This window comes from Phascolarctos cinereus, unplaced genomic scaffold (assembly GCF_003287225.1).
Source record: "Phascolarctos cinereus isolate Bilbo 61053 unplaced genomic scaffold, phaCin_HiC Scaffold_726;HRSCAF=1367, whole genome shotgun sequence".
In the NCBI taxonomy this organism is placed as follows: domain Eukaryota; kingdom Metazoa; phylum Chordata; class Mammalia; order Diprotodontia; family Phascolarctidae; genus Phascolarctos; species Phascolarctos cinereus.
In genome coordinates this window covers 374661736-374804724 of record NW_027556098.1, presented here as the reverse complement: position 1 = coordinate 374804724, position 142989 = coordinate 374661736, and the positions used below count along the sequence as shown (strand labels likewise).

The following is a 142989-nucleotide window of genomic DNA, read 5'->3' as shown; positions in this document are numbered from 1 at the left end:
GACCAGGGTCTCTGGATTGTGATAGAAGAAGACCGGAAAGGCAAGAAGGGGCCAGATTATGAAAAGCTTTAAAAGCCAAACAGAGGATTTTATTTTTGATCCTGGAGGTAATAGGGAGCCACTGGAGTTTATTGAGGAGGGGGAGGGAGGGTGATATAATTGATCTGCTCTTTAGAAAGTTTACTTTGGTAGTTGAGTGGAGAACAAACTGGAGTAGGAAGAGATTTGAGGCAGGAAAGCCAACCAGAAAACTACCACAATAGTCCAGGCATGAGGTGATGAGGATCTGCGTGATGAGGATGATATCAGCGTCAGAGGAGAGAAGGGAGTGTATATGAGAGCTGATGTGAATGTAGAATTAACAGAACTAGGCAACAGATTGAATATGAGAGGTGAGAGAGAGAGAGAGGAGTTGAGGAAGACTGCTAGGTTGCAACCTTGGGTGACTGGGAGGATAGTGGCACTCTCAACAGGGGAAGTGAGGAAGAGGGGAAGGTTTGGGGAAGAGAGATAATGAGTTCTGTTTTGGATATGTTGTGTTTAAGATGTCTACGTGACATTCAGTTCAAGATATCCAATAGGCTGTTGAAGATGTAAGACGAGGTCAAGAGAGTGGTTAGGGCTAGATAAGTAGATCTAAGAATCATTTACATAGAGATGCTAATTGAATCCATGGGAACTGATGAGATCAAAGGAAATAATATAGAGGGAGAAGAGAAGAGGATCCAGGAGAGACCTTTGGGGGACAACCTATGGTTGCCTGGTTGAAGATTGAGCAAAGGAGACTGAGAAGGAGTAGTGAAAAAGGTAGAAGAACCACAAGAGAGCCGTGTCGATAATACATAGGGAGAAGAGAGTACCAAGGAGAACAGGGTGATTGACAATATCAAAGGATGCCAGAGATCAAGAAGAATGAAGACTAAGAAGGGCCATTAGATTTGGCACATTGTTGGTGGACCTGTGAAATGGTTTCAATGGAAAGCAATTTAGAATTATTCAAATAAAATAACTGAACTGTTTTTGAACCTTTTGAACCAGAGACTCCATTAGCTGAGCTTATATTGCAAGGAAACCACCAATAAGAAGAAAATTCTCATATATTCCAAAGTATTTACAGTAGCACTTTTTATGATAACTAAGACTTAGAAACAAAGTAGATGCCCATCCACTGGGGAATGGCTAAACAAATGCAGGAATGGAATGGAATGTTACTGTGCTGCAAGAAATGATGTGTGTGATGACTACCGAGAACCCTGGGAAGAACTATATGAACTGATATAGAAAAGAAACAGCAGACACAGTAACTGCAACAATGTAAATGAAAAGAATGATACACCAAAAATCTAAAGTAAACATAATGAAATTATGAAGATTAAGTAGGACTTGAAGAGATATGAGAAAACACCCCCAACCTACCTCTTCGTGGAGGTGGGAGATTCCCAGGTGACAAGCACTGTGCATGTTTTCAGACTTTTTCAATGTATGGATCACTTGATTGATTTTTTTTCTCCTCATGTGGGATGGCTCTCTGGGAGAGGGAGGGATATTTGGGATAATTATGATGAAGTTAAAAAACACAAAATAGCAATATAAACTTATTTAATGTTTTAAAAAGATGCAATTGGTAACTTTGTAGAGAACAGTTTTCATTGAATGATAAGATCAGAAGCCAGATTACAGAGAGTTAAGAAAAGAATTAGATCTACCTAGATGGTCTTCTCAAGGAGTTTATCCTCTCAAGACAGGGGCTATCTCTAGTCCTCCTGATCGATATCTGGCCACTGGACCCAGATGGCTCCAGAGAAGAAAGTGAGGCTGGTGACTTTGCACAGCCCTGCCTCACTTAAATCTGATTCACTTACAAGTCATGGCATCACCCATCTGATGTCATGGTCTTCTTCGAGAACAGAGGGCAAACAACAACAACTTCAAAAGAGAATGGGGCTCTAGGACAATAGCAGGGACAAGTGAGGGGTTGTGAGGATGGGGAAGACATAGGTAAGTTTGTAGGCAGCATGGAAGTAGCTAGGACAGAGAGAGAGGTTGAAGATTAATGAGAAGGAGAATGACAGAGGAAACAGTCTGCTGGAGAAGATAGCCTGTAGAAAGGTTTGCCTTTGCAAGGAGAAGGGCCATGTGAAATGGGGCAAAAGAGAAGATAGTTGCCGAACGTATCTGAGTGATGTGGGGTAAGGAACAGGGGAGGAGAGGGAGATCTTGGTGAATGGCCTCAACTTTTTCAATGAAATATCAGATAAGGTTCTCAGAAAAGAGGGTTGGGAAAGGAGAAGCTATAAGAGGTTTCAGGAGATACTTTGGAAAAGTCACTGTGGTGAGTGAGATAGTGAAGCGATTAGGAATGTGTAAAAGGATTGCTTTGCACAAGTAGGGCTCAGTTGAGATTATGTATCATTAATTTGTAGTGGACACAGTCAACACAGTTTTGTGATCTCATCCAGCTCCATTCAGTAGCAAATGGATGAGAGTGAAGGCAGTTGGTGGCAGGAATAATCCAAGGCTAGGGCATGGCAAGGCAAGGTCAATGATAGTATAAGGGGAAAAGAGACTCAAGAGAAGAGGAGAGTGTAGGGTTGAAGTGGTTCGTCAATGTGTCAAGATGGGAAAGGGAGGAGTAGATAGTGGAGTGGTAGCCTGAGAAAAAACTAAGGGGTGGGAGGGATTGGAGGTCATGGTGAGTTTCAAGAACAGAGTTTGGGCTTGTAAAGTAGAGTGAGAGATGGAATTACAAAAGATTACAATCAGATGAGGAATTTCCAAGTTTATGGACATAGAAGTGGTGCCTTTATGGGTATTGGCAAGATCAAGGGTATGAGCATCTCTATAGGTAGCTGAAGCAGGATGGAGGAGTAGATCATGGGAAATGATTTAGCTGAGGCACTGAGAAGTTAGGGTATCAGAGGAAGTATCAGCATGTATGTTGACGTCTCCTAGTATGAAAGCAGGACTTGTGGAAGAAAGACTGTGAACTAGGCACTGAACTCATTGAGGAATGAAGGGGAGTGTCCTCAGGGTTTGTAGATAACAGCCACAAGAATCTTGATTGGGTGACAAATATGGATTGCATGGACCTCAAAGGAGAAGAGCATACTAAGTAATGGTGGTAGAAGGAGAGTTGGAAACAGCAATAGGGAGCAAGGAGTATTCCAACTCCTGTATCATGAGCAGCGAATTGGGGGTGGGAGCTATGAATGAAGCTAGAACCATGCTGGAAAGGGTGGGCAGGGAGGTTGTGTCATCAGGAAGGAGCCAGCCTTCAATAAGCAAGAAGAGGAAAGACTAAGAAAGGAAAAGGTTTAAGATGACAGTTTGTTGCCTATGGAGCAGGCATCCCAGAGAGCACAGTGGAAGGGGTTGATGCCAAGCATTGAGGCTACTATCTGCAACCTTATTACTATAGCAGAGAGTTGAGAGATACATTACAATAGCATGTCTATTCTGAGAAGCTGAATGCCTTTCTTTACAACTAGAGCCTAATTTTCCCCCTCAGGCTCTCTCTGAGGTGGAGGTGGCCAAATATTATTATCTTCATTTTATAATAAAAACAGATGCAGAGAAGTTATGCTGTTTAACAAATATCATACAGCAAATTACTGAAAAAACAAAAACTAGAACCCCTGCCCCTGGCCCCTCATCCTCAAGGTAACTACTCTTTCCACTAGACTCCTTGCCTGCTAGGGAAGGAAAGGAAGAAAGAAAGAAAAGAAGAGAGAAAGAAAGAAAGAGAGAGAGAGAGAGAGAGAGAGAGAGAGAGAGAGAAGAGAGGAGAGGAAGGAAGGAAGGAAGGAAGGAAGGAAGAAGGAAGGAAGGAAGGAAGGAAGGAAGGAAGGAAGGAAGGAAGGAAGGAAAGGAAGGAAGGGAAGGAAGGAGGAAGGAGGAAGGAGGAAGGGAGGAAGGAAGGAAGGAAGGAAGGAAGGGAGGAAGGAAGGAAGGGAGGAAGGAAGGGAGGGAGGAAGGAAGGAAGGGAGGGAGGAAGGAAGGAAGGAAGGAAGGAAGGAAGGAAGGAAGGAAGGAAGGAAGGGAGGGAGGAAGGAAGGAAGGGAGGAAGGAAGCGAGGGAGGGAGGGAAGGAGGGAAGGAGAAAGAAGAAGAAGGAAAGAAAGAGAAAGAAAGAAGAAAAACAGAAGACAGTAAGATTGGGAAAGGAAGGAAGGAGATAAGAAAGGAAAGAAGGAAGAGAGAGAGAAAGAAAAAAGGAAGGAAAGAGAAAGAAGGAAGGAAGGAAGGAAGGAAGGAAGGAAGGAAGGAAGGAAGGAAGGAAGGAAGGAAGGAAGAAAGGAAGAAAGGAAGTCCCTACATGTTTTTATAGGGCATAAAGTTATCAAAAGATCAGTGGCCAGTAATGGCTGGGAAGGAAAGAGGAAGTAACCACCAGAATCCACAAGGTGACCAAGATCCTAGAGGTCAGAGGACAGATTCTCAGAAGCAACTCAATGGTATAGATAGAGAGTGGTAGCCCTGCAGTCAGGGAAGACCTGAGTTTGCATTGTTCCTCAGATACTTCCTAGCTGTATGGCCCTGGGCAGTCACTTGACTGCTCTCAGCCTCAGTTTCCCCATCTGTAAAATGGAGATAATAATAGCACCTGCCTCCTCGGGTATAGCCAGGATCCAGTGAGATAAAATGTAAAGTGCTTTGCACAAAAGCGCTACATAAATGTTGGCTATTATTATCTTAGAGCCAGAAGAGGCCTTATTTTAGAGATAAGAAAGTGAGCCCCAGGGATGAAGTCCTTTGTCCTTCCGTCATTGTTAGAGACAGAACAATTATGGAAGCCAAGTCTTCACCTCAGATGCTTGTGCAGGAATCAGTCTTTTCACAAGTATTTATCCTGTGCCTCAACGTGCCTAGGACTGTGCTCAAGTGGTGCCATAGCTTGGCAGAGCCACATGACACCCCCAAGTCCTTCTCATTCTCCCCAGATTGATCCAGTTTACCACTCGGGCCTTTCTCTGCCGTTCAAAGTGGAGGAGAGTTGGTGAAACACTTGCAGTGGAGGACTGTTTGATATTTTTAATCACTCAGCCAGCCTGCGTCAGAATCTGGCAGGCCAACAAAGGCAAGCCGAAAGGGAACAGAGATAGAGCGTGCCTGCCAGGGCCCGCTGCCATCTCTGCATTTCCACAAATGCTCAGTAGTTGCACTGCATTTCCCCCTTCCCTGGCAATTCATTATCAGAAACGGAGGGAGGGATGACAGGGTCAATAACCAAGCACACAAGGTTACCGGCTTCTTCTCACACCTGCGTCAAGTGGGAGAAGAAGCAAGGACTCCGTGTCTTTAGGCAGGGATGATCAGCAGCAAGAATAGACGGGACTGCCTGTGCAGCGTGTCTTCAGCTAACTGATTAGTTAGAAGCTAGGACAAGGAATGATGGAACAGCCACCATGAATAGGGAAACTGAGTCAGGGAATCACCGAACGTCCTGGGAGCAGAAAGGAGTGTTAGAATGCAGAATATCAGAGCTGGGAAGACCTTAGAACAGATAATGTCAGAGATAAAAGAAGTTTTAGTCCAAAGGCTGTCAAATCCAGAAGGGACATCAAAGCCCTCATTTTATCGATGAGGAGACTGAGGCCCACCTAAAGGAAGTGACCCATCCAAGTCACATAGGGAGTCAGCAGCACAGGGGACTAGAAAGCAGGTCTCCTGCTTCCTCATCCCACACTCTTTCTGTCTCCCCATTTTGAGTAGTGAAGGCCCCAAAACAGACTTTCCATTTCTGGCCCACATCTCACTGGCAGAACCCACCCTGGTAGGCTACGGCCCAGCACCTGCCTGGGCAACCAGTGACACTTCCCACTTCTCCTCTGCTACTCTGCCCTCCCCTCCAGTCCAACAGACTCTGCAAACACTCGCCCCAGGGCAGTGATCCATAGCTTTCACAGTATCGTCTAATTGGCACATCCACCAGCTATTCAGGGCTTGGGCAGAAGCATTGTGTGAATGGTATGATTTTTATCTTGACAAGAGGCCCTGACACAATTGGTGTTTCTCCCCTCAAAGCACACAAAACGGAAATGAGATGGGGAGGAGAGAGGGGGCCTGATCTATGGGCCCAGTTGGATTACAGTTTTGAAATAACACTCTATTATTCTTTGTTTATTCTAACACTCTGTGCAATAGGTAGGCAGGGAGGGCCACTTCTGGACGTAGAGAGGTAAAAAACCCCCAAATTTATATATATGTGTGTGTGTGTGTGTGTGTGGTGTATAAACATATATATTTGTATATACATATGTTATATATATACATATATATTATGTATATATATGGATATATGTGCGCATATTTGTGTATTGTGCATGTGTATGTATAAGTGAGTGGAGAGAGACAAACAGAAAGACAGACAGAAGACCCAGCATCTAGAGATGAGATTGTGAAATGGCATTGGTGACAAAAATCAGAGCCTTGGGTTATCAGTAAGGGAAGGTCTCACAGGCAAGATTGGCAAAGTAACTCTAATGGGTGAAGGACCACTACATGTCAGTCCAATCCAACCCTGTCTCTGTCCCCCTCCCAAGTATCACGGGACCAAAGGCCTGAAAGTTGTCAGAGACATTAGAGCAAAGCCTGTTGGAATTAGAATGGGCCGTAAGAGAATACAGAATGTCAGAGCTGGAAGGGTACTTAGAACACAAAATGTTAGAACTGGGAGGGGCCTTAGAACACAGAATGTCAGGGCTAGAAGGGGCCTTAGAACACAGAATACCAAAACTGAGAAACCTCTTAGAACCCAGAATGTCCCAGCCAGAAGGAGCCCTAGAATATGGACTATTGGAGCTGGGAGGAACCTTAGAACACAGAATGTCAGGGCTGGAAGGGACTTTAGAACACAGAACATCAGAACTGTAAAAGCCTTAGAACCCAGAATGTCCCAGCCAGAACATAGACTATTGGAGCTGGGAGGGACCATAGAACACAGAATGGGAGGGCTGAAAGGGACCTTAGAACACAGACCACCAGAACTGTAAAAGCTCTTAGAACCTAGAATGACCCAGCCAGAAGGAGCCCTAGAACATAGACTATCGAAGCTGGGAGGGACCTTAGGATAGTGAAGCACAAAGCTGGAAGCTGGATTAACCACCACCACCCCTCACTTTATTGATGAGGCATCTGAGGCCCAGAAAAGTAAAATTACTTCCCCAAGATCATACTGTAACAGTCAAAATTCAGACCTAAGTTTTTAGATCTCAAACCAGTGCTCTCTCAATACCATGCCATCATGCCTTTTCATCCCCAAAGTTATCTATGCCATCAGGAAGATCTTTAGGGGAAGAAATATCCTAACTCATTTCTAAACCAGAGGTGGGCTGATCATGGTACAGAATCTACCGTACAACCAACGGACTGTCTGAATGATTGAAAGGTATCTGTGGGATTTTTTTTAAAGGCCTAGAGGAAGGCTTCTAGTATATCAAGTAGAGCCTCTACTCAGTCAATATACATTTATTATGTGCCAGGCCCTAGGGATACAAAAAGAGATAAAAGACAGTCCCTACCCCTCAAGGAGCTCACAGTCTAATGGAGGAGACAGCAAATGAGTAACTATACAAATGAGCTACCTGCTAGATAATTACATAAATACAGAGATAATTAAGAGATAGAAGGTACTGGATTTAAAAGGGGCTGGGAAATGTTCCCAATAGAAAATGGAATTTTAGCTGGGACACAAAGGAAGCCAGGAGACAGAGATGAGGAGGGAAAGTTTTCCAGGTGTGGGAGACAGATGGAGAAAATGCCCAGAGCAAAGATATGGAGTGTCTTGTTCATGGAATAGCTGGGGGAGGGGGTGGGGGTGTCACTGGATTGAAGAGTCTGTGGGAGGGGAACACAAGGCATAAGATGACTGGAGAAGGGTGGGGAAGAGAGAATATGCCCCTGTGGACATAGATGAGAACCACACCCGGCTGCCTACTGCTAAGGTAGAAGGGGGTGAGCTCACAGATCTTTGGAACACAGAACCTATTTCAAGGTCAAAACTCCCTTAAAAAGTTCTATGAGACCCATCATAAAACTGCACTATCTATAAGGCATTGATATCGTAATGAAAATGATTGCTTCAATGCCAGCATCCTTTTTCTCCCACTTCCACTAATCCAGTCTCTAGAGAAAAATAATTGCCACCTTCTGTACTGGCAAAAGCCAGCCAAAATTTTTTTCTAGGAAAAGACCATTGGTCTTGGGCTAAAAACTATATTTAAGACCAGTTGCTCACTGCCATAGTGTCTAGTTTGTCCCCCTCTGTCACACGGGCCCTCAGAAAAACTAATCCAAGATGGAGACACTGAGGTCTCCACATGTGCTCAAAACCGTAGTTCACAGGCCCCAATCAATGGGTTTATGGCTCTTAGATGGCCAGGTGATACAATTAATTCAAAGCAAAGGTATTTAATGAAATAGTATTATAAATAGCTATCGAGTATTCCTTCTTGTCTCCCCAAAATACATGGGTTGCACCCTCCCACCAAATGCACACTATTAGTGCAAAGAGTGAACACAAATAGCTATCACACATGTTGAAAGGTAACACTGACTTTGTGAAAACATGTAGCTATAAGACACATTGACTTCTCCTGGCCCAAATTCCTGTGTTTGCTAAGTTTCTATTGCTTACAAGCAGCCTCCCAGACTTTGAGGTGCTGTCCATCATAAGGGGCAAATCATAAGAAATCAGGATGGCATAGTGATAGGGATTTGGAGTCCAGAAAGTTGACTTTAAATTCTGGCACCACAGTTCGCTACATATATGGCCTTGGTCAAGTGACTTAGAAATGTTGCTGTGGACTAAATTTGAAGTCAAAGGACATATCATGACTGCCACTAACTGACTATATGGCCTTGTGCCACCTTCCTGGGCCAGAATTTCTTAAATTATAAAAAGAGACGATTGGATTAGATAACCTCAAAGATCTTTTCTAGCTCAAAATCTATGAATCTCCCTGGTCCTCCGTTTCCCATCTATTCATAAGATCATAGTTTTAGAGCTGAAAGCAATCCTACTGGTCATTGAGCCCACCCCTTTCAGTTTACAGATGGAGGCTCAGAAAGGTTACGTAACTTGGCCATAGTCACACAGCTAGCAAGTATCTGAACCGGAATTGGAACCCAAGGCATTCTGAATCTAAGACAAACACTGTAATCCACTATACCATGAGTCCTCTTTAAGAGGGGTGGGTGGGGAGGTTTGAACTAAGTGATCTCAAGGACTCTTTCTACTTCTAAAATCCTGTGATCCTGTAAACTTACCTTATCTGTGAAATGGAGCTATTGTGAAGAAAGCCCTTTGAATACCTAAACATCTTATAAGAAATATGTGACTAAATATTTTAACACAGCAGGAACTAATGGCATTGCAGGGCAGATAAAGGACTAGATATAGAGTCTTAAAACCCGTTATGTGACATTCAATGGCTAGCATATCATTACTGTATTCAAAATAATAATATTCATTATTTTTTAGTAACCAGCTTAGGCTTTTTCATCCATTTACTAATTTGTCTATTTACTGACTTATTCATTCATTTGTTTGTTTATTTAATTATTTGCAATATGTCCCAGTGTTTTGAAAATTCCCCTAAGCCTAAATGAGCAAATGAGCATCCCTGCAAGTGACCCCCAGCTAGTGACTTTTCCCAATCACTCTGTCCATAAATCCTCATCCCATCCCTCAGAAAAAGGTCATCAAACAAGCAAGCAGGGAAATCCTACAGGATTTACGAGCCTGAGAGTGAGTCCTTTTCCCTTTGCTTAGGGGAAGACAAGGATCAGGTTGCCCAATGGGGACCAAGTGCTTAGGATCTATAAACCATGCTCACTCCCACCCTGGGACATGTCTCAGGCCCACAGCGGGTCATTTACTCTGCGTTAATGGCAGCAGTGATGAAGCAGTCAGTGTTTGAGAGGCCCTTACGGAGCCCTGATAGCCCAGTAATGAGGCTTTAAATCTGTCACTGGAGATTAAATGAGGAAGGTGCATCTTTTCATATGTGTTTTGGAGGCTTACCCCACCCCCACCCCCTTGTTGCGATGTCCTTTTCTTCTTCATTTATTTTTTACCTTGGCAAAAAGGATCGAACCAGTCAGGCTCCAACCACACACAGCGAATGCTAACTTGGGGGTGCAGGGAGTGACAGCCAGGACATTTCTCAATTTTTTTTATTGTCTATAGAACAATAGTCCGTTGTGTTCCAAAGCACATCGGCTCGTCTTGGATGGGGACAAACAGGAAAGAATGGGGAAGTTTAGTAGTGGTGGTGGCAGCAGCAGAAAGCAATCTGTCTCAAGAGACTGAAGAGGAGCAGAACGGGATTTGTAGGGAGTGGGGAGAGAGGAGGGAGCACAAAGCCCTGATGGAATTATGGACTCGTAGAATCTCAGAGTTGAAAGGGACCTTAGAACACAGAATATTAGAAAACAGGATGTCTGGTCAAGATGAAATCAACTCTAGAACTTAGAAGTGTCAGAGCTAGAGGGGACCAAAAACCATAGAACATAGAATGTGAGGGTTGGAAGAGACCTTATTTAACTGAATGTCAGAGCTGGGAGAGGCTTTAGAACAGGGAATGGAACCTTAGAACATAAAACATAATGGGTAGAAGGAACTTTGGAATATAGAATGTCGGAGCTGGGGCACCAGCAAGGGCAGAGAGCCAAAGAAGAGAGTTAGAGCAGAGAATGTCTGGGGGAAATAGAACACTGAAACACAGAATTCTCAGAACTGACAGCAATCCTAGAATATCTAATGTTAGGGCTGGAAGGGGCCTTAAAGGCTCTCTAGTCCAACTCACTCATTTGACACATGTGGAAACTGAGGCAGCAAAAGAAATGGCAATGACAGGATCTGAAGCCAGTTCTTAGGATTTCAAGACCTGTGCTCTTATCAGTTGCCTCTCAATTGCGTATCCCAATCGTTCATAACTTAATAGACAATTTGCTAAAGTCAGCTAAGTGGCACAGTGGACAGAACACTGGCCCTGGAGTCAGCAAGACCTGAGTTCAAATCCAGCTTCAGACGCTCATTGTATAACTCTGAGGGGGTTATTTCACCTCTGTCTGCCTTAGTTTCCTCAACTGTAACTGGAAATAATAAAAGCACTGACCTCACAGGTGTTACAAAGATCAAATGAGATAATACTTACGAAGCACTTAATAATAAATGCTTATTCCTTTATAAGATGCTACCTCTTCTCATCCCTATCCCATCCCTTGAGAGAAAGTGCTCTGGCCTCAATATCAGGCTGTCTGGGTTTCAGTCCTGACCGTGGCTGTGAGACCATGGGAAAATCACTTACCTTCTTGATCTGTTTCCCTGCTCTGCAAACTGAGAATGATACTATTTATCCAACCCATCCCACAGAGCTGTGGTGAGAGAAATGCTCTGCAGTCCTTAAAGGGCAGAGTTTAGAGTTCAAGGACCTGGGTTCAAATTCTGCCTCTGTCACTACCCATGCGAATTTAGGCAAGTCTCTTCTCTGGGGCTCAGTTTCCCCTACTATAAAATCAAGAGGCTGGTTTAGATAGTCTCATGGTACCTTCCACATCTACGACTTCTAAAGTCCCTCTAAGCTTTAAATCTATGATTCTCTCCCACTCCTGCCCAAAGGAGTTGGACTAACTTGGTTCCCTCTCCCCCATCACTCTTAGTCACAGCGGGAGCAAGGGACTTGACCCTGGCTTAAATTGGGAGGAAATCTCAAACATTTTCAGCTCAGTCTATAAAGACTTTATAGAGTCTTTATCCTTGTCTTTTGTTGGGGGAAACAGGCGAATAGGGGAGTTGAGACCAAGAGGGTAGCCTATGAACACTCCATTGGCACAGGAGAAGGAAAGATTTGGTACCTCTTGGCAGACTGTGAATGCCCTTTAATTAAGTCACACATCTGGAGCTCTGGTGAGACACAGAGCAAAGGAAACAACCAGGACAGTTACCCACCCACCCATTCTCCTCTGCCGATTGGACCCAGCCAGGCCAACCACTGTAGCTCCACTTTCCAGACCCAGTGGCACCATCCACAGGACAAATGCTGTTGGAGTACAGAGTCCAGTTTCCTTTCAGATCTCCCCCGGTCTGGATAGATGGAGATGGAGGGAGAGAGAGAGAGAGAGAGAGAGGGAGAGAGGAGAGAGAGAGAGAGAGAGAGAGAGAGAGAGAGAGAGAGAGAGAGAGAGGAGATGTGAGAGAGAGAGAGACGAGGGTGAGAGAGAGAGAGAGAGAGAGAGAGAGAGAGAGAGAGAGAGAGAGAGAGAGAGAGGAGGGTGTGAGAGAGAGAGAGAGAGGGAGAGAGGAGGTTGAGAGAGAGAGAGAGAGAGAGAGAGAGAGAGAGAAGAGAGGAGTGGTGTGTGTGTGTGTGTGAGAGAGAGAGAGAGAGAGAGAGAGAGAAGAGAGAGAGAGAGAGAGGAGAGTGTGAGAGAGAGAGAGAGAGAGAGAGAGAGAGAGAGAAGAGAGAGAGAGAAGAGGGTGAGAGAGAGAGAGACGAGGGTGAGAGAGAGAGAGAGGAGAGAGAGAGAGAGAGAGAGAGAGAGAGAGAGGCAGCCACAGAGTAGCAAGCTATAATTCCGTCAAAGTGCCCTGGTGACACTTCAAACCCCGAGAACATGGCCAAAGTGGTTTGTCACCAGGGCCCCGGTGGAATTGACTCAGAGCACACTGCTGCCGATTTCTAGAGCACGAGGCAGCAAGGGGCCGGACTGGGAGTGTTTAACATTCCTTCCTTTGTCTGTGCTCTGTAGCCTCAAGCATTCCAGACTGTTACACAGAGAACTTGCCTGAGCAGAGGGGTCATCGCCCTCTCCCTCCAGTGGCTTGGAGGGGTCCTTGGGACAGGAAAGGGCGATGACCCGTCATCTGCCAGCAGCAAATTCCATCAAATTCCTACAAGCCCTTTCAAGACCAACTCGAATTCCACCCTAACAATAATGATAATAATAATAATAGCTAACATTTGTATAGCACCTACTATGTGCCAGGCACTGTGCAATTATTATCTCATTTGATCCTTGCAAGTATCCTGGGAGGAGGATGCTATCATTATCCCCATTTTACAGATGAGGAAACTGAGGCAGACGGTGGTTATGGTACTTGCCCAGGGTCACACAGCCAGTATTAGAATTTATGCACAGATCTTCCAGGTTCCAAGCCCAGTCCTCTATCCACTATGACAGGTTGCTTTTGTCCTCCCACACAAACACCCAAAGAAAGAACACATTTTTCAAAGGTGAGGCTCCAGATCCCAGGGTTTCTTGGCTTTGTTCTTCATGTGTTGTAGAGTGGAAAGACCACTGGATTTGGTGTCAAGGACTTTGGTTCCTGTCTTGGTTCTGGTACTCTGAGCCTCAGTTTCCCCATCTGTCCAATGGAGGGGGAGAAGTCAAACCAGATAATTTTGTACAGGGAATAATATGATCATAGGTACAGAGATAGAAAACTGGAAAGGATGCAAGATGCTGTAGAGGCCAAGCCTAACATTTTACAGGTGGAGTAATGGAAGTCTAAATAGGCTAATTAACTTGTCCATGATGACAGTCATGTATAGCAGGCACCAGAGGTGAGATCTGAACCCAAGTCCTTTCTGAGGTCCCTTTCCATTCAAGATCCTATGATTTAGATCAATGTCCTTAAGGAAACCAAGGCCGTTGACTGTTCCAGGTTCCCAGGGGTGTGAACAAAGGACATCATAAATTGGTCCGTGTGGCTGGCAGCAAGTACCACTCATCCGTCACTTTATGATGGAAGTCACTGGGACAGGGTCTCAGGTCCCAGTGTCCTACAGGTCCTCAGTAATTCGTTTTCTCCAGGGACTTCATCATCCATGTGAGGAGGTGTGTGTGTGTCTGTATGTGTGCATTTATGGGGACAAGCCAAATTGTTCTTGCCCTGGCCCCCACATACCTAAGATCTGGTCTTATAAACAGCTCTCCCCAGACATCCCTGTGATGTGTCGAGAGTAAAGGAATCAGAAACAGGCAGGCAAGGCTGCCCTCGAAATACACTTGACTTTAAAAATTATGGGAAAGCGAGCCTTTGGCAAAAGGCATCTCAGGTTTGGCCAAACCCAAGGCTTTTGAAAAATCACTTGAGACATTGCACCAAACCCTGAGCGCTGCCAGCCAGGCCCAGCCCCGATCATTATGGATTATTTGCAGCTTGTATCTTTCAGATGCAATTTTCTGACAGCCACTCACTAAACACTTCTGATCCAACCTGACGCTGTCCAGGTTTCTGCAGCTGTTTCCCCCACACACACCCAGCCCTCTGAGCTTGACAACCTGACAAGCCCCTTTGGAGGAAGTCATTCTGCACGATAGTACAGGCCAGGGCATTCCAACCAGTTCATGGGCCCCTGGCCCCTGACCTGCCATCTGCCGGCCTTCTGAAATAGCAGAAACCAACACCTCAAGTCAAGCCAGCCTCCTCCAGGTCTGTTTCAACTATGGTGACAAGCAGGAAAGGCCTTAACAATATGGTGAGTACCTACAGATCCAGGAATTACGAGGGGGAGGCCATAGGCAGCAGAAGTCCTGCTCAAAAAGGAAATCAAATGAGAAAAAGTTTGTTAAGTACTTAGCACAGTGCCTGACACATAGTAGGCATTTAGTAAATGTTTATTCCCTCCCCCCTCCCAACCCTTATCGGCATAAAGTGTTAAACTCTGGGGCTATGCCATATGTTCATGTAGCTCACTTGCCCCGCCCCCATTTTATGGATGGAGAAACTGAAGTAGGGATGTTTAGTGACTTACTCAAAATCCCTCAAGTGGTAAGCATCCCGGGCAGGATTTGAACCCAGGTCATCTGGCTCCAGAGTCAAGGTGTTCTTTCCACTGTATTAAATGGTCTTGTGTGGCATGGATTAAATAAAGTAGAATGAATTTGATAAAGAAGGGGGTTTTTTGATATCTTTTTTTCTTTAAATAAAAGTTTATTGGAAAACCAGTATATTGCAATAACCCACCACTAGGGTCTTCAGAAGAAAATGTAAATGGTTAGAAATAAAAAGTAGCTATGAATAAGAATTCTCTTTTAGGTTGCAATTATGTTATAATGATTAAAAAAAATTAAATGCAGAAAGTCTACATATTAAGTAATTGCTTTACCAAAAAAAACCCCACTAATGGTTCAATATAGACATGAGTTTTTAGAAATTTTCACAAATTTTTTTAAACATTTTTACTGGTCAAAATACAGCCAAAAAACTTTTTACATGACCCAGATGACTATGTCACACCACCTAAATCACACTGAATTGTTCAATCCAGGGAGGTCTGGCTCTGCAGAAATACATCCAGGTACAGGAATTCCTTCCACCAGCAGAGATTTCCACCTGTCTCTTACTTAGTAGATAAATCCTGGAGACATGGACAGACTGTAACTCTTGGTCATGCAAAGAGTAAGTGTATGAGACAGGACTTAGACCCAGGTCTTCCCAATTCCAATCTCAACATTCAATCAAATTGAGTCAACCAGCTTTTATTAAGTGTCTACAATGTGTCAGGTACTGTGTTAACTACAAGGGATACAAAAGAAGTCAAAAAATGGTCCCAGCTCTCAAAGAATTTACTGTGATGCCTCTTGGCCACTGAATTTTTTTTTTCTTTGGGTAGGGAGTGGGTGATGGTCCAGTAGGTCTTAGCAAGTTGCCTAGGGCTCTGAAGGATCAATGACTTTCTAATAGTCATACATCTAACATATATAGCAAAGACAGAAGTTGAACTCAGGTATTCCTGAAACCCTGCCAAGACCAGCCCTCTTTCTACCACGATATGCCTCCTCTCTCTATAAGGCAGCTAGGTGGTGCATTGGATAGAGCACTGGGCCTGGAGTCAAGAAGACTTGAGTTCAAATCTGCCCTTAGACGCCTATTAGCTGTGTGACCCTGGGCAAGTCGCTCCGTCTCTGTCTGCCTCAGTTTCCTCAACTGTGAGATGGGAATAATAATAGTACCTACCTATCACACTGTGAGGATAAAAATGAGATAGCTGATAATAGTGAACATTTATATTTGTAAAGTGATTAGCACAGTGACCACTTAATAGATGCTCATTCCCTTCCTCCCTCCCTTCCTTCTTCCTTCCATAGAGCCCGAAAAAATTGAGCTGGAGGTGGGCATGGTGACAAACACCTATAATCCCTGCTACAAGGGAGGCTGAGGTCAGGAGTTAGAAACCTCAATATAAGGCTAAAACTGATCAGATATGGCCACAAAATCTGGTACCAGTATGGTGATCCTCTGGAGGGGGATCTCCAGGCTCCTTAAAAAGGGACAAACTGGGGGGCAGCGAGGTGGTGCAGTGGATAGAGCACCGGCCCTGGATTCAGGAGGACCTGAGTTCAAATCTGGCCTCAGACACATAACACTTACTAGCTATGTGACCCTGGGCAAGTCACTTAACCCCATTGCCTAGCCAAAAAAAAAAAAAAGGGACAAACTGACCCAGGTCAGAAATGGAGCAGGTCAAAGTTCCCATGCCAGACAGCAGTGGAATTGGGTCCATGAGTGACTTCCAGCCTCAGGGAGATTAGGGAAACCTAGTCTCAGAAACAAAGTTGGGCCAGCCCCCAGCAGGGTTGCCCTGGAATCTTAAGATTTAGAACTGAAGTGGAACAGGATTCAGAGATGCTCTAAGCTAACACCCTCATTTTACAGGGGCCCAGAGATGGTGACTGGGGGGCTAGGATCTGGAGACATGTACTTGGGTCTCTTCCCAGGTCTCTCCCACCTCCCCAAGCTGTCAGGTAGGCCACAGCCTGTATGGGATGTCTCCACTTCTGTCCTGAGCCCAGGAGGGCTGTGCCAGGGGCCAGTGTGCCATTGGAGCCGAGAGGCCAAATGTTCCCAGCTCCAGAGCTGGTTAAATGGCAGCGGAACTTCCCAATCCCGGCCAATTCAATGAAACAAAGGTTTGTGAAATGCCTACTATGTGGAGAGCCCTCCCACCTCCTCTTGATGGTCCCTTAAGACGTCTTGAGGCTGTCTCACACCAGTCAGATAACATTACAAACCCTGGTCACTTCAGGGTGCTCACTTTTACAGCAGCCCTCCTCTCTCTCCATACTCCCAGGCCTGCTGAGCATCTTCTAGTGTATGCCAGGTCCAGGCTTCCTAAGGCTTCCAAGGAGACAATGAACTCATGCAATAAACAAAATTCTGTGTTTTATGGGAAAAGGCCAGAGCAGATCCCTGCTCCAGTCACTTCTATCCCAGGTAACATTCATTTTTGAATTGTAAAGGGTAAAAACCATGCTACCAGCTTTGTTGTATAACCCACAATACAGGGGATTTCAGACCACGTATAAAGAGGTAACTTAGTGGCAGGCCCAATGTAGACTTGTATAACCCACAATACAGGCAATTTCAGACCATGTATGAAGATACCCCAAGAAATCTTCAGGACAGCAAGGGTTGTTGTCTGCCCTTCGGACTGTATCTAAAAGATTCATTCCTATTCTATTGAGTGTCCCAAAAGTTGAGAGGTATCATGGTATATTGGAATAAGCCCCAGATTTGGAGTTAAAAGACCTGGATCTGCATCCCAGCTCTGCCATTTGTCAGAAGGGTTACTTACGGAAAATCATTTAAACTCTCTGGCCTCACCTTCTTCATCTGTAAATTGGGGATATTACTTCTACCTGCCCCTAGCATTGTTGGGAGGACAGATGGAGAGGCATGGAAGCAGTTGGTACAATGGAGAGAACATTGTAATCAAAGGACCTGGCCCAAATCCTGCCTCTAACATTTACTATGTGTGTGGCCTTGGGCAAGGCATTTCACCTCTGAGCCTCAGTTTCCTCATCTGTAAAAGGAAGGGGTTAGACTAGATGCCCTCTGAGTTCCCTTCCAGCTCTAGACCTCTGGTCCTAGGTCCTAGACCCATTAGATTGTAAGCTCCTTGAGGGCAGCGTCTGTCTTTTGCCTCTTTTTGTATCCCCAGTGCTTATCAAGGCACCAGCACGTAGCAGGCACTTAATAAATGTTTGTTGATTGACAGGATCCTACAAATGGTTTGTAACTGTCAAGAGTTATAAAAATGTGAGTTATTATGGTCCCCCTCCCTCCCCTCTGGTAGACTATTAGCTCCCAGTGGGCAGAGACCGTTTAATTTTTGTCTTTCTACTCCCATCTCCTAGCCCAACAAACAGCAAGCACTTAATAAATGTTTGTTGCATTGGGGAAGGAAAGGGATGGCCTCTCTTTGGAAATAAGGAGGTGCTCCCCGGATTCCTGTTTCCCTCCTCCCTCCACTCATTCCATGGCAAAGAACATAGACCATAAGGAGTGAAGAAGCAAGCAGAAAACCCAACCCCTTGCCAAGGAATCCCCAGACAATCCCTTGCCCACTGAAGAGACATTTTCCTTGGCTGCCCTCAATCCCTTCTGTGGCAATGGATTCCACTCTTTGGCCTACGCAGTGGTTTTTCTCCCCCTCACTTCCCTGAGACAAACGCAAAGTTCCCATGTTCCCTCGTCAACACCCTGTGGTGAGTGGGTCATCTAAATGCCATGATCTCCATTCAGAGGCTCAGAGAAGGGAAACAATAGAGCTGAGATACCAGCCCAGGATCCCAAACCCCAACCTGAGGCTATCGCCACAACCCCCGTCATCTCTTGGCCAGAGTGTGGTACTGTACCCTGGAAAAGGCTTTCGGGCCAGGTCTGGCAGGTTTCTTCCTTCCCAATCCAAAGAAAAGGATTTTAGCCTAGGTTCCAGGCAAAGCTGTAACTAGGGTGGGGCATTTGGGGCTTTGTCCCAGAGTGGGAGATTTAGAGAGTACTGATAGCCTCTTCCTAAAAGTTTTTTCTCCTCAGCCCAGTTCTATTCCCTGTAGCCACAGCATGCCGCCTCCAGCAGGCATAACGTATAGGCCCAGGGTGGCCGGGTATGCCAACATGACTTGGGGCAAGCATTACCTTTGGTCCTGTCCCTGCATAGCAGGCCCATGCCCCCATACCCACGCCTCCTTCCCCCAGCTGCTAGCCTTTCAGAGGCATAGAAACCTCAGAGGGGCAAAGGTTCATGGCAGTGCCCCCTGGCAGCAGCACCCGGCCCAGCCTCCCTCCCTCTCCAGCATAGGGCAGCCCTTCATCCCTGCAGAAGCCCCCAGCGGGCCGGGAGCTTCCTGCCTGCCGGGCACCTTTGGGAAGTCTCCTCATCTACCTGCACTCTCCCTGGATGAAGATCCTGCTAGTTGCAGCCCTGTCTCCCGGGGTTCTCTTTGTATCTCGTTTCATTTGGTTGATATCAGGTAGCAGGTACATCTGTTCTGAATCTCCGCCTCTCTGCTTTGATCCTCCTAACCCTGACGTCTCTCATACGGCTGAGATTCAATTGCCTGGAACGCCGGCGATTTAGTCAGTGCAGCGTTGAGCGGCCTGGCCACAGCCTTGAATGTAGGTGACTAGAGAGAGAAGCTACTGTAGCTAAGAACTCGTGCACGAATTATGCTGCTATAGTAAAGGGGCTTCTGGGGGACAGACGGTGTGGTACTGTGGAATGGGGGCTGGGCTGCAGGATCAGGCAGACCTGGGTTCAGATTCTGCTTCTGATATTTACTTGCTACGTGACTATAAGTAAGTCACTTAACTTTCTGAGCCTCAGTTTCCTTTTCTGTAAAATGGGGGTGGTAGTAGTAACTATAGGGCCTACGTCTCAGAGAACAAATATCCCTTTGAGGTAAGCCTCAAATGAGGGATGTTTTAATAGCCTTAGTTATTTAGTTGTTTTCAGCCATGTCCAACTCTTCATGACCCCATTCGGGGTTTTCTTGGCAGAGATACCGGAGCGGTTTTTGCCATTTCCTTCTCCAGTTCATTTTAGAGATGAGGAAACTGAGGCAAACAGGGTTAAGTGACTTGCCCAGGCTCACACAGCTGGTAAGAATCTGAGGTCTTCCTGACTCTAAGTCCTGCGCTCTAACTGCTGTGCCACGGCGTGATATAAATCAGAGAGCTAGAAGAGAACCTCGAGCCTGGGGAATGCAACGTCTAGTTCCCCAGCTGAGGAAGGGAGCCACAGCTCCCTGATACCATTGCCTTACCACCATCTCTAGCCTTCAGTTAGAGCCCTTCCTCCCTCCCTCCCTTCCTTCCTTCCTCCCTCCCTCCCTTCCTTCCTCCCTCCCTCCCTCCCTCCTTCCCTCCTTCTCTTCATCCTCCCTCTCCCTCCCTCCCTTCCTCCCTCCCTCCCTCCCTCCCTTCCTTCCTCCCTCCCTCCCTCCCCTCCTTCCTTCCCTCCTTCCTTCCCTCCTTCCTTCCCTCCTTCCTTCCTTCCTTCCTTCCTTCCTTCCTTCCTTCCTTCCTTCCTTCCTTCCTTCCTTCCTTCCTTCCTTCCTTCCTTCCTTCCTTCCTTCCTTCCTCCCCTAGAGGCCCAGTTCCCCTTTGCTGACCAAGTCCTTGCCACCATTCACAATGTTTCCTTTTCTGGCCCCTCCTGCCCACCAAAATCTCCCCGTCTGATCTGCCTTCTTTCCCTGCTTCAATAGTTACATGGTTCAGCAGATTTAGGCTAAGAAGTTAATTAGTGATAAACTTAATATCATTTCTATTGAAGCAGAAGTGATGTAATGTTGTAATGGGAAGAGCCCTTGAACTCAGGAGACTTCAAACTTCAAATGGCTACATGACCTTGAGCAAGTCATTGGGCCATAGATTTATGGGGACCTTAAAGGTCACTAAGTTCAGGCTTGTCATTTTATAGATCAGGAAACTGAGGCCCAATGACTTACCCAAGATCCAGTTAACAAGTATTTGAGGCAGGATTCAAACCTAGATAGATCTTCCTGATTTCAAGTCCATCATTCTACCCACTACACCATCCTGCGTCCTCATCTCTTAAAGCCTTGGTTTCCCCATCTGTAAAGTGGGAATGATAATAGTTACTAATATCTTCACAAAGTTGTTCGGGGGGGGGGAACATGTTTATCAATCCTAAGGAACTATAGAAATGGGAACTATCATTATCCCAGGAAGTAACATGCATACATTATTATCCCATGAGCTGGTCAATGCCTTAACCCAAAGAGGTGACTAAAATAAAAAATTAATGTACTAGGAGAGAGAAGTTAGAACAGCTCAAAGGAAGCAAAAAGGGGCTAGAAGGGGGCCAAAAGATTGGCAAATGTTGGTAGATGAGCAAAAAGCCCAGAAGGAGACAGAATGACCAGTGCCAAGGGGCAAAAGCCTTACGGTGGGAATTCCAGATCCTAGGGGGAAGGGGGAGAGGAGATGAGTGCAAGGGAGGTCACGTGGGCCAACCTTGCCTTCTTACGGAGATAAACGAAGAAGAGACTTGCTCAGGTCTCACCCAGATAGTAAGTGACTGAGCCTGGGTTTGAATCCAGGTCTTTGGACTCTCAAGTCCATGCAGGAAGGATTGTTGGGGCTTCTCATATCAAGCCCCTATAAGTGACCACCTACCCTGCCGATGCCTAGGACCCACACCCAGGATTGGTGCAGCAAAAAGAGAACCTGGGGTCATTACCCAAGTGATCTCAAGGATGTCACTCTACCTGCCTGTGCCTCAGTTTCCCCATCTGTAACAGGTGGAGGTTGGACTAGATACCCTCTGAGGTCCCTTTCGACTTCTAGATCTAGGATTCTGTGACTCTGTGATTGCTGCCCCTTTCAGCCCCTAGAACACCCCAGGCACGCAGTTTAGCAGCAAAGGAAATCTTGAAGCCATGCTGCCATCTTGTGGACGTTTGAGAGCAGAGCGCATCCAAGGACAGCCTGGGTAACTGAGGAGTCCGCCATGTTTTTAAGTCTTGGAGAAACTACGGGTCACGTTTCCGGTAATGACCAGACTATAGCGATTTTTAGCCTCCTTCGACCAAAACCGGACTTTCCATTGGGGAAAAATGTTTAAATATTTAAATCTAATAAAATGACTGCTGGCTAGGTGCCTGGGCCTCTGTTCCGCAGCACTGCCAGGCAGGCCCAACTCTGAAAAGCTGAGACCTCTAGCCTATCCCCAGCAAGCAGCTGGCTAAAGGTTGAAGCAGATGTTTGATGGAGGCTAGCCCCAGACTGTGCTTTGGGAATGAGTGGGCGGAGGTCCGGGAGGTCAGCGAGTGATGCTCTGGGACGGAGGACTCTGTGAAGAGGTGGAAAACCTATCCATTTCAGAGTTAGGAGGAAAGTCCTAGAACTGGGGCCCTGGCTGTGGTCACAAGTTCTCACGCCGTGTTAACCCTCAGTCTTAACTTATCATCAGCTTCCACCACTTCATCAGTCGATCAACAAACATGGATTGAGCATGTACAATGTGCCAAGCACTGTGCTAAGCTCAAGGGATGATAATAATAATAATAATAACAACAAATTTATAGCACTTACTATGTGCCAGGCACTGTGCTAAGATCGAAGAACACAAAGAAAGGTCAAAAACAGCTCCTGCCCTCAAGGAGCTTACTAAGGGCTGTGGGGGAGGGAGGCCTGCAATTTATTTTCTTGGAGTCAGAAATTCAATTCACTACCTATTTAATTCAATACACATATGTTAAGTGCCTTACTACAGATACAGAGCCAAAAAAGAAATAGGCCATGACTTCAGGGAGCTTACATTCTACTGCACAAAATGCAAATAATTTCATCTATCAGGAGAAGTGCTAACAAGGCAGGGGATGGGTCAGGAAGGGCCTTTCGATCTTGGATCCAGAGTCGGCAGGGGCCTCAGAAGGGCCTCTAGTCTGAGCCCTCCTTTTACAGATATGAGGACCAAGAAGCACATGAATGAAGCCAGGGATCCAAGACATGGAGGCCAGGAGGGGCAGCATCTTTGGCATGAGGTACAGCCTGGGCAAAGGCTCGAAGGAAGGAAGCAGAAAACTGTGCAAAGCTGGAAGGGGAGGGGGAGGAAGTAGGAAAGGCAGGTTCAGGGCTTTTAACAACAAGGGAGTATGTACTTTATCTTAGAAGCAAGACAGAGGCACAGAGTTTCTTGAGCAGGGGAGTGACGTGGTTACACTTATGTTTGGTGCTAACATGGTAGCCTCAGGTCCATATGTGCAGGTTCTATGATTTCATGGCAGCCCCAAGCAGATAGCACCCCCTCCATAAGTTAGAAGATAAGTCTTAGGGGTAGCTAGGTGGCGAAGTGGATAGAGCACCAGCCCTGGAGTCAGGAGGAGCTGAGTTCAAATCTAGCCTCAGACACAATACTTACTAGCTGTGTGACCCTGGGCAAGTCACTAAATCCCAAATGCCTCATTGGGGGGGGAAAAAAAAAAAAGATAAATCTTGGAGAATTGCCATAGGCTCACTAGCCCATGACTGCACACTGCTAAGTACCATAGTCACGATTTTAACCCAGGTCTTCCCAGCTACTCCTGGAAGATCAGCCCTCTTTCCCCTTTGCCAGACTGCCTCTCAAGGATCTTATTAAAGGGGAGAAGAGGTCCTTGTTATGCAAAACCTTTATAGTGACTTTATTTGTAGTAGTGAAAAATTAGAGACCATCCCTATGTCCAATTATTAAAGAAAGGCTGAATTCACTGTGGTTTAGAAACCTAATGGAAAATTATTGTTCCCTAAGGAATGTCAAAGCCCTCAGAACTCTGGAAGGGACTCCCACTGAGGACTCAGGGAAGGCCAGAGACAGGAGGTGCACAGGATGAGAATTCACGCCTTGGTTATTCTGTCCCGTCGGAGAAAGAAACCCGTTGGTAATGTTCTAGGTCTGAGGAAGCAAGACAAATATTTCTCTAGGCCTTAAAGTTTGCAAAGCACTTCTTTCACAGCAATTTTACAAGGCAGGTGCTGCAAATATTATTTCTCCCCTTTTACAGATGAGGACACTATTTCGGAGAGACGATTTGCCCATGAACAATCACACGGCTGCTAAGTGTCAGAGATAAGATTGGAACCCTGCTTTCCTGACTCGGAGTCCACAGCTCTATCCCCTATGCTAGGCCATCTCCAGGAGACCTGATGCAGCACCCCTTCCCAGGGAAAGAGACTGGCCTCGAACTCTAGGCCAGGAGGGCAGCAGCACCACTCCTGCCCCCACCCGCACCATTGCTGACAATTCAGGAGTTCTGTTTCACAGGCCCTCGTGGGAATGGATGCAGCATATGACTTAGTGACATTAGAAGGCAAATATGACAGCCAGGGTCATTAAGAGACCAGAACGGTTTTTGGAGGCCAGTGGTTTATATTTGATCTCCAGATGTGAAGCAGCTGAAAGCCAATTAGCCTGACTTAGATCCTTGAAGGTCCCTTCTTTTCCCCAGATGCTTCAGGCTTGGCGAGTGTGAAAATGTGTTGGCCTGCTCAAGAGTGTGCTTTGATTGTGAACCCCTCCGGAATGAGGCCACACTCCAGAGGAGGAGAGAACACCAGCACATGGCGCATCTGGAAAAAGACTGCTCCAGCACTTGACCCCCCAGCAGGAAATTAAGTGGTATCCTTTAATGAGAGGGTCGTTTCCACCCTCCCATGGAAGAAGGGAACATTGTGCAGTCCTTGTGTGTCTGAGGACCGTGATTAACTTCAAACCTCAGTGGTCAGGAGCTACTGAATGTGGATTCTGTGGCTACTAATGAAAAAGCAATTACGATGCATTATGTTGCTGAACTGTTTATGAAAGCACAGCAAGAAGAGGGCTGAACGATCAGCCCGTAGTGTGGAGAGGGCCAGTCCTTGGGTCAGGAAAGCTGGGTTCAAATCCTGATGTCTGAGCCTCAGTTTCCTCATCTGGAAAATGGAAATAATAATACTGTAACCTTGATCTCACAGAGCCATGGGGATCACAGATTTATAGCTAGAAGATTTAGTCCAACTCTTGTATTTGATAGAAGAATAAATGAAAGTCCAGAGAAGATACGGTCACTGACATGGGATAGGGGAGAAAGTCCTGGATTTGGAGTCAGAGAGCTGGGGTCAATTCCAAGCACTGCTACTGATGACCTATGTGCCCCCTGCAGGTCTCAGTTTCCTTCGTGATAAAATGAGGAGTCTAGCAAAGCTTTATAAAGTGATGCAGAGCAAAGAAAGCAGACCCAAGGGAACAGTACACACAGTGATGGTGGTGATGTACATGATAACAATAAGAAACAGTCTGTTAAACTCTGATGAATTGGAGTGAACAATATCGGTCCTGAGAGCTGAAAATGAAACTAAGACAAAGTTTTCTTAATAGAGAGGTGGGGGACTATGGATGCAGAATGTGATATACGCTGTCAGGCATGGGTGCTGTTAGTTGGCTGTATTTGAGGGTCTTCTTTGTTATAAGAAAGGGTTCAGTATGGGTAGTGTTAAGGAGAAAGTATTGTGATGAAAAAACAAAAAGTAACAAGAAATGTTTTCAATCAAATAAAAACAAGACTGCTGGGCTAGGTGATTCTAACATTCCTTGTAGCTCTAAATCTGTGATCCTGTGTCATTGTTGAATCCTTCTGGGGCCACTCCCCCAACGTTGTCCAGAGGGTGCCTGACTACCTTTATCTTCTGGGTTCTTTGGATAACTCTGACTGGTTGTAGGATTTCTAGTGCTTTTGCTCATGAGCCCCCACTAGTGTACTTCCCATTTCAATCAGCCAGCAGATATCAATTATAAAAGAATATTTACTAAGGTAGCGGTAGCTATTTGGTGCAGTGGATAGAGTGCTAGGCTTACAGTCAGAAAGACTCTTCTTCCTGAGTTCAAATCTAGCCTCAGACACTTGCTGGATGGGTGACCCTATTTGCCTCAGTTTCCTCATCTGTAAAATAAGCTGGAGAAGGAAATGGCAAGCTATTCCAAGTATCTTTGCCAACAAAACCCCAAACGGGGTCACGAAGAGTCAGATATGACTGAAAACAGCTAAACAACATTTACTAATGTGATTTAGTAAAAAACATTTTGTACAAAGCATTCCTCCCCAAAGTCTGGAACACCTTCTCCTAAAAATACACACAGTTCCCCTGGAGAATGGGTTCTCACTATAGAGAACACATTGTAACCAAAATTCAGAACTCTTGTTTACTCAAAGTCCTTTCTTGAGTCCAGAGCTGGCATTCCACTTTTGCGCAAGGGATCACACACATTGAATGTGCTTCCTCCCATAGGTGGCTATGTTTCTGTACCCATCTGTATCTGTGTTTGTCCTCAGCATATCTTCCTTTGCTGACATGTGGTCTCCTACCCCCCTAGTTTTTCTGATAACATAGTAGGGAGAAAAGGGGGCAGGAAAGAAGAGAGAAAGTCTTCTCTCTACCCATGAGCATTTCCCTCTGAGACTAGAGTCCTTCACCACTAGACTCTTCATTGCTGGACTGGGTCAACTGCTGAAATTCTTTCTCTATTTAAAGGCCCCCAAAGATGTAGTTACCTTATTTGGTTATACAATGAACTATTCCTTTCTTGACCTAATTAAGGGGATTCACACTGCATAAGAAAACACAAGACGCAAAATATTTTGTTCATACATTTAAAATTTCATTTTGTTCAAATACTCTTATACTTAACATCTTAAAATTACATTAGTTGTGGGATAGAACCCCATATATACTATCACTGAGCCATCTCCTTTTCTTGAAAATTCAAATGTTTTTCTTCTATAGGTACTCAAAATTCTCCAATGGATCTGTGATCGCATTGATATGTATGTTGCTTATAACTCATCCATGCATCATAAGGATAGAGTGGAGCACTCCAGCCATCATCTGCCCCCACCACCTCCAACGCCTGCCAAATTACCAGCTCATCTTCTTTTCCTATCATACATCTTCCTGATGATATCTGCCTCCTGCTCCCTTCCTGGTTACGTGCTATAGTCTGCTCATCTCCACCACTTGACTCTCCATTGCCCTCTGTGTGATATTCATTTTCAATTCTTCAGAGACTATTGTGTTCTGTGTCTCATAGCCATACAACAACACTGGTAGGATATTGATCTCCCCTATAATAGGTATTAAATGAACTTAAGACCCTAAGTCGGCTATATTATGAAACACAAATAGGTTCATTTTTTTTCGTTAAGTAATGTCTATAGTACATTAAAACTTCAATATTAATTCAGTCTCCACTAACAGTGTATAATGATGTCTCAACAGAAGTATTGCATTGCGAATTAGGGAGGGTGATAATCCCACCATCCTCCTCAGGCTATGCTTAGAGCATTGCTTCCAGGTCTGGGAACCACATTTCTGAAAGGGACATTGACAAACTGGGGCACATCTGGAATAGAATCATGGAATTCAGAACTGGCAAGGACCTCAGAGATTAGCTAGAATAACCCCTTGGATTTTACAGATGAAGAAACTGAATCCCAGAAGGGGTGGGGGGAGGGGGCAGGGAACTCAAGACTATGTCATATAGAGCAAACAGCTGAAAGAACCAACATGTTGGGCCCAAAGAGAAGATTTAGAGGGGAACACAATCACTGTCACGTGGAAGAGGGATGAGATGTGTTCTTCCTGGCCCCAGATGACATAATTGGGTGAAAGGTGGAGTTTAGCTCAGTAGTGCAAAGAACATCCAGACAATTAGAGCTATGGAAGAAGAAGAAGAAGAAGAAGAAGAAGAAGAAGAAGAAGAAGAAGAAGAAGAAGAAGAAGAAGAAGAAGAAGAAGAAGAAGAAGAAGAAGAAGAAGAGGCTATCTGGTATGTAAGTGGGCTCCCCAGTGTTGTAGATGTTACAGCAGGAGATGGGAAGACCATCTGTTGTAGAGAGAATTCCTCTTTCAGGTAGGAATATGACTACATGGCCTCTAAGGTCCCTGAAACTCAATTCAATTTAATAGGCATTTATTAAGCACTTAGTGTGTATGAGGTTCTGAGCTAGACATTGGGGATACAAAGTCAAAATCGAAACAATCCCTGCCTTCAAAGAGCTTACATTCTACTGGGGGGAAAGGGGCAGGATATGACATGTATCCAAGCAAGTATAAAGTACTATGTATGCAAAGTAGTTCATGATTCCTGAGGGGCAGCATGGGATAGTAGACAGAGGGTGAGATAGCCTTTAAATCAGGAAGACCTGGGTTCAGCTCCCAGCTCAGACACATACCATGTCCCCTAGACAAATCATTCAAACTCTGAGAGTTATCCTCTAAGTGTAAATTGCTGCCAAATGCATTAGTAGAGGGAATTTCCTCACCAAGAATTCCTCACATTAATGAAACACTAAGTAGGGGCAGGGGAGGGGGGAGTCATTTCATGACAAAGAATGGTAATGAATCAGGAAAGGCTTCCTGGAGGAGGAGGCACTTGAGGGATGCTTTGAAAGACACTAGAGATTCAACAAAGTAGAAGTGAGAAGGGAGTATATTCTAGATATGGCAGGCTCACTTGGGCAAAGGCAGGGAGGAAGGAGAAGGCAATGCCAGATACTTTGAAATGGGAAATCTGCGAAGGGAAGTCATATTAAATGAGACTAGAAAAGCAGGTGGAGATCAGATTGTGGGGGGCTTTCAGTGCCAGAAGGAGGACTTTGTCTTTCACCCTAAAGGCAATGAGTAGAGAGATGACATAGCCAGATGCATGATTTTGGAATGCCATATGGAGGAAGGATGGGATGGGGGAGGGCAGCTAGCACCAGACAAGAGGTGATGAAGGCCCAGACTAATGTACGGTTTGTATGACTGGATCGATGAGAATTTCTTCAGGGGAATGTTGCGGAAGAAGAATTGGCAAGACTTGAAAACTGCTTGGATATGGGTGTTGAGGAAGGAAAAGGGTCAAGGATAACTCCAAAGTTGCAAAATTGGGTGACTGCAAAATATGGCAGTGTTGTCAACAGAAATGGGGAAGCTTGAAGGAGGGATGAGTTTTAGGGGAAATATAACAAGTTACACTCTGAACACACTGAGTTTGAAATATCTTTACAGCATCAAAGTAGACCTACCCAGCAGGCACAGGACCCATCATACAGGACTGGACTTTAAAAGAGATTTGAGCTAAATGGATAGGTGGAAAAGACAATGATGCCTCACTCGTTATGAACACATACAATGTACTCTGCCTGATTCGAATTCTCCCAAGGATTTTGGAGATTTGCAGGTATACGTCTGATGACCACACAGTAAAGAAAAGGCCTTTTAGATGGTTATTGAGCCAGGAATGAGTGAGCATTCATAAAAAATGCTAACCAGTCAAAGGGACCCCTTTTTTTCCCCTTTCCAGCTGTGTTCAAGTATGGATGACGAATAAATGGGTCTCCAGGTGGTAGAGGGGACTCAGACCCTTTTGACATTGTTCTCTCTTGCTCTTAAGGAAATGAGTATTGGCCATGGAACAGATAAGTATGCAACTTTAGAACATCAAAGGTTCAGAAATTGGAATCCATAGCAGAATTTGTTGGCCACTGAACCGGGCAAGGCACTAGCACAGTTACTCACCCAAGCTGTGGATTGACTCTTGGACACCATATTCTGCTGTAGCCAGGAAAGATGTATAGCATTAGTTCATATAAGTCTTCCCAGGTTTTTTCTAAATACATCCCCTTCATCATTTCTTATAGGACAATAGTATTCCATCACAATCATATATTCTCTATATTCAGCAGGGCTTATTCTCAGTAAGCAGATGTAGTATGTGGCCATGGTCCTCAAACCTGCTAGTGCTTACCCTTCTGTGGCGTAACTTTCAAGAACCCAGTGTCACCAGAACCCAGAAGTATCTAAGTGGGACTTTCCAGAGGGTCCATATATAATACAAGAAGAAAAAAAATGACTTTCAGGGGTTTTTTAATGATACTGATGCCCCACCACAGTTTTTTTTATAATGGATTAATTAGAATGAAGGTCAATCTAAATTAATGAAAAACCACAGTAACAGAATTTTTTAAACTCACCATCCCAGATGGATCTAACAGTACCCCTTTTCATACCTTCTAGGTTCTACTACAATGTTATAGCAAGCTCTATCTTCTCCATGCTGTCCCATGCCTGTGTCTTGCACATGCTGTTCTGAAGGCTTTCTTCTTTGGTGAACAGCAGTTCTTTCAGGAACAGGAGGGCTGTGAGCTTCAAAGGAATTCCACTGGAAGGTTCAATCCCAGCATTGGTGTGTGTGCTGTAAGCGGTTATGGGAAGAGGACGGAGAGTGAGGGCAGGGCCAAAGAAGAGAATTAAGCCCTATCATACCACGAAACAACTGCTGTGTTGGTGTCTGGTAGCCAAGTCCTCGGAGGGGAGGGGGCTAAGAAGATGGAAGAAGAACCTGGTTCAGGTTTGAGCAAAAGATGGCGGGCAATGGCGATGCCAGTGGGGGGAGGGTGGAGTGCCTCTCTTGGGCAGGGGAAAGAGGAGGTGAGAAGGGCTGAGAGTAGCTCTGTTCGGCTTCACTGTTGATTCCCTATCCATAACAGCAGCATGCTTCCTTGCAAACTGGGGGCAACTCCATTTTTTTAAGAACATGCTATGGAGTCTTCTGAAAGGTTTTTCAAAACTCTTAATAAATTATGACTCCTGATTTCCTTTTTTCACCCTCTGGTAGAAAAATAAACAAGTAAAAAAAAAGATGTATCAACATGACTAGAAATCCCACCAGCTTCTGGAAAGTTTATTTTGAAGTAACCATGAGCCAGATCACCAGCATAGTAACTGCAGGGTACCCTGGAATTCACTTAGTCTAAGAAGCCTGCAGCCATCTGCTGGGAGCCCTTTCACCTCTCCTTCTCCACGCCTGAAAGCCTTACTATATATAGCTTCACTCATCCCCTTCTCCTGGATCTGGGTCTTTAAAGGGTGAGAGGGTGGCCCTCACATCTTTGACAAAGTCAGCCCTTCAAGTATAGCCTTGTGGGTCTAGGGATGGAAGGAAGTTCAGAGGTCATTCAGGTCCAACCCCCTATTTTTCCAGCTGAGAAAACTGAGGCACAGAAAAGTTAAGTGACTTGCCCAGGGTCTGTCAGCTACAAATTGTCAGAGGCAGGATTTAAACTCAGAGCTTTGTCTCCAAATCTAACAGTTGCTCCACTAAGCTCTGGACATGGAGTCAGAAATACCTGGTTTCAAATCTTACTTCAATTACTAGCCGTGGGTCTGTGAGCAAGTCTCATCCCCTCTGAACCTCATTTCTTTATGTATAAAAGTACAAAATAATAGAATCCATCTCATTGGGTTGTTGAGAGATGAATCAAATGAGGTCATGTACAGGAAGCTCTTTCTTGTAATCCCTGAGGCTACTAATGAGCTATTATTTCCTGGAGACCTAGCTCTGTCAGTCATTCCTTCTTTCTCTCTTATCTTCAACTTTCCCTCTCTGCTATCTAGGCTTTTCTACTCTGAATGTAGCCCCTGTCCCAAAGCAATGGTTGTGAGACTCTTTCCTAATTGGTGGAGATGCATGCCCTGGCCTGTGTGAGAAGTGGGACTAAATTATTGGGATGCTAGAGTTCCAGTTCTCAGCCAGGCTCACTTTGGGACTCTCCAAATAAGCACAGGCAGCAAGGTGGCACAGTGGATAGAGTGTCAGACCTGGAGTCAGAAGGACCTGAGTTCAAATCTGGGCTCAGGCACTTACTAGCTGTGTGATCCTGGGCAAGTCACTTAACCCTGTTTGCTTCAGTTTCCTCATCTGTAAAATGAGTTGGAGAAGGAAAAGGGAAACTACTCTGGTGTCTTTGCCAAGAAAACCCCAAGGCTTCCAGTTTTGAGGGAGAAGATGCCAACCTCACTTAAGGTGACCGAAGAAAAAGACTACGGGAAGACATGAGAGGAGCCCAAAGTCTACAACATGTCTCTGTTCTCAAGCTTGCACTTGGGGAGATCCAGGACCCTCTCTCTTAGTTGATCTGAGTGATCTTGCTCCCAAGGGGAGAGTCCCTTCACTCTGTATTGTCTAGTATGTATTCCCCTATGTAAACCTTCTCTGATTTCTATTTTGCTATGGACAGTGGATAGTTTTCTTTGCTATTTTCTATGTGCGTTCATTGTGGAATTGATATGTGGATATAGAGCTTGGGGTCTCCCCTTCCATCTAAAACGGCAAAGTGATCACAAGTTAGCCTGAATCCCATCATAGCCCCTACTAGACTAACAATATTGATGAGAACAGTTAGATTCAAGCTCGGCACTCCTTTCTGAGAAGAGCAGAGTAGTGGCCTCCAGCACCAACCTCCTGCTTCTCTTCCTGGTAGGAATGAAAGTCTCCCTTGGAGAAGGGTGGAGAGAGAAGATACTAGAGACATTATTCTGCCTCCCTTCAAGCCACATAAAAGGACAACACCTCGAAACACGTAGAGCCTCGCTATATACATGGGGCCCCACTCTTCTTCCTTACGTGAAAACAAAAATCCTTGACTCTACCCTAGGGCTAGCTCAACTCCCTGGAACTACTACTGACCTTCCTAGTAAAGACGTCTACTTCCTCACCACCCATTCATTCCTAAACTCCCTTTGATCTGGCTTCTGCCGACCCCCCCACATACCCCCGCCACTTTACTGAAATGCTCTCTTCAAGATCACCCATTCCCTTCCAATTGCCAAATCACAAAATCATACAAATTCAAAGTTACATGGGAGTTCAGCCACTTAGTCCAACCTCATGAAAAATCAATCAATAAACAAATATTCATTAAAGCCTACAATGGGCCAGGCACTGTTTTCCCAGGCACGCTGAGAAAACAAAGGTAAAAGTGAGAACGGCACCTGCCCTGAAAGGGTAGAAGATGCAAAGGAGCCAATTTAGATTTGACTTCAGGAAAAGCTTCCTAAATGGGAGAGCTGTCCAGAAGGGGGATGGGCATCCTTAAGAAGGGATGAGTTCCCTTCCTTCCCACACACACACCTTGGAGGTCTTCAAGTGGAGGACGGATAGCCGCTTACTGAGATAACATAGGGAGGCTTCCTTGTGCACACGGGTTGGGCTAGGTAACCACTTTCTATGACCCTATAGTTCTATTGGAAGAAACAATCTGCACACATTCAACAGTCCTCCCTCCACCCACCTCCCTCCTCCCCACGCCTGCCCCAGAGCTGGAGCCAGATGTGCCCCCACACCTCTGGATGGCAGAAGAGGCAAGCCCATGCCCTGGATTCCATTTTATTTCTCCTCCAGTATCTTTGAAAAGCCTGACCCCTTGGGGTTGCTGTTTGAATCATAAAGGTGCTAATTAGTAATTGGGTGACTTTGTGAAAAATCACTTAACCTTTTTGAGCCCGTATTCCTCACTTATAAAGGAGTTGTACTAGATCAGGGGTTCTTAATTATTTTGGGACCTTAGACCCCTTTGGCAGTTTGGTGAAGTGTATGGATTCATCAGAATAATCGGGTGTGTGTGTGTGTGTGTGTGTGTGTGTGTGTGTGTGTGTGTGATCAAATGAATAAAGAACCTATTAAGTGCTTACTATGTGCAAAGCCCTAGGGATACAAATAAAAAATATACAGTCCCTTTTCTCAAAGAAGCTCACAGTCTAATGGGGGAGAAAGCATATATGTAAAATTTCAGCTGAAAGTTAAAAGGAAAATTCCCAAGATGCAAAGCATATGGGAATGTCTTTTCTTTAATGTCATCACTGACAAAACCCTATCTGTTTCTGATGTTGGGCCATTTGTCAGGGCTTCCCTTCTGGGTCTTCTCTAGCTGTGGTTGTATTTGAATTATAATTGTAGGAAATATTCAATTTTAATTAAAGGTTAGCAAAAACAAAGATGTGATTTTTTCCCGCCCAACCTCACGGACCTCCCGAAATCTATCCAGAGGTCTGTGGACCTCAGATTAAGAACCCCTGGACTAGATAGAGAACCTCAAAAATCCCTCCCAGGTCTTCATCAGACACCTGCATCTAACTTGGACTTGATTGACGCCCCCTGCTGTTGGCTGTTGGTTATTGTCATTTTTTCCCAGTCAAAGGCGAATGGAGCCAGAGCTGAAAGGGAGATCAGAGGTCAGCTGGTCCAAGCCCTTCATTTTATGGTTGAGGAAATTGAGGCCCAGGGAGTTGAAGAGTGACTTGCCCAAGGTCACATAGGTCGTGTCAGAGGTAGGATTTGAACCCAGGTCTTCCATCACGTTCTTTTAGTAACATCTTTTAGTTGCCACTCCTTTTGGTTCCTGAACTTCTTGGGAACCTCCCTTAATTTGGGGCAATTAGATTTTCCCTCATTATCCCAACCACTGCAGCACCCCTCCTTTAAAAAATTCTCCCTACCACCCTTAGCTGTCTCATAGAATCAGACTGTCAGAATTATAAGGAACTTTTTCTTTTTGGTTGAGATCTGTGATTTTCATCAGTTTGGGGAATTCATGGTATGGAAGCTCTCTCCATTGGTATAGATCAACAATTCAGCTGTAACCTACAGGGTTAGAAGGGTGTCTGGAGAGCTGAGAAACTCAAATAACCTGCACATTGTCACACAGTTATTGTCCAAGGTAGCTGTTGTCTTGGCTCTGAAGCCAGTCCACTCTACAATACTCCATAAACGATGTCACATCTGGAAGGTCCCTTCCCACATAGAAGAATGGTGCTGGAAGGACCTTTCCCATGTAGCACGTCAGTGCTGGAAGGACCTTTCCCATGTAGCATGTCAGTGCTGGAAGGGCCCTTCCCACATAGAAGAGTGGTGCTGGAAGGACCTTTCCCATGCAGCACATCAGTGCTGGAAGGGCCCTTCCCAGGTAGAACGTCAGTGCTGGAAGGCCCTTCCCATGCAGCACGTCAGTGCTGGAAGGACCTTTCCCATGTAGCACGTCATTGCTGGAAGGACCTTTCCCATGTAGCACGTCAGCGCTGGAAGGGCCCTTCCCATGTAGCACATCAGTGCTGGAAGGACCTTTCCCATGTAGAACGTCAGTGCTGGAAGGGCCCTTCCCATGTAGCACGTCAGTGCTGGAAGGACCTTTCCCATGTAGAACGTCAGTGCTGGAAGGGCCCTTCCCATGCAGAATATCAGTGCTTCAAATGTCGGAGCTAGGAAGCATCTTAGAACACAGAATGTCGAAGTGAGATGAGACCTTAAAACATAGAATGTCAGAACACAGAATGTCAGAGTTGGAAAGGATCTTGGAACAAAGAATGTTACAGATGAAAAGGGCCTTAGAACATGAAATGTTAGACCATAAAATGTCAGAGCTGCAGAGAACCTTAGACAGAGAATGTTAAGAGCCTAGAATTTTAGAATTGGATGGAAATTCAGAGAGCTGGTCCAACTCATTCACTTTACAGACGAGGAAGCTGCTGCTTACTGTCTATTTTTCAAATAAGTTTCAAACTCATGATGATATGTATATCTACACACTTTAAAAAAAAAATTGGACCTAGGATATCATTAACACAGGGAAATCCCAGTGAGGGAAATGCATATATCAGCATAGATGGGTGCCTGCCAAGCAATTGAGCTGCCTGGGGCACTGAGAGCACAAATGATCTGTACAGGATCAAACAACCAGCGTGTGTACAAGGAGGCCTTGAATTCCCAAGCTCGAGCCAGCTTACAACACTATGTGCTGCATGCCAGTAAAGTAAGGATGACTCATTATATATTGTCTCCTCCGTTCGACTGTAAGCTCCTTGAGGGCAGGTACTGTCTTTTGCCTCTTTTTGTGTCCCCAGTGTTTAGCAGAATGCCTGGCACATAGTGGGCACTCAATAAATGTTTATTGATTAATTGATTGATTTAGCTGTCACCCTGAAACCATCACCTGTGAAACTGCCAGGGAATCGTCTCCTTATCTTCTCTGTCTTCTCCACTCTAGCCCTTTCCCATTGAGGGATGGGGGAGTCTCAAGTAATAGATGTCTGAAGGAGCCCCAGGATGCTTTTTAAAAAAACACCCTTAAGAAGGTCCCTGTCTCAAAGAGCTGTTTTCTTGGACACTTGAGTTACAAGCGTCTTCATTGTAGGAGCTTTTTTGGCTGAACTCAGTTTGAAGCCAGATGACACGTAGTAATAATAATAATAATAATAAATATGGATATAACTCTGTAAGCTTTTCTTTTTTTAAATTTTCTTCTTCTTTTTTTTCTTTTTTGGTGAGGCAATTGAGGTTAAGTGACTTGCCCAGAGTCACACAGCTAGTGAGTGTTATGTGTCTGAGGCAGGATTTGAACTCAAGTCCTCCTGACTTCAGGGCCAGTGCTCTATCCACTGTGCCACCTAGCTGGCCCTCTTTAACCTTTTCAAAGAGCTTTTACATGTATTGTTTGATTTGATCTTCACAGAAATCTTATGAGGAAGGTGCTGCTATTGTGTTATCATTTTACAGATGAAGAACTGAAACCCAGAGACATTAGGAGACTGGCCTGGGGCCACACAGCTAGTAAATGTTGATGGAGGATTCTTCCTGACTCCAGCTCAGAGTCCCATCCACTACACCATCCAGCTGCTGAAATAAGAAATGTTTGTGAATCTGGGACCTAGAGTAAAATTCTGATGCTCTACCAGCAGCGTACCACAAGGGGGCGTCCAAACAGCTGCAATCCTACCACCTACCATTCTTCCACCGAGTCATTTGCAGGTTATTTGGTTCTATCTCCCTTCACTATTTTCTCCCTAAATACCTGGTTCTCTGACACTCTCCCTTCATGCACACTCTGTCACAGAAGCCCTCGTTCCCTAATCCTCTATGGGCTTTTTTTCATACAGTTACCTGACCCAGGTACACACAGAGTTAATTCTTCTCTCAGGTGCAGGGATTGTGTTTCAGCCTGGACAGTTACTCACCAGTGACGATCATCAGATCTTGGTCCCATTTTTCTTCTTAATCATCCATCAAAATGCAATACTGGTAATATTCTAGCCTAAAAATGGAGCCATCTTATTCTTTCACCTTTGAGAGTTGACTCTGTGGGAAGATGTCCTTTACAAAGTATGTTATTGGGGGTAGGGGTTGAGGGGAAGTGGCTTAGAGCCTGGAGTGGTGGCCCATGCATGTAATCCCTGCAACTGAAGGGGGCTGAGATTGGCAGATCTCTTGAGCTGGGGAGTTCTGAGCAGTAGTGGGGCTAAAGCAAATTGGGTGTCCACACTCAGTCTGTCACCAGTATGGTGAACTTCCAGGAGCAGAGGCCACCGGGCTGCCTATGGAGAGGACCAATCGTTGATCTGCCTGGTTGTTGCAACCTGGCCTGGTTTGCTACTCTTTAGACGATCTGGTGGACCTCTGGACCAGGCCACATTGGGGAAACCGAGAAGATCAAAGCTTCCAAAATAATAAATATTGGCCTGTGAATGGCCACTCCACTTCCAGCCTGGAGATAGGAAGAACCAGTCTCAACCAATAAGAAAATGGATGAATGGGGGGCAGCTGGGTGGCGCAGTGGATAAAGCACCGACCCTGAAGTCAGGAGGACCTGAGTTCAAATCCAGCCTCAGACCAAATACTTGACACTTACCAGCTGTGTGACCCTGGGCAAGTCACTTAACCCCAAATGCCTAAAACAAAAAAACAAAAATGAAGATGGATGAATGAAAAGAAGGAAGGAAGGAAGGAAGGAAGGAAGGAAGGAAGGAAGGAGGAAGGAGGAAGGAAGGAAGGAAGGATGGAAGGAAGGATGGAAGGACGGAAGGAAAGAAGGAAGGAAGGAATAGAGAGAGAGACAGGGACAGAGGGAAGGAGAAAGGGAAGGAGGGAGGGAGGAAGGAAAGGAGAAAGAGAGAGAAGGGAAAGAGACATACTCTTCTGGAAGAATTTTTCTTTTTCCTAGGTCACTGGCTGCCGCTAGGATATTAGCTTTTATGTGGTCTTTTAAGGCAGAGGTGTCAAATAGGTAGAGAGCACAGGCCATACTCCTAAGTGTGGCCCAAACCAGATTTAAATATAGTTGGGAAAGATTTATCAAAATAAGTAAAATACAACAGAATTTAATGGTGTTAATATGTGGTTTTCTAAGTCAACATGTAGCCTGCAGGGATCCTTATGTATAGTTAGTGCTGGCGGCCTCCATTTCTTCCTGAGTTTGACACTACTGTTTTAAAGCAATCAATTGTCTTAATGAACAGTGAAGTTCTGGGTACCACATTTTAGAAAGGACATTGACATCTCATTAGACTGGGAGCTCTTTGGGGTCAGGGATTGTCTTTCTGTGTCCCCAGCCTCTTCACACAGTGCCTGGCACATAGTAGGTGCTTAATAAATGCTTATTGACTGACTGACATAGCACAGTTTAAAAAAATTTTTTTTAAGAGACTGGGTTTGATTTTGAGTTTGAATTCTGGCTCTGCCATTTACTATGTGTTTGACCTTATCACTTCATCCCAATTTCTTCAACTGTAAAATGACAGAATTGGAGTTTTGTTCAATCCTTTTTCAGCTGTGTTTGACTCTCCATGACCCCAATTTGGGGTTTTCTTAGCAAAGATGCTGGAGTGGTTTGCTATTTTCATTTTACAGATGAGGAAACTGAGACAAAGTTAAGTGACTTGCCCAGGGTCACACAGCTAATAAGTATCTGAACCCAGATTTGAATTCGGGTCATCCTCACTCCAGGCCTGGCACTCTATCCACTGCCCCACCTAGATGCCTAGTTAGACTAGATGATTTTTAAGGTCCTTTTCAGCTCTCACTCTACGATGCAGTGTCATGAAAGCTAATGAATATAGAACACAGTTGCTCTGAAAAAGATCTGGAAGTCTTAGTGGACCAGAAACTCAATATGAATCAGCAGTGTGATGTGGCATCCAAAAAATGTTAATGGGCTACATTAAGAGAGGCAGAACCTCCAGGAATGAGGAGACAACGGTCCCACCACATTCTGCCCTCACCAGACCTCATCTGGAATACAATGTTTAGTTGTCAGTGCTTTGGTTTAACAAGGACCTTAACAAGCTAAGTGAGGGTCCAGAGGAGAGCAACCAGGATGGTGAAAGGCCTTGAGTGTGTCACATGAGGACTGGTTGAAGGAACTGGGCATGTTTAGCCTAGAGAGAAGAACACTAGGGGTGGGGATGGGGGTGGAGGGAGGCTTGTAGATGCAAGCTGGCTTCAAGTACTTGAGGGAAGCTTTTTGCTTGGCCGAGGAGGCAGAACCAGAAGTAAGTTGTGAAGAAGCCACTTGAGACTTAGGTTCTACATCAGGAAGAACTTCCTCCCAATGAGAGTGGTCCACAAGGTGGATGGAGTGCCTTGGAAGGGCGCGGGCCCCCATCTGGGAGGTCTTCAAGCATAGGTGGATCACCCTTGCCCAGTATATGACAGCGCAGATTCTTTTCATGTCTGGACTAGAATCAGTGGCTGTTGAGGTCCCCTCCAACACAGGAAGGGATACCTATGAGCCTGTGATTCTGTACACATTTGTTCTATTGATCCCCAGAGGTCATGATCCCCAGGAGAAATGGGTTGGAAGCCTCAGAGAGACAAATTGAGCCTTAAAGTCTCCTAACCCAAAGTAAAATGGGCTTTCTTGGAAGGGACTGAGCTCTCCCTCATTAGAGGCCTTCAAACAAAGACCTAGATGACCATTAAAAGGAAAATTCTTTGTTCAGGCTTTTGCCTTGATTAACGAGGCAAAATTCAGGGGGGAAAATAACTCAAAGAAATCTATTAAAAAACACCAAGACAGAAACAAAGCATCGACGGGCTGATCGCTGAGGACCAGCCCCGGGAATTCAAACAGCCAGTTTCTAAAGTCAATTTTTCCTAATTAAAGACAATTCCTATAAGTATATGTCATAAAGGGGATGGGCCAGTGAGTCTGTGCTCCATCTGATTGCCCCACCTTAAGGCTATGGGCTGGCTAGTAGGCAATACCAAAGGCAAATGGATGGGTTAGTGTGATATCAGAGACAGATTACTGTCCCGGTACATACAGATTTCCAAGCCGATTTCTAAAAGCGGATCAAGGGCACATGAGCTGCTCTTTCCTACCTGAGGCTTGACCCATACTGCAACCCCACCTTCACTGTCACTACATCTGTAAAGGGGGATGGGAAATCGTGGGTTCATTTGAATTCACTTGGCTAAATTCTACACAATAAATTGATATGACCATGTGATCATATATTTCAAGTCAACTACCATTTATTAAGTGCCTACTATGTGCCAGGAACTGTGCTTAGCACTGGGGATACAGAGGAAGGCAAAAAACAACACCAATAACATTCCCTGCCCTCCTGGAGTTTACAGTCTGAGAGACCACATGCGAACAACTGTGTGTGACCAAGTTCTGAATTTAAGGAGGCAACCACAGGGACCAGGAGAGCTAGAGACTCAGCACCACCCACCAGGGGTTAGAGATCAGCAAATTTTAGAATACTAAGAGAAGAAGGATGAGCCGATGTTTGCCCAGGGCTTTAAAGTCTGCAGACTGTGTTCCACTCATGATGACGTCATTTGATCCTCACCCTGACAGAGGCAAGCGCCCTAATCCCCATTTTACAGATGAGGAACCTGAGTCTCAGAGAGGTTATCAGACCTGCCCAAGGTCATAGAGCTAAATAAATGTCAAAGGCAAGACTTGAACCCAGGTCTCCCCTGACTGGATCCAAGTCTAGTACTTGGCCCACCAGGCCACCCCTGACTCCCAGACTAAAGGCTGGCCTCCTCTCCCTTCCCCCACCTCTCATCAGCTCTCGAAAGGAGCTGAGTTCTCAATAAGCTGTTGGGGTCAGAAAGTGGGGTTCCAGGTGGAGGGTGCAGGAGATACCTGTCTTAGTTGGGGGCTAGAATCTTCATATAGATTGAGGTAAAAAAAACAAAACATTGGGCTCTTTCATAAGGAATCGCCAACTAAGTAGAAGGCCAAGGTCTATTTTTATTTTTCTTATCCATATTCCTCTACTGACACCTCTGCTGTCTGCTTGTGCCATTTCTCAGAATCCAGATTTTGAATCTGATTCTTTCTGAATGGAGAAGAACTCCAGGGAGGGTCTTGAATGAATTCTGCCCTTCACCGATAAGAGCCATCTATTCCCACTGAGACAAGCCCAGCAGACTGTCATGCATCGTGCAGCTGCTGACGCTTGATCGACTGTTATCCAGGGGCAGCTTAGGTCTCAAATTCTCTACTAGGTTTAAAAGCCATAGGACTTAGCTCTCTCCAGAGGATCAGATTGACGGGTATAAAGACAGATGTTGTACTAAGACTACTTACCAAAAGAAAGCGGGCAAAGACTTCTGACAGCACATACTGCATTGAACTCAGTGGCAAGTTTAAAACCTGGGGCCCAAGGGGAAAGGGAACCCTTGTCTTCTGGGGTGGAGTTGAGGCAGGGACACTCCTGAATGCAAGGGAGGACCAGAGAGGAAACAATACAGCACAAACAAAATCAATGCAATTAAAACTAGAAGAGAAACAGTTAACTGGGAAAAAAATCTCTGAGGCAAATTTCTCTGATAAAGCTCTGATATCCAAAATACGTTGGAAATGAATACAAATACATAAGAATATCCCCAGTGAGCAAAACATAGAAAGGCTATGAATAGGCAATTTTCAAAAGAAGAAAGCAAACTATTGATGACCATTTTAAAAATGGATCATGCCTAAATTAATCATTGAAATGAAAATGAAAGCAATTCTGAGGTTCTATTCATACCTATCAGGTTGACAAAGATGACAAAAAGAGAAAATGGAGATTGTTGGGGGGGGGTAGGGGTTGGGAGGATAGACCCTGTTGGTGAAGCACTTGGTCCAACCACTATGGAAAGTAATTTGGAACAATTCTCCAGAGTTATTAAACTGTATATGTTCTTTGACCCATGATACCACCATTAAACATATACCCCCAAAGAGGTCAAAGACAGGGAAATGACCCATGTATTAAAAATATATATATAGCAGAACTTTCCGTTATAGCAAGAATGGGAAACAAAATAGGTGTTCACTAATTGGGGAATAAATTATAGAAGATCTCCCACCATAAATCTGATTTCCAATAAAAATTAGGTAATAATAATAGCTGGCTGCCAGGTGGTGCAGCGAATAGACCACTGGTTAGAGAGTCAGGAAGACCTGAGTTTGAATCTGGCCTCAGCTTACTAGCTGTGTGACCCTGGGCAAGTCACTTAACCCTATTTGCCTCCGTTTCCTCATCTGTAAAATGAATTGGAGGAGGAAATGGCAAACCACTCCAGTATCTTTGCCAGAAAACCCTAAATGAGGTCATGCAGAGTCAGACATGACTGAAATGACCGAATAACACTAAAAAAATCTTAACTAATATTTAAGTAGCACTTTAAAATTTACCAGAAAATTTACATATGTAATCTTATTTGATCCTCCCAACAACCTTGTGAGATAGATGCTATTATTATCTCCATTTTTTGCAGTAGAGGAAACTGAGGCTGAGAGAGGTTAAAAGACTTGCCCAGGGACACACAACTAATAAATGTCTGAGGCAAGATTTGAACTCAGGTCTTGCTTCCAGGCAACTAGAAAATCCATCCAACAAAGACAACCTGGGAGTATTCACTGGAAAGTTTCAAGCTGACCGGGGAATTGACCAAATATACCCATTCCCAAAGAAAAGCAGAGGCAAGGGCCAATTGAGTTCACCATACAGTTTTCTTTAAAATCAGATAGAAAATGTAGGAACATGAAAGGGCATCTCTTCCTTTCCAGCTAGTTCTCTTGGACAAGAAGAAGTTACAAGTCCGGAGGAGGAGGAGAAGGAGAAGGAGGAGGAAGAGGAGAAGGAGGAGGAGGAGGAGAAGAAGAAGAAGAAGAAGAAGAAGAAGAAGAAGAAGAAGAAGAAGAAGAAGAAGAAGAAGATCCAATCTGTCTACTCCAACAAGTATTTATTATTGGTGCAAGGAAGCAATCCAGTGAAGAGGGAGAAGTGGTGGATTTAGAGCCAGAAAATGTAAATCAAACCCCAGCTCTGCCCCCTACCACCTGTGCAACCATGATCACTTGACCTCTTGGGCCTCAGTTTCCTCATCTGTAAAATGAGGAGGTAGAGCTAGATGATCTCTTCCAGCTACAAATTTATGATGCTATGAGAAGCTTTCTATTTTGAGAGCTATCCCAAGGGGGAGTGGGCTGTCTTGGGGAATAGCAGGGTCCCCTTGTCCAAGATAGTGTAGACTCTGACTTCCAAGGTTCCTTCCACCTCGGAGATTCTGCGATTCTACAAGAGTTTCTTTGAATTGTTTGCCCCCTAGAAAACCATCTCTCACAAGGTATTTGGCCAAGGCCTTGGTAGATTGGGCAGGAAAGCACAAGGTCTTCACCAGGGCTTTTTGCTGGTACTGGTACAAGTTCTTCAAATGCTAGCATGAAGACGGCTTTCCAGGATGTGAAATCCCTATTGTACATGGTGCTTCCAACATTAAAAGGCAAAAAGGAGACCAAGCAGGCCAAAGTATAATACATGGTTTAAAAGCTCAACATGGTGGAGCAAAAAGAGAAGGATCTGTAGTTAGGGGAGAGCTGAGATCCCATTCCTGACACTTAGTGGTTGTGTGCTCATGGATGGGCAAGGCACATAATCCCTCTGAGCTTCAGCTTGGAGTCAGGCAGACCTGAGTTCCAATTCACCTCCAGACACTTACTAGCTGTGTGACGCTGGGCAAGTCACTTAACCTCTGTTTGCTTTAGTTTCCTCATCTGTAAAATGTGGATAATAACAGCACCTCCCTCCCAGGGGTTGTGGGGATCAAAGGAGACAACAATTATCAAAGGGCTTAGCACAGTGCCTGGCACATAGCAAGCACTCCGTAAATGTTAGCCATTATTATTACTATGATCATTATTATTACTGAAACAAATACCAAAGGAAAGACCTAGGTCTTCCCACATATTCCACTTCTGTAACTTTCCCAAACTTGCTTATCCCAAGAAGGTAAGATTTAGATCATAAGAGCATATATTTAGAGGCAGAAGGGACCTTGGAGGTCAATGAGTCCAACTGCCTCATTTCACAGATGGGGACACTGAGGCAGAGAGAGGTAAGTGACTTGCCCAGGATCACAGAGACAGTGAGTATCTGAGACAGAATCTGAAACCAGGTTTTTCTGACTTCAAGTTCAGCCAGCTACTCTACCCATTAGGCCAAAGAAGGGTTGTGAGCAAAAGCTCAAATCATCCATAAAATAGATAATAATGGCTAGCATTTAGATAGTGATGTAAAATTTGAAAAGCACTGTACATTTTGGTTATCTTATTTATCACAATAACCCTTTGAAGTGGGTGGCATTATTATACCCATTTTATGGAGGAGAAAATTGAGGCTGAAAGAGGTTTAGAGACTCAGGGTCATACAGCTAGAAAGTGACTGAGGCAGGAATTGAACTCAGGTCTTCCTAACTCCAAGTTGAGGATTCTTACCCATTTGCCACCTAGATGATTGATGATGATGATGATGATGATGAAGGAGAAGGAGAAGGAAAAGGAGGAGGAAGAAGAGGAGGAGGAGGGGGAAGGGAAGGGGGAGGGAAAGGAGAAGGAGGAGGAGGAGGAGAAGGAGGAGGAGGAGGAGGAGGAGGAGAAGAAGAAGAAAGAAGAAACAAGCACTTTTAGCTGGGAAGATCTGATTAAACTAATTTAGGGTAAGGTGTGAATTACTGATAACCTAATGTGCTAACTCTTCCAAGAGTGTTTGTGTTATTTTTTTCCCTTCTTGTGCTAATCAATCTGAGTTTGTGTACATAAGGATTCTCTGGAGGATTAAATGTACATAAAACACTTTGCATGTTTATCCTGAGAAGAAAAGTTGGAATACTGGAAAAACAGCTCTTAAAATACCAGGTACTTGTAGCCAGTGGATGAGCCAACATTGTATATAGTGGTTAAAATGCTAGACTTGGAGCTAGGAAGTGCAGGGTTCAAGTCTGATCTCTGACACTTTCTGGCAAGATGATCATGGGAAAATCATTTAACTTGTCTCAACTTCAGTTTTCTCATCTATAAAAAGGGGATAATAATACCTGTCATAGCTACTTGATACAGTTGATGTGAGGTTTAATAAGATAATGCATATAAGGTGCTTTGCAAATTCTAAATAGTTACAAATGTTAATTATTATATTATCAATATTATCTCAATAATTATATCATTAAGAAAAAAAGCACATTCAAGATTCCAAAAATCTCTTGGATCTATCTATTGGTCTTCATTCTCATTGCCAAAACTCTTAGTTCTGACCCTTAACTTGTCCTAGAAACAACAGGTGAGCCATTTAAACATTCTGATCATGCTAAGGTTTCCCCATTTCCAAAATGAGAATATTAATTATACTGTCAGGCAGCTAGGTGGCTCAGTGGATAGAGCACTAGCCTTGGAGGAACTGAGTTCAAATCTGGCCTCGGACACTTGACACTTACTAACTGTGTGACCATGGGCAAGTCATTTAACCCAGATTGCCTCACCAAATAGATATAGATATAGATGTAGATTTAGATATAGATGTAGATGTAGATGTAGATGTAGATGTAGATATAGATATAGATATATAGATACAGATACAGATACAGATACAGATACAGAAACAGATATAGATATAGATATAGATATAGATATAGATATAGATATAGATATAGATATAGATATAGATATAGATATAGATATAGATATAGATATAGATATAGATATAGATATAGATATAGATATAGCCTGTAGAGGGCCAGCCTTAAGAGTCCAATATGGGTTTAAGATCCAGGCAGAGTTTGACTTTTGCCCAGGCTTAAACCCAAAGGGCCCAATCAGTTAAGAAGCAGGGCTCTCCAAATTTCCCCCTGCTAGGAGGCTCCTGAGACATTCCTTCTTACTCTTTGAACATTAGATTTACATATTCACTCCTCTATACAGGCACCAGGAAAAAGCCTTGGGATTTACAACCCTATGTAAGAACTCTGATAATGAGGAAATGTATGTTGTCACATCCTTAGAAGACGTTTCGGGGAGTCTCTGAAGGGGAGGACTCTTTGAAGTTAGGATAGATTTTCTCTATATATCCTGTACCCTCAGATGAATAAACTGAGTCAGTCTCTACTGCTCCGCCTGACCCACTCTCACATTTATTTCGCACCTTTCTGTTCAGTGTACTATCTGGTTGCGGGAAACATTAGCCAACACTTCAGGTCAAGTGAACTAGCATTTATTAAGCTCCTATTGCACATTGTGCTAAGTTCTAGGGATACAAAGAAAAGCAAAGACTGTCCCATCTCTCAAGAAGTTCACAATCTAATGGAGGCAACATGCGAACAACCGTGTACAAACAAACTATAGGTAGGATAAACTGGAGATGATCAACAGAGGTAAGGCGCTAGGAGGTCAAGGCAGAGGGACAGAATTCCAGGTAGGGCAAGCAGCCAGTGAAAATGCAGGGAGTTGAGTGATGTGTATGAGGAAGAGCAAGGAGATCAGTGCCATTGGATTGCAGGGTACATAGACTGGACTAAGGCGTAAGAAGAACAGAAAGCTAGGAAGGGTCCAGGTTATGGAGGGCTTGAAAAGCCAAACAGAGGCTTTTATATTTGATTCTGGTGGTGACAGGGAGCCACTGGAATATACCGAACAGGGCTGGGGGACAGGGGTGGCAAGGTCAGACCTGAACTTTTAGAAGGTCAGTTTGCCGTGTAAGGGAAGGATGGATTCGAATGGGGAGACATTTGAGAACTCCAAGGACTGTGGGGAAGAAACCAAGTGTGACCCCAAAGCTCTCTCCTTATTGGTGGGCACGAACACCTTGTGCTGTGTGAGGGGTCGGGTGGAGCTGGCTTGATGTCCTTTGTTCTCAAAGAGGGCCATGACGTGCAAACAAATGGGACTGAAGTGAGGCGGGCCGGGCAAAGTCACCAGCCTCACTTCCTCCTCTGGAGCCTTCTGGGTCCAGTGGCCAGATACCCACCAGGATGACTGGAGATGGTCCCAGATGTGGTAGAAGACCTTGACCTTTTAAAGCTAAGGTCTTTAGATGGAGTTGGCAAGAACAGGAGGAGGGGGGTAGTGACAACTGTTTTCAGTCTTCTTGGGGACTCTCTAAGCATTGAGTTGTTTCAGTCATTTCTGGCTTCCAGCTTCAAGAGAGAAGATGGAAGAGGCCAATCCCACTTCAGGTTACTGACACACGAGAGTTTTTCATCATGTTTCCATCAGTTTTCATCATGTCCTCTTCCCCAGCCTTGTATACAAGAGACTCTGGGGAGTTTTCCCTTGGGTGAAATCCAAGACTCTTTCTCTTGGTTGAGTGGAGTTATCTCACTCCCAATGGCAGAGCTCCTTCATTCTGTATTGGTTGATGTATATTCTCCTATGGATAACTTTTCTGATTTCTGTTTTGCTATTGACTTGGATTAATGGTTTTCTTTGCTATTTTCTGTGTGTTCATTGTAAAACTGATATTTGGTGGGAAAAGTCAAACCTTCGATCAATAACTTAGGGTCTCCTTCCCCCCAGTAACAGAAATCAGAAGTTAGTTCAAACCTGATCATATTCCCTCAACTAATAATATTTAAGAGAGCAGATATATATACTTCTAGCCTGGTACCTCCATCTCTGGCCTCCAGCTCCAACTTCCTACTTCTCCTCCTGATAGGAATAAAAGTCTTCCTTGGAGAAGGGTAGGGGAAGAAGAAGCTAGTCCTGTCTACTCTACCTCCCTTCAAGCCACAGGACACCCCATGCTAGGGGACAAATTCTCACATCACCTGAGGCCTTGAAATACAACAGGTGAGTCTCATTCCATTAGCACATTGTAAAGGCACTGTGTGAGTGTGAATCCTTGTTAGTGCTGAGGACAACACCATTCAGCCTGGATAACTGCACTAGCCTCTTTAAGTGGCATTAGTCCTTCCTTTCCATATATACCACATAACCATGGGGGCCATCACCAGTCATCCTGATTGATATCTGGCCACTGGACCCAGATGGCTCTGGAGGAAAAAGTGAGGCTGGTGACTTTGCACAGCCCTCCCTCACTTCAATCCAATTCACTTGCAAGTCACAGCATCACCTCCTTAACGTCATGGGCCTCTTCAAGAATAAAGGACAAACAATATAACCATGACAAATAAAGCTGAGGCAAACAGGGCTAAGTGACTTGCCCAGGGTTACATAGTGTCTGAGGCTGGATTTGAACTCAGGAAAATGAGTCTTCCTTGGAGTAATGTGAAGTTTTATATGCAGGATCTCAAGTACCTAGCTACTTCTTCTGTTTGGTTCTTTCCCTAAACACAGGTCACCAAACCACGGCTGCCAAAGAGGAAGTGGGGTACAGAGAGCTGCCAGAGTTCCAAGTGATAATCATTTAAGATCAACTGAGCACCAGTAAGGACCAAAACCCTGAATTAATCTTTTCTCTCTGAGTGAACTAAAAACACCCCTTCCTGTGTCAGTAACTACAGGACCAGATGAAGCTGACCAGCATTCTTCTTGTTTGTTATCACTAAGGACAAGATGCCTAGGACCAGACACCGTCTTGAATAGTGGGACTTTTCTTATCTTAGTATCCTATGGACATATGTTATGTAGGGGAAACACAGATATCCTGGGACTATAATTTCAAATGACACTTTGTTACTTTTCTTGTCTTATTGTATTTGTAACCTATTCAACTAAGAAACTTCTTTTCTCATGCTATATGTTAAATACATATGGAGGCTATATTTTTTTGAGTAACACAGACATCCTGAGTCAGGATTTGAATGTCTTCCTAAAATTGTTTGATTCAGTCAGAGTTAAAGCTCTGGCTCCATGTACATGTTGCTAACTTAAGGGAATAAACAATATGTATTTACTTATCACCTAGCTTGTTGTCTCTTTAACTAACTTTCAGGTCGACACAAATTAGAGGCTCAAAACACAGGGTTTTTTTCTATATCATCCTTTTATATCCTACTGAGGGGGCAGCTCTCCCTGGCTCAGTGGCCAATTATCTTTGACACAGACCCAAGTCGTGGTGACAAATAGTGACCAATCAGGAGTGGCTGGTCAAGCATGTCCTTTAGCAAGAGTCCAGAACATACATCTTACCAGGAGGGGCCAGGGTAAAACCCAGCTTGATGGGAAGTGTTCAAGTCTGATCCTTTGCTACACATTCTATAGGAGAGCAACCTTGTACATATAAACACATAAAATAAATAAATACAAGGTCATTTTGGGATAGTGACAGGGGTGTTCTGGTAAACATTTAACAACCTGCTCTCTGGGGGGAAAAATGCACAAGTTTAATCTGCATTATTAACAGATTCTACCCAGCCAGAGATGGTGAAGTATGAAACTCATGCCATATGTATGCAAATAAAAGCATTACTCACTCTTGCTGCATATTTGGAGAATATAAGTGCCAATATGCCTGGGGAACTTGGATGTGTTGACTTCCTATCTCTGGGATGACATAGTAAAACTATTTCACATCTTACTGGTGATTGTCTATTTCACCAGGTGTGCACAAGTATACCCAACAAGAAACCGGAAAGCAAAATGTTGTGGGAAATTGTTTTTCCCCCCGTGTATAGATTTCCTGGGCAAAAAAAAAATAGAATCAGTACAAGGTACTCAAGGAAAATCTAGCATCTACAGACATCAGAAAAGTCTAGAACTCTTACCATCCAACAAAGAAACCCACAGCCTGAACATTTCTATCACACACTGTGGAACAGGGTAGCCTGAGACCAGATTGAAAAGCTAGGTAGAGTTAACTGTGTCATTTTTAATGTATGCAATTCTAGCAGGAATGGTGCTTACAGGTGTTACACAATGTTACTGATCATAATTGGGCAAGAATTACAATTACTATTGACTTGCATTTAGGAACTTTGGATAAAGGAAGTGATTATACTTACACTCATACTCAATGCATCTCTCACTTGGGAGAAAAGCTGAAAGAAACCTTTTGTTCTCGCTGTGAGGTGGAAAGCCTATGTCTGGCAGCCCCCTCACTAAACCTCACATGGGTCCCCTGTGTATGCTCCTAGACCTAGGCTTTCATTGTAATACTGTGTTTTATATTTTCATGTGTTCCAGCTATTCCCCACGACTAAACTGAAAACTTTTTGAAGGCAGAGCTCTGTCTTATTTTGATCTCTGCACTATTTTAACATGGAGCACACTACTCATGCCCTCTTCATAACTTATTTGAATAAAACTGATTTTAGAATGACTTCAGCAATCAATGAGGCTAGACTAAATCAAAGTATGAAATTATGAATTTGGGAAAAGAGTCTTGTATTTGAGTTCAGGAAGACCTAGGTTCACATCTTGCTTTAGTGTTCACTAGGAAACCATAGGCAAATCATTTCCCCTCTTACAGCCTCAGTTTTGAGGAGGTTTAACTAGATAAACTCTAAGGCTCCTTCCAACTCTTCTATGTTCTATATCCCTTCCGGCTCTGACATTTCGATTCCAGAGCCTCTTCTAGCTCTAACCATCGAGGTTGCAACGTTCTGTCCCAGTTGGTGAGTGCCTCAGGTGATCCCTTATGTCTAGGATGACTCCACATCACTTTACACTCCCTGCCCAGAGATGTTCTCCTCAGCTACTTGTATCCTCTGCACATCCTGGCCTTCCCAGTTCTGGAGCCATAATGAATTTGATGCAGCCTTTGCTACTGAAAAAGATGTGTTAGTTAGTCTACTCTGTTAGGGATCCACTCATCTTCCCTGTAACGTTTTGAACTAAAATACTGCCTCCCTGTCCATTCTCCTACATGTGTTGTCTCCCCCTATTAGAATGCAAAATCCTTTGAAGGCAGGGACTGTCTTTGCCTTTGCACCACACCTGACAATCAGACAAGAACACTGATTAATACACTGATTAAGTGCCTACTATGTACCAGGCGCTGTGCTAAGTGTTAAGGATACAAAAACACAAAAACCAGTAAAAGAACTTACATTCTAAGGGGGAGACAATATGTAAACAACTCTGTACAAACAAGATATACAGTGGTTGCTTAATGAACGTCTTTTCAACCATTTTATGTTCTGAGGTCCCGTACAACTCTGACATTCTATGATCCTGCCACTTTTTTTCTGATAGCTGGTCCTAGGATCTTTTTCTAATATGCTTTATTTTTTCCTTCATGAACTTTATACGCTTCCAAATCACCTTTTCTTCTGGAACCTTTCCTGACCGCTCAGGATCCAGTATCGTCAATTACCTCTGCGCCTGCGCAAAGTTCTCTACTCTTCCCCTCCCCACCCCGTCCCCTTTCTCGTCTTAGTATACGTTTGCGTCGGGGGCGGAGTCTCGAGCAGGGACGGGCACTCGCTTCAGGAAATGCGTCACTGACGGAAGAGCTTTGGACCGGATGTTGTGGAAATCGCTTCCTTGTTTTTTCCGGAAGTCGGAGGAAGGGAGAGATTCGCGGCAATGGCGTCGGGAGTGGAGGCTGAGGTAGTGGGAGTGCTGACTGGGGGAATTGGGGACTCTGGGGAGGCCGGAGGCCCGGGGCGGCGGGGAGGGAAGCCGGGTCTGGCTGACTGTCCCTTTCGCGGTGCAGGCCCGCACAGAGACCCCGGAGGACGAGGAGGAGGAAGAGGAGGAGCGGCCGCTGACCGCGGCCGAGGCGCGGGCTGCCCAGAAGCGAGAGGAGAGACTGAGGAAGTTCCGGGAGCTGCACATGAAAAGGGTAAGTCAGGCCCGGAATGGGGGTGTGGATGGGGTGATGGGGGGAGGGGCCGTGGCCTTGACCTGCCTCGGAGCTTCTCTGTCACCGAATGTCGGGGCCTGGACGGCCTTTTATCAGCCAGGCGGCGTGATGATAGAGCTCTGAGAGACCTGAGGGGAGCTCGGATGCCTCCCAGCTGTAGCACCTCTCTCAGCCTCAGTTTTCTCCTCTGTAAAACGGGGGCAGCCACTTCGCGGGGTTGTTATGAGGGTATCACGAGATAATATGTGTAAAGCGCTTTGAGAACCTTCCAGCCACATATGTATGCTCGTTGTTGCTAACATCAACAAGGGTAACGAACAGTTTTTAAGTAGTTGATGGAGAGGCAGTCCGGCGTGATTATTAGAGACGAGAAGACCTGGCTTCAAGTCCTCCCTCCCTGAGACTGTCACCTTGTCAAGTGACTTAAACTTAGTTTCTCATCTGTCACATGAAAGGGGGTGGGATAGATGGCGTCTGAGGGCTGTTCAGAGTCCTAATCTATGATCCTGTTAAACACTTAGTAATAACGACTAGCATTTATATAGCCTTTGAGGTTTGCAAAGCACTGTACATATTATCTCATTTGATCCTCCCAACCACCCCGTGAGGTAGGGTGCCCATTTTCCCTAGTTCACAGACGAAGAAACAGGCTGACACAGATTAAGTGACTTTTCCTTTGTTGAAAGAGGATTTTTTTAAGCACCAAAGGTGGTCTGTTAAGAGTGATCATAACTACATTTTGTTCTTTGTATTTTCCTTTTTTTTTTTCCTGTGTGAAGTCTCAATCTTGCACTGCAGGGACAGCTTAAAAGCAAAATGTCTTTCTCTTCTATAGCTGCCTTCCCAATTGATTTATGACTACAAAAGAAAAATCAGAGGATTTTGATAGTTCAAGAAAGTTGTCATTTTCTGTATTCTATCTGATAAGACTTAGTGGATGCTTAACAAACCACATTGACCTGACTTATAAAGAAAGTATCATCTCCTTTGTTCTAGTGTAAATGACTGTGCTAACAAGGACACGGCTTTCCTTTGTAATAAGTGATAAGCATCCTTTTGTTGTAATAAGTACCACATATGAGTAAATTAAAAATATATAAAATATAAATTTTGTGCAGGAAGGGGAGGTACTAGGTGCTGGGAAATTAGAAGAGGTCTGTTAGTGTCTGGCATGGGGTAGGTGTTTAATAAATGTTTGACTGGCAGCTGAATTGTGCTTTGAAGAATTTAGAAGGCTGGGGAACATCTATTATGCCTTCTTCATTTGATACTCATTTACAAATGCCTGATTCTAGGGCAAAAAAAAAAGTTAAATTAAAAGTCTTAAGTATAAATATGACAGCCTAAGGTATAAGGCTTAGGTGTAAATCTAGTCTCCTTGCCCAAGACTAAGAGTTAGAGGTGAAGGAAGTGTGAATTCTAATGGAGAGGGGAGGGGCAGCAAGGGCAGAGGCACAGAAAATTGTATGAGGAAGAGCCAGTGGGGCCAGTGAGGCTTGAAAGTGGAAATATGTAATCAGCTTGGAAAGGCAGGCTGAAGCCTGATTGCAAAGAATTTTAAATATCAAACAAAGAAGATTGTATTGTATCCTAAAGGCAGTAGGGAGCCACTGAGTCTTTTTGAGACCTTTGGAAATAGGATGTCAGAGCTGAAAGACAGCTCACAAAATGGAATGTCAGAGCTGGATGGGTCATAGACCCTTAGTCTCAGAGACGACCTGAGAACATCAGATGTCAGAACTGGGACCTTCGAGTGGTGTTCAGGGCCAGGGAGGGACCAGAAACAATCTAGTTCATGCTCTCATTTTAAATGAGGAAACTTGAATCCCCAAGAGGGGCAATGACATGTTCCAGATCACAGAGCTATATAGAGGTAGTACAGTAACCAGAACTCAGGTCTAATGGGGAAAGAGGACACATCACCTTTTTTTTGTCCATTCAGCTTAATTCAACATGCGCTTATTTTTTTTAATTTTTATTTATTCACTATATTATATATTATTGTTAATATATATTTTATTTTTTGATTTATTTTTGATTTTCAACATTCATTTCAATAAGATTTTGAGTTACAAACTTTTTTCCCCTCCCCAAGATGGCACAAAATCTACCATAGGCTACATGTGTATAATCATATTAAGCATATTTCCAAACATTAGTTATGCTTCAAAAGAAGAATCAGGACAAAAGTCCCTTTCTCAACATGTGCTGAAGTGCCCACCAGGTCCAGGTCTTGTGCTTTGGTCAGGGTGGGGACAGAAACTACATATACTAATGCAGGTTGGAACTCTCTGCTACTTAGATTTCCAGAGAGCTGCTCAAGGCCCTAAAAAGTTGTGACTGCCTCTGGATCACAAATCCAGTATATGTCAGAAGTAGAATTTGAACCTAGGTCTTCCTGACTCTATTGCATCTCCTCTGCTTTGGAAACAAAGATGACACTCCCTGCTCTCAGAGCTAAAAACCAAAATGTAAATAAACAGCTGTTTTACAAGCTAGGTTATTAAGTGGAAGCTTGAAACAGAGAGGTCTGCAAGATTCAGATTTCCCATGGGGCAGTCATTGAAGGTTTCCTGGAGATCCTGGCACCTGAGCTGGGCCTCAAAGGAAAGTAATAGTTTCACCAGGCAAAGATGTGAGTGTCTTCTAGGCCTAGTGAATGAAATGCACAGTAGCAGGAGGTCTGGGCATGATCCCACAAGTAGCTTCCTTATTGGGCTTTCTCTCTCCAGGCTGTATCAAGTCCTCCAGGCAGCTGCCAGGGCAATCATTCTAAGCCACAGGTCTCACCATGTCATGTCCTGCTTAAAAAAAAAAATCTGTTACTTCTGGGATAAAATAGAAACTTTCAACCTGATATTTAAGGCCTTTTGCAGGCTGACTCCAACCTGGCTTTTCCATTCTTCCTTTACATCACTTACTTCACACTAGATGTTCTAGTGAATCTGGCCTACTAGCTATTTCCTGAATCCCTCATTTTATCTGTTGCCTCTGTCAATTTAAATTGCACAAATAGATCCGTATGCTTCATCTTGGCCTCTCAGAATGACTCCTTGTCTTCCCTCAAGACTAGCCCAGGCATGACCTCTTCCTTAAAGAACTTCCTCATCCTCCCATTGGTCAATGCACTCCCCTCTCCTCAGATGAGGAGTAAGTATTTACTTACTTGTATATGTGTTTTGTCCACAAAATAGAATGTAAGTTTCTTGAGGTCAGAGTATTTGTATTTGTCTGTTTCCAGCATCTAGCACAGTGCTTTTAGGCGCATAGTTGGGGCTTTCTGAGACTAGTTTGGCTGAAGGGAAGAGCATATGAAAGGAGTTAGTGTGAATGGGCACTTGTGGGGGATTGTGTAGCCAAGATGCTTGTTCAAGAACAGGTTGGATTAGATGCCTCTTGGGTCCCTTCCAGCTCTGAGCTTCTGTGACAGCAGATTTGAAAGGTAGGCTGGAGCCACATCATAGAGACATGACTAGTAGCTTATGTTTTATTCTGTGAATAGTGGGGATCAGCTGAGGGGTGTTGAGGTGCTGAGCTTCATGATTAGATCTGCCCATTAAGATTATTTTTGTATTGGAGTGGAGTTCAGAGTGAAGGGGAAGAGACTGTAAGCCATGATGGGCATGGAGGGGACAGCCAGTGCAAATGCACAGAGAGTAGGTGAGGCAATACTGTGTTTGAAGAACAGCAAGAAAGCCAGTTATTTAAGAGCATGAAGGGGGTAATAGATAAGGTTGGAAAGGTCATTTGGAGCTAAGTCTTAAAGGGCTTTAAGTTCCAGACAGAGGACTTTGTGTTTGAGCCTAGAGGAAATCCCGGCTGCCACTGAAGTTTACTGAGAAAGGGGCTGACGTGGTTATGGCCTGTGCTTTGAGGAAATCAGTGCTCTGGGAAGGATGGCTTAGAAAGGAGAGAGCCTGGAGTTAAGCAGACCAATCAGGAGACGTAGAGTAGTCCAGGCAAGAGATGACTACAGAGAACTGTGCTCTGACCTAGAGTAGAGCCTGTGTGAGTGGCGAGGAAGGGAGCAATGCAAGAGATTAATCAGTGATTCATTAAGTACTGACTACAGCGTGCGCACACCCCCCCAACCCCCGCTTTAAGGAGCTTACATTCTGATGGAAGATGTTAGCAGTTGGGAGAATTAGGAAAGACTTCATCTAGAAGATGGTGCTTGAGCTGAGCCTTTAAACAAAGGTGAGCAGACAGTGCATTTAGGCATGGAGATAGTACATGGAGTGTTGTGTGTGGAACGGCAGGTCAATCAGTATGGCTGGACATAGATTGTGAGGGAGGAGTAGCGTGTAACAAGAATGGAAAGGTAGGAAGGCCCTGGGTTGTCAAGAGAATTCAGTGTCAAACAGGGGAATTTCAGTTTGATCCTAGAGATAATAAGGAGCCAGCCACTGGGATTTATTTAGAAGGGGGCTGACGTAGTGAGACCATCACTGTAGGAAAATCATATCAGGGGCTGTGTGGTTGATGGATTGGAGTTGGGAGAGGCAGGGAGACCAAAGAAGTGGCTATTGTAGTGATCCAGGAGAAAGAGCCTGTTGGCTTGAATAAGGGGGATTGCTGTGGGAGCGGAGGAGGAAGTAGAAACAAGGTGGAGCAGCTGGTTGGCTGTGTGGGATGAGTGAGAGTGAAGAGTCAAGGGCAAAACCAAGATTCCCATCCTCACTAACTGGAAGGATGGCGAGTGATTGGCTGTGCACTTGAGAATGACAAGCAAGCTCACTGAGTCTGGATATTCATTTCTCTTCTCTTACTATTTTTAGTGAGCTAGAGCATTCCTTCATGTGGTTGTCAGTAGTGTGCAGTTCTTCTGAGAACGGTTTGTTCGTGTGCTTTGACCACTTGTCTTATTGTCTTATTTTTCTAGATTTGCAAAGCATTTCCCCCTCCAGATTCCCCTGTAAGATAAATAATGCAAAACATTGTCCCCATTTTTCAAATGAAGAAACTGAGACAGACATTACACAAATTGCCTAAGGACACATAACTAATATCAGAGTGGAATTCGAACACAGGTCACCTGATTCCAGTTTTTAATCCCTAGCTCACCTTCTTAGTATTTATGTGACCTTAAGCAAGTCACTAAAACCTTTTTGAGCCTCAGTTTCTTCAGTAGAAATGTAAAATGAAGGTGTTGAACTGCATGACTTCTTAAATCCTTTTCCAGTTCTGAACCTGTTCTTTTCATTAGAATAATACTGTGTCTATTTCTATTTTTCTCCTATTTGTCTGTCTAGCTCTTAGTAACCATTTGGTAAATTCAGTTGAAAAATATTTCTGCATTTAAAACTTGCCCCCCATTCCTCATGTTTTTACAGTGAGTAAGAGGCTCTGGGAGGATCTTGAGAGGTGTTCTTGGCCCAGAGACTCTAGACTCACATAGTGGCGTTTAGTCCAGAGTTTTCAACTTCCACGCTAGTCTTGTGGTGGCGACACATTCTTCTGTGTTTTCAGAATGAGGCCCGAAAGTTAAATCATCAGGAGGTTGTGGAGGAAGATAAAAGGCTCAAGCTGCCAGCAAACTGGGAGGCTAAGAAGGCCCGTTTGGAATGGGAACTGCAAGTCGAAGAAAAGAAGAAGGTAAGTACAACCATCCTGTACTTCAGAGTGAAGGGAGTGTGCTGCCGAGGAAAGGGTGCTGAATTCAGAGTCAGGTGGCAGGGGTTGAACAGGTAGTACCTCTGTTTGGATAGTCACAACTTCTTTGAGCCTCAGTTTTTTGTTGTTTTTTTTTTAGGCAATTGGGGTTAAGTGATTTGCCCAGGGTCTCACAGCTAGTAAGTGTCAAGTGTTTGGTCTGAGGCCGGATTTGAACTCAGGTCCTCCTGACTTCAGGGCCAGTGCTCTATCCACTGCACCACCTAGCTGTCCCTGAGCCTCAGTTTCTTCAGCTGTAAAATGAGATGGCTAGATTAGATGATTTCCACAGTCGATGCCAACTCTAAACCTGTGATTCCTTGTGGAATCAGACTTCTTTTTAAAGCTGAATCTCAAATCTTAAAACATTGCCTACTATGAAAAAGCACTTGGAAAATGTATTGGGGTCATTATTTATTCTTTTGAATCAGGTCATTAAATCTTAGGATTTAGAGCTGGAAAGAAACTTAGAGTCATCTCATCTAACTCTGGTTTTACAGAGAGAGCACATTAGTCCCAGGGAAGGAAGTGACACAGAAGAACTGAGACCCCAGACCAGGGTCATGGGATCATAGGATATTTACCTGGGAGGAACTTGGAGTGGAAGAAGGCAGCCACATATTTAGACCCACACGGTAGAAAAATCACTTTAGTAGGTCTCTGCAGGATGTATTGGAATGGGGACAGGCTTGAAGCTGGGAGATTATAGGAGATGATTGTGGTTGTTTTAGCAGTAAACTGGGAATGGATGTAAGAAATAATAAGATAACAAGATCTGGCAGCTGGTTAGATGTGTGGTATCAAGAAGAGTGAAGAGTCAGGGGTGACATAGATGTTCTAAAAGTGGCTGGAAGTGAAGTCTGGAGGTAATGAGCTGTGGTTTGGGCAGGTTTAATGTTTAGGTCCTTAAAAATGTCCACTTTCAGATGTCCAGCAGGCATTTGTGCTGTGGGGCCAGAGCTCAGGAGAGACATGGAAAGATAGTAATTGAACCCTGGAAAGCCTGGGTTTGAGTCCCATCACCACCCTTCAGTAATGCTGTAGTGTTGGCTCACCTCTCTTCAGGTGCCTCACGTGTAGAGTAGGGTAGTGACGTTTGCAGTACAGAGAGGCACTACGATATAGTGGTTAGAACATGAGGTCTGCAGTCAGCAAGGTCATTTTTTCTTTCAGTTGTGTCCAACTGTTCATGACTTCATTTGGCAAAGATACTAGAGTGCTTTGCCATTTCCTTCTTCAGCTTGTTTTACAGGTGAAGAGACTGGGTCGAACAGGAGTAAGTGACTTGCCCAGGGTCACACAGCTAGTAAACATCTGAGGCCAGATCTGAACTCAGGAAGATGAGCTCCAGGCCTGGCACTTTATGCACTGTGCCACCTCGCTGCCCTGGAGTCAGGAAAACCTGAGATCAAATTCTACTTCAGATCTTCCTACCTGTGTGACCCTGGGCAGGTCGCTGTGTCTCTTGATCTCAGTTCTTCATCTGTCAGATAAGGCAGATGGACTTCATGGTCTTTAGCTGAGGTCCCTCCCAGCTCTTAGTCCTGATCCTTTGATTTAATATCATGTGTGAAGCCTTTTGTAACTGAAAATATCACACAAAGATACAAATTCAGCTATTACTTTTTTTGTATTAGTTTCTGTAATCAAAACCATGTAAATAAGACCTTACATATTTGGTACAGTGTGTTACCTCTGTACAAATGGAAGAAAAATTAAGTTAACCGTTTCCAAACCAATATGGCTGTTAATTTCTGTACAATGCCAACTCAACACAGTACAAGTGGGATACTTTTTCCAAAGTTGACATCACAGCTAATAGGCATCAATAGCAGCAATAGCCTTTCCAGGTTCTGCAGTCATTGAACAAAATTATACACATTAGACTTTCAGCTCACTGTTTCCAAAACAAAAACAAAACAAAAACCCCTGAAAACGTCATCCTGCCCCAACAAAAAGTTTTCTTGTTGTTTTTTTTAAATCCCAGAAGAACAGCATTCTGTTACTGATGTGGTACCTTGCGCCTTTTAGTAGCTTCTCAATCATCATCTGGAAAAAACGAAAGTCTCTCTAGAATAACGTCATTAAAAACAGCTCTGGTATAGCACGGTCACTACTACGTATCATAAGCAGGTACAGAATAGTTTACATTCACAGAAGTATAATACAGTACTGTCCTACAGCTGTAATACTAGAGGATACAATTTAAAAGGCATTATCTGACTTGATTCTACTTTTCCAGCACAGAGTGGACCAGAAGGGTAGTGTGACACAGCTCTGATACAGAAATGTGCCTCCTTAATTTATACCAGGAATGCAGGGTTGGTTCAATATTAGGAAAATTATCAGCATCATTGAGCATATCAACAACAAAACCAACAGAAACCACATGATCATCTCAATAGATGCAGAAAAAGCTTTTGATAAAATACAACACTCATTCCTATTAAAAACACTAGAAAGCATAGGTATAAATGGAGTCTTCCTTAAAATAATAAATAGCATCTATCTAAAACCTTCAGCAAGCATTATATGTTATGGGGACAGGCTAGAAGCATTTCCAGTAAGATCGGGGGGTGAAACAAGGATGTCCATTATCACCACTGTTATTCAATATTGTACTGGAAACCTTAGCTTTAGCAATAAGAGAAGAAAAAGAAATTGAAGGCATTAGAATAGGCAAAGAAGAAACAAAGCTATCACTCTTTGCAGATGACATGATGATATACTTAGAGAATCCTAGAGAATCAAGTAAAAAACTACTTGAAATAATAAACAACTTTAGCAAAGTTGCAGGCTATAAAATAAACCCACATAAATCATCAGCATTTCTATATATTACCAACAAAGCCCAACAGCAAGAGATAGAAAGAGAAATCCATTTAAACTTACTGTAGACATTATAAAATATTTAGGAGTCTACCTCCCGAAACAAACCCAGGAACTCTATGAACACAATTACAAAACACTTTTCACACAAATAAAATCAGATCTAAATAATTGGAAAAACATCAGTTGCTCATGGGTAGGCCGAGCTAATATAATAAAAATGACAATCCTACCTAAGCTAATTTACTTATTCAGTGCCATACCAATCAAACTACCAAAAATTATTTTATAGAGTTAGAAAAAATAATAACAAGATTCATTTGGAAAAACAAAAGGTCCAGAATATCAAAGGAACTAATGAAAAGAAATGCAGGGGAAGGTGGCCTAGCAATTCCAGATCTTAAATTGTATTATAAAGCAGCAATCATCAAAACTGCTTGGTACTGGCTAAGAAATAGGGAGGTGGATCAGTGGAATAGGTTAAATATGCAAGACACAGTAGTCAATGACTATAGTAATCTATTATTTGATAAACCCAAAGACCCCAGCTTCTGGGATAAGAACCCACTCTTTGAAAAAAACTGCTGGGAAAACTGGAAAAGAGTATGGCAGAAACTAGGCATAGACCCAAATCTCACACCATATACCAAAATACAGTCAAAATGGGTTCATGACTTAGATATAAAGGCTGATACCATAAGTAAACTGGGAGAACAAGGAATAATTTACCTATCAGAGCTATGGAGAACAGAAGAATTCATGACCAAACAGGAGATAGAGAACATTATGAAAAGCAAAATGGATAATTTTGATTACATTAAATTGAAAAGTTTTTGCACAAACAAAGCCAATGCAACTAAGATTAGAAGGAAGGTAGAAAATTGGGAAAGAATTTTTACAACCAGTCTCTCTGATAAAGGCCTCATTTCTAAAATATATAGAGAAATTAAGACACACATATAAGAACACAAGCCATTCCCCAATTGATAAATGGTCAAAGGATATGAACAGACAGTTCTCAGATGAAGAAATTAAAGCCATCTATAGTCATATGAAAAAATGCTCTAAATCATTTTTGATTAGAGAAATGCAAATCAAAACAACTCTGAGGTACCACATCACACCTATCAGATTGGCCAACATGACAAAACAGGAAAATGATAAATGTTAGAGAGGATGTGGGAAAATTGGAACGCTAATACATTGTTGGTGGAGTTGTGAAATGATCCAACCATTTTGGAGAACAATTTGGAACTATGCCCAAAGGGCTACAAAAATGTGCATGCCCTTTGATCCAGCAATAGCACTTCTAGGGCTATATCCCAAAGAGATCAAACAAATGGGAAAAGGATCCACATGTACAAAAATATTCATAGCAGCTCTTTTTGTGGTGGCAAAGAATTGGAAATTGAGAGGATGCCCATCAATTGGGGAATGGCTGAGCAAGTTGTGGTATATGAATATAATGGAATACTATTGTACTCTAAGAAATGATGAACAGGCTGACTTCAAAAAAACCTGGGAAGACTTATATGATGCTGAGTGAAGTGAGCAGAACCAAGAGGACTTTGTACACAATAGCAGCCACGTTATGCAATGACTAAGAATGTTAAATTGAACCCTTCTCAGCATTACGAGGATCTAAGACATCTCCAGAGGCTTCGGGATGGAAAATGCTGTCTACATCCAAAGAAAGAACTATGGAAGTCGAATCGCTCTCACTTATTTTTACCTTCTGTTGAGTTTTGTCTCATCTTTCTGATGGTTCCTCCTATTGGTTTTAATTTTTACTTACAACTTCGCTAATGTGAAAGTATGTTTAATGGGTATGTAAATGTAAAGCCTGTGTCAGATTGTGCGTTGTCTTGGGGAGGGTGGGGGGGAGAAAAAGGCAGAAAAAATTTTCAACTCAAAAGCATATGGAAAAAAAAATTAAAAAAATAAAAATTAAAGAGATTTGGAAAAAAAGAAGAAATGTGCCTCCTTAGATAGGATTTCCATCGGCTCGACGCACAAGCTAAGTGCTGTTGCTCTACATGAATATCATCAGCTATTATTTTTTTAAAAGTACTTTGATCTTTTAGGAATGTGCTGCAAGGGGGGAAGACTATGAAAGAGTGAAGCTACTGGAGATCAGTGCTGAAGATGCAGAAAGATGGGAAAGAAAGAAGAAGAGGAAGAACCCAGATCTGGGCTTTTCAGGTAAATCCTTCTCATTGAATAGATTTCCTCTCGAAAGACATCCAGTGATTTAGGGTGAGGCACCTCAGTGGGCTAGACCTTCAAAGAGCAAGTCAGTGAGAGCTCCTAGCGTCAGGAGAATACTTAGACTCTCATACGAGGCCAGGTTGTGCCAGTGGAGCCCTTTTCAGCCCATCCATGCCTACTCGTCATGTTCTACAAATCCTCTGTAAAGCATCCGACCAGCTTGTTCAAGGCATCTGCTAGAGCTCTTCGGGATTACCAGTACAGCATGGAGTCTGCTCTTTGGTGGCACCACGTAGCCTACCCACTTCTCTTGTCATGCAGACCCTTCCTTCCTCAGTGATGCCTTCTTCCCTGCCTCTCATGTGGGTCATCTTTGGTAACATGCCATAGACTGTTTACTCTTACCAGATGTCTCTCCATTGGCCTTTGGGTCACCCACAATTTTGATTTTTCTGATATAGTTGTGTTCTATGAATTACAGCCAAATAGGATAACCAGAAGAACGTTGCTGTTAAAAAGGGGTGTGTGTGTGTGTGTGTGTGTGTGTGTGTGTGTGTGTGTGTGAACGTCTTGGGATCATTGAAAAGCCTTGTGTAATAACTAAAATGTAATTCTGCCTGCTGTCAAAAATACCAACATTTATACACCCAAGAGCCATCATCTTCTGGTTTGGATGTGGAGGACAGGCTTTGAATAGGTGAATGTTTTTCGTTCTTTGTGGCTGAAACTTTGTTAAAAATTATATCATGTTTCCTAGGAACAAGGACAGTAGTAGCATCCTGTCATTTTCAGGCATCTCTTAGGGGAAAGGTTTTCACTCAGTTAGTAATTACCGTTCCTACTCTCCTCCCCCAACTAAAGTCATCTTCGTGGCATGGAGGCAAGCCTGGTTGTATGCTAGCAGAGTTCAAGTTGTTTGACTTCTGCCAATCTGTGAAGGTGTCAGATATCAGCCTATGCTTGAGGACCAGCCTAGGTGAGTGAAGGGGAACTCATTAACCAGGCTGGCACCTTTTGGCCTTTCTCTAGCTCTTCAATCGACTTATCTGTGAACAGGGCTGGTGAGAGCTTCATCCATAAAAGTGATTGGAATGTTTTGCCCCTTCACAGTAGTGGTCAAACCAGAATTCGCTGGGTTGTCAAAGCCAAGGGGTTAAGTGTTAGAGTTGGAAGGATTTTGTAGACATGGTCTCCAAATTCCAAAGCTGGATGTCCACAGAGTAGGTCAAGGAAACACACTGGCCTGAGCAGAAGGGGTTTATCTCATGTAACTTCTCTGCTGTTAGCTGTATTCTTTTTTTTTTTAAAGGCAGTTGGGGTTAAGTGACTTGCCCAGGGTCACACAGCTAGTGTATGTCAAGTGTTTGGTCTGAGGCCTGATTTGAACTCAGGTCCTCCTGACTTCAGGGCAGGTGTTCTATGCACTGTGCCACCTAGCTGTCCCTAGCTGTATTTTTGAGAACCAAACTGGTCATTCTTCCCAGCCACTTCTTTTCTTCTGCAAACCCTTCACACAGTCTCAGATTGGAAAGGGATCTCAGAGTCCATTAGTCCAGCTTGTACCTGAACAGAAAACCTCTACAATATACCCGACACAAGGAGTCGTCTAATCATTTAGTAAATCAAAAAGTATTTATTATACACGTACCATGTGCCGGGCCTTTGCTTGCAGTAGTCTTTGCTTGAAGACTTCTCGTCATGGAGAACCCTGACTCCTAACCTCGCCAGGCAGCCCGTTCCACTTTGGGGTAGCCCAAGTCCTTTTTGTTCTTAGATCCAACCAAAATGTGCCTCTGTGCAGCTTCTGTCCACTGGTCCTACTTGTGCCCTTGGAGGCGTGTTGGCCTCCAAGTTATGGGTACATTTTGTTCAGAGCAACTGATGAAACTCATTTCCTAGGGCATGAAGGAGTTGCCATCTGTAGTGGTGAATGGAGCCCTTTGCTCTATTGATCTTGGACTCCGAGAGAAATGAATAATTACTGTCTTTACAATTACAGGCAATTACCAAAATTTCTCATTTTATTTTAAAGACTATGCAGCAGCTCAGTTACGCCAGTATCATCGGTTGACCAAGCAGATCAAACCTGATATGGAAACATATGAAAAACTGAGAGAAAAACAGTAAGTACTGGGACCCAGGATCGGTCAGCCTTTGTTTCTTCTCCTAAAATAAACACCATCTACTCCATTGCTAAGGTCTCTGCTGTCCCTAGCACTGTACACCCCCAGAGGATGTCCTTAGGTTCCAATGAGGAGGCTCTGGTCTCCACCACCAGCTGGAGCAGTACCGTCTGTCTCCAAGGCACATGGTAGAGTGTTTACTTAACAGTACGTGTGGTCTTCGGGAAGCAGTTGGGAGGACAGGGATTTCAGGCCAGAGGAATAGTGTGGACCAAGGTGCAGGGTTGGGAAGGCCTTGGAAGCAAAGGATAAGATCTAAGGAATGGCATCAGGATTTTCTTCTACTGGGATGAGAATCTATTCTGCTTAGCCCCAGAACCAAAAACTGAGATCCGTAAGTGGAAATTAGGTGGGCAAAGTTAAGGAAAAACTTACTACCAGTCAGAACTGTCTAAAAAATAAAAAATGGAATCTATTGCTTCATAAAGTCACAAGCTTCATAAAGTAATCTGATTCAGAGACACTGTTGTTGGCCACCTGTTTGATACCTCAGCTCTGGCTCAGCTTGTAAATCTGAGTAGGAATCCCCTCTAGAGCATACTGACAAGTAGTCTTCCAGCCCGTGCTAGAAGGCCTTTGGAGGTGATTTTGGCACAGTCTGTGCACCCTGGGTGTCTGTGAGGACATGCCCATTCCTCTAATTGTGTCCTGCTGAACCTGAGTGACAGTGTGCTGGGCATGGAATCCAACCTCAGACACTTACTGGCTTTGTGACCCTGGGCAAGTCACTCCCCCCCTTTGTCTGCCTTGTTGTCTTAATCTGTAAAACGAGGACAATAACCTGCTGGGGTTATTCTGAAGATCAAATGAGATGATATTTGTATAGTCCTTAATGTGGTGCCTGGCACATAGTAGGCACTTAGTAAGTGTCAGATTCCTTCCTCCCCCTCTCATGGTATCAGCTTTGTATAGTATAGTAGCCTGCCAGCAGCGTCAGGTCATTTATTTGATCCAGTGTTCAGGTGGAGATTGCGTGACCACGTACCCGGGAAGTTGTAGAAGACATTCGTGCTTTAGATAGGAGTTGGACTGGATGACCTCAGAGAGGCACCTTCTGACTCGAAGATTCTGGAATTTTGTGACCTGGCTTCTAGTCCCCAGTCTGGCACTGTCTGTGTGACTTTTGTCACACGTCCTAAGGTGGGGGAGGGAGGTGGCAGCTGGGGGAAGTTGGGTTAGATCGGGATGGGGAACCTGCAGCTTCAAGGCCACATGGGGCCTTCTAGGTGCTTGGGTGCAGCCTTTTGATCGAGTCCAAGTTATACAAAACAAATCCTTTTATTAAGGGATATGTTCTATGTTCTATGACGTTCTATGAAGTTTGGATCTGGTCAAAGGGCCGCATGTGGCCTTGAGGCCGCAGATTTCCCACTCCTGGGCTACATGGTCTCCAAAGTCCCTTCAAGGTTTACCGTTCTCAGGGATCCTATTTAATACTAAACTTAGTGCTTCAAAGTACATCTTTTTATTCCCATTGCTCAGCATTTATGACAAAGTATGTGTTCATAATGTTAATAATTTTATTTCTTGCAGTGGAGAAGAATTCTACCCAACATCCAATAGTCTTCTTCATGGAACACATGTACCTTCTACAGAGGAAATTGATAGAATGGTTATAGATCTAGAAAAACAGTAAGTATTTAGCACAAGCCTTGGATTTTAGCAGTTTTCATGCATACTACCAGAAGTTATCCTAAGTTCTTAAAGTATCTTAAATTGTTTATCACATCAATGCATTTCTGATCTCATAGAGGCAGTTATTTCTTCCAGTGCTGCAGATTGCAATCCCCTTGTACCTTTTCATCTGATGAAACTGTTGTCCATGTTCCCCTGTAAATGCTGCACAGAGTCCACCTAACATGCTGAGCATCTTTGTATCTCTTGACTTTGCATGTTATATGCAGATTTCCCATCTAATAATTAATTTTGTATTTGTCATTTCTGTGAATACTTCACAGTAGATGAGGGATTATTATGAAGTTGGATTTCAGTGGTATCAGAGCAGGGTTATTGATGAAACTATAGTAGTCATTGAAAGAGTAAGTTCTGAATGAAATCATTCCCATTTTTACTTTGTAACATCCGCAGGTACATTGAGGCCTTACCTGAATTGTGGGTAAATTGTTGTGTTTGGGTTATTTGTATTGCTTAATTTAATGCATATAAGTGGTTGTTAAGGAAAAGTTATCAGAAGGGATTGGGAATGAAAATTCACCTAAACAAGATATTTTCTAGGGCTTCCTGTGTATGTACCGACATTGAGTCTTTGCCTTCAGGGAGCTTAGTGTCTAGTAAAGGAGAAAAGAAATAGAGTTTTGAGCATAGGATTTTTTTTCCTTTACACTAGGGTCAGTTAGACATTTAATTTGAGAGGTTGTAGGGTTTGGAATAGTTGATCCTTAAAGTCAGTCAAGAATTTCTTAATCAACATGCTGGGCACTGTGCTAAGCACTGGAGAGAAAAAGGCAAAAAACTGCACCTGTTCTCAAAGATCATACAGTCTGATAGGAGAGACAACATATTATACAAACAAGCTATGTTTTGGGGAAATTGAGGCTAGTTTTATTGGGTAGGCACTAGCATTCATTAATGGGGATCAGGAAAGGCTTCTTGTAGGAGGTGAGATTTAGCTGAAACTGAAGGAAACCAGGAGGCAACGATGAAGAAACTTTCAGGCCTGGGGGGCGGGCAGTGAGTAGGCCCCAAGTTGAGAGATAAAGGAATGCCAAAGAGGCCAGAGACTAATGGAGGGGGATAAGGTATAAGAAGACTAGAAGATGAGGAGAGGACCAGGTTTGAAGGACTTTAAAAGCCAAACATGGTTTTACATTTAGTCCTGGAGTTAATAGGGAGCCATTGGAGTTTATTGAATTGGTAATTACTTTAGAAAGATGAATTTGAGTGACAGATGGGTTGTAGAAGGGAGAGACTTGAGGCAGGCACGGCCACCAGCAGCTGTTGCAGTCGTCCAGGTGCGAGGTGATGAAGGCCTGCACCAGGTTGGGGCCGTTTCAGAGGGGAGAAGAGGCCATGTGCCAGAGATTGGATTGGGGGTGGGGTGGGGCGGGTAGAGTGGTGAGTCAGGAATCAAAGTGAACGCTTAGGTTTTGAACCTGAGGGACTGGGAGGATAGTGGTACCCTGAACAGTAATAGAGAAGTTAGGAGAGGGTGAGGGGAAGATTTTGGAGGAGAAAGATAATGAGTTCAGCTTTAGGTGTGTTGTGTTTAAGATGTCAATGGGACATCTGGTTCAAAATGTCTAATAGGCATTTAGAGATTGGGAAAGATTAGAGTTGGACAAATGGATCTGAGAATCATCTGCATAAAGATGATAATTGGGAGCAGATGAGATCACCAGGCAAAACAGCATAGAGGGAGAAGAAAAGAGGGCCCAGGACAGTCTTGGGGCATACCTTAGTAAGTGCTAACTATGGGCCTTTGTGAGGATCCTGCAAAGGAGTCTAAGGAGTGGTCACATAGGCAGGAGAATCAGGAGAGAGTCCTGAAAACAGAGAGAAGAGAGTATCAAGGAGAAGAGGGTGGTTTGAGTTTCAAAGGCTGCAGAGAGATCAAGAAGAATGAGGATTGAGAAAAGGCCATTAGATTTGGTGATTGAGAGATCACTGCTTACTTTTGGAACGAGCACTTTCAGTGGAATGAAGTCAAGTAGAATGCAGAGTTAAGGAGAGTGAGAAGGAAAAAAATGGAGGCACTAATCATAGATGGCCTTCTCAAGGAATTTAAAAACCTTGAAAGGAAGGAGCAATATGGAAAGATAGCTAGCAGAGATAGACTGATCAAGTGAGGGATTGGGGGAGGGGACGGACACGGACACAAGCATGTCTGCAGACAGCAGGGAACCAGCCACTGCACAGGAAGAAAGTGAAGATTTGTGAGTTGGGATAATAGAGGAGACAGTCTGTTTGTGGGAGAGAATGAGATAGAATAGCATCACTTGGGCATGTAGAGGGATTATCCTTGGCAAGAAGGGCCACAACATTGTGAGAGACAGGAGTGGAAGGGGTAAGGTCTGAGAGGAGAAAAGAAGGAGCTCTCGGTAAAAGGCCTCAGATTTTTAGTGAAATGAGGCAGGTTTCTCACCTGGGGTGGGATGAGATGTTTGAGGAAGGATGAAAAGGTTTAGAAAAGCCACAGTGGTGGGTGGGATCGTGAATTGATTAGACCCAGTTGAGATGATGTAGAAGAAAAATAAGTAAGTTGGCCCAGGCGGCACAATTTCATGATTTTCTCCAGCTTCTTTCAGCAGCAATGAATAGAAGCAAAGACTAGATAATAGGAGTGATCCAAAGCTGAGGTTTGGGAAGGGAAGGCAAAATAAATGGGAGACAGTATTTGAGAGGAATGCCGAGTTAAACTGGTTTGCCAGGGGCTCAAGATGGGGAGGAGAGTGTAGCCAGTTCTCAGTTCATCCTTACTTTCATCGTTAGTCATTCTCATTTCCAGAAGACCAAAAAGTTTAATTTTTTTTTAAACTTGTTTTTCAGAATTGAGAAACGGGAAAAATACAGTCGGAGACGTCCTTATAATGATGACTCTGATATTGACTACATTAATGAAAGAAATGCCAAATTCAACAAGAAAGCAGAGAGATTCTATGGAAAATATACAGCTGAAATCAAACAGAATTTGGAGAGAGGAACAGCTGTCTAAACTTCAGGAAATGTTGAACATGGCAGTAAATTGAGTCTAAGGGGAAATTGCTGTCAGTGAACTGTACAAATAAAGGATTTATACTCTTGTGTTTAACACTCAGATGCCTTTATAAGTTTGTGTATTTTCATACTTCAAAGTAATGTTATTTTATGAAAAATGCGATTTGTAAAGATTTGGCCAGTCTTGGTAAGGAAACTTTCCCCACCTCTGATATTTACCAGGCTGGGACACCATGGACAAAATCATTTAAACCTGTATTTCCAGTTGTAAAATGGGGATGATAAAACTAGTTCCTACCTTGTAGGGCTTTTTAGGGGCAAAGTGAGACTGTACACACGATGCTTTGTAAATTTACATATAAAGTACTACATCAGAGTTGTTTTCTTATATGCGTTCTGAGTTATTGGGTAGGGTTATCAACTGCCCCTTCCCTGGGCTTAAGTGAATCATAGAACTTGAGTTGGAGATCTTGAGGCCATCCATCCTCCCCCCTGTACCTGAACCCCTCTCCAACATGCCCCGTGATCAGTCATCCACCCTTTGCTACAAGGCCTACACTGTTTTGGCAGAACATTTTTATTTGTATTGTATTCCTTACTGTATGCAAAATGTTTAGGTGATCCTTTTAGCGGGTAAGGCTGTATACCTTGTCTGGGTTTTGTTCATACACAGCAAATGGTTCAAATCGTTTTCTTCATATTTGTAAGTATCAAGCATGGAAGTTTAAAGGTTGCTAAGTAAAAGTCACTTCTAAATAGAAGGCATTGGAAAGAATTCAGTAGGTAAAGTTGCATTCCAGATGTCAGTAAAAGGTACAAACCTGGGGTGGGGAAACTGCAGCCTCTAGGCCACTTGTGGCCTTCTAGGTCCTCAAGTATGGCCCTTTGATGGAATCCAAACTTAACAAAATCCCCTTAAGAGGATTTGTTCTGTAAAACTTTCAAAAGGCCACAGGTTCCCTACCCTGGTATAAACCAAGTCAGAGGTAAAGCTAAATTTTTCGTTGTCTTCAGTCGTGTCTGACTTCATGGCATGCTTTGGGGTTTTCTTGGCAATGATACTGGAGTGGTTTTCGATGTCCTTATCCAGCTTATTTTACAGATGAACTAAGGCAGACAGGGTTAAGTGACTTGCCCAAGGTCACATAGCTAATTAACTGAGGCTGGATTTGAACCCAGGCCTTCCTGACTCAAGGCCCAATCTGTGGCATTTAGACCAAAGAAGGTAAATTTTGGCTTCCTTGAAAATAAGTGCAAATAGCTTCAATAGTCTCTTCCAATTTACAGCTGGGATCCATATGTAGTTAAAGGTGACATGCTAAATTTTCACTTATTCATCCTAAAGTAAGATAGAGGTAGCACTGAAGACCTCAGAATTAGGGTTAATCTATCTAATTTCACACACAATTACTCCCAATACTAGAGTAATTCTCTAAATGACTAATTATTTTGAAAGAAGGAAGAGCCACAGCCAAGACCAAGTTAGAAAGAAAATTCTAATAAAAGGTCAGGTATTAAATGGTTATATCTTGGATGGCAAAAGTATCCCCATAACTTCAGTTTCTATAGCCTGAGCTCAACTCCACTTAGTCCCAACAACTAACTATTCTTTACTAACCCCTGCCTCCAATTAATACAAGCATTTTAAAAACCGTCAATATCCTAGTATGAAAAACTTAGGTATTACACTCCAAAGTGGAAAGCAGGGGCCCTTCAGTCAGTCACCACGACCTCGGGCAAGAGAGAAGTCAGAGGAGTAGGGCAATACTGAATCTGATGCCAACAAAATTTAAATATGAAAATGTCACACCTACAGTCCCTCATGTCTGCAAAGGGAAAGATGCATTCTCAGAAAAAATATGGGGAAAGGAGCAGTGAGGCTAAAGTGTTGCTCTTTCCATTTGTATAATAATCAGGAAAAAGTCTATGACTTCAACTTTGAAATGCACAGCTCTTTCCAGTGATACCATCCATGCTCAGTTCACATTCACACGACAGTGGGACTGACAGAAGCAACATGGAAATGCCAAATATAGATAGTGGTAACAGGAAACTACACAAGCATAACAGTACAAGAGGCTACATGCATATGCTACAGGTGCTAGAAGACAGCTCTGCTCTAAATTCACACAATCCTGTGACCAGTTTTGGAATTATTCAAGTCAACACCCAGGTCCCAAAACAGCTTCAAGCATACAAGAAATTATATCTTTCATCTTTATTTACAAATGCTTGGCAAAATGCCTGGGAACTACAAGACACTATGAATTAAAATGTAAGCTGTTTCAAATTAATGTTCAATGTTTATAAAAAGAAAAAGGCAAATCAAATCAAACTCTGAGTAGGTTCAGGCCACAGACTGAAAAATTACCTCCAAGCACTCTGACAATTTCTGCCCTTAAGTCTCATTACTCCATAGGGATAAAATATATCAAGAACTTAAAACTAGGTTCAACAAACCTAAAGCAAATGTGAATATCTTGAGGAAATATTTCAGCAGGCTCCTCTCCCCCTCACTCACATTATATATTATTACTTCAGTGGTAAAGAGGCAACGAAGAGGCAGAGACTTAAAAAAACCCCAGAAATTAGTCTTTATTAACAAATGAAAATATATACAATTACCAACATGCGGCTGTTCAGTTACTTTAAAGTTAGCTCTGGCTATATTTAACCCACTGCAATGCCACATAAATATTTACAAATATCTACATACACGAATAAAAAATCCCACCTGTGATTTCTGGTCCATTTGTGCTCATTTCACTTATCTGGAAAAGAAACCTAAGATATGATACATTAAAGTACTTAAATCTTTTCATGCCAGTTTTTCAAACTTTTATAGCTAAATAACAGCTTCTGCTACTCATGGCTCATAAGGAAGGGATGATATTAGACATATTAGAATTTGAAAGACACTGCTGTTTTAGGAGAACTTAAACGTAAACTGTTTTCCTCTTTCTTGACAGGAATCCACTGTCCATATGAACTCTGGCTTTTCTCTTCTTTAGAGGATCCTGCAGTCTCTTCAGCTGTTTTCTGAAGTACTAGATTTGCTACAGAGTTCTGCAAAAAGAAAATCAAGTATTGAGTCAATCTTTAAACCCCAGTATGTTTAAGGAGACATCAGTAAATCCTGAAAACTGTTTTTTTCTGCAAAACAACTTTGAAATAAGTATCAAAACTGTTATGGTCTACAAATTAATGTTCAATTCTAAAAGTTGACATTGGTCTATTACCTCAGCTTAAAAGCTTTTCATGTTATATTTGAAAAGTGGTTGTTAATGATTAAGTAATCATTATCATAATCATAAACATGACAAATGATTTGGAAATGACTTAGACCAGGAAGAAACCTGTTACAGGTCATTTAATTCAACCCTTCCTTTTGGAGAAAAAGAAACCAACCCAGAGTGGAGTAATGGCATTCCCAAGGTCACCACTGCTAAGCAGAACAGGAAACTGGATCCTGACAGTAGGAATGTAAACAAATTTTCTAGCTCTTAGTCCATCTTAGTCCAACGTTCTTTCCACTATCTATGCTGCACCTACAAACCAAAATGAAAATCACACACTCTATACTTACACCAGAGCTGAAAGGTAGGCTTCTCTGCTGGGAAGAACTTTCATTTGAGGTTCTACTTACATCCTCATTTAATCTTCCTGACAGCTAGAAAAATGGGTAAGAAAAAAAAAGTTTTTTAAAAGACGTGAGTCATCCAAATGACCACTCTATAAAAGAGTTCATTAGTATATAAAAAGTAGCTGGAAATATTTAGAAAGAAGTTGGATCTACTCAAAGAATTAGTAAGATCAGGCCCAAACAACAGAATGGTCTGTTGAGGACTCACCCTAAAAAATTAACTCAATGTCAGATTCAAATATGGGCAATATTTAGAAGTTAACAAAGGGCTCTTTTTATACCTCACTGAGCCATAGGGATCACAATAAATCCAATGAAATTCTGACTATAAATTCAGATTCCAATGGATATATAAAATGCTATAACCAGGTTGAGCGAAAATCTCAAGTTTAATTTCACTGTTTCCCATCATTCTTCAACAAAAATTAAGGAAGCATGAATGTCTTAGCTTCACCAACCTTTAAATCTGCATTAAAAACAGTCAAACTAGGATAGTCACCAAGTAGTTAACAATTATGCCTAAAATAGGTTTTAAGAAAATGGGTTCACCTGGATGGCATTTTTCACCTGTACTGTAAAAACCTCTTTATTTAGATATTAAAATATTGAGGCAGAATCTTTATTTTTTAAATCAGACATAAGTTAAAGGATTTAAGTATTAGCAGCATATAAACACTTTTATTCACTTACATAAAATAACTAAACAATGACCAAGATTTGTATTAAACAGATTCCAAAGTCTAACTGGTAAGTCAAAACCACCCCTATTTTCTTAAACATAAAAGTTATGGAATGTAAAGTTTTGATTTTTATCTAATAGGAAATTAAAGCACACTGCATTTGACTGATTCAAGTGCTCCTACACAGCTCTGGAGAATGACAATAAACTTATCTGCAAGTGATGCAGGCCTCTTCTTCTGTTATCTCTCAAACATCTGGAATATATTGCATACATCATGAAAGGGACATCTATAACACAGATGCCTCCCCAAACCACAAAGTGTACTTTTACGGTTATTTCTGAAATTCAATTTTAGGTATTATATCTGAAGAGTAGCTAAGTTTGCATCTGTCCAAATTCTAGCATGCAGATATTCTACCATTACAAACTAAAATTTCCAATTTGTGAAAGTTAACTTTCAAGTTATTTAAACCTCTCTCACAGCAGCTTTAGCCCATGTATCAATTACCAAGAGATTTTCTTCATCAATGTCTGGAGACCACATTCATGATTTCTATAAGACAGAAATAAAGCAAGTGAACTGTACTGAATGTTGGGAGTACAGAATTTGTGGGAACATAATTGGTTGCAAATGAAAGTTAATGACTATTTTGTACAATATTTATTAATCTAAATCAAGTGTTAAAAAAAACCTTGAGAATTACATAGAAGTGCTTGAGGTAGCAGCTACAAGACTTTTAAAAGAGTTTGGAGTTAAGACCAATTCGTATTCCATGATTTGTGGAGCACTTCCCCAAAAAACAAGACCATTACTTTCCCACCTTCACGATATGTATAAATTTGATTTCAAATTTTCATAGAAATGTAAACTAAAGCATTCTGAAAATAAGTCACTACATACTGCAAAAGTTCATCTTAGCAGCAGTTTGTTTCTGAAGTGTTCTTTGTTTAAATGAAGAAACTACAAACACCTGATAACACTTACCTCAACAAGTTTTGTAGCATCACCCTGTATTTGTTTTCCATAGTTTGTATCTTTAGATTGTGGACCAATTCTGAGACTAGCTGGCAAGTCAATATTGGCTGTTCCTAAAGCTTTGGCTGCATTAGCCTTTGCTATTTCTAAAAGTTCCATCCTATCTGGAAAAGAGAAAAAGCAAAGTAATTATTAACACCTAAAAGCTAATTTTCTATCAAGGAAATCATGCATCACTATACTATCACCGTGCAGGGATCAAACACACTTCTTAAAAAACAAAAACATCTATCCTTTTCTCCCCATTCCTGCAGTTTTACTCCTTTAATAAAAAGATGACATTTATGGAGTGCTTTTAAGCTGTACACGTGCCCTGTGAAGTAGCCATTACAGCCATTATTTATTATTCTTGTTCAGTCAAGTCCAATTCTGTGACCCCATTTGGGGTTTTCTTGGCAAAGATACTGGAGTGGTTTGCCATTTCCTTCTCCAATTCATTTTTACAGATGAGAAAACTGAGGCAAACAGGGTGAATTGATTTGCCCACGGTCACACAGCTAGGAAGTGTCTGAGACCAGATGTGACCTCAAGATGAGTCTTCCCAAGTCCAGATCCAGCTCTCTCTATCCACTTCCACGCCTAGCTGCCCTACACCACTATTAGCCATCCCCATTTTACAGATATGGCAAGAGTATTAAGTGACCTGCCCTTTAAATGTCAAGGGTCAAAGTTTGAGTCCAGGTCTCTAATTTCAAATCTAGCACTTTCTCAGTATCTTGGGAAAACAAAGGGGCCACATGGTGTAACAGACAGTAGTGACTTCTGCCAGGCTGTCAACAGACCAAGATCACAGTATCTTTAACTTCTCTAGCTCCTTACAGACCATTAATATTACATTTACACTCCACAACTGGAGCCTCATTACATGACTGTGCCCTGCTGACTTTGCTGCCGTTAAAGAATGTAATCATGTATTCAATAAACAGAAAATAGAAACTGGTTTTTAAAAGCTCCTAGCCACTCTGCAACTTTAAAAAGAGCTATTGCTGACAGTGGAGTTTGGAGTGTGGTCAAATGGGAAATCATATGAGAAGTCATTTTGAGCAACAATGTTACAAATGGAATTTAGACAAATATACAGTAAGTAAATGAACAACTACAGACATACTTAAACACAAATTTTCTGTTCTATAGACACTTTGGCTTATTTATACAGCTGAAGCTCAATGATGGCTAAGTGAGAAATCTTTAGTTCACACATACAGTATATAACTTTTAATGCTGAATATTGAGGCAGTGTTGAAACACTCCTATTCAAAGATTCTAAAGTCTACAAGATTGGAGTTCAAATGCAGCCTCAGATACTCACTAGCAATGTGACCCTGACCAGTTACTTAACCCTTATTTGCCTTAGTTCCTCATTTATACAATGGGGACACACTGGAGAACAAAATGGCCCACCACTCCAGTATCTTGGCCAAGAAAACCCCATGGACTTTTATCAAAACAAAAGTCCACAGGGTCACACAAAGCCAGGCATGCTTGAACAATAATTCCAAAGATGAATTATGAATATATAATTCCCCACTGCTGTACACATGAAGTATGTTGTTTCTTTTTTTCCTCTGCAGAAGACCAAAGATGACTTGGTGGGGGGAAAAAACTTAAAAACAAACAAAAAAACACTCTGCTTTTTAGAGTGTTAAGAGATAACCTTTCTAGAACTTTATTCAATAAACACAACTCATGTTAAAACATATTTGTTGATCTGAATTTAGTTTGACACTAAATTTTGTCACCACAAGCAGCAATTAACTTATTCCTCCAAAACCCAACAGATCACCTAGTCATCAACGACTTTCAAAGTGTCAAGTAGCTGGTAAAGCCGTTCAGGTTCTTTTTAAAGGCTCCACACTGCACTTGACACTCGTGAAGGAAAATATTGTTTTCTGAATAACTTACAGTGGGTTATTTAGCCCCTAACTGAGCCAGATCATTGACCCCAAACTCTACCACTGCCTCTATAAGGGGCCAACTTTTTAACTTATGATTCTAAAGGGAGTAACAAAATAAGGCCACTTAAAATGGGTTCAGTTTAATATGGCTGAATAGATCCCTAGAACACACTGGGACTCCTGCAAGCTTTTATTAAATAAATCTAAGGTAAACAACAAATACTTCCCTAATTTAAGTATAATCCAGACAGACCCCTAGCACTAACTTTGCAGAACTCAACTTAATGTAACTGGTTTCCATTCAAGTTTTTACAAATGCTCCATAAAGTAAAGTTCACTCCCTCTATTGGAAACCATTTCTAAGGGGGCAGCTAGGTGGCACAGCGGACAGAGCACGGACCCTTAAGTCAGTAGGACCTGAGTTCAAACGTGACCTCAGACACTTGACACTTACTAGCTGTGTGATCCCAGTCAAGTCACTTAACCCACTGCCTCACCAAAAAAAACCACATTTCTGGCGTCAAGAGATTCCTGTACCTAAGTAGGTGAGCGCACATCCGATGTAATTTTTTTTTTAAGATTTTGGAATAGTTTTGCTCTGCTATTCAACTTCCAGATCCGATATCTCTTCCGCTTCAGAAAATCGACTTACCTTTCTCGCTTAAACGCAGAGGAGTCCGGCTGCGGGACCTGGACCGAGACCGGTACCGCCAGCTCTTGCGTGCCTCCGGATAGACCGTCCGGCCGAAGCCATAGTACCTTCGCCCCCGGGATCCCGGGTAAGCTCTCCGGTAGTACGACCGTCCGCGGGACCTGGACCTGCTGCGGGATCTGGCCCGCGAAGGCGATCGGTAATACCTGCGGTAGGCCCGAGGCGGGGGCCTCAGCCGGTGCCGGCGGCTGCGGGACCTCGAGCGGCTCCGGGAATAGGAGCGCGAGTAGCGGCGGAACTTCCGCTGGTGGCGCCGGCGGGACTGCGAGCGAGACCTGCTGCGCCTGTGGGACGACCGGCTCGAGGCGGACCGAGAAGTCGCGGAGGACGACGAGCTGCGCGACCTCGACGAAAGCCGGCTGGAGCGGCCCGTCCCGGAGCCCGACGGGGAGTCCTTCCCCTGGGGAGAGCCGGGCCACATGTCGTTCACGTAGCTCGTCATCGCGGCGCTCCTGCAACAAGTCATCGGAAGCGGTCAGCCTCCCGGAAGAGAAGGCCGGCGACGCCCAGGCCCCGCCCTCGCTCTCCCCCGGGCCAGGCCCCCCCCAGGGGTCGAAGGCAGGCCCCCGTAACCCGGGTGGGACACCACGAGGAGCTACGTCCTAGTTGTACGAGGCACTCCCCGGCCTCCGCCTGCGGCCCTAGCGCCAGCTCCCCAGCGCGCCCCAGTCTGCGCAAGCGCAAGCTCTCCTCGGGCAGGCTGCCCTCCGTCTCCCTCCTCTCTTCCCCTCCGCCCCGGCAGGCCCAGCACGCAAGCGCGATTCTTCCCCCCATCTTCACCCGCTCTCTTCCTCCGTCAGCCCAGTCGGAGAAAGCCGACAGTCCACGACCCAGGCTAAGAAGCGGGACTTACTCGAAGCCGACACCGAAAACAGTGTGTGAGAACAGGGGGCCCCGGTGGTCTCCTCTTTCCAACCAAGAAACAGCTCGTAAGGTCCACCTTCCGCACTCCACCGTCGTCTCCGCCTTCTGAAAGCGCCGACGCCCAGCAGCCGCCGAAAGTACCAGAAGCCCGCCTCGTCGCGCACGCGCAACGGCAGCAGGAGGGGCGAGGGTGGGGGCTGGCCTTGCCAATCCCACCCCAACCTGGCGCAGACATTCCATCGGAATGCGCATGCGCGTCTCACAACTCCCACATCCGGGCTTTGGGCCGGGCCCTTAGTTGTTCGGTGGCTTCGGGCTTGGCTGGGGAGGCTTTTCAGGGCGGAGGAGTTTTGCGGCGGAGCGCCGGGGACTGACCGACGGACTGACGGCCACCAGGTCCGCGCCGCTGCTGAGGGCTGAGGGCCGGTAAGTGCGGGGCTGGCCCCAGGGCGAGGGCCGGGGAGGGGAGGCGCCCCTGGAGCCTCGCCTTACCCGAGAGCGCCTCGGATCCTCGCGACAGCTCGTGAGGCAGCTGCCAGAGGTGTCAGCCCGCTCTGAGAGGCGAGGAAACTGAGGCACACCCACAGTCCCATCTCTTCTGGGTGCCGGAGGCGCCATTCGAATGCGGGTCTCACGGGCTCCAGCCCGGAGCCCCGCAGCTCCCCCACCCCCTCTTCCTCTTCTGGAGGGAAGAGGATTAGTGAAGCTCCGGGGCCCGGGGGGAGGAGACTGTCCTCGCCACCCCCCCCCCCCCGCGGCCTGAGTCTTGGAATTCCCCGAGAGCTTCCTGCGGAGCCCCGCCCCTGGGCGGGCTCCGGGGAACCCACTTCGGTGTCACCCCTGCCCAGTATCAGTAGATCCAGAGAAGGGGGGTGCTGACACCCCAAGAAGGGAGCGGACGGCTTCTCTGCTCCCCCTTTTCTTCCGCCAGGGTTTTGGACGAGGGAACAGCTCTGGGCGGGGATGGACGGAGGGTAGCTTGGCCATTTGAAAAAGGGTGCTCCCTGGATTGGGAGCGAGAGGACACGAGTTTTGTGACTTTAAGCAAGGGGCTGTCCTCAGGTTTCCCCACTTCTACGGTGATCTCTGAAATCTTGTCTAGCTCTGAATCAGGATCCTATAAAAATCATCTAGTGCTCCCACTTCCCACCACTTTACAAATGAAGGTAAGTTCAGAAAAGTTGTGACTTCAACTAGAGACACAACTGATTAAAATCGATACTTTTTCAATGTTTCAAAAATCCCTGTTTTAATCCATTTTTTTTTAATGAGTTGCTGTGGCCAGTCTTTTTGAAATGGTCTCTGTGCTTAAGTAAATGGCCTTTTAAATTTGGTTAGGTTAAAGATTAGCCTTTAAAAGGTGGGAAGTGGGGGTGGAGTGGTTGGTCACCTATGTGCCAAAATGAGACACGAAATGAGAATTTCATTGGAGGTAACCTTTCCAACTATTTTTTTTTTCAGTCAGAGTAGTGAGGTTTTATTGTAACACCAGTTAGGCGGGTGATATTCCTAATAAATCTGCATAAGCTTAATGGGGGTAAGATTGGTATTTTTATTGAGAAAATGTGGATGGGCTCTAGGAGTGGCAAGTAGCCTGGGGTGGGCCAGGTGCGGACAATGAAAGCCTGCGGTGGGTTGGAGGGCCATAATGAAAGGACATTTGAAAGGATTATACTGGGATGGGCAGGATGCCTCTGGGAAAAACTGGGACTGAAATGTGTGTGAGAAAGTTCAAGGACTGAAGGTCTTTCCCTTTTTAGGGTACAGGTCCCATGACCCTATCATTCCCCCCTCAAATGGGACCCAAAATCTTTTGGGGTAAGGGGCAAATGTCCTGGCTTCTGAGAAGGCTTCCTGCTGGCAAGGGCCCTAGAGTTGTTCCTGCCTCAAGAAGGTCCCAGAGAGGAGTTTGCCTGGAACCCAGCACAGGCTACATCCAGGGGACGATGGGTAGACATAGGCTGGTACTTACTGTTTACTTCCAACTGTAGGTGAATGGCCTGTAGTCTGGAAGACATTTTTCATGGATAGCCGTAATTATTAGGTGCTCTAGCTGTGTATGAAAACCTGGCATCTGACCAGTAAAACAGAGCAGCTAGTCCACCTTATTAGCAAGTTACTGCCTTTCTTCTTATGCTGAAATGGTATCCCACAAATGGCTGGTACTGAGACCAGTAGAATTTGGTAGCTCAGGTCTGCTAGAGTCACTCCAATACAATATACAAGCGCTTATCTTCTTCATTGTTTGCCTTTAGGTGGACTATTAAACCTAGCTTGTTAGAGTCTGAGGTAAGTATAATAGTAATAATAACAGCTAGCCTTTTGATAGCTTTACATATGTTACCTCATTTGCTCTTTACAGCCATCCTGGAAGATAGGTGCTCTTATTATCCCCATTTTACAGATGGGGAGATTTGAGGCTGAGGTGGGTTAAGTGACTTTCCTAGGGTCACTTCATCTCAGATCTTTCAAACTTCAGGTACAGTGCACTGTCCACTATGCTCCATTTCTAGAAGTGAGAGAAGAAAGCAGAAAGCAAAGAATGATGAGACAGAATGTTTAGTAGAGTGAGTAGAAGGAAGCTAATAAAATATTTCCTGAAAGAAAATTTCCTTGAAAACCTGAAATGTAGAACACAGAATCTCCAAGTTGGAAGAGACCTCTGAGGCTCTCCTAACCCATAGCAGGCTACATTTCTTTTGGGAAATTGCAAAGCATGCTCACCCTAAGTGTCCAGTAACATCGGCAGTCCATTTTTGAATACATGCATTTTATTGGCATGGCAGGGAGACCTAGAACTGAAGAACTCATGAGGAAATTCACCCAGGGAAGTGGAAAGGCAAAGAACATCATCAGAAAGTTGTGTGACTCAGAAGCTGGGCTGATTGCATGGTAGGGTAGAAAGATAACGGCTGCATGGCCAACGTACTCCACTGGGCACCTCAAAAATAGACCAAAAGTGACCAAATGGACAGAAATCCTCCAGCTCAACCTGGTGGCAGAGTTTGAAGAGGACATAGCAAGGGGTCCGGCACAGAGGAGTTGCTTTGTGAAATTGTTGAAAAAACTCCCGAGTCAGTGAGTTCATGGATCGATTTGCATATTGGTACGCCAGTGCTTGTTCAATAAAGGCCTGAAGATCAAGCCATATGAGAATAAGTTACAGAAATTGAAGATGTTTAACCTGAAGAAGAAAAAACAAACTTAGGGGAAATGACAACTGTCTTCAAGTATTTAAAGGAGTGGGTAGAGTCCTCAGGACCTAGAAACAGGAAGACCTGAATTAAATCTAGCCTCAGACACATACTAGCTTATGTGACCTGACGCAAGTCATTTAGCCTCTCTCTGCTTCAAGTTTCCTCATCTGTAAAATGAGGATGGTAATAGGTTGCTGTAAGAATAAAATATTTGTAAAGTGCTTTGCAGATCTAAAAGAGCTATATATAAATGCTGAACTATCATTATATTCTCTTTTCTTCAGAAAACAGAACATGGGTAGAAGCAGAGAAACGTTTAGCTTGAGATCAGGAAAATTTCTCTCTGAATAATTCCTAAAATAATTTCTCTCCGAAGGGGAGTGGGCTGCCTTTTGCAGGAGTGTGACAGTCTCTTAGCAGGAGCTGGCTGAACAATTGTCCACTATATTCAAGAGAATGTTTGTACAGGTGTGAGTTGATTTAGATGACCTCTGTGATTCTGTAATTCTCTTTCATTTCTTTGTCATGAACCATATTTTCCAAATTATTTTTTGCCTTGCTCCTTTTTGCCCACCTTTACATTAGAATCGCTATTAGGTTAAGCAATGTTTTGCTTTGGAGAATCTCATCAAGTTGATATAATCTCTGCATTTCCTCATCTTCTGTATCAGATGTTGCTGCATGAGCTGTAGTTTTTGCTTATTGTGGTTTTTTGCTTATGCATACCAGAACACTGCAAGACAGGATGACCAAATGTCCTAGAAAAAGCTGTTTCTGATTTCCCCTAGGTAGAGGAGGAAGCCAGTTCCATTACTTGCTTCTCCAAGGAAAACCCATGAGACAAGCCTTGGATTAAGCTTCCTCATGTCTTCTGGTTTGGATCTAGTGAAGATGCTAATATAGAAGTTTAACTTGTTCTAGTAGCATGTCAACTCATTGGCCATTGCTTCATTACATTAATTTAAATCTGTGTTTATTCATGGTCTAAAACTGTTGTTTTTATTACCCTTTGCCCTTTTCTGCTGTTCTGCCCCTGCAGCAGTGGAAGGGAGCTGCATAGGACTGAAGGTCATTTTTAAATTGTCCAGGGCTACTGTGTCCAAATCATTATTTCATGGCCATACTACTCAAAATTAACTGTCCATCATTGGTAATGAGTTGCAGGCTTTTTTAGCTTAATAAAACCTGCCAGATTTTGTAGTGCATGGCATAACTTTTAAGAGTCCAGGGTTACTTCCAGGCCATGATGAAACATAGGAGCAGGACTTTAGTGAAGGCCAAAAACACCTTAGATGTTCTCTGTTGTGGGATAAGTGGAGCCCAAAGCATTCATATTTTTGCACCTAATTTCTTCATACTACTTTGTGTACATTTGCCATGAATTGTCACTTTTTCACTAAGGGCATATGAATATAGTTGAAAACAATAACTGAATGCCTCATTCAGTTTTTTTCTAGAGACCTGAAAAATGTCTGGATTTCTGGAAGGCCTTCGATGTTCAGAATGCATCGACTGGGGAGAAAAGCGTAATACTATTGCATCCATTGTAGCTGGAGTTCTGGTATGTATATTTCTATGATTGAACCTCTGTTTTTTGGTATGCTTCCCTTCATGTGACTAGAATTGTCAAAATTATGCCTTAGCTTCTGTTAAATCTCTATTTTGCAGTACCAGCAATTGCTATGTCACCTTTTCTATCACCTTCATTTTTTAATATATCCCCCACCACCTCCTTCTCAGTGATCCATGTGTTGTAACACGTGTAACATGAAAAAAATCAGTTCTGGAAAACTAAGGAGCATGTTTTTCATTGTGTGTAGTGCCCCACACCTGTAGTCCTCCCCTCCGCAAACAAGGTTATAGAGAGCTGCATTTTCTCCTTTCTTCTCCCCTCTTGACCAGCTTGGTCATTGTACTTACACAGCTTTCCGGGTTTGTTGTTGTTCTTCCCACTTGCATTATTTCAACAAGAATTTTTTAAGTCCCTGCAATAAATGACATCCTGTGCTTATCCAGGATCTGGGGAAGATAAAGAAGTTGTCATTCCCACCTCCAGGAATCTTACACTCACTTCTTTTTCATTAACTTCAGTTTTGCTTGTGCTAACCCAGGGAAGCCATCAATTAGAAGAAAGTCCCCGTATACACCAAGATACCCATAGCTTCACTTTTTTGTGATAGGTAAGAATTGGAAATGAAGTAGATACCCATCATTTGGGGAATAGCTAAACAAATTGTGGTACGTGAATGCAATGGTGGAATACTACTATGCTGTAAGAAATGACATGTGTGATAAGTATAGGGAAGCCTAGAAGGATTTACATGTGGAGGTCCACAGATGTTACATGTTGCATGTTTTTTGGATTTTTGTCAGTGTATTGATTAGTTGTGCTAATTTCTTTTTTCTTTTTAAGAAATACTCATTTGTCGTATGGGGTGGCATTCTGGGAGGGGCAGGTGGCAGGTACTGGGAAAGACTGTGGTGATATAAGAAACAGAAGACATCAATAAAAACTTATCTAAAAAAAAAAGTTTTAAAATCTTTATCGGAGTACCCTCTAATTCCCAAGAAGGGTTACCTTTCTCAAAGTTCTGCTATACATTTAATATAGACTTATCTGTTGTATGTAATATAAGACTTCACGATTACTGTGCATGTAGTTTCTGAGCAGATGCCCATAGAGAGATGAAAGAAGCTAAGCCATCCAAGAAATAGGAGTGCATCATCTGGAGCTGGGTGACTTCATCTCCTCAGCCTTAATACCTTATCGCAGAGTTTCAGAGGGAACTCACAGGACAAAGTTTTGTTTGTGTTCCTTAGGGCATAGGTCTCATCTTTTTGCTAGCATTTTGTTGGTGTGCTGTGCCCTATGGGGTCTTTTTAAAAAGAGTAGCAAGGTTTAACATCTTGAAATGTCCAAGTTGGAAGAAAGCTCTCCCTCATTTTATAGAAGGAAACCAGGAATGGAAGAGGAAGAGGGACTTGCCTATGTCCTATTCCCCACTACCCCATGATTGTGAGCAAGCTTCCGGAGGACAGGGTGTGGGTGGGTTTCATTTTGTTTTAGTATTCCAGGTGCTTTAGACACGGGAAGTGCTTAGGAAACGCCCGTCTGGTTGGATTGGATTGGTCACACACCTTGTAAGCAGCAGAGCAGGCACAATAAGGCCACCTCTCCCAAGCCCCAACCCAGTGTTCTTTGCAGCCCACTGTATTGCCTCCCCTCAAAAAAAACCTATGTTTAGACATTCTGTAGTATATTCATTGAATTTATGTAATTAATAAAAAATAACTAGTTGATATTTCCCAAAGAAATGGCACAAGTAAAACTTAGTGGCACTGTAAAAAAAAATACTGCACTCATAAATACATCAGAAAAGTTTTATATTTTGGTCTCTGAAGTAGAATTATTACCTACAGTGAGCTGAGAATACCAAAAATGAAGCTGTAATTATAGTAGCCAGTGAAAAATTACTACTGTATAGCAGCACTGACTACAGATATATCTGAAATCTGACAAATGAGAATGATGAATTTTAATCTGAAGTGCTCTTTATTTCTGAGCTGTTATCATCAAATTGTGATTTATCTTAGAGTACAATTCCTGGAACTAACTAAAAAAGTGCTAATTATAAAGTCCATGTATATCTTATGACTGTAGTGTATAAATGAAATCTATTTATAAATTTTGTTTTTTATACATCACTTTACACGTATATGTACGCAATGGGTGTCTATTTGCATTCTTCAAAATGTCAGTGAGGGTACTCCCTCTGCTAGTTTCAATCATATAATTCCTCCATGCCTTAGTAGATGGTCTTCATGAATTACTAGATGGAAAAAAATCACCACCAGGTTGCCAGCCTCTCTGCACTTGACTAAGTCAGTAGACAGAGTCTGTTTCTGAGACCATAAGCAATTATTTCCAGCTTGCTAGAACCAGCAAGATGTTGTCATCTGAGGCCATAACCTGAGAGCTCTGCTTTGCCTCTGTATTAAGGTGAACCATCAGAATTGAATGGTTAGTGGCTACATAGAAAAATGTGTACATGTGTAGGAGAGCAACATATAGCTACAGATTCCTGAAAATTCTACTTGTAACAGTTTGATTAAAATGTTTTTATGGGGAGCTTTCTGCTGAGATGATAGAAGAAGCTTGTGGAATTTTGAGAATGTTTGTATTGGTCATCTCACTGCTCTTAAAACCAAGTGTCTATACCAAAGATTTTTGTAAAGGATTTTCCCCCCCTTCTCTGTTTGTTTATACTTGATAATGTCCAGAATAAAATTCACCGAAAGTAAAATTTTAATTTATGCTGGAGCTGAATGTGTTATCATAACTGAAATCATCTGTAAGATGAGATAGTCCTGAGGTGTCTGGCCCAGCTCTCCTTGCCTTCTCAGATTTGAGGGCAGACTCTGTCTCTGGTATTTCCTGGGTTTATGACCATGAGCAGCCTGTCATCTAACCTCCTGGAGTCTCAAGTAATTTTCTAAACTGTAAATAGTTTTAGGGATTGTGACCTGTGTCAGTGGAGGGAGTTCCCACACTGAAATCACAGGGTCTTGATGTCCCTAAATTAATAAACTCCTATTCCATTCACTGCTTCATTGTGATGTGGTAGTGACCCTAGGTTTTCAAAGGCTTTGCTAGTGGAGTATGAGCTGTAGTCCTCTAGCCCTGCTATGCTGGAAAAGTTTCCAATATAGGTCTGGAGATGAACCCAGAACCAGCCCAGCTTTCACTTGAGAAGAGAGCCTCTTTTCCAGAAGATTGGCTCCCTGAGGACAAGTTTTACTTTGGCCGTGGCAGCTCACAGTGATAAAGAACTTAAGGAGGGTTGCCATCAGCATTGCTAGCAGAAGTACCCATACCAATGGAGTCATTGGTCTTTCAAAATGTATTTAATAACTATGATTGTATGTGTTGCATTACATTTTAGAATGTCATACATTTCAGTGGCATATTCGTGCCTGACTAGGTACGTGTTTCCTAATTTTTTTTCCAGTGTTATAACTACAATTAGAATTAACATGAATGATAGAATAGAAGCCCAAAATATTTTTTCAAAACAGCATGTTGGAAAGAACCTTTAAAAATCATCTAGTCCTACTTACTCATTTTAGAGATGAGGAAACTGAGGCCCTAGAGAAAAGTGACTTACCCACAGGTACATAGCAAGTAAGTAGTACACCTAGGGCTGGTACCCAGATCTCCTAACTCCCAGTCCAGTGGTCTTCCATTCACCGTAGCCAAACAGATGCTTCATACCAGAAGGAAATTCAGTCTGTGTAGCCATCCAATTGCTAGATAGATGGTAGCAGCCGCCAGAAAAGACCTTTTCATTATTGTTTATAGAAAGGAGCAGCCAACCATATGGCTGTCAAGTAAACTGAGATTCAACCCAAATCCCGTTAGAGCCTTAGAGTAAAGAGGAAAAAGGCCAGAAGCACAAGAAAACCACTGGAAAAAGAAAGGCACAAGAGGTGTACAGAAGGAGCTAGGAATGTAGAAAATAACATTTGTCCAAAGATGAAATGAGTAAACACTGTGACTGGGAAACCATCGTTTTTGATTACTTATATCCATCATTTGGAATATTAGCTTTTTCTTCTCTCTCCCATCCCTCGTTTTACTTGGTTCCATCCCTGTTGGCTTACTGATAAGGTAACTCCCAAGGTCAGTCTAAATACATTGGCTTGCTGGAGCTCTGGGGGTTGGTTTGAGGCTTGGGTGTATGGCACTCGACAGACATTCTTTTATGCACATGAGGACACAAGTAGAGCCCACGCCGCTACATTTAGACTATGGTTTTTATTACCCTGGTCACTGTCTCTAGTATAAGTTTCCCCCCAGTTCCTAGAATTTTGGGAATTGTCAAGAACAGAAAGGGGGGACCTGTGCTGCATTTTTGTCTCATTCCATTGGGCATAAAGGTATTGACCTGTAAAAAAAACTCTCTTCCAAAAATATCTTCTGCTTCAATCTTTCTTTAAGGAGTGTAAAAATGTCAAGCATCCATCACAGAAGTGTCCTGTATCTAGATGGTGCTGTGTGTTATGAACCCAAGCCTTGTATCTGCCCCCACACCTACCCACCTTGGTCCCTTTGGCTGGTTTTCCTTCTCTCCCCCCTTCCCCACTTCTGCCCTCTCATCCTTCACCATCCTTTTCAGAGCCAGCTCCTTCATGAAGGCTTCTGAGATCCCTCAGGAAGGCATTAGCTTTTCTTCCTTGTACTTTGTGCAATATTTTGCTTTTGTTTTTCTTGTGTGCTTATTTTTGTGTTGTGTTGTGTGCTTTATTTTTGTGTCCCGTTTTGTGTTGAAGTTATTGTTGAACATGTCTCCCAACCATGTGAGCTCCATAAAGTCAGGGACTCTCTGATGTATATCCGGACCTTCCCCAGGGGCCCAGCACTACAGGGTACATAATATACACTCAGTAAGTATTTGTCAAATTTGAATACTTTTACACTTGAGCAGCTCAAAATTCTTCCTTAATTGCTGCAACAGTATATCACTAATAGGCTCCTTTTTCAGGTCAGTGGTATGCTGAGTTGTTCTCTACCCTTTTCCAACTTTTACATGGTACTGTAACTGTAGCAGATTGTTGCTAGATTCCAGGTACTCTTCGGGTCTTTATTATTATGCCACTGAAAAATAGTAATTCAGATAGAGTTATTCATAATAATAACCATGGCCATTGTCTAACACTTCCCTTGAAACCCTGTAAGGATGGTATGTTATACTTTTTTTTTAAGAGATATGAAAACTGAGGCTCAGAATGGTAAGAGACTTGTCCATCTGTCACAAGGCCTGAATTTGGACACTGTATATTATGATTTAAAGTCCAGTCCTCTTGCTACTAAGAGAGTCCATTTTAACAATCAGAATGTACTCTCCTTAAGTGTTAAATCAGTTGCCCAACAAAGGCCTTTCTCTGTAAGGAAGCACACAGAGCTGAAACGTTTAAGAAATTTCTCAGTTCATTAGAAATGGCTATATTATATCAAATTGGACAACAGTCTTCTGGGCTTGCCTGCATTGCTTTAGTTAATATTTTATATTAAACTTGAAATTTTTTTTAACGATTTTTGAGCCTGGCTCAAAAAAATCTTACTTGGGCTAGAAGTATAGTAGCCACTCTTAGGCCCAAACCTATTGTTGATCAGTAGTAAGGAAGCTCCTTTTCCCAACTGGTCCAGTTTGCCCCTCTTTAGGCAATCTGTTTACCTTGTTCATGATATTAACTCAGCCTTGGATACTCCTGCTCTCTTAGCTGCCTCTCCCCTCTGATTTTGAAGAACTGGAGAGTGGGGTACCAAACTCATCCCAAAGCTTTCCATTCTAGATGGAACCTGACTTTCCAGCTAACTCCCCTTTCCATCTGCAGCTCTACTTGGTTTGAACTCCACACAACATGATGCTTCCGCGCTGGCTAACCTTTGGTGTCCATTCCATCCTCCTCCATCCCTTACCAGTTTCTTTCTGTGTGTTGTCTTCTCCAATTAGATTATAAGCTGCTTGAGGGCAGGGATTGTCTTTTTCTCATCTGTATTTTCAGCACTTAGCACAATGTCTAGCACATAGTAGATACTTAATAAATGTTTATTGAATTGAATCGATGCCGACTTAGTAGGGACAGTTGATAGGCTTTAGTCGTGCTCCAGCTAAGAGCTCCCAAACTCAAGTGATTCACCAGCCTTGGCCTTCTGCAGTAGCAAGGATTATGGGCATGTACTGCCACTCTTGACTAAAATTTTTAAATGTTGAAATGAAGTATTCTATTTTCAGTCTTATTACATGAAAAATCCCTTCCTTGGTCACCCAAGATAACATGTTGGTTTTTAATAGTTTTTTACAGGGTGGTGGATCATCATAGATGCAGCTGTTATTTATCCCTCTATGGAAGACTTCAACCACTCCTACCATGCCTGTGGAGTCATAGCGACTCTTGCCTTCCTCATGTAAGCATTACCAAACACTTCCTAAAGCCATCTGGATTGAATTTTAACAAAGAATGTCCAAATGTTTACCCTTCTCTTGGTTCCAAATTTTAAATAATATTTTTTTTCCACACATACATGATTATAGACAAATCTAGTTGTACCTTCAACTTAGAGGACCAAAGAAGGTTAGACTGTGTTTGGCTAGCAGGGCCTGAAATGAGCTTACTGCTTGACCAACGGTAATTATTCCATTAAAAAAATTGGTCATCCTTTAAAATTGAGCAAGATAGCCAAATATTATAACCTTTTTAAAAAGCCAACAGGTATCTCCAATATTTAGCACTTTGTTCCAGTTATTCTACAATGAAACCATCTTAGAATGCATTTTACCAAATGGCAACTTTCATCAATTCCACATGTATGAGTTTTGTTTTGGTATGAGGGACATTTTGGTGTAGAGGATAGAGGCAGGGCCTCGAGGAATCCCAGGCCCGCCTACACGTGTGCTGGCTGTGTAACCCTGGGCAGATTGCACGTAGGACCTCTTAGGGTCCCTCAGGCTTGCTGAGATTGTGAGCTTCAGAGCAGTGCCTGATCTGTGTTAGTGCACAGGCATCTTCTCACCAAGAGCGTTGTGCACTGATGAAATTCCTGGTGTACTCCAGAAAAAAAAATCCATGTTTTTGTTAAGGGTTTTAATCTCTCCTCTCAGAAGTACTTTTTTGTGTGATGATGATGGCAGGAGCAGTGTGCATTCATAATTCTGTTACCCCATCTGATCCTCACAACAATCCTGTGAAGCAGGTGCTGAGGCTGAGAGAGTTGCCCAGGGTCACACAGCTAGTAAGTGTCACTACGAGGCAGCAGCTCAGGAGAAAGGTGAAGGAGAACGCACCTGTACCGTGGGCTGGTTGGCTTTTTAATGAAACCATTCTGCCGTGCTTCTGGTGACCTGTCACCTTTCTGGTGAATAAGCATGGCGTAGTTTACTAAGTCACCATCTTGCCTCCCTCGTTAATACCATTCATTATTCCTTTCTCAGCCATCTAAATGCAGCCTTGAGCCCAGCTGTACCCATAATGAATTAGCTCTCCAAGGTAGAAGAATTTATAAGATCCTAGGACTTAGATTAGACCTTAGAAACCATTGAGCGCAACTCTCCCTCTCTGACATCAAAGGAAATGGGCTAAAAGCAGTTAAGCATTAACTAATGTTTAACTAATTAATTAATGTTGTTACATTAAATCATACTTTTCACACAGCTCATCACAGAGCCCAGACTAGATCACACTGTCAGAAATGAGGTGACAGCCTAATGTAGAGCTTATCTGTTCCAGCATGGCTTGGGTAGTGAATCCAGAGTTGAGACCACTTGTTTCTCAGCCTTCATTAGCAGAGGCAGAGTATATAATGGGAGCCCTAGATCTGGGGGCCAAAGGCTCCAGAAGCTGGCTCTCCAGTGTTGCTGGCTACTTAACCATAACTGTGCCTCAGTTTTTCCTTAGCCTTGAGATTCAGGGCTTTGGACTGAGCAGTCTGCCCAAGTTTCTTTCCAGCTTTCACATACTGTTGTTTACTAAGCATCCACTGTTTGCAGAGCATTGTGATAGGGGCTAAACTAGATGCAGAGTTTAAAGGAAACAAAGTCCCTGCCCCCATGGAACTTATAATCTCATAAAGAATAAGACACAAACACAGTTTGCTATAATATTATTACATAAATGCATTAGATACCTAGTACGATGAGATCAGACTGCCTTAATTTCTCCTAGGTCAGGTCTTCATAACATGTCTTTGTCATTTTAGTGGAATTATTTTGGTTTCACAGAACATCAGTTATTACTAAAATACCTTTCAAAAAGAAAGGACCACTTTCATCATCTAGGTTCATTTATCTCCTTTTATACAAAGAAGCACAAGCGTGCATGTACACACACACACACTCCCCTAATTAGTACAAATAGTTGAGAGTGTACAATATTTTGTGTCCCAGATGTAAAAATTGAATAAGGCAGTTTTGTAAACTTTGTTAGCTATGCCAAACTGAATTATGTTTATTTTATTCACACAGGATCAATGCAGTGTCCAACGGACAAGTCCATGGTGATAGTTATAGCGAAGGATGCCTGGGTCAAACAGGTGAGCAGCTAGTGCCAGTCACCTGGCATTTATTTAGAGACCTTTGAGTTAAGAAAACAAAACAAAACAAATCACTGTGCTGGGCACAGAGAGAGATAGAGGGATGTGTAATACAGAGTGCCTGCCATCCTGAAGCCTACAGCATAGTAGGCAAGTTATGGGGTGTGCCCAGACAGCCGATTCTGAACAGAGGGCGCCAGGTACACTGGGGTTAGTGCTGTGAGAGCTGCAGACAGCAGTGGTCCTGACACTCAGAGGACCAAGAAGAAGACAAGTCCGCAGTTTCCTCAGCTCTCACAGGCTGAAGATGCAGGTAGTACTTATTTTTAAAAAGTAATTAATGAGCTTAGATAAATATTTCCAGACTGATTTAGAAGTTGGGAGTCAGAAGGCCAGAGTGTAGGGCCTGGCTCTGCCCACGCCTCCCTGTTACCTGAGGCAAGTCACCTTTCCTTTCTGGCCCTGTTTGCTACAGTGAAATAAAGTAAGTGTGTATGGGGTGGGGGGGGAGATGAAGTTCCTGTGCTGCTTTCCAGGAGATTGTGAAACAACTGCTCTGTGTGTCTCCACTCACGTTTGTAGAATTCTTTGTTGTTTTTAATTAAATTGTAACAGTCTGTGCCTTCATATTTCCGAAAAGTTAGTGTTAACTGTCAGTCTGTTTAATGTTTTACATTAAACTTTAAATACAAAGTGCTGTCCCAGGCCTCCGAGAGTTCATTCGTATGTAGATCTTTTTTATAAAAAGGGTTGGCACCAGTGCTTGTTAATGAGGATGGTGAGGATTTAAAAACCACATCAGTTACCTTTCAAAGAAAAGCTTTGCTGAATGTCAAAGGCTAATTACTTCGTGTTTGTTGAAAGTAGAAAAATGGTCAGCTTACAACATGCTCTTAAATTTGTGTACTTGGGGAAAATGTTCTCACTCTGGGGTATATTTTTCCCATAATTCTCACATTTCTGCTGCCTCTGGTTTATTGCTACCATAATAGTATAATGTAATGCTAAAATTGGTCATTTGAATTTGAAATGTATTTGTATCAATAGAAAGATGTTGGATTTTAGGGCACAGCTCTGGGTAGAGCCTGAGCCTTTGTGGTAATTAATCAGAACCCAGATTCCATGAATAGTGTATATTAATTCACACCTAGAATTTTATGTTTTGGGCAGAAAGCCAGGAATTAACATACAGCCTATCATTTCCTGCTATGCTTTACTGAGTTGTGATACTCTCGGGCACTACTTTTATTAAATACTTGAGCTAATTAAGTGAAGAAACTCATTTATCTCAGAATTCATTTTAGCTAGTCAAATGATTCAATTTATTTTACTTTGTAATAAAGTATGGCAAATATTCATAAATATTATGTAAATGTGACTTAAAAGTTGATTGTCCTCATCTGTTAGTATAATTATAATGCAGCATTCCTAAGTGTCAGCCAGCACTGCCCAATTTGAATTCATCTCACTATCCTAAGAGTGAAAGATGGTGGTCTTTAGATTCACTCATCAATGAATATAGCTTTATCATGGGGGAGGGGAAGGGAAAGGCTTCTGCTGGACATTTTCCTTGCAAAATAAACTTAAATTATATTTTCCACAGTGAATTCTTAAAGGAAATTATCTGTTGGCCAGCCTGAAAGAATGCATGAGCCAGTAGTTTTTGTGAAACATTGTTTGCACTCGACATTTTATGAGCAAGGTTAGGTTGTGGGTGGGATGAGTTTGGAAAAATAAGGATACATTCAGACCTTGGAATGTCCAAGACAGCAAGACGGCCGACAGAATTGTGGAATGGAAATCCTAATTCTAAGGTCTTACAGTTTCTCATCCATTTTAGATCAGGAAAATATTTCCTCATAGCCTTTGATAGCTGATGGGTTTCTTTCCTCCCTTTCCCTCTTCTGGTATACCGCATTTGTGATCAGATCACAAACAAGATATAATAGTATGTTAACAATTTTTTTTAAGGTGCTCGAATTTGGCTGTTCATTGGATTTATGTTGGCCTTTGGATCTCTAATTGCATCTATGTGGATTCTTTTTGGAGGCTATGTCGTTAAAGGTAAAAAAAAAACAGATTTTGGTACAGTTGATTTAGAGGCAGTACCTGGACTAAGTGTTTTATTATATTTGTTTTAATTCAAAAATTGCCCTTAAGTTTTAGGGTGTCAGCATTCTTTCTGGGTGTTTTCTTTGTGGATGGAGGTTTGAAAAGACAATTAAGCCCTTTTTGTCTGTAGGGTCATCTTCAATCCCCCTGCCCCAGATCCTGCTTCCCGGCGTCCTCTAACTCATCACACTCAGTCTTCCTGAAAAACACCCCCCTACACACACATAGAGCAGTTTGAGCTTCCTTTCGAATTGCTGACTGACTCTTTGTGCAGCCCACAAGTTGAAATCCACCCTAGGTCTCCCAGTGTGTCCGTTTGTACACCAAGTATGTCCCCTGGTTATTCCTAAAGGTCCTTCCTGAGGGGTTTCAGAAAAACAAAATAAAGTCTCGTCTCGTCTCTCCTTCCCTCTTCACTCCTGCCCCAGTTCCTCTGATTTTTTTCTTTTTTTTGTGGATACTCCACAGATCTGTTCAAAACCTCAGCCCAGTGTCCCTATAATTATCCCCCAAAATGCTATTTGCCAAAATCCTAAAAAGGCAAATATGTTATTTATTAATGTAGTTCTTCTATGGAAAAAGATGGAAGCGGGGGTGGGCATGAGGACCATTGCCCTAGAGTGGATAAGGACTGGGCCTGTGCTTTCCCTGGATTCTCTTACCCATGCAGGTTAGCACCTTCTGAGTGACTTAGGCTCTTCCCAGTGCCTAAATTACTAAGGTCAGCTGATGGGGATCACTCAGCCAGCTTGGGTCAGAGGTGGGACCTGAACCCCAGGGCTTTATGGCTATGGTGCTCTGCCTCCCTTTCCCAGGACAGTGTCCACTTTATGAGGCCAGAAACGGTTTTGTTTTCTTTTCTTTGTGTCCTTGGCTCCTTGTATGTACCTGGCACTGTGCCTGTTGGCCCTTTTTTTTTTTATTAATTGAATTTGTTCTTTTTCTTGCTTGATGCTTAAAAGCCCAGGGTTTAAGTTCCTTTTACTTCATTTTCAAATGAAGATTCCTGTAAGTGCTGAGCTCTGGGTACCACATTTCATTTTCTTTACCTGTCTTTATGTCCTCAGCTTAGAGAACTTGAAGGATATTCATGTGAACAGTTTTAAAACCCAGAAGCCTAGTGTTGTGTTTTCACAACTGTTGGCATCGAGGTGAGCTCTGATGAGAGCAGCAGGTTAGTGAGCATAAAGGCTCTGCCTTATCTGGCCCTTTGACCATTCCAGACTGAACCTGTACTGGGAGCTGGACCAGTCCTCCCACTGGTCTGTTAATAAAATGGGTTCCAGTGAGATATGCTGAAAATTATTCTGCAAGACAGATGGGGTAGCTGAGCTTTCATGTAGTCATTCTCTGTTCCTCTTTATAAATATGCCAGTTAGGAGATAATTACTGAAAGCATGTGGAAATGAAACTTTAAGGAATTTAAACTGAAAAAACCAGGACAGATCATTCCACATGATTGCAAGAAACTTGGCATTTCCAATATATCAGAAACTACAGATAGTTGAGAATTTAAACTACTAGGAATTTATTGTAAATTATTTTCTTTTCAAATCAGAAAAACCAATAGTGTACCCTGGAATTGCTGTTTTTTTCCAGAATGCATTTATCTTTTTTGGGTAAGTCTTTGTCTAATTGTCTATTCCTTCTGTCTTTTTTAAATGTCTATATTATGTCATTTATTATAATTGCTCCTTTAATTTACCCTCCTGAGAAAATGAGAGGCCTGTGAGAGGACGATGTTGTATGCATCCATTCCATTTAACAGACTTGGTGAGCCTGTCTTAGGCAGCATTTCTATAGTGTAAGCTCCTCTAGGACAGCTTCAGTCATCACTATAGCCTCTTCAGCACCAAGCATAGGATTTTGCTTCTAGGGGGCTTTAGTAAATGTTTGTGGAACTGAGCATATGAATTCTTATTTTATTTACTGAAGGGTAACAATCAAGGTTACTTTTCATGGTAGTCTAGAGTATTTTGATTGTGCGCTGTTTCTCAAAGTGTCTATATTGCTTACTCATCCTGTGAGACTCACTTTGGCCTGTCCAAATTGAAAAAGAGAGTGGAGACGAAGCTCTAACTTGATGCCATCAGAGCCTGCCAGAGGGGCACATGAGGCAGCTGTCATGGGAAGGGCAGCATGGGACAGGAGGGAGATCACCTCCCCCACACTCCCCTAGTTAGAGGCCATTGAGCTACAGAAAGCTTGAGCTCCTTTGATTGAAAGACTGTCAATCACACATAAAGAAAAAATAGTTTCTGGGGATGTTTTGTGTTTTGGTATAATGGTAATTTCACTAGGCCCAGAATAGTAGGAAAAATTGGGGAGGGAAGAACCCTGTTTTGGTATTTTTTTGATTGACACACCAGTTAGTAGGAGATAATAACATTTAGTCCTCATAAAATGTCAGGGCTTTTAATGAAAATATCAGTTTGACTCAGTCCTAGAGTATTCAAGGTTGCTCGTTGACCATGTGCTCTCATCATCAAAAATAATTTTTTAAAATGTTTTCAATTAGTTTTTTAAATTTAATTTAATTTTTAATTTAATCAATTTTTAATTAAAAAAATAAAATGATTACTAGGTTAAAAAAATAAAATAACTGTGCCTTCTGTGTAGCCTTTAGGTTCTAGAACCTTGAGTAAGGGAAAACTTCTAAAGGCACTTTGGCACCTATTTAAGTTACTAATTGGTTGCTCTGGAATAGCTTGTCTACTAGGAGCTAACCCCTGTTTAATTCGGGCCTTCAGGCATCTGAGCATTTTTGATGCAATCTGGCTCTGCCCTTAAAAAAGCCTAGGCGCCCAGATTGAGGCAAGGTGTGAAAATAGCCTTCTCAGGGACCTTTGCAGAGATTCCATCTCCAGCACTTCCTGATAAATGGAGAACCCCACCACTCTGCACCTAAAGATAGCTGTGGCTTTTATGTCTGTGGAAGCTCCTGATCTAAAGGGAATTGCTTGAAGTTCGACAGTTATCATCATCATTACTGACATGTACATAGCAGTTTACATGCATGATCTCACTTGTTCCTCACCACAGGCCTTTGAGGTAAGTTCTACAGGTATAGTTGTCCTCATTGTGCTCACAAGGAGATAACTAATCTGTGTGAGGGGCAGGACTGGAACCCAGGTCTTCTGACTCCAGTCCAACCCACCCCATGCCTGTCTGCAAAAGCATAGAGGCCAGAGCTCTGTTCACTTGACTAATGCAACCCTGTTTGAAGTGCTGTCACTCCACGGCTGATAAAGACATGGTCAACTTTGAAAAAATCATTTCTAAAAAGCACTGTTTGTTAGAGGCCTGTTGGCACAGCCCATTTTGGAAACAGCCTCTTTGGAAATTATTTTCAGTGTCCTTCCCATAACTGAGGAGAGAGGCTGGCAGAGGGAGCTCTGGGAGGAAACTAATTGGCAAGTGTTTGTACTTACGGCTTATGTATTTATGGTTTCTCTTCATTTGAAATTATGGAGTAGAGGCTTAATTTAACTCTTTAGTTTTGAAGAAAGAGTATTAGGTAGCTGCCATCTGACATTAGCTTAATGCTCTTGGCTCCCTACCAGGTAACCAGGGGATGATAAAAAGAACACTGAATTTGGATTCAGAGAACTTGGGACAGCTCTGCCATTTACTGCCCATGTGTTTACCTCGGACAAGTTATTTAACCTCAATAGGCCAAAGTTTTCTTGTGTAAGGTGAGGAGGTCAGGCTAAATATTCTCTAGGTCCCTTCCCACTCTTAAAGGACCCCAGAGTTTGATTTCTGTTTGGAAAGACTCTAGCCTTGGGGAAGGTAGAGGCAAGAGGCAGCTAGTTGAGGGTAGTGAACCAAGTGTTAACTAGGCTTTCTTCACTCCTTTCCAAACAGCAATCTGCTCCTCTAATTTTACTTTACCTGTCCAAAAGTTATAGCTTTAAGACCCTTCCAGGTCATCTAATCTAAGCTCATTTGTCAAGAGAAAAATGAGGCCTAATGGAAAGACATGAAGTAACTTTCTCAAGGTCACATTTCCAGTTAGTGGCAAAGCCAGGACTAAAACCCATGTCTTCTCATTTCCAGTCCAGAACTGTGATCCCCTAAGCATCTGAAATAGATCAGATCACTTGCTTAAGTTAGCTGAATGAATGAGTTGGAAACCATTTGGTTGTTTTCTCATGAGCCACTGTTGTGCTTATGAACTCAGAGACCAAGCAGGTGTTGGGGGTGTGCCACGGGCTGATTAAAATGGGAAAATTGGACATTACTTGGCATTGCTATCTTAATACTGTTTCATATTGCTTATCACTCTGAAATGTAAAAGAGCAAGGTTCAAAAATAACTTGCAGTTTCCACTTCAAAAATGTGAGCTAGCTAAAACTGTCAGAGTGACCACCTGATAAATTAAGAGCATGAAGAAACCAAGTATATCACCCTTGAGCCAAAAAAAAAACCCCACAAAGAAACTGGTAGTCACAAATTTCAGCTTATGTGTTTTGCCTATAAAAGTACAGAGAGCATTCTTAACCATGTTACTCTCAGGACCACTATCTAAATGTGGCCTTGATGTTTACAGCCTGACACAATAGGCCTACTAATCCGAAGAGCTGAATGCTATTAGAATTGCCTTCCTTGCCCACCAGAAGTGCCAGTGCCACCCAGTCACTGGTGGAGATCTTATCCTGACTGCTCTCCTCAGAAAGCAAACTTGGCGGTTTTTCATCGATGACTGTAAGGTGGACACGTTGATATATGTAAACTTACTTCTTGTAAACTTACCTCTTGGGAGCTCATTTCCTCTGTTGGGCTGTGAGCCTCTTGTGGACAAGTACTGTGTCTCAGCCATCTTTGTTTCCCCCCAGTACCTAGCATGAGATTTTGTACCTAATAAGCAAAATCATGTTAATGTTTGTGGAACTGAAGCAGTCTGAAGAGAGTACATAAAGTTAGGATCACACTTTACTACATTAAGTGAAATAGATTTAAAAGGTAGTGCTTTGGTTAAGTTTTGTTAAATACCTTTCTTAAAGAAGCGTGTGCCCACTGTGCTCAGACCTCCACTGGAGGTGGTGTTGCCGTTGAGCCTTACTTAAGAATGTGACTGAGAAGTAGAGAACGTCTGTATCTTGAATGTACTGTCCCTTCTCCCGGACTCAAGCACTCAAGTCATGTTTTTTTCCTTGTGTTAACAGAGGCCTGGTCTTTAAGTTCGGCCGCACTGAAGACTTATGGCAGTGAAGAGGCCCAATTCCCCTCAGAAGCCCTGCTCGGCACTTACGTTGTGCTCTGTTTTTATAGCTCACTCCCAGTCTTTTGTAATACCATTTATAAACTTTGCTGAATATCCTCTTGGGTGAAAAGTGACAAGTTGGTTTAAAAAAAAAGTGGTGAAAGTGGTGTCATAAGAGACTCAGAAAGTTACAGAATACTCCAAAATCATGAACTGAGGAGGGGTATGTGTGTGTGTATATATATATTATATATATATTTCTGTCAAGTTAAGTAAGTACTTGATTCATTTAGGAAGTGTTAATGGAAAATATTTTACCAAAGTCACTTTGGTCAGGTTCTGTTATGATGTAACTCATTTTAGAAAGTAAGTGAAAGAACAATCTGGGGAAATAATTATGCGTGCATATGTATTTGGCATCATGTCTAAGGTCAAATTGCAATTAAAAGTGCTTTAAAAGATTTAATATATTTATTTAAATGTGGTATCTTCTGTGTCAAATATTAAACTAAATATATAAACATTTCCTTGTTTTCTAAAGCTGGCTGGTGGTCAGAACTCTTTCTCACTTGTTCAGTTCCCCAAAGAAATTGACTCATTGAAGGTTAGAGCTGGACAAGACCTTATTGTGTGAGATATCAGAAAGGGAATGTCCCCCAGAAGAGGCTGCAAGGGTGGAAAGGGACCCTCCAATACTCTAATCATGGGAACCCAGACTTAGAGCTGGAAGAGCTCTCAGGGTCCATCATCTAGTCTCCCTCTCTGCCATTTTTAGATGGGGGAATTGAGGCTCAGGGGGGACTTAACTGATGTGCCTATTTAGGGAGTAAGAATCAGAAGTGGGATTTGAATCCAGGCCCTTGGACAGTGTTCTCTGCTCTGTACCTTGCTGCCATCTACTCTCCCCTCCCCTGCCCCCACATACTCCTCATCATTAGAGGAAACTGGTCCAAAGATGTGCCTAGACAGGGCTAGTGGTGTCCAAGCTGGGACTGGAACCCAACTTGGGCTTCTGGCGCCGATACCACACTGATTTTCAAACTGTTGTTGATTGATTCGAAGGGATTTTATGTGAAAATGTCCACCTTTAGGATTATCTGTCTATTGTATTTTATCAAGCCAGGTTCTCTGCATCTCACCCAGGCAGAAGATCAGCAGTGACTCATGGGCCTGATCCCAGTCCTGACAATGGGCACAGAAGCTTTAACTTGCTCTGTGTTTCCAGCCTGACCTGGTTTGCCCCTCCAAAAGGCACCTAGGCAGGCTGCTGGACTTCCCAGACTCCCTCAGTCCGCCTGCTTCAGCCTCCCCAACAACCGGGATGACTGCTGCTGCCCTGCCACCCCTCCTCTCCTTCCCCCTCCCCCATTAGGATGACCAAAGAATGGAAAGAAGAGGACAGCCACAGGCATCCACCAGCTGGCTCTTCACACTCTCGCATTGCCATTTCAATTCTTCAGCCATTTTAAAAAGTGAAACTAACACTTCTATGAGACCAAGAAGTGGTAAAGGTCTCTATGACTCCAAATGCATCCTAGCAGAAAAAGGAAAAAAAAAATAGAAGGAACTGGATCTTAGAATCCTAACTCAGGTGAAACTGACTCCTGATCAGCAATGGAATTGGATTGTACAATTTTATTTACTTTTATGAAGACAGAATCACTCTGATACCAACTGTAATTATCAACTTTAACTCCAGGTAGATTTCACAGTCTGATCCTCCTGGGGACTACTTTTTAAAATCCAGAATGTTACAGCTGGAAGAGCCTCCAGAACATAGAACATCTCAGTGAAAGGGATCTGAGAACTGAAAGGGAATTTCAAACATGGAATTTTGGAAGGGGCCTCAGATCACCTTGGACAGTTCCCTCATTTAACAGAAAAGGGATGCCTAAAGACCCAGAGAGGAACAGTGATTTGTCCATGATCATACTGTGAGTAGGTGGCAAGGTTGGGACTAGAACCCAGAATTCCTGCCTCCTAGTAAAGTGCTTTAGTTCTCAAGGCCATAAGAAAAGAACTACCAATGTAGCTAGGTGGCGCAGTGGATATAGAGCACTGGCCCTGGGGTCTGGAGGACCTGAGTTCAAATCCAGCCTCAGACACATAACACTAGCTGTGACTCTGGACAAGTCACTTAAACCCAATTGCCTCAAGAAAAGAAAAGGACTACCTTATTAAGGTAACTTTTTGTTGTTTTGTTTTTAATCCTGACCTAATTCATCCTCCCACCCATTAATCTCTCTAGCCATCTTCTATCTTCCCGCTACCCTCCCCAGCACCCCCAATTCTCCCCTTGGCCAAGGTAAACTATTGGAACATAAATCAATTTTAACAGTCTAAATTATACCTAATTGGGTAAAACTAGAAATAATTATTCAAGAGCTAAATATAAAGGATTTTTTACTAAACCTCTATTTCTCATTGCTCTGATGAAAGACTATAGAATCCTTTTTTGAGCATGAATAGAAAAGACCCTAGAGCACATCACCTTGGTAAATAGTTGCATTTACCAAATATCTCGAAGGATAGAATGTGGCATTTCATATCCTGTGGAAGAACACATTCTGTCGTCCTGAATAAAGCTAACCAGGTTTTTCATAAATTATTGTGGCTTAACCATACAAGAGTTTTTAGTTTTATTAGTATCAAAAAGTTGCCCAACCATGTTTCTTCATACATTTGTTAGAAGGAAGAAGAAATAATGGTAGTTTTCTCTGGCACCCAACTGGTCTTCCATTTCATGAGTCCATTGGCTTAAAATCCAACAGCCAAATGGGGAAACTGTAAAGGAAAGAAAAAAAGTGAATGGGCATTTTCCTTCTCATGTATGTCCATGATGCTTGCAGTTGGATCTATTTTAATATACAGTGATCTAAATGAAGTGCCTTGACCTTCTTTTTTGGCCAGATGTCCACTGTCTCAGCTTGGTATTAATAGATGATGACCCTCTCCCTCCACTGTGCCCCCAGAACTGCACCAGACAGGCTTCCAGCCAATCTGAAAGGGGGGTGGGGTGGCAGACTGCAGAGAGGCAACATCAACATCATATACATGGTAGTCCAGGCTGTCAGAGCCGGCAGGGTCTTTAGAACATGCAGTGTTGGGCCTGGAAGGGGTGTTTGGTAAATCCTATAGAGCCCTTCTCAGAATCATGTTTTAAATGTATAAAACACATAAAATTACCAAGAAAGGCAACTACATAAAAATGCAGTTTATTAAAATCTTTTTAAAAACAAGTTTATGAACCTCAGGTTAAGAGCCCCTGATCTAGACTGATCCCATTTTGCAGATGAGGAAAATGAGGCCCATAGGGAAAGCGACTTGGCCAAGGTTCTGTATAGGTAGCCAGCTCATGGCAGGGCCAGGTCTCTCGTCTCCCCTCCTCACCACCACCACCCCAGAACAACACACTTTGCCCTGAATCACGCTGCTTTACTCAAATGGCATCGAGGCTGTACCACTTTGCATTTCCTGGGTAATGGCCTCGTTCTGTCGTCCTTGCATTCACGGTTTTCCTGGAAGCCATGTTGTGAGAGCTGGCAATTCACAGAAGAGCAACTAGGGCTTGGACACATTCTGTTTTCATACCAGAGTAGGAGCAGTTATTTATATTCCTCAGCAAGAACATTGTTTCCAAATAGACTGCAAATGCATATTCAGAAGCCGTGGAATATTGTAATTCTTTCAGAGAATTTTAAGATGGGATGTTCTGGTCCTGTCCTGTCCTCTCCCACCATAAAAAGTCGAAACTAAGGTGGAATGGGAAAAGATCATTGGCTTTGGAGTCCAGGGACCGGGTTTTGAATTTCAGCCATGCTGTATAACTTGAGGGAGGTAAACCCTCTAGGCCTCACTTTTCCTCATCTATTAAAAAAAAAAAAAGAGGGTTGGAGTAGATGATCTCTGAGGGCCCTTCTGGTTCTAACCATGTGTCTGTGCCACCTGCCTGTATTTGGTCAAGTCATCAAGCATTTATCAAGCACCTACTATGTGCCAGGCACTGTGCTGAATGCTAGGGCTACAAAGACAGTCAAGGAGCTCATGGGGCAGAGACTACATGCAAACAACCATGTGCATAGAAGGTGTAGACAGGATAGATTGGAGATTGGGGGGACCAGGAAAGGCTTTGGCAGAAGATAGGCTTTTAGTTGAGACTTGAAGGAAAGAAGCTAAAGAGGTAGAGATGAGAGATTGAGGCACGAGGGAGCATTCTGTAAATGCACACAATCAGGAGAGGGAGGGTCTTGTCTGGGGACCAGCAATATAAGAGCAGAGAGGCAGGAGGCGGGAGTAAAGCATAGAAAGGCTGGAAAGGCCAAGTTGTAAAGGGCTTTGAATACCAAAGGGGGGGTTTTGTATTTGATCCTGGAAGCAAAGGGGAGGCAGTGGGGTTTATTGGGGTGCCCTGGTCAGCCGTGCTTTAGGATGGAGTGGAGTAGGGAGAGACTTGTGGCAGAGAAGCAAACCGGAGGCTATTGCACTAGGAGGGAGGGAAGAGAAGGGAATAAACATTTGTTAAGCACCTATATGTACCCAGCACCATTCTAATGGCTTTACAGAGTTCAAATCTGGCCTCCCACCCTTACTATGTGACCCTGGGCAAGTCACTTAACCTCTGTTTGTCTCAGTTGCCTCAGCTGCTAAATGGGGATAATAGCACCTGCTAGGGTTACCATAAGGATCAAATGAGCTAATACTTGTAATAATAACAGCTCACAGAGGTATAGAATTGGGAGTTATTATTGGTACAGTCATCTCTCAGGGATCCATTCTGCTGGGCAATCGGTGCAGGACATGGTGAATTGCTACAGGGAGGTGACTTCTTATGCTTCCAGTCCTTTGGAATGTTTCTCGTTGTCTCCAGGGGACTCTCAGCTCTGTAGCAGGAGGAGCTGCCTGGTGGGAACCACTACCTAACTCGGCATGTTTCAGATTGCAGCTGGCTAGCTGGTTCTATTTTAGAAGGCAAGAATCAAAAAGACCCAACTTCCAAATAAGGTTGTGTCATGTGTTATCATCTCTCTGATCCTTCCCCGTTCTCTGCTCAGCCATTCATGGGGCTGGCTACTGCCCATAATGCAGGTCCTCATCACCTCTTATTTACCTGGATGACAGGTATACCTTGTTGCGCTTCTCAGGTACTGCATTTTTTTTTTACAAATTGAATGTTTGGGCAACCTTGCATCAAGCAAGTCTGCTAGTGCCATTTTTCCAACAGCATGTGCTCACGTAGTGTCTCTGTGTCACGTTTTGATAATTCTCACAATATTTCAAACTTTTTCATTATCATCACACCTGTTGTGCTAGTCTGTGATCAGTGATCTTTGATGTTAGTATTGTCATTGTTTTGGGCCATCACAAACTGCACTCATATGAGACAGTGAACTCAGTGAATGTTGTATGTGTTCTGACTGCTCAAAACTGCTCCTTCCAGTCTCTCTCCCTCTCCTCAGGCTTTCCTAGTCCCTGAGACACAACAATATTGAAAGTAGGCCAATTAATAACCCTGCAGCAGCCTCTAAGTTTTAAGTGAAAGGAGTCCATTGATGAGACGTGGCACACTTCATCTTTGCCTATTTCAAGAAATTGCCACAGCCACCCCAACCTTCAGCATCCCCCCACCCTGATCAGTGAGCAGCCACTGACATCGAGGCAAAACCCTACGCCAGCAAAAAGATTGTGACTTGCTGAAGGCTCGGATGATGGCTGGCATTTTGTAGCAATAGAGGATTGTTTTAATTTTAAGGTACATACATTTTTTTAGAAGTAATACCACAGCACGCTTAATAGACTATGGTGTAATGTAAACATAACTTTTATACGCGTTGGGAAACCAAAAACTTTGTGTGACTTGCTTTATTGTGATGAACACACAATTATATCCAAGGTATGCTTGTATTCTAATAGTCTGATCAGTCTCCTGGCTTCCAGTGTCCCATCCTCACCCCTCAGTCCATTTTCCATACAGCTGCCTATCCAATGCAACCCAACATTCATTAAGTTCCTACTGTATGCTGAGCACAGGACTAGATGTGGGGGACCCAAAGGAATAAAATAAACCAGGCCCTGCCCTCGGGAAGCTTTCATGGGGGGAGTTGAGGGAGAGCTAGAGTGGAACAGAGATACAATATGTAAGCAAAAGTGCGAACAGCCAGATACATGCAGGATAAATTGGAGATAATCAGCAGAGGGAAGGCACTAGTGTTAAGGGGGTTCAGAGAGATGTTTGTTGATTGACTCATAGAGACACATAAGAGGTTTCACTTGCAACTCAACAACTATTTACCAACTAGGCAACAGTGGAATCTTGATATATATATTTAACCCTTTCTCCCTCCACCTTTTTATTTACTCTTGTAAGCTTCATAAAAATGGATATACCTAGAGAGCCCAAGGGCAGCTAGGTGAGGCAGTAGATCACACACCAGGCCAAGAGTCTGGAAGACCTGAATTCAAATTCAGCATCAACACTAGCTGTGTGATCCTGACAAGTCACTTCACCCTGTTTGCCTCAGTTTCCTCATATGTCAAATGAACTGGAGAAGAAATGGCAAACCTCTCCAGTATCTGTGCCAAGAAAATCCCGAATGGGGTCACGAGAGTCAGATACAACTGAAAGGACTGAACAAGAGGGGATCTGCTTAGATTATGAGGTGTACAATGTTTAAGGCAGGGGGGAAGCTTGGAAGAAAGACTGTTATAAGACAATGTTAGAGCTAGATGGAAAGCACCTAGAACAGAATGCAAAAAAAATTAGAGAGCTAGACTAGAGGACATAGAATGTTAAAGCTGGAAGGGCCCTTCGTAAATAGAATGCTATGACTGAAATAGACCCTGGAGTGTCAGAGCTGTGAGGAAGCTTAGGAAACAGGACCTTGGAACATAGAAGGATGGCCCAGACACAATACAAATGGCCCATTGAAAGTGACTTGGGGGTGGGGGGGTGGCAGGTAGGTGGTGCAGTGGATAGAGCACCAGCCCTGGATTCGGGAGGACCTGAGTTCAAATCCAGCCTCAGACACATAACACTTGCTAGCTGTGTGACCCTGGGCAAGTCACTTAACCCCAGTTGCCTAGCCAAAAAAAAAAAAAGGAAGAAAGAAAGTGACTGGAGTGGGGCAGGTAGGTGGGGCAGTGGACAGAGCACCTGCCCTAGAGTCAGGAGTGACGCTGGGCAAGTCACCTAATCCTGATTGTCTCCTCCTACCTCACCCCCCAAAAAAAGTGACTGGAGACCCAAAGATGAGAGATAGGGAGTCTCACCTGTTTGCAACTTTTACAGTAGGTTCATTGAAGGACTTACCTCCCAAAAAGCCTGGTCATCGAAGTATTTCGCTTCAGGTGGTGCCTTCCATAGGTTGAGACTTAAAATTAACCTGTTTAAGAATACACACCGAAAGGTTAACCATTGCTTCTAGGTGGTTTCGTATCTGTCTTCTCTAGATCAGTCAAAATATTGAATTCCCCCAGGCAGCGCCTCGGTGGGGAGCTCTGTTTTTTGCCCTCAGGTGTCCCAGGAAAAAGCCCTGGCTTTCCTGGGTTTGGACTAATTGCTTCTAAAAGGAGCTGGCAAAGGCAGTTGTCTAAGAGGATTTGAATTACACCTAAAGGACTTTGGAAGGTGTGTATCTGACACCCTTCCAAGACAAGATACAAAAAGTTCTTTTTGGAGGATGGACCATTTACAAGTTGACCCATTTAAAAGACAAGACAAATTTAAATGAAGCCACTTTATCCTCAACTTCTTTACTGAATCTGGAGCTGATCAATGTAGAGATCCCCAAACCTTCCCCTAGGCCACCCCTGCTGGGCCTTCAGTCTAGTCCTGCACAGTTGTCTGTAAATGCTCCATAGAGCATTTACCTGCCCCACCAGAGGCTTTCCTCTGATCCTTTAGATTCCTCAGGGCACCACTGAAGTAGGAGGCCTTTTCCTTGTCCTACTGTTGGGCCACCTCCTTTCCCAGTCATATATATTATCTCTGATACCATTTATACTCCTTCTGTGAGGTAAGGTACGATGGGGGAAATACTACACCCTACTTTGATCTGTTGTACGTCTTTCCATTGTTCATCAGACCATACAAGCATAGGGACCTTTGAGCTAGAAAGGACCTTTATTTAGGGGTCATAAGAGCATAGGCTTTGGGCTTCCTTCAAGGCTCAGCTCAAAGCCCACCATCTACAAGAAGCCTTCCCCAATCCCTCTTCATCTTAGTACCTTGTCTCTGTTGATTATGTCTCCAAATTGTATCCTATCTTGTTCATCATAGCTGTTTGCACGTAGTTTTCCCCGTTAGACTGTAAGCTCCTTGAGAGCAGGGACTGTTTTTTACCTTCATAGTCACAGTACTTGGTATATAGTAGGTGCTTCATAAATGCTTGGGGGTTGACTTGATCATAGATCTTGCGCTGGAAGGTTACCTTACAGGTCATCTGGTTCAGTGGTTCCCATTCAGTGGTTCACAAGCCCCCAGTGAATCCATGATGAGGTCTAAGAGGGTTTACTCTAAAAAGTCTTTAATGGAAGAAGGAAGCTCCTACCACATACCAGGCACAACTCTGAGCACTTTACAAATGTCTTCTCATTTGATCTTCACAATAATCTGGGAGACAAATGCTATTGTTATCCCTGTTTTACGCGTGAGAAAACTGAGGCAAACAGATGAAATGATTTGCCCAGGATCACATAGCTAACAAAAATCTGAGGCTGAATTTGAACTCAGGCCTTCCCGACTCCTGGCCCAGTGCTGTATATGCTGCCATCCCTACTTGCTTCCATAGAAGTCGGATCACCATGTCATACCAAACCGTATTGAGTCCTATACCCAGAGCAGCCTTTGGCCTCCTTGTTTTCAGTAGCCTGAGTTACAGAGACTCCACTTAAACCTTATATGAGGAGAGAAAGCATTTCTAAAGAACTTGCTTCCTGCCCTGCCACTCTCATGTCTCAGGCTGGTTAACCCTATCTCATTTCCCAGGTTTCCAAAACCTGCCATTTTCCCAGAAGAGGTCCACCTGCCATACTGGAGGTTCTCATTTTCTCCAGACACAGCAAAGTGCTCTCGAAGGAGCACTCTGGCTGTCCACCCTTCATCCTGGCCGGTTCATCTTTTCTTCCTGTCATATGATTCCATGATAACACTTTTAACTCCCATTCTTTGGAATTCCCTGTTGGTTTTGTGCTACAGCCTGCTCAACCCCGCCATGGATTCTTCCATCCCCCTTGGTGTGTGATATTCATTGTTAATTCTTCAAAGACAGTTGTATTCCATGTTCCATAAATCAACACCAGTGGAATGTTGGTGTTAAAAAGATGGCCCCAGGGGCGGCTAGGTGGCATAGTGGATAAAGCACAGGCCCTGAAGTCAGAAGGACCTGAGTTCAAATCCGGCCTCAGAACAGACACTTGATACTAACTGTGTGACCCTGGGCAAGTCACTTAACCCCAATTGCCTTAAAAAAAAAAAAAGAAAAAAAAAAAGATGGCCTCTTTCTTTCCTGGTAAAGCTTGGGGACATTAAAGGAATTTCTCAAAGGCAATCCTTACTACTCTCCTTATAGTGAATGTCTGCTGTCTGTATTGCTACGGCAGCTGCTATTATTATTATTACTACCCTCCACCAAAGTTGTATGCTTATGTCAGCTGCTGTTATTATTGCTATTGTTATTCTCTCTCCACTGAAGTCCGACGGCTGATGCTAGCTGTTGTTACCATTGTTATCATAACTGCTATTCTTTTTGCTGTTAGCGCTGCCCCACCATTGAAGTTCTATGTTTATGTCTCATTGTGTTGTAAAGGTACCCTTTTTGTCAAAGGATTCTCAAAGGTTTTACCGACTGAGTTCGAGGTGCTAGAAATCCCCCGGTCTGGGGAGGTTCTCAGCACGGGCCTGGAAAGGTGCCAGGTGCTTACTTTCTTAAAGCCAGCCTAACTAAGCCCGGAAACATTCATCCGTAGAGTACTGGACTCTGGATAACATTTTTTGGCCACAGTAACCCATGAAGCGATCTCCTGAGACATAAAATAGGTTGGGTTCTCTAAGGTGGTGGAAAGGCCCACCCTGATGGAATCATAGACCACTGAAAGGATTTTTTATTTTTATTCTTAATATTTTTCTTCCCCCAAGCCTTCCTCTGATATGTCTAGAACTTCCGGCAATGGCCTCTTGCTAGACGGCCAGTAGTACCTATTTCCCCTACACTGTCCAAAGCTGGAAGATGCCTACAAGATGGCAGATGTGAGACTCAGGAACCTTAAATGGGATAAGAGAGGTGGCATAAGATGTGTATAACCAAGGGACTTTTCAAAAGGTAGCAGCAAAGCTCTTCATCTCTTTCCACCTGTCAGATTCTCATCTTTCCCTCTTCCCAGGGTTTGACCTGGCAGTGTGCACTTAGTAAGTGGTCAGTCTTTTCATCTGACCGGTGCCATGACTCTGGGAGAGACAAAGAAGAAGGAAGCTAACAAGCCCCTAAGGCTATTAAGCAGTGGGGGGGGGCCCTCTTGGACAGACAGGCTCAGGGGCTCAGATTCCCAGATGGTGTCTCTAAAACCCCTAAGATGACTCAGAGAAAGATATTTGCCACATTCTGGAGGGCATCTGGCTTATGTGCCCAGTGGCAGGCTTACCTAGCATTTGGTTAGGAGCTGAGAGCAGTTCCTAAGAGAACTGGTGAGACGAGTTTTCCTTCTCCTGTGATTCTGGTATCAAATGGATGCTTGGAATACTTTGCTCCTGAGGTGTCCCAAAAGTCTTAGTTCAGTTGTAAGCTTAAGGATCTGTAATGCTTACAGCTGCACTAAGACTTTTGGGACATTTATATAAAATGTGTATATATGATAGATATAGGTGTATATAATGTATATGTATAACAATATATAAAATATGATATAATAGATGATAAAATATATGTTGTGTTATAAAGTAACAATAATAATATACTGTACACACACACACACACACACACACACACACACACACACACGGCAAAATCAAGTTGATCTTTTTGAAAACAGAAGAAAAAAGCCAGTGAGGGTCATACCGACCTGTCAGAATACCTCCTGCCAAACCCATAGCCACAGATAGGCTGAGACTGCCAGCTGAGTAGAGGATCTGGAAGCCAACCCTGAAGGGGACAAAGTAGATGCGTTCACACTCAGGTTTCAGGCAGCCTCACGTTTCCCTCAGTGTCAAGAGAAACACTGTTTGGTTGTTTTCGCTGCTGATGTATAGATGACCCATCGGGATTAGGGGCTGGGTGTGGGGTAAGGAGGGAGCTGGCATCTTGACATTTCCCATTCCTTAAGCCACGAATAATCGGGACTTGGGGCAGGGTGGGGGGGAATTCCCCTTAGGGAAACCAGCAGAGTTTCTGATTTTGTTCTCCTGTTGACAAACTTCTGGTTTTAGGTGAGGGTGTGCGTGTGTGTGTGTGTGTGTGTGTGTGTGTGTGTGTGTGTGTGTAAGTGTAAGAGACAGTTTATGACTAGTAAAAATCTGAGGCAAGATTCAAAGCCAGGGCCCCTAAGTCCAAGGCATTGGCTTGGAGCCCTGGCTTTGAATCTTGCCTCAGACTCTTACTAGTTCTGTAACCTCAGAGCCTCACTTTCCCCCTCTTTAAAATGGGGATAATATTGATGTCGTGGATAGATCTCCAGCCTTGGAGTCAGGAGGACCTGAGTTTAAATGTGGCCTCAGATACTTGGCACTTAATGTGTGACCCTGGGCAAGTCACTTAACCCTGATTGCCTAAGCAAAAGAAAAAATAAATAAGTTAAAATATAAAAAAAATAATATGGGGATAATAACTCTTGCCTCACCTACTTAGAGGTTGTTATGAAGATAATCACTTCACAATCCTTAAAGTGCTTTAGAAATACAAGTTGTTATTATCATTGGTGTTGGAATGAACCTTAATGATTATAGTCACTAGCTCAACCCCTTCATTTTATTTCTTTATTTCTTTATTTTTAATGTTAGGCAATTGGGGTTAAGTGACTTGCCCAGGGTCACACAGCTAGTTAAGTGTCTAGTGTTTTGGTCTGAGGCCGGATTTGAACTCAGGTCCTCCTGACTTCAGGGCTGGTGCTCTATCCACTGCGCCACCTAGCTGCCCCAACCCCTTCATTTTATAGAGGAGAAGGGAAGTGATTTGCCCAAGGTCACACAACTATGAAGTGTCGGGGCTGGATTTGAACCAGGTCTTCCTACTACACCAGGCTGCCTCAGGTGGATAAATTCCCTTCTGATTCTCAAATCTAAGATTCTGTGATCGTGTGGATTTTCAAAGCCACAGAAGAGTGCTCATCCTCTGGGTCTAGCTGTGTTTTATGCCTGAGCGGAGCATCTGTGAAGAAGACCGAGGACCTACGTGGAGAGCTTGGTCCAGCTAGCTTGCTCAATCATCAGCAGAATGTAGGCGAGTCCTCCCAGCAGCCCCGGCAAGCCGAAGGTAGAATGAACTTCACAGGTGTCGTGAAGCCCAATGATCCGGTTAAAACATCCCTAGGAAGAGAAAAATGATGAGGGCCATATCCCTGGTGAGAGTGGAGAGTCCTGACCTACCTGGGTCACATCTCCTTAGACTCACAAAGTCACTCGGACTCCCTGCCTAAATTTAGCCTTCTCTACCCCAGGTCTGTTCTGGACACTCAAACGGAGTCTGAAGGCACAGGTGTGATCGTGTCACTCATTCCTCTGAACAAACACCTTCAGTGGCTCCCCAGTGCCTATTTTATTAAAGAAGCAGACTCCTGATGCAAAGCAAAGTAAACAGAACTAGGAAAATGATACAGGGGACAGATAGGTGGCGCACTGGCCCTGGAGTCAGGAGGACTTGAGTTCAAATCTGGCCTCAGACACTTGACAATTACAAGCTGCGTGACCCTGGGCAAATCACTTAACCCCATTGCCTAGCTTCCCCCCCCCCCCCCCCAAAAAAAAGGAAAATGGTACAAGCAATGGCTACAGCAGTGAAAATGGAGAGAATAAGGAGGAAGGTTATTTCAGTGGTTTAAAATTATGGTGATGTGTAATCATATCCTATCACTTGCCTTCTCAAAGGAGTGAGAGGGAGAGACTTTGAAACTCAATTTTAAGAAAAATGAACGTTAAAAAATTTTACATGTAATTGGGGAATATTTAACAAAATAAATACAAATGTATTTTTTTAATGTATGATGACCAAGTTTGGTCCCAGAGAAGAACTATGGGAAGGCAACTCCCCCACACAATTTGCAGAGGGAAGGGACCATAGGTACTTCTCATGTCAGACTCTTTCCATGTATTAGTAGGTTTCACCGAATAGTTGTTTCTGCCTTTTTTATTCTTTGTCATAAAGGATAGCTCTCTAGGAAGGGGAAGGGAATGGAGTACACTGAGAAATGTAGGTATCAATAAAAATTTATTTAATTTTTTAAAAACTTGAAAGCACCCAAAAAAGTGAAAATGCAGAATTCTTACCCTTGGCATTCACAGCCTTTTCACAATCTATACCAATGTACTTACCTGTGTGATCTTCAGTGGGGTAATTAACCTCTCTGTGTCTCAGTTTCTTCATATGTCAAAAAGATTATTGGATTCTAGGGTCTCTATTAACTCTAAGATTCTGTAAACATCAACAAAATACTTCTTCCATGAGCATCCAACCTTAAGCCTACAACCTGTTGCACCATTACCGGCAAGCACTTGGCTCCTACGATGGAGATCATGCCTGCAAGAAGCCCCAGCACCATGGCAATCCAAGGTGAGTGGATAAGGTTGGTGGCGACCCCCACAGCGACCCCTCCAGCCAACGTTGCTCTGTGGACATGGATCTGTAGAAAAATAGTTCACACTTGGGGAAACTGAGACATAGAGAAGCCCCAATATTAAACAGCAAAGGCAAGGTTACAAGCTGGTGCCCGTTGTATTTATTCATGCTGTCCAAGCCAACTGGGACTGAGCCAGAAGGCTGAGATCTGGGGGCAATGTTCAGTGACGTCCTGACAAAGAGAAAAATCCCCAGGGAAAGGGGTTTCCATAAGGCTTTACATGCGCTCTTACCATACTGATTTTCCCATGTGGGTGAGCTGCAGCTGAAAATGACATGGCGACCACTGCGCTGACAGCAAGGGCATAATAAGTGTTATATATAGCAGTCTCCTTCTCGCTGGGGTATTCTAGCAGGGCAGAATTGAAGGTTGGCCAGAAGATCCACAGGAAAAGGGTGCCTTGGAGATATAGATGGTAACAGAAAGTGTCAATAGCGAATTCATTTTCCCAGGCTACTAGGTAGATTCAAATATGGAATGTTAGAGATACAAGGGGCCGCAGAACACAGGCTATTGGAAGGCCTTGAGAACCTGATGGGGTGATGGGAGATGGATCCCTAAAAGGAAAAGATCATGTTTTTGAAAGCAACCTAGTCACTGAATTTTCCCATACATTTCAGTAGCCCAGTCACTGGTGCCTCTGTCCATGGTATCTAGTCTACCCCAACCCACCTAGATCACTTAATTAGCTTACTTGACAGTCCTTTCCCTATAGGTCAATTGACCCACCCCAGACTACTTTATTCCTTTCACTATTGCACCTGGCCCACCCCAGACCACTTATCACTCCTTAATCCCATCCAGATCCTTTCCCTGTCTTTTTTGCATATAAGCGTCAGTCCCCATTAAGTTGCAGATTCACTAAGAACCCTGCCAGCTCCTATTGGCTTTACAATAAACCTTGCCACTGTGACTGGAAGAAGGTTTGAGTGCATGAATTCTTTCTAGGCTCTGTATAGGATACCGCTCTATACCTTGACATTTTGGGGTTCCCTGCAACCCAAAATTGCATCAGAACCTTGGAAAACAGAACATTATGCAAACTCCCAAGCTCCCTTCCACCACTCCCTGGCAGTTCTTCCCCTTAGGAAAGTTAGAACTTAAACAGCAACTACCAAGGTGCCGATGGGAAAATTGCCCACTTTACTCTCAAATTACGTGCCCCCTTCCAACCCCCAAATCACTTCGTTGGAAGCAGGCACTTCTTGAGGGTAGACTGCTATCCAGCTCAGTGACCAGTGAGTGAGAGCCCCTCCCCTCTCCATCTTTGCTTTTGGTGGGACAGAGCCGGTGGAACAATAGTACATATACATAATTTATAAATGAATACATAATTTACACATATACATACATACATACACACAGAGACATATACATATATACATATATATGTGTGTGTGTGTGTGTGTGTGTGTGTGTGTGTGTGTATAGGGAATATGTGTTTAGAACATTTTTACTGACAGGGGTATGTGATCAAAACAATTTGGAGACCCACTATGTTAGAATATAAAATGTCAGGACTGGGAGGGGTCTTAGAACAAACAATATGAGACCCAGAAGGGCCCTTTGAATACAGAATATCAGAGCTGGGAGGGCCCTTAGAACATGGAATGTCAGAGCTGGGAGGGCCCTTAGAACATGGAATGTCAGAGCTGGGAGGGCCCTTAGAACATTAAATGTCAGTGCTGGGAGGGGCCTTATAGTTCATCAAATACAACTTCCTCATTTAACAGATGGGAAAAAGCAGAGAGATGAGGTGACTCATCAAGGCCATTTGAAGAGATTCAGAGTCAGTGTCCTTGGCTAAACCTCATGCCTTCTGGCTCCTAAGCTGGAGCTCTTTTCGCTAGGTTCTCTTTTGCATTTGAATAGTACTTTAAATTTTTTCTCTCTTCCTCCAGTGTGGACTTGTCCTAGAAGCACGAGAGAATGACTTGGGAAATGGCCAGCGAGTGTTCCTTCCCACCTAGGAATAAGCTTTGTAGATAATTCCTCCCTCTGTCCTGTCCCCATCATGCATATCCCTCTGGATATATCCAGCGTCTAAACACAACTAAACGGGAGATATTTGCTCCCTCCCCATCCCCCGGTGATGCACTATACTACCCAAGACCTCTCTAAAGCAGTTGTTCCTTCCCTAATAAAGGGGATTCTCAGGTGTGGAAAGAAACACCCCTACTAATCATACCTTCGGTCCATAGGATGGAGAGTTAGGAAGGGACCACAGAGATCAAGTCCAACTCTATCATTTTCCAGATGAACAAACTGAAGCCCAGAAAAAGATGACTTGACAACAAGCACCTACTATGTGCTGGGCAATGTGCTAAGCATTGGGGATAGAGAGAAAGGCAAAGGATGGTGCCTGCCCTCAAGGAGCTCACAGTCAAAGGGAGGGGACGACAAGATGCAAACAACCATGAACATATAATAGACGTACAGATAAATGGAGGGTAGTCAGCAGAGGAAAGGCACTAGCCCTAAGGGAAATTGGGAAGAGCTCCCTCTAGAAGATGGGATTTAAGCTGGAATTTCAAGGAAGCCAAGAGGCAGAGGTGAAGAACGAGTGCATTCCAGGCGTTGAGGACAACCAGTGGAAATGTTCAAAGTCTGGACTGAGTCTTGTTTGAGGAATTATAATGAGACCAAGGTAAAAAAGACATGAAAAAGCTTCTTAAGGATATCACGCCTGTCCCCTGTCCTGATGAGGATTTTCAAACCATGTTAAGCAGTCACTTGCCCCAGTCCGTATTATGGAAAGAGCCTGGCACCCAGACTCAGAAGACTGCCTTCTGATTCAATCTCTGCCCATGGTTTAGTCAGGTGATATATGGGATAAGTCAGTTTCCTCTTCTGTAAAATGGGAACAACAATTCCTGCCCTTGCCTACTTCACAGGGCTCTAGTGAGGATCAAAGGAGACAATACACATGGAAACACAGTTTAAACCAAAAACAGCATAGAGAGGGCCGTTATTATTATTTTTTTTCATTTTCTACATCTTTGTTTTGATGGAGTTCAGATAAAAACAGTCCTGGGACAAGTCGCTACCCTGCTGTTATATGTAATGCCCTGCAGACTATCACGCAGATGGACAACACACCTGCTTTTTATAATTGAATTATATTTAGAATTTAAGCTCATAATCCATAGGCTTCTGAAAGGATATTTAGGATAATTCCAGTAACAGACAGGACAACAGAGATGAGACATACACACACACACACACACACACACACACACACACACACACACACACCCCCTCATCCTCTTCCCATATTTTCCTATATTTTGAAAGCTAAATGGTGCAGTGGGGAGGGTGCTAGCATTGGAACCAGGAAGACCCGAGTTCAAATCCAGACTCTGACTAGATGTTTGACTGTGGCCAAGTTATCCAACCTCTCTCAATGTTAATTTCCCCATCCCAAAAACAGGAATGATGATGATGATGATGATGATGATGATGATGATGATAATGACCCCATCTGTCTCACAGGTTGTTTTGAGAACCAAATGCAATTGCATACATAAAGTGCTTTGAGAACCTTAAAGTACTATAGAAATGCTCGCTGTTATTATTAGCTATTATTATTCCACATCATTTGGAGATTAGAAGTCTTTGGTGTGGGGAAATCAATTAAAGCCCTATTCTTAAAGTGTTATGAATCGTTCATTGTTCTGTCTGGGCAATCGTGAGCAACAATTCTATCTGACTGCAGTGCAATTTGGTGAATTCTATCATTATTATGAATGCTATAATTATTTTCATCTCCAAAATCCCCACTTTCTGCTTGGGCTGTGGCTTTTTACTATTGTACATCCCCTCCCTTCCCTTGGAAAAATATTTCAAGCTTTCCACCCTATTGAGTGCTTAATGCAGATAAGGCCTAAGCTAGAATGAGGGGACAATTTGTTATCAGACGCCAGCACATCTGGTGTCCTGGCTTCACATCAAAACCAATAGAGAGGTAGCCTACCTCCCTGCCTGCCTACTTGGGAATGTGCAAGATTAAAGGAGAAGTCCCAAAAACAAATTGGTCAGGCAGGTTATCTGATGGTGTTGGCAGCCACTAAGAGCAAATTGATTTGTTGTTGGTTTTTTTTTAATGTAGTCAATTTATAACCTTTATTCAAGTTCCTGTACAGTGAGGGTGGGAATGGGAGGTGTCATGAAGAGGCCAGGATGAGTCCATTTACTTTGGCCCAGACATCAGGGCTCACAAATTGAAGAATGTGAATGGATCCCACCTATCAGTTCTCAGAAGACTTTGCCCCTGGAGTACACACACCCCCACCCTGCTCCCATGCCCCCTTCGTGTTCCTCACCCCACTGGTCTCAGGGAACACAAAAGGAAGCACCTCTGCTTGGAGCTACCATAGTCAGACTTCTTTGCCCACAGAAATTAAACCGAAAGGCCCTGCCCAAGCATCTCTCTCTTGCCCAATCTATCATAGGTTGATCACAGAATCACAGAGTTGGAAGGGATGTCAGAGGGCATCTAGTCTAACCCATGTCCTAAACAAGGATCCCCATGACAACATGCTCTACAAGTGTTTGTCCAACCTCCCTTCTGAATACCTGCAGTGATGGGGAGCTCATTAGCTACCTCTCAAGGGAGATTGTCCCAGTTGTGGGCAGTGGGACTCATTGGAAAGGTTTTCTTTATGTTGGACTAAGATTTCCCTCTCTGCAACTTCTACCCATTATCCTAAGAAAGTAAGCTTCTTGAGAGGAAGGGACTGATTCATTTTTTTGTCTTTGTATTCCCAAAGCCTAGTACAGCATCTAGCATACAGCAGATGCTGAAAAGACTTATTAATGGATTGCTTCTAGTTAGACCCTCTGGACCTGGGACCTCTACCTTAGCTAAAACTCTTAAAGGAATTATGAACTGTCCTATGTCAGCACCTAGAACAGTTCCTGGGCATATGGAGTGCTGGTGGTTGACTCGTGTCTGACTCTTCATGGCCCCATTGGGAGTTTTCTTGGCAAAGATCCTAGAGTGGATTGCCATTTCCATCTCCAGCTCATTTGACAGATGAGGAAACTGAGACAAACAGAGTTAAGTGACTTGCCCAGGGTCACCCAGCTAGTAAGTATCTGAGGCTGGATTTGAACTCAGGTCTTCCTGATTCCAGTCCTGGCTCTCTATACACTGCACCACCTAGCTGCCCTGGGCACCTAGTAGAAACCTAATAAATACTTAGAGATCTAGAGCTAGAAGGTACTTTAGATACCATCTAGTTCTATCCCTCATGTTGCACATGAGGAAAATGAGCCCTGGAGGAGTTAAGTGACTTGCCCAAGGTCCCATGGGTAGTAAAATAGCCGGGGTGAGATTCGAACTCAAGTCTTCAGACTCAAAAATCCATTGATCTTTCCACTGTACCACAGTGCTTCTCAGTAACTATTGATTGATTGATTGATTGCTGCTTTGGATGGTCAGTTATATCAATCAATCATCACATATTTATTAAGCATTTATTATATGCCAGGTGTTGTGCTAGGCAATGGGTTGGCAAAGACAAAAATGAGAGTGTATGTGTGTCTTAGCTCTCTAAAAGGACTGTGAATTCCCAGAGTTCTCCCCTACTGAGTCTTCTTTCTTATCCCCCAAAGGGAAACAAAAACAGAGCTATCCCTGGGACCCAGGAGTTCAGGCTCCTCACCGTCCCCCAACCTAGACTGTAATGGATGGTGTAACTGAACCCTATTTAACAGAACCACACACATAGGCTTCCATAGCCACACATTGAAAAAAAAAAAACAAAACCAAAAATGGCCTGCACACATTTATCTGACAAGGCAGGGCTGTTAGCCAGTGGAGGAAGCGGGAAAAATACATGTTGTGGAGCCAGGAGGTCACAGGTGCTAATCTTGATTCTGCTATAACTCATTTGGGTAGGTAACCTCACCTCTCTGATACAGTTAACTCATCAGTAAAATGAGGGTTGGACAATTCTATGTTATAAGGTAACTGCTGTATTCTAAGGGCCCTCCCAGCCCTTACATTGCATGTTCTAAGGCCCTCCAGCTCTGACATCCTGTGTTCTAAGGGCCCTCTCAGCTCTGACATCCTGTGTTCTAAGGGCCCTCCCAGCTCTGACATCCTGCGTTTTAAGGGCCCTCCCAGCTCTGACATCCTGGTTCCAAGGTCCCTCCCAGCTCTGACTTTCTGTGTCCTAAAATCCCCTTCTAGCTTTAACATTATTTTCTAAGGCTTCTCCCAAAACTGAAGTCCTATGTGCCCATGTTCTAAGACTGCTCCCAGCCCTGGGACACTTGAGCTCCCCACTCAGGAACAGCTGTAAAACATTAATGCTTGCTAAGGACTCAATTACTCCTCCTCCCAGATGTATTTGCACCGTAGGCCTACATAAGTCAACGCTCAACTGAAAAGAATGACTTGGCTGCGTTAATGGTTGAATTTCAGGCACTGAGAGTGAGATATTTATAGACAGGATTTCCCCCCATACTTCAGATCCCAGACTATAGGCCACCCACTGCCTTCCTCTTACCCAGTGTGGTAAACAGACTGGAAGCTGTGGCTCTCTGTTCCTTCTCCTTGGCTGCACTCAGGCCCGGGCCCGAGAGGCACCAGGTCGCGGCCACCCCAAAGTAGGCCCCAAACACGTGGATTTGCATCATGCTCTGATGTTCGTTCCCCTGTAACTCAACCCAGGACACACTTTGAGACCAAGGCTGGTAAATGTGTGGCCAGTTCTTGCCCTGTCCTGGACTGCTTCCCCTCCCCATTCCTATGGCTTAGCTGGTCCAATGCAAGGAATCATTTTCTTGACTGTTTAGTTCCTTAGGTTCTTCCATTCAACAAATACTTGTTGAAGTGAAATTTTATGGACCAAAAGTGGCCGAAGGAATGTGGTGAAGTGGAAAGAATGACTAGCCTGGACATCCAAAGACCAGCATTCAAGCCCCAGCTCAACCACTCCTGTGTGAAATCGGCCAAATCATTTCTACCCTCCTGCCCAGTCTCAGTTTCTTCACCTGTACAATGGAGCTGATAATCATACTACTACCTACCTGACAGAGTTGTTGTGATGAAAACAGTTTAGAAACCATCCAATTCTAGAAGAACATGAGCCAGTATAGATGTGAGGCAGGGATTAGAACCCTAGGCTTTGAGCCTGGGAGACCTCAGTTTAAACCCTACCTCTGATACTTATCACCCATGTCTGACCATGGGTATATCACAGAACACACAGAGACTCAGTTTCTCCATCTGTCAAATGAGGTAATAAAGAATGAGGTCTCTACTCATAAGACTACTGCAAACCACAACTGAGTGATTATTACCCCATTTTACAGATAAAGAAACTGAGGCTCAGCATGATTGGTGACATGCCCACGGTCACATGGGCCAGAAATCATTTAAGTATTTTACAAACTTTGAAGTTTGCTATCAATAACAAGCACTCTTATATATTTCACTTGTAATGACTGCACTTAACAGAAACCAGACAAAATTAAACAGCAACGTCTGCCTGGACTGACCTCAGAAACTCCTCTTTGTCCCCTCCTCCCTCTTTTGTTCTGCATTGCTCTTTTCTTCCCTTCTGCAGTGTGGAGTAGTAGAATAGCATTAGGCTTAGACCTGGAAGACTTGAGTTCAAATCCCACCTCTGACACTTGCTATGTAACCATAGATGAATCACTTAATCTCTGTGACCCCACTTCCTCATCTGTAAAATGGGGATACAGCACCTCCCTCACAGGGCTGTTTTGTTTTGAGGTCAACAAGAAAGTGCTTTGTAAACCTTAAAGCATTATATAAATATCATCATTATTTTATAATCCTTTTCTTCTTTTTTTTGTTTAGGTCTCTTTCTCCATCCTCATAGTAGTCTATGCCTGTTCTTCTTCAGAGATAGTTCCTCCTAATTATTTCTTCCTCTTCCTTTTCCCCCCTCCCTTCTATTCTCTTTCTCTTTCCCTCCTTCTTCTCTCTCTCTCCTTTCTTCCTCCCTCGGCATTCACTCCTGACTGCCCACACCATAGACATGAAGTATATTTTAATAGTTTTTTTCATTTACCAAGTCAGTTCCATAACTCATTCTTAATTTTAAAATTGGGTTAATGGAACCCTTTAAATTTCATAGAGTGTCAGAACTTGAAGTGGTTTTAGAAGATAGAAAGTTAGAGCTAAAAGGAACCTTAGAACATAGATTGTTAGAACAAAACATGTTAGAGCTAGAAAGACCCTTAGAACATAAGATATTAGAAACGTAGAATATCAGAGATGGATACAAACTTAGAACACAGAATGCTGGACCAGAAAGTGTTGGTGCTGGAAGGAACTTTAGAACATAAAATGTTCTAAACATCAGAGAAGGACATAAACTTAGAACATAGAATGCTAGAAGAGAAAGTGTTGGTGTTGGAAGGAACTTTAGAACATAAAATGTCCTAAACATCAGAGAAGGACATAAACTTAGAACACAGAATGCTGAAGCAGAAAGTGTTGGTGTTGGAAGAAACCTTAGAACATACAATGTTAGAAACAGAGACTAGCACAGCTGGATATAAACTTAGAACACAGAATGCTGGACCAGAAAGTGTTGGTGCTGGAAGGAACTTTAGAACATAAAATGTTCTAAACATCAGAGAAGGACATAAGCTTAGAACATAGAATGCTAGAAGAGAAAGCGTTGGTGTTGGAAGAAACCTTAGAACATACAATGTTAGAAACAGAGACTAGCACAGCTGGATATAAACTTAGAACACAGAATGCTGGACCAGAAAGTGTTGGTGCTGGAAGGAACTTTAGAACATAAAATGTTCTAAACATCAGAGAAGGACATAAACTTAGAACATAGAATGCTAGAAGAGAAAGTGTTGGTGTTGGAAGGAACTTTAGAACATAAAATGTCCTAAACATCAGAGAAGGACATAAACTTAGAACACAGAATGCTGAAGCAGAAAGTGTTGGTGTTGGAAGAAACCTTAGAACATACAATGTTAGAAACAGAGACTAGCACAGCTGGATATAAACTTAGAACACAGAATGCTGGACCAGAAAGTGTTGGTGCTGGAAGGAACTTTAGAACATAAAATGTTCTAAACATCAGAGAAGGACATAAGCTTAGAACATAGAATGCTAGAAGAGAAAGCGTTGGTGTTGGAAGAAACCTTAGAACATACAATGTTAGAAACAGAGACTAGCACAGCTGGATATAAACTTAGAACACAGAATGCTGGACCAGAAAGTGTTGGTGCTGGAAGGAACTTTAGAACATAAAATGTTCTAAACATCAGAGAAGGACATAAGCTTAGAACATAGAATGCTAGAAGAGAAAGCGTTGGTGTTGGAAGAAACCTTAGAACATACAATGTTAGAAACAGAGACTAGCACAGCTGGATATAAACTTAGAACACAGAATGCTGGACCAGAAAGTGTTGGTGCTGGAAGGAACTTTAGAACATAAAATGTTCTAAACATCAGAGAAGGACATAAGCTTAGAACATAGAATGCTAGAAGAGAAAGCGTTGGTGTTGGAAGAAACCTTAGAACATACAATGTTAGAAACAGAGACTAGCACAGCTGGATATAAACTTAGAACACAGAATGCTGGACCAGAAAGTGTTGGTGCTGGAAGGAACCTTAGAAGACAGAATGTCAGGGCTGGAGGGAACCTTAGAACACAGGATGCTAGAATGGAAAGAGATTTCAGAACATAGAATATTGGAGCTTAGTCCATGGACCACATTTTACAGATGAGGAAACTGAGACTCCAAGGAAGGGAAGTGACTTATCCAGGGTCACACAATGAGTTAGTGACAGACTAGAATCCAGGTCTTCAAACTGCTAGTTAGGTACTTCTTTCCATTACAGCAAAATCAGTCTTGTGATAGATGAGAATAAAGGTATTGGAAATAATTTGCCCCTACCTATAAATCAATTTCCCTAACAGACCAGCCCACTCATATTTGCTGCCAAGCCATTTGATTTAAGAAGGAACAAATTAGCCACCAAGAATGCCTGGTACCCTGGAAAGAACCCGTTGTTAGAAGCCAAAAAATGATAGGTTCTGCAGCAGAATATGACCTCCTTGAGGGAAGGGACTGTTTCATTTTTGGTTCTGTATCCCCAATACCAAGCACAGTACCTAGAACATAATAGGCACATAATAAAAGCTTGTCAAATGAAATGGAATAATTCCAACTCTGCAACTCCTGACATGACCTTGGGAAAACTGCTTAATAATAATTATTAGATGATATTTGTCATGTCATTTTAAGGTTTACAAAGTACTTTACCTACACCGTCTCATTTCAGACTCACATGAACCCTATAAGGTAAATATTCCAGAGGTCTGAGGCACAGAGAGGCTAAATGACTTGTCCTTGGCCACACAGCTAGGAAGTTTGGGAGGCAGGATCTAAAGTACCAGGTCTCCACTGACTTCCAAGTTCAGTGCTCTGTCCAGCTACACCAAATGGCCTCTTCTCTCCTCTTGGGGCCTCTATTTCCTCCACTATAAAAGTAGAGAGATGGACTAACAAACTAGTAGGGCCCCTTTCAGCTCTAACTTTCAGGGATTCAGTGACGTACATCAAGGAAGGTCAGGGTGAGCTTCTTGGTTCCAAGGAAGGCTGTTACTTCCAGCAAGGTCATTACTATCAGCTGGACCAAGTTGACTTTGCCCAGGGTGGCCCCAGATGAGATGAGGGCAGACATAGCACTCATGGTACCCAGTATGATCCTGAGAAAAGAAAGAGTGAGGATTGAGTTGGGGGACAAGGGTGGGGTGGGAGGACCCAGCATAAAACAAAGGATGCCCCGCTACCTTCATCGTCTGCCTCGATGGAGCAGTCTGTTACTTTGAAAACGTTCTGGATCTCAGGGATCCCCAACCTTTTCTCAGTCCCCATGCCTCTTAGCTTTCAGTAAACTTTCCCATATGCCCTATTCAACATGAAGGGAAATAACATCTAGAGTTTATGACATCTATTCACATAAGAAATCAATTAAATCCACTTGTTTTTTCTTCTCCTAGAATATACAAAAGATTTTATAACTTCATCAGCTGGAAATATTTTCAGAGTTTAAAAAATATTTCAATAGCATAATATAGCTATTTACCAAGCTATTCTCCCTTGATAAGCTTCTGTCACCCTGTGGGCCCTCCAGGATCCTGAGATTTACAGATAATGCAAAACTTTGTGCTCTCAAGTTTAATCCAACTATAATAATAATAATAACTTGCATTTTTGCATTTTTTAAAGGTTTGCGTAGTTTACATAGACTATCTCATTTGATTTTCACAATAATCCTATGAGGTGTTATTATTATCGTCATGTTGCAGATGAGAAAACTGAGGCAGGTTAAGTGACTTGCCCAGGGTCACACAGGTAGGAAGTGGCTGAGAATTCAAACTCAGATCCTCCTGACTTCAAATCCAGAACTCTATCCATTATGGGATTCACAAGACCTACTTATGGGCTATAGGAAATGACATTTGACGAGGCAGTGATGTATTGAGCATTCCAGTGAGTCTGGATCAGATGACCATGAGAAGAGCTTGATGGTGGCTGAAACTGACCCTCCCCATCTGCAGACCCAACAGTCCCACCCAACAATTCTGGGGACACAAGCAGGGGTCCCTGGGCCTGCCCAGATCAGGTACCTTTGAATATTAATGGGGATCTTTCTACTAGAGGAGAACAAGAAGCCATCCAGGATGATAGCCCACTGCACACCGAGGGCCAGGGTGAAGAGGTTGAAGGCCACACTGCTCCATGTATATCTCCTCAAGGAGGCCTTGAGGAAGCCCAGGCCAAGCACCGCCATGACGTTGATATCCTGGAAGGCTTCTCAGGGAAGGGTGCCAGAGGAGGATATATAGACAAGGCACAGGGAGAAGGTCAAATGGAGGGAACATGTTTCAATCTAAAAACATAAATCTTCCTTGCCCATCTCTCCTCACCTGCCCCCTCCCCTCATGCTATCCCCATGCCCAGAGGCACTAGGGTGGTCTAAGTCAGAGGTGCCAAACTCATTGCCCCCAAGACTCTGGAGGGCCAACTGAACCAGGTTAAAATGCAATTGAAAACATTTAACAGAATGAATTAAAATACAGTCAAACAAAGATAATGTTAAATTGTAGTTTTCTAAGCCAATTGATAGTTTCTATTTGTGTTCCATACCACTGGTCTGTGAGATGGACTGAGACTTGGGGAGAGGGGGAGCAGAGAAAGCAAGTACTCAATCAATAAGCATTAATTGTTTACCGTGTGCCAGACTATGTGCTAAGAGCTGAGAATACAAAGAAAAAAAAGAAAAAAATAGTGCCTTCCCTCAAGGAGCTTATATTCTAGTGAGGGAAAATAATGGCTCTAAGGGGTGACATCTCAGAGGGGATGGCTCTCATAGTTGGGGGGACCAGGAAAGGTCTCCTGCAGAAAGTAACATTTAAGCAGAGTCTTAAAGGAAGCCAGAGACCCTAAAAGATGGAGATGAGAACAGGCAGCTAGGTGTCGCAGTGGATAGAGCATCGGTCCTGGAGTCAGGAGGACCTGAGTTCAAATCTGGCCTCAGACACTTGATGCTTACTAATTGTGTGACTCTGGGCAAGTCACTTAACCCCAATTGTTTCACTTAAAAAAAAAAGATGGAGATGAGAAGGTAAAGCATTCCAGGCATGGGAGACAGCCTAGGCAAAGGCCAAGAGACAGAAGATAGGGTTTGGCGGGAGGAGCAGCAGACAGACCCATGTGACTGGCCTGTGAAGTTCTCACAGGGTCCAAGTCCTTCCTCATAGACAACTGACCCTGAGCCTTCTTCCTCACCCTATTGGCCTCAGGTTTGATTGGACCATGAGGGAGAGTTAGAGCCACAGCCTAGGTCCATGTCAGGTTAGGGGAAAAGGTCCAAAGAGCAAGGACTGCCATAAGGGCTGTGGTTCCCAGCAATGGAGACCAGGGCGGTCATTGGAAGAGAGGAAGGAAGGAGTGGAGACAAATGAACCTAGGGCTCCCTCAGCTTCTCCCGGCACCTGAAAGTGTCCTAGAAACCACAATTTTTCTATGGAGTCTGATGACAAGGTGTGGGGAATGAGGAACAGGAAGTGGGGGGCATAAGCTTCTCAAACTGACTAGCCCATTAGATGTGGAAAGAGAACTGAATGGAGAACTGAATTGAACCGAATTGTCTCTAAGGTCCTTTCTAGGCAATCAATCAGCAGGCGGTTATTAAGCACCTGCTATGCTCCAGGCACTGTAAGTAAGAGGTTTAGTTTAGATACGAAGAAAGACAAAAACAAAGGCAAAAAACCAGGGCCTGATGTCAAGGACCTCACAGGCAAATGATGGGGCTGACATTGTATGTTCTTAGAGCCTTTCCAGATCTGAAAGTTTATGGTCTTAGGTTCCTTCCAGCTCTGCCATTCTAAGTTCTGAATTCCCTCCCTGCTCTGACCTTCTATATGCTAAAGACCCTCTCAGCTCTTGCATTCTGTTTCTTAGGAGGCCTTCCAGCACTGCCATTCCATGTCCTAAGGCTCCTTTCTATTTTTCATATTTTATATTCTAAGACATTCAGTGCTCCAAGGTTCCTAACCAGATCTAACATTCAATGCTTTAAGGCAAAGATTCCCAAACTTCTTTGGCCCATTGCCCTCTTTTGAAAAAAAAAATTATTCAGTGCCACCCTGGAAATCTACTTTCTTTAAACTTTTAATGGGTTTTTTAAAAAATTTGCATCATTTCAAAAATATACCAAAAATATTTTTAAATGACACATCTTAAATTTAATAATTTATTTGTGGAGTTTTTCCTGCACTGAAATTTTGATCATGCAATATTGCTTCATGTAATCATATGGTATCGTTTTGTAAACAAGCCATTACATGAACATATTCCTGCTTATACATGCTAGACTTCCTGACAATTCGTGATACAGACATACTCATTTGCCAACACTTGCTTGTTAAGAGCTGTTGGCAGGGCAGCTAGGTGGCACAGTGGATAGAGCACCGGCCCTGAAGTCAGGAGGACCTGAGTTCAAATCAGGCCTCAGACACATAACACTTACTAGCTGTGTGACCCTGGGCAAGTCACTTAACCCCATTGCCTAGCCAAAAAAAGAGACATATTGGCAAGCTTGACCACTTTTGTGAGTACAAAAATTTTAAAGAGGAAGAAATAACTTTTAAAGGGGACCTCTTTCTTACAGGTTCATGTAAATTCCAGAGAACCATTGAGAGGCAGAAGGAGTCACAGGAATAATTCTGGGTAGGACAAGAAGGAGGGCAGGCTCAGTGTGGGAGGGCCTTATCAGACTCTGCAGCTGTCCCTACTCTCAGCTGTTTGGCCAGTAAGGATTCCCCCATGGCCCTGCCTGACATCACTGTAGACCCAGTTAGGTGCCTGGCAAAAATCAGGGATGGGGGATGGGGAGGAGAGGCCTGACTGTGAGTGTCATCCAAGTTTGGTAGGCCCCTATGGTTTCCAAGAGCATCAACCCTCTGTGAACCCTGGAAGGAGAGTGTGTTCCTCTCCTCCCTTCCAGTGCCTTCTTTGGCCTCCCTAGGCCCTCAGAGTCCTCAGGCCACCCCCTGGCTAACTGGGTTTTTTCTCTGTCTCCTGGTATCAGCCGAAGCACCTGACCTCTTCTGCCTTTCTGTCTCTTAATTAAATTGAACCTTACCCGGGTCTCCTCCTTCCACACTGTGCCCTGCTTTCCAAGCGGACTGGCAGCTTAACTGATAATGGGCTCAGCCCCAAGGTGTTCGTGAGTGATAAAGGGCATGGAGGCAACAGCCCCGGCCGCGGAATCAGGAGACCTGGGTGCTTTTCCTAGTCTGGAGGCTTCATTGAGTACGTAGCGTCCACTCCTTTGTCTGGGCCTCAGCTTCAAGAAGCCCCCTTGGAGAGTAGTGGAGAACTGTCAAGCCCAAAAGACCTGAATTCAAATCCCACCACAGAGCAAGTCACTTAACTCCTCAGCACTCTGAACAGCTCTCTTGTATGACAAGTTACAGAGAAAGTGCCCACCAGCACTGGGCAGAGGGGATTTATTCATCCAGGAGTTCCCTGAATCAATTCCAATCCTGAATGACACACATTTAAACGAGGCCTCCTGATACCTAAATTCAAACGGTAATGGGATTTCCTGTGGTGGCTGGGAGGACTGGATTTTAGGAGCAGGGAGTATATCCCAGCACTAAGCCTCCTACTTTGCGTGCAAGGTTAGCTGCTTTCAATGTTCTCCCCCCACCTTCTGCAGTCTAATAGAATAGCGGCTCTTTCTATGATACCTAATTCCTCACCCCCTCCCCTTCCACTCTGCCCTCTGCCCTTCCCAGGTGGGAAGGGGAGAATGGATTTTGAGAGTGGAAAAACACACGATACTGAAAATTCTGCAGGACATTTGGCTTCCTGTCTTAGATCTTCCACTAGTCACTGGTTATTCTTGGGTCAGTCCCTTAACTCTTTGAGCCTTAAATTTCCTCATCTATTAGATGGATAATTGAAATAGATGATCTCCAAAGGCCCCCTCCTGTTCTAATGCTCTATGTTCTTAGGTCTTTTCCAATTCTGACGTTTTATGTTTTATTTTTATAAAGGTCGAAGGATCACAGATTTGTAGATGTAAGCGAACTTAGAGAATGTTCAGCCCACTACATTATAATATGTTACCTTCCAGCTCTTATATTCTATATTTTAAGTTCCCTGAGGTGTGACTTTTCTTTTGGTCTGAGGTCCCTTCTAGCTTTTACATCTGATATTTTAAAGTCCCTTCATTCTATGTTCTGAGGGTTCTTTTAGTTCTGGCACTGAAGGTTTTAGAATCCCTTCTAATTCTATTGCTCTACATTCTAAGGTCAGTATCAGTTCTGATGTTCTATGTTTTAACCTTCCATATTCCAACATTATATGTTCTGGTATTCTAGGTTCCCAGGTCTTTTCCACCTCTGACATTCTATGTTCTAAGGTACCTTTCAGCTCTAATGCTGTGTTCTAAGACTCTTCCCAGTCCTGACATTCTGTATTTTAACCTTCTAAGTTATAAGGTCACCTTTACCTCTGAAATTCTGCTTTAACATTTTATATTATAAAATTTTATGTTCTAGTATTCTATGGTCTAAGGTCCTTTCCAATTCTGACATTCTATGCTCTAATATTCTACAGTCCAAGGTTCTTTCCAGTGGAGGCGTTCTTTGTTCTTCTAACGTTGCATGTCCTAAGGCCTCCACCCATTCAAACAATGTCTGAGTCCAGACATCTTGAGTTCTAAAATCCCTTCCATCTCAAATATTCTATGACTGCTCAGAGGCCCTAATTATTCCTAGGCCTCTCACCCTCTGGGTCCAGGTGCCCTGACTCTGGCATCTGGCCAAATCAGCAAAGCGTACAGATTTTCTGTGAAACCGATTTTTTCCCCTCACACCACCTGCTGCAAACACTTTGCATGCCTGCAGCTGAGCCCTGGAAATGTTGGCTGATTATGTTTCCCTCCCCAATCCCCCCCTTCCAGCGTGACTGAGGTATCAAATGGGCCCTGTCGTCAGCTCTGCAGCAATTGAATTAATATCACTTTTGGATAAACATTTAACCAAATTCAGTCTTGGTTTTCTCTCCCCAAAGAGTGGAGAATGGTTCCTTCATTATCATAAACAACTGATAAATATAAGGAGAAGCCTGAAATTCATCTCAATAAAGAAAAGCATAGCTACCCATCTTGTTTGCTTCTGTTGCACTCAGAAGAGTGCTGGGTAATAACACTGTGCTTCAGAGAGGCTCAACACAGGAGGGGAAAGAGCATTGGACCGAGAGTCAGAAAGCTCTGTCTGGGCTGCTTACTGCCTGCGCAGCGCTGGGCAGCTCCCACGGCATCTCTTTGTGCTGCAGATTCTGCTTCTGTAAAATGGGGGTAGTGATACTTACTCCACCTCCCTCCCAAGGTTAAGAGTGTGACAATCAAATGAGATGCAGAATTTCTTTTTAAATTACTGAACAGGGCAGCTAGGTGGCACCGTGGATAGAGTACCATCCCTGCAGTCAGGAGTACCTGAGTTCAAATCCAGCCTCAGACCAAACACTTGACACTTACTAACTGTGTGACCCTGGGCAAGTCACTTAACCCCAATTACCTAAAATAAATAAATAATAAATTACTGAACGTCAGATTAACAGGAAGAATCATTATTCCAACTATAGGGTTCATAGGACCTCAAAGTTGGGATGGACATTAGAGGATTATCTCATCCAACCAACCAAGAACTGGGAACAGCCCTGGCCCTGGAGTCTGATCACCTCGGTTCGAATCCTGCTGACTCTCGATGATGCTAGACAAGTCACTTTACTTCCTCCAGCTTCACTTTGTTTATCTGAGAAAGCCAAGTGGCAGTTTCATGATTAATTGTCTCCTCATCTGGGAAAGATTTGTTCTTAAAAAGAGAAGAGACAGATTCTTTTTGGGGAAAAAAAAAAGGGACCACCACTGAGGTTGAGAGACATAGGAGACATAAAGTAAGATCAGTAAGGTGAGAGGGCCCTTAGAACAGAGAATGTCAGAGCTGAGAGGACCATTAGAACACACAATATCAGATCTTGGAGGGCTTTTAGAACATAGAATGTTAGGACGGGGAGGGCCCTTAGAACACAGGATGTCAGAGCTTGGAGGGCCCTTAGAACACAGGATGTCAGAGCTTGGGAGAGGGCCTTAGAACACAGAAAGTCAGAGCTGGGAGAGCCCTTAGAACATGGCAGGTCAGAGTTGGGAGGGCCCTTAGAACATAGCATTCAGAGCTGGGGGGGCCCTTGAAACACAGAAAGTCAGAGCTGGGAGAGCCCTTGGAACATAGCAGGTCAGAGTTGGGGGGGGGCCCTAGAACACAGAAAGTCAGATCTGGGGGGACCCTTAGAATACAAACAGGACCAGGAGTTAGGATACCTGCATCTAGTCCCACCTTTACTAACTCACTTTATGACCTCTGACAAATCCTCTTCCTCCTTCACTTGTAAAATGAGAGGCTTGAAGTAGGTGACCCTCAAGGTTCCTTCTAGTTCCAACATTCTATGATCTAAGTTCCTCCCCCAGCTCTATCATTTTCTGTATTCCAAATGTCCGTATTCGAAGATACCTTACAGTTCTAGTACTCTGCTTCATGGTCTATGAGCCTTCAGATAAACTTTGGAGGAAGAAATCAAGGGGAATCTCCCTCCCTTGGGATCTTTAAGATGAAAAGACATCCATCCATCTGGGTGATGTGGAAGGACTAGGGTGGGAAGTGGGCTGCGGAGGGGGTGGGGTTCATCTAAATGAGTGCACAAGCTGTAGAATTGTCCAGGTTTGCTAACAAAAGCCAACTGCACAGCCAACAACACTTACCTGGATATGGCTTCAGAAGCTCCAACTTCTTTGAGGGTGTCTCATAAGATGTGAAAAAGAAGAAAACCAGAATGAAAGCAATTTCCAACATCAGGACCCAGAAAGGCAGGGATATCCTGAGGGACTTTGGGTACTTTGAGCCCATCCTGCCCTCAGATGGACCACTGGACCTAAGGAACTTGTCTTGGGTATAACTTTTGTCCTTTTCCTCCTCTGTTTATCCCCACCTTTCAAAAGGCAACAATTTTGTGCAGCAGATAAGGCTGGAGATCTGGGGAGGTCTTAAGCTCCATTAGCTGTTATCTCTGACCAGCAATGGGTCTGTGTCTATTGAGTTAAGATAGCAAACTAGATTGGATGCCAGTGTCTTTGGAGGCCAGAGTAGAGCCTGGAGGAGAAAGAGTGGGAGCTGTAATGACTTGAAAGAGAGAACCATAGATTCTTCTAACCCTCTCTTGGAGAACCCACCAGACTTCCTGGGCAAGATGGGCCAGGCAAGAGGGACTCAGGGGGCCAATTTTGATAGTTTTACGTTCTTCTGAAGTGAGATCTCCAAGGATATTAGCTTTGGTCCCTTCTTTCAGATCCAATTTCTTTAGGACTCTGGAGAAAGGGCTGGTAGGCCTATCTTGACTAGTGCCTTCTTTTTAAAATGTTTTTTCTATTTTATTATATACTTTAAAATCATCAACAAATGTAAATATTTTAGTATGAAAAAACCAAAAAGAAGATTGTATATTAAACTGTGAGTTTATGTTATGTATTGTTTGTATTTAAAACATGTATTATATTTTACAGAGTAGTAACAAAATTGTCCTATGTGTCTCCCGAATTTTTTTTGTTTTCATCTGTGTACTTTTAAAATGTGTTGTTTATGCCACTGTCTTTAGTTCTGTCTTTCTCATCTTCCTTTCTTTCTTTACATTTCTTCTCTGCTCTCTCTCTCTCTCTCCTTCTTTCTCTCTCTCTCTTCTTCTTCTTCTTCTTTTTTTGCTTTTTGCAGGTCTACCACTACTCACTAATTACCCCAAATGGACACCTTCCCTTACAACAAGTAAACATAGTCCACAAAAGTTTTAAATAAAATATTAGCAACTAGGCTACAACAACATATTAGAAAGATTACACACTATGGCTAGAGTTGGTTCAACATAAGGAAGACTATAAATATAATAAATCATGTTAACAGTGTACATAATAAAACCACACAATTATATCCATAGAAGCTACAAAATAAGTTTTTCACAAAATCCAACACCCATTTCTGAAAACAAATGAAAAAGGCACAAAGCACAGGAATAAAAGTACCTATCTTTAACATAGTTAATAAGATCTATCTCAAACCAAGAGCACAGTTCATCATGGGCTAGCAGGCAAAAAAGCAGGGCTCAGAGGACTGAATCACAGGCAGCTGTGGCAGTTCTAGACTTCTCAACCCACAAACACCAAAGACATCTTAGCAGATCAGTAGGAAAGGTCTGTCAGACCATGGGGAGAGAGAAGCTTGATCCGGCCCTCTTCCCGGTGCAACCCTGAGGTGGTGGCTGCTTCCAGAGCTCTCAGCCCACAGACTGAGGCGGGGGCAAGCAGCTGACCAGAGGGGGATTGCAGGGATCTCTTTGCTGGTGCTGAGGCAGGATTCTCTGGCTTTGCCTGTGCTTGGCTCTGGGTTGCAGTACTAGGTGGTGGTCCTGGGGCAAGGAGGAGCTCTGGCATGGTGGAGCTTATGGTGGTGGTACAAAGAGAATCCTCCTCCCAGTTACAAGGCAGAAAAGAGTGCTTGTGCTCACACATAGACCAGAGCCCAGGCCAGCAAAGGAGTAAACACCTTGCCCCTGATTGTACCACCTTGGAAGAATTGAAGATTTACAGGTCCCTAGAAGTATCTCTGAAAACAATTGCATGGGGGCAGCTAGCTGGCACAATGGATAGAGCACTGGCTTTGGAGTCAGGAGGACCTGAGTTCAAATCCAGCCTCAGACACATAACACTCACTAGCTTAACCCCAATTCCCTCATCAAAAAAAATAAAAATAGATAAATGAATAAATAAACAGCTGCACAAAACCCCTGAAGCTTGGGTCAGTACATTCTCCACACTGGAAGCAGACCCTTACCTTAACAAAGAGTTCATAACTCAAGTAATTGGCTGGGATCATGAGCAAACTTCACAAAAAAAAATCAGACCATAGAATCTTTCTTTGGTGACAAAGAAGATCAAAACATACAACCAGAAGGAGACAACAAAGTCAAAGCTCCTACATCCAAAGCCTCCAAGAAAAATAGGAATCAGTCCCAGGCCATGGAAGAGCTCGAAAAGGATTTTAAGAAGCAAGTAAGAGAAGTAGAGGAAAAACTGGGAAGAGAAATGAGAATGATGCAAGAAAATCATGAAAAACAAGTGAACAGCTTGCTAAAGGAGACCCAAAAAAAATACTGAAGAAAATAACCCCTTTGGCTTAACCCAAATGGCAAAAGAGGTCCAAAAAGCCAATGAGGAGAAGAATGCCTTAAAAAGCAAAATTGGCCAAATGGAAAAGGAAGTCCAAAAGCACTGAAGAAAATACTTCCTTAAAAATTAGAATGGAGCAATTGGAAGCTAGTGACTTTATGAGAAATCAAGACATTGTAAAACAAACCAAAAGAATGAAAAATAGAAACAATGTGAAATATCTCATTGGAAAAAACTGACCTGGAAAATAGATCCAGGAGAGATAATTTAAAAATTATTGGACTATCTCAAAGCCATGATCAAGAAAAGAGCCTAGACATCAACTTTCAAGAAATTATCAAGGAAAACTGCCCTATATTCTAGAACCAGAGGGCAAAATAGAAATTGGAAGAATCCACAATCCCTCTGAAAGAGATCCCAAAGGAAAACTCCTAGGAATATTATAGCCAAATTCCAGAGTTCCCAGATCAAGGAGAAAATATTGCAAGCAGCCAGAAAGAAACAATTCAAGTACTGTGGAAACACAATCAAGATAACACAAGATTTAGCAGCTTCTACATTAAGGCACTGGAGGGCTTGGAATATAATATTCCGGAGGACAAAGGAGATAGGATTACAACCAAGAATCACCTACCCAGCAAAACTGAGTATAATCCTTCAGGGGGAAAAATGGACATTCAATAAACAGAGGACTTTCAAGCATTCTTGATGAAATGACCAGAGCTGAATAGAAAATTTGACTTTCAAATACAAGACTCAAGAAATGAAGAGGTAAACAGGAAAGAGAAATCATAAGTGACTTATTCAAGTTGAGCTGTTTACATTCCTACATGGAAAGATGATATTTTTAACTCATGAGACCTTTGTCAGTATTAGAGTAGTTGGGAGGAAAAGATAGATAGATAGATAGATAGATAGATAGATAGATAGATAGATAGATAGATAATAGATAGATAGATGGCACAGGGTGAGTTGAAGATGAAGGGATGATATCTAAAGGATAAAATTAAGGAATGAGAGAGGATTATACTGGGAGAAGGAGGAAGGGAGAGGTAGAATGGCATAAATTATCTCACATAAAACAGACTTTTGCAGTGGAGAAGTGGAGGAAGGTGAGAAGAAATGAGTGCATCTTATTCTCATCAAATTTGGCTTAAGGAAGGAATAACATACACACTCAGTTGGGTATGGAAATCTATCTTACCCTACAGGAAAATAAGACGGAAGGGAATAAGAGTGGGGAGATGATAGAAGGGAGGGCAGATTGGGGGAGAGGGTAATCAGAAGCAAAAACTTCTGAGGAGGGACAGGGTCAAAAGAGAGAATAGAATAAACAGGGGACAGGATAGGATGAAGGGAAATAGAGTTAGTTTTTCACAACATGACTACTATGGAAGTGTCTTGCATGACTACACATGTATAACCTGTATCAAGTTGCTTGCCTTCTCAGTGAGGAAGGAGGGAGGAGGGGAGAAAATTTGGAACCTAGTTTTAAAAATAAATGTTAAAAATTGTTTTCACATGCAACTGGGAAATAAGATGTACAGGCAATGGGGTATAGAGCTCTATCCTGCCCTACAGGAAAATAGAAGGGGAAGGGGATAAGAGGAGGGAGGGGTGATAGAAGGGAGGGCAGATTAGGGGAAAAGGTATTCAGAATGCATGCCATCTTGGGGTGGGGTGAGGGGCAAGATGGGGAGAAAATTTGGAACTCAAAATCTTTTGGAAGTGAACGTTGAAAACTAAAAATAAACAAATTAATAACAAAAAAAAGGAAAAAGAAAAAAATGAAAATTAACACAACTCTGAGATTGATTTTCACACCCATCAGTTGGTAAAGATGACCAAAAAAAAGAAAGAAAATGACAAATGTTGGAGAGGCTTTGGAAAATAAAGCATACTGGTACACTGTTAGTGGAGCTATAAAATGATCCAGCCATCCTAGAAAGCAATTTGGAACTATGTCCCCAAATATTATTAAATTGTGCATATGCTTTGGACCAGCAATACCACTGCTAGGCCTATATCTCAAAGAGATCAAAGGAAAAAGAAAAGGACTCATATGTACAAAAATATTTCTATTAGCTCTTGTAGCAACAACAAACTGGCATCTAAGGGAGTACTCATTTGTTGGGGAATGGCTGAAGAAATTACAGCTTGTGAATGTGATAGGGTATATCGCACTATAAGAAACAGCAAAATGGATGGTTTCAGAGGAAAATGGGAAGATCTCTATCATTTGAGGCACAGTGAAGTGAATAGAACTAGGAGAACATTATTGACATAATGACAGTAACATTATAGAGAAAAACAACTTTGAAAGGCTTTACAACTCTGATTAATGCAATCATAAACCACCAGGCCAGAAGATTTAAGATGAATCACACTGCCCACCTTCTGCTATTAAGCTGATGAACTTAACCATAAGAATGAGGCATCTATTTTTGGACATAATTGACATGGGCATTTGTTTTGCTGGACTACCTGTGTTTGTCGGGAAGGTGTTGTTTGTTGTTTTTGTTTTTTAATTCTTCCTTTGGGGAAGGGGGATGTTTTTTAAAAAAGCAAATAAGCATAATAAGGCAAAACAGGAATATACTGGCCATGTCAAAAACATATGTCCCATTCTGCCTCTTTAGTCTATCACTTTTATTCCAAGAGGTAAGAGGCGTGCTTCATCATCAGCTTTCTGAAGTCCTGATTGGTCTTTGAATTTTTCAGAGTTACTAAGGCTTTCCAGATTGCTTTCCTTTCCATTACTGTGATTATTGTGCAATTTATTCTCTTGATTCTGCTCATCTCACTTGCAATAATTCATTCAAGACTCCCTAGATTTCTCTAAATTCATTATATTCATCATTTCTTATGGCACAATAATAATCCCGTACCTTCCTATATTATAACTTGTTCAACCATCCCCTAATTTATGTTTCTAATTTTTTGCTACTAGAAAAAAACCCACTAAAATGTTTTTTGGACATATGGATTTTTCCCGCGGTCTTTCACCTTTTTTTTTTTGTTTTTTTAAGGAGGGGAAGGATGTATGCCTAGTAGTGGTTTTGCAAGTTCAAAAGATTTGCACAGTTTAGTGACTTTTTGATTATGGTTTCAAATTGCTTTCCAGAGTGGATAGACTAGAAAACCAATACATTTTAAAGCCCTGATTAAAGCTCAAGCTAGAAATCCTGCAAATCAAAAAGTAGATCAATAAAATTGAAAGCAAAAAAAAAAATCACTGAATTAATAAATAAAACCAGAGCTATTTGTTAAAAGCAACAGCAACAACAATGATAAAATAGATAAGGCACTAGCCAACATAACTAAAAAGAAGAAAGGAAACTAAATTACCAATATTGACAATGAAAAAATAAAGTTAGTAATAAATCAAGTAATAATGAATATTATTAGAAACTCTTTTGCCCAGTTATGTGACAATGAAACTGACAACTGAATTGAAATAGATAATTTTTTTAAAATGCCCAGACTAATTGATGAATAGAGAATTTAAACAATTCAGTTTCAGGAAAGAAGAAATTGAACAAGACAAAAAGAACCCTCAAAAAGAAAAAACAAAACCAAAAAAACCTGATACCAGATGGATTCACAAGTGAATTCTATCAACCATTCAAAAACAATTAATTCTAATATTACTCATACTATTTGAAAAAAATAACAAAAAGACAATCCCACCAAATTCCCCCTATGGTATAAATATTGTCCATACCTAAACTAGGGAAGATTAAAATGGGGGGGGGGAAGCTACAGACCAATAACTCTAATGGATATTTATGCATTTTTAATAAAACATTAACAAAGAGACTATAGCAACATATCACAAAGATTATAGAATATGACTAAATTAGATTTATATTACAAATATGGGTTTGGTTTAAGATTAGGAAAACTAGAAACATAGTTAGCCATACTAATAACAAGATTAATAAAAATCATATGATTATATTAAAAAATAAAAATATTTGAAAAATTATAACATCCATTTCTGTTTAAAAAAACACTGGAAAATATAAAAATAAGTGGATCTTTTCTCAGCATGGAAAATTATGTGTATACATACATATATACACATATGTACATACATACATGTGTGTACATATATAATTTTACATATAATAGGGTATAAACTAAATCCTTTCCAATAACATTAGGCATGCAGCAAGACCATCCATTGTCATCGTTATTATTATATGTAGTTTTAGAAATACTAGCTATAGCAATAATATAAGAAAAAGAAATCAAGGAAATAAACATAGCCAAAGAAGAAACAAAATTATTGCTTTTTGCAGATAATTCAATGGTATAATTAAAGAATTCTAGAGAGAGAAAAAATAATTTTGACAATTAATAACTTCAGCAAAGCTGTAGTATAAAAATAAATCCGCATTTCTGTATATTACCAATAAAACTTAGCAAGAACAGATCAAAAGAAAAATTCTATTAAAAAAAAACTAAAGAAATAAAATCCCTCTAAATTCCAGTGCCTTCCTTCTGTTAATTATCTCCTATTTATCCTGTATATAGCTTGCTTTGTATATATTTGTTTATGTATTGTCTGCCCCATTAGATTGTAAGCTCCTTGAGGGCAAGCACTATCTTTTGCTTCTTTTCATATTCCTAGCACTTAGCATAGTGCCTGGCAATTGGTAGGCACTTAATAAAAGCTTATTGATTGACTGATATATTTACTATTTTACATCAAGGAACTATATGAATCCAACTACAAACATTCTTTGCAGAAATAAAGAAACCTAAATAACAGGATAAATATTAATTGCTCATAAGTAGGTCAAGCCAACATAATTTAAAAAATCATACTACCTAAATTAATTTACTTACTTAGTACCATGCCAATCAAACTAACAAAAGATTACTTTATAGAGCTAGAAAAAAACACTAACAAAAATCCACCTGGAGGGAAAAAAAGGTCAAGAATCTCAGGGGAAATCTTTTTTTTTCTTTAAGTAGTATGGAAAGGGGCCAATGCAGCAGCAGATCTCAAACTATAATACAATACAGGAATCATATAAACAATTTGGTGCTTGTTAAAAAAAAATAGAAAATGTGATCATTGAAACGACTAGGTTTATAACATGCAGAAGCAAATAAACCTAGTAGTCTAGTGTTTGGGGTAAGACTCGCCATTTTACAAAAATCGCTGTGAAATCTGGATGGCAGTCTGGGAAAAATTAGGTTTCAGTTAATAACTTAAAACAAGGTAAGATCCAAATGGATATATGACTTAGACATAAAAGGTGACCTCACAAATAAATAGAGAAGCAAAAATGAAATTACCTTTTAGATCTATGGGTAGAGGAGAGTTCGTGACCTAAGAACAAAGTGGATCACAGAAGATAAAATGGACAATTTTTAGTATATAGGTAAAAGTTTTTGAACAAACAAATTCAATGCAGTTAAAATTAGAAGAGAAACTTACCTGAGAAAAGATCTTTCAGCAAGTTTTTTTCTTCTGATAAGGGTATCTTTTCCAAGATATATAAAGAACTGGTTCAGATGGTTAGGAATAAGAGCCATCCCCTAGTTGATAAATGATAAAAAGATATAATAAACAGGCAGTTTTCTTGGGAAGAAGTTCTTTATAACCATATGAAAAAATTCTCCAAATAACTAATAGAGAACTTCAAATTAAGGTAACTGTGAGATCTCATTTTTCACTCATCAGATAGGCAAAATTGACAAAAAAAAAAATGAAAATGATGAATGTTGGAGTGGCTGTGGGAAAAGAAGCACATTGATGCTTTGTTGGTGGAACTGTGAATTGGCCCATCCATTCTGGAAAACAACTTGGAATCATGGCCCAAAATGACTAGACTATGTATATACTTTGATCTAGTAATGCCAGTACTAAGATTATATCCCAAACAGATCAAGGAAAGAGCGAAAGAACACCTCCTCCACCCCCTTCTTTCCTTTCAAGATAAATTTCCATTTACATTGTATATATCTTCTATGTGGAAGGCAGCTAGGTGGCACAGTGAATAGGGTATCCAGCCTGGAGTCAGGAAGACTCATCTTCCTGAGTTCAAATCTGGCCTCAGACACTTACTAGCTGTGTGACCCTGGGCAAGTCACTTCACCCTGTTTGCCTCAGTTTCCTCATCTGTAAAATAAGCTGAACAAGGAAATGGCAAACCACTCCAGTACCTTTGCCAAGAAAACCTCAAATACGGTCACAAAGAGTCAGACACAATGGAAACAATTGCATGTATCTTGTGTGTACATTGTTGTATTCATATTATCTTCCCCATTAAACTGAGAGCTCTTTGAGAGCATGATACAGGACACAGGCACATAGTAAGTCTTTACTCTGTTGTAAACTATGAGAGATGTGAAGAATTCAGAGAAACTTGGGAAGATTCATATGAACCAATTCAGAGAAAAGCAAGCCAAACCAGGAGAACAATTTGCAGCATCAGTCAAGTCAAGTCAAGGAGAATTGATTAAGCACTTACTATGTGCCAGTTACTGTGCTAAGATCTGGGAGACACAAAGACAAACAAAAAAAGAAAAGCAGTCCCTGCCCTCAAAGAGCTTACATTCTAATGAGGGAACAAAACACATAAAAGTAAATTAAAAACTAATGTGTATGGCGGGGAGGGTCGAGGTACCTGAGGTGAGGGCACAGTGGCAAAAAGTCACCGTAATAGAAAACATCAGTGAAAGACTTCGGAACTCTGATAAATGCAATGACTAATTATGACCACAGAAGACTGACAGAGAAGCACTTAGCAGAAAATGGCGTCCTACAGGTAGGGAATAAGGCATGAATGTTTATACATGGCAAATGGATATTTATTTGATTCACTATACTCGTAAAAGAAGGTAGCCATTGGCTTCTTTAGAGCAGGGACTGTTTCATTCTTTGTATTCCGGTCCCCACAATCTAACACAGTATCTGAGACATTATAGGTGTACAATAAATGCTCCTGATTAATTGAATGGGAGTGAAAGTGATTTTTTTTTAAAGAGAGAGAGTATCAATAAAATATTTAAGAAGAAAAAAAGTGTTGCTTGATCTGGGGACAAAAGACCTGGGTTCAAATCCTGATTTTATTCTTATGATTTGATACTTTCCCTTTCCTTTCCCCTCCCCTCTCTTTCCTTCCCCTTTCTCTTTCCCCTTCCCCTCCCCTTCCCTTCCTGTTCCTTCTCTTCCCTTCCTTTTCCTGCCCAAGTATAACCTTGGGCAAGTAACTTACCACTGAAGCACTCTAGTCAGAGTTTTCTTATCTGTAAAATGAGAAGGGCTGATGAGATGATCTCTACGGGCCATTCTCATTCTAAATCTATGGGGTTGTGTTTTGTTTTGTTTTGTTTTGTTTTGTTTTGTTTGTTTGTTTGTTTTTACAGATGTGATTCTGTTACACGTGGTGGGGATGCAAGTGGGAAGGGAATGGAGAAGGGACAAGATGCTGTCCATGGTACTGGTGATGGAGGCAGGCATGCAGTTGAAGTTGAAAACCTACTCTTCCTAGTGAACACTTGTCCAGGGTTCTCAGGGGTCACTCTAGTTTGAGTCTATGCCATCCTGACCTGGAGAAGCCCAGCTCTTGGGCCCAGCACCAGCCTTGTGCTGAATTTCCCCTCTGCACTTCACTCCCACCCTATGCCTCTGTTGTCACTTCCATAAGAACAAGAGAAGTCCTCCCTCTCCTCCTCCCTGGGCGGCCTCACAGATCAAAGAGTCCCAGAGCCTGCACCTCACAGAGACACCGAGGGATGATTGGGAAGAGAGTATTTTCACCATCTGGCATGATGGAAAGGGCCTAGCTTTGGATCCTGCACCTGCTGGCTGCCTGAGGGACCCCAGCCAAATGATTTCATTTTTCTGCGCTTTGGTTTCCTCAACTGTAAAATGTGAGAGATGGTCTCTTTCCATCCTCCCTCACAGAGCTATTATGAGGATCACAGGATTTAGAGCTAGGGGACCTCTAAGGGTTCGTCCAGTCCAACCCCCTCATTCTTAAAGACAAGAAGAATTATAGCAAAGCCCCTTGGTAAGTGTTCAATACACATGGGAAGGCTTTTTCTTCTTGGACATGATGCATCCAAGAGAAAATGTGCCAAAGAGGAAAGATTCCTCAGGACTGCTCCTTTTAAGAGGATGATCCAGTAGAATGAGGGATCAAGATACGGAAGGTCTTCAGAGATGATCTAGTCCATTCCTTCCATTTTTCCAGATGAGGAAACTAAAACCCACAGAGATCACAAAGAGAGTAAATGTCAGCAGTGGGATTTGAACCCAGGTCCTCTGATTCTAGCTTCAAAAAAAGTAGAACTACCCACAAGTGGAAGGATTTGGCTTAAGTGACAATGGTTGGTTGTTAAATGGATTCATTCATGTCCAGTTCTTTGTGACCCCATTTGGGGTTTTCTTGGCAAAGATACTGGAGTGATTTGCCCTTTCCTTCTCCAGCTTGTTTTACTGATGAGGAAACTGAGGCAAAAAGGGTGAAGTGACTTGCCCAGGGTCACACAGCTAATAGGTGTCTGAAGCCAGATTTGAACTCAGGAAGATGAATCATCTCGATTCCAAGCCCAGTGCTCTATTCACTGAGCCACCTAGCTGCCCAAGTAATAACAGGCTCCCCTTTAACTGGACATCTTCAGGCAAAGGTGGGATGACAACTAGTCAGCCATTTTGTAGAGGGGATTTGTGTTCGTGTTCAGGTTAGTTCTGTGATTCTCACATAACCACCACCTAATTCAGGCCCACATCACTATTGTACTATCCCTGATTCATCTCCCTTCCCCCTAATCCATTCTTCATACAGCTACAAAAAGCACCTTCCCAAGGCCCAGGCCTGACCATAACATTCACCTGCTCAAAAACCTTCAGTAGCTCCCTCTTACTTTGAAGATCAATTACAAAGTGTCTAGCCTGGCATTGATGGCCCTTTACCATCTAGTTCCAGCTTACACTCTCAGCCATATTTTATGTTGCTCCCTTCTACATTCACCTTAACACAGTGCCTGGCAAATAGTTGGTACCTAATAGATATTTATTGACTGACTCACTGAACATCTCTACGTTGTAGCCATTGTCGCTTTTCAGTCGACTCCAACTCTTTGTGACTCCATTTGGAGTTTTCTTGACAAAGATACCATTTTCTTCTCCAGCTCATTTTACAGATGAGGAAACAGAGGCAAACATAGTTAAATGACTTGCTCAGAATCATCCAGCTAGTAAGTGTCTGAGGCCAGATTTGAACTCATGAAGCTGAGTCTTCCTAACTCCAGGCCTGGTACTTAACATTTTCCAGATTTCGTTCCACCATGTCTGCCCTCCTTTCCAATGCCTCCACACCTGTGCTCAGGCTGACTTCCTCCGAACATCCACCCCCATGCCTAGAATGTGTCCCTACACCTCTCTGGCTATTTGTGTCCTCTTTCTTGGGGATTCGGGTCCACCACCACCTTCTCTATGAAGCCTTCTCTGACCCCTTCCCCAAGCTGAAACTAGCATCTGCCTCCTTGCTTTTTCTGGAAATACATCTCTCCTCTGTCCTCACCACACTTTCTTGTATAATACTTATATACATGTTTCATTTCTCCTCCCACTCCCCTGAACACACTAGATTTTAAGCTTCTAAAGAGTGAAGACCAGCTGGTTTTTCATTATTGCATCTCCAGCGCCAAGAACAGGTATACAGAAAAACTGGGAAAAGTCCAAAAAAACATCTTGTTTCTTAGGTCTGGTGGTCTCTATGGGGCGGGTTGCCTCTCCTGTAGATTTACCCTTGCATGGGACCCCCTTGTTTTCTCAAAACCTTCAGAACTAAAAACTCCCAACTCATATGCCCCCTTGCTAATTGACATCTCCTTGTCTGTGACATCAAAGGTAAGAAACTAATGAGATGTGTCAGCGAGTCCCTGACTCTTGCTGTAAAACCCCTAATCTTCACTGGGTTGGCTGATGCTCTAGGACACTAGTTACTCAAGGCTGTCCC

General features: G+C 42.9%; 4 protein-coding genes and 1 long non-coding RNA gene across 8 annotated transcripts; 2 read left to right on the top strand and 3 right to left on the bottom strand.

The window, feature by feature from the left end:
* The first annotated feature begins 51037 nt into the window (after window positions 1–51037).
* SYF2 (SYF2 pre-mRNA splicing factor) lies at window positions 51038–69048 on the top strand. The gene is made up of 7 exons (XM_020983130.2): window positions 51038–51146; window positions 51253–51381; window positions 56872–56997; window positions 61968–62085; window positions 64124–64214; window positions 65808–65906; window positions 68781–69048. Exons 1-7 carry the CDS (start codon window positions 51123–51125, stop codon window positions 68944–68946), a joined length of 753 nt encoding a protein of 250 aa, XP_020838789.1. The 5' UTR covers window positions 51038–51122; the 3' UTR covers window positions 68947–69048.
* LOC110206087 (uncharacterized) lies at window positions 53400–56877 on the bottom strand. Its single transcript, XR_002323788.2, has 3 exons — window positions 56797–56877; window positions 54569–54697; window positions 53400–54203 (listed from the first exon to the last, which is right to left on the bottom strand). It is a non-coding gene; the product is annotated as an uncharacterized LOC110206087 (long non-coding RNA).
* Window positions 69049–71520: 2472 nt separating the features above from the next.
* RSRP1 (arginine and serine rich protein 1) lies at window positions 71521–78124 on the bottom strand. Of its 2 annotated transcripts, XM_020983132.2 has the most exons (5): window positions 77770–78124; window positions 76857–77368; window positions 74259–74413; window positions 72535–72618; window positions 71521–72014 (listed from the first exon to the last, which is right to left on the bottom strand). In XM_020983132.2, exons 1-5 carry the CDS (start codon window positions 78030–78032, stop codon window positions 71850–71852), a joined length of 1179 nt encoding a protein of 392 aa, XP_020838791.1. In that variant the 5' UTR covers window positions 78033–78124; the 3' UTR covers window positions 71521–71849. The 2 variants fall into 2 exon arrangements, 1 of the variants encoding a protein (XP_020838791.1); XR_013482510.1 differs by lacking the exons at window positions 71521–72014; window positions 72535–72618 and adding an exon at window positions 72794–73526 and having other exon boundaries at window positions 73782–74413.
* TMEM50A (transmembrane protein 50A) lies at window positions 78085–98525 on the top strand. Its single transcript, XM_020983133.2, has 8 exons — window positions 78085–78206; window positions 80036–80069; window positions 82424–82538; window positions 88834–88946; window positions 91000–91067; window positions 93039–93131; window positions 94738–94798; window positions 98348–98525. The coding sequence occupies exons 3-8, from the start codon at window positions 82446–82448 to the stop codon at window positions 98391–98393; spliced, it is 474 nt and encodes a 157-aa protein (XP_020838792.1). The 5' UTR covers window positions 78085–78206; window positions 80036–80069; window positions 82424–82445; the 3' UTR covers window positions 98394–98525.
* A 2482-nt stretch (window positions 98526–101007) lies between these two features.
* On the bottom strand, window positions 101008–130830 carry LOC110206090 (RH-like protein). 3 transcript variants are annotated; one of them, XM_020983135.2, is made up of 10 exons: window positions 130553–130830; window positions 123846–124029; window positions 122771–122921; window positions 118719–118866; window positions 112436–112602; window positions 112054–112206; window positions 110763–110896; window positions 109436–109517; window positions 105692–105763; window positions 101008–101169 (listed from the first exon to the last, which is right to left on the bottom strand). In XM_020983135.2, the coding sequence occupies exons 1-10, from the start codon at window positions 130695–130697 to the stop codon at window positions 101143–101145; spliced, it is 1263 nt and encodes a 420-aa protein (XP_020838794.1). In that variant the 5' UTR covers window positions 130698–130830; the 3' UTR covers window positions 101008–101142. The 3 variants fall into 3 exon arrangements, with proteins under 3 accessions (XP_020838794.1, XP_020838795.1, XP_020838796.1); XM_020983136.2 differs by having other exon boundaries at window positions 112069–112206; XM_020983137.2 differs by lacking the exons at window positions 101008–101169; window positions 105692–105763 and adding an exon at window positions 105784–106993 and having other exon boundaries at window positions 109438–109517.
* Between the last annotated feature and the right edge of the window lie 12159 nt (window positions 130831–142989).

Bases quoted from the DNA above. Each gene is read 5' to 3' on its own strand.
- SYF2 (XM_020983130.2), top strand. From the start codon at position 51,123: ATGGCGTCGGGAGTGGAGGCTGAG. The intron at 62,086-64,123 runs GTAAATCCTTCT...TTTATTTTAAAG, and splicing joins CCCAGATCTGGGCTTTTCAG to ACTATGCAGCAGCTCAGTTA. The intron at 64,215-65,807 runs GTAAGTACTGGG...TATTTCTTGCAG, and splicing joins GAAAAACTGAGAGAAAAACA to TGGAGAAGAATTCTACCCAA.
- RSRP1 (XM_020983132.2), bottom strand. From the start codon at position 78,032: ATGCGCATTCCGATGGAATGTCTGCGCCAGGTTGGGGTGGGATTGGCA. The intron at 74,414-76,856 runs GTAAGTCGATTT...TCTCTTTTCCAG, and splicing joins TCTGCGTTTAAGCGAGAAAG to ATAGGATGGAACTTTTAGAA. The intron at 72,619-74,258 runs GTAAGTGTTATC...CCATTTTTCTAG, and splicing joins ATGCTACAAAACTTGTTGAG to CTGTCAGGAAGATTAAATGA.
- TMEM50A (XM_020983133.2), top strand. From the start codon at position 82,446: ATGTCTGGATTTCTGGAAGGCCTTCGATGTTCAGAATGCATCGACTGG. The intron at 93,132-94,737 runs GTAAAAAAAAAA...TTTTCAAATCAG, and splicing joins TGGAGGCTATGTCGTTAAAG to AAAAACCAATAGTGTACCCT. The intron at 94,799-98,347 runs GTAAGTCTTTGT...TTGTGTTAACAG, and splicing joins AATGCATTTATCTTTTTTGG to AGGCCTGGTCTTTAAGTTCG.
- LOC110206090 (XM_020983135.2), bottom strand. From the start codon at position 130,697: ATGGGCTCAAAGTACCCAAAGTCCCTCAGGATATCCCTGCCTTTCTGG. The intron at 124,030-130,552 runs GTAAGTGTTGTT...TTCCCTGAGAAG, and splicing joins GCTTCTGAAGCCATATCCAG to CCTTCCAGGATATCAACGTC. The intron at 110,897-112,053 runs GTTGTAGGCTTA...TTCTCTTCCTAG, and splicing joins TGCCGGTAATGGTGCAACAG to GGATGTTTTAACCGGATCAT.